This window comes from Odocoileus virginianus, chromosome 20, assembly GCF_023699985.2.
Source record: "Odocoileus virginianus isolate 20LAN1187 ecotype Illinois chromosome 20, Ovbor_1.2, whole genome shotgun sequence".
In the NCBI taxonomy this organism is placed as follows: domain Eukaryota; kingdom Metazoa; phylum Chordata; class Mammalia; order Artiodactyla; family Cervidae; genus Odocoileus; species Odocoileus virginianus.
In genome coordinates, this window is record NC_069693.1 from 10,214,530 (window position 1) to 10,342,047 (window position 127,518).

Genomic DNA, 127,518 nt, shown 5'->3' on the forward strand with positions numbered 1-127,518 from the left:
TCATGCATCGAACCTGAACTGGCAATTCATTTCACATATGATAATTTACATGTTTCAATGCCATTCTCCCATATCATCCTGCCCTCGCCTTCTCCCACAGAGTCCAAAAGACTGTTCTATACATCTGTGTCTCTTTTGCTGTCTCTCATACAGGGTTATTGTTACCATCTTTCTAAATTCCATGTGAAGTCGCTCAGTCGTGTCCGACTCTTTGCAACCCCATGGACTGTAGCCTACCAGCCTCCTCCATCCATGGGATTCTCCAAGCAAGAGTACTGGAGTGGGTTGCCATTTCCTTCTCCAGGGGATCTTCCCAACTCAGGGATCGAGCCGGGGTCTCCCGCATTCCAGGCAGACACTTTAACCTCTGAGCCACCTGGGAAGCCCATATATATGTGTTAATATACTGTATTAGTGTTTTTCTTTCTGGCTTACTTCACTCTGTATAATAGGCTCCAGTTTCATCCACCTCATTAGAACTAATTCAAATGTATTCTTTTTAATGGCTGAGTAATATCCCATTGTGTATATGTACCACAGGTTTCTTATCCATTCATCTGCTGATGGACATCTAGGTTGCTTCTATGTCCTGGCTGCAATGAACATTGGGGTGCATGTGTCTCTTTCAATTCTGGTTTCCTCTATGTGTACGCCCAACAGTGGGACTGCTGGGTCATATGGCAGTTCTATTTCCAGTTTTTTAAGGAATCTCCACACTGTTTTCCATAGTGGCTGTACTAGTTTGCATTCCCACCAACAGTGTAAGAGGGTTCCCTTTTCTCCACACCCTCTCCAGCATTTATTGCTTGTAGACTTTTGGATAGCAGCCATCCTGACTGGCATGTAATGGTACCTCGTTGTGCTTTTGATTTGCATTTCTCTGATAATGAGTGATGTTGAGCATCTTTTCATGTGTTTGTTAGCCATCTGTATGTCTTCTTTGAGGAAATGTCTGTTTAGTTCTTTGGCCCACTTTTTGATTGAGTCATTTATTTTTCTGGAATTGAGCTGCAGCAGTTGCTTGCATATTTTTGAGATTAATTATTTCTCCGTTGCTTCTTTTGCTAGTATTTTCTGCTATTCTGAAGGCTGTCTTTTCACCTTGCTTATAGTTTCCTATTCTTGTTTTTAAAAAGAGCTTTACTGACGTATAGGCTTCCTGGTGGCTCAGATGGTAAAAAATCTGCCTGCAATGTGGGAGACCTGGGTTAGATCCCTGGGTTGGGAAGATCCCCTGGAGAAGGAAATGGCTACCCACTCTAGTGTTCTGGCCTGGAGAATTCCATGGACAGAGGAGTCTGGAAGGCCATGGGGTTGCAAAGAGTCAGACACAACTGAGCAACTTTCAAAAAAATTACTGAAGTATGATTTGCCTGCTGATCAAAAATCCACCTGTTTGATGTGTACAGAATATTGCAGGAAGAAATTAAGAAGATCTAAATCGATAGAAAGACACTCCATGTTCATGGATAAGGAGACTTAACATTGATAAGATGAAAATACTCACCAAGTTGATCTTACTGTTTTTATTTTTGTTGCTTTCCCTCTTCTCCTGCAGGTATTCCCATGTCTGTATTTTGCTAAACCCGATAGTATCCCATGAATTGCCAAGGATCCCCTGAATTTTCTTCATTCTTTTTCTTTTCTTCAGGTTGGATAATCTCTATTGATCGATCATCAAGTTCTCTGATTTTTTTTATTTTGCTAGCTCAAATCTGCTGTTGGGGCCCTCAAGTGAGTTTTTTTAAAATTTTGTTATTATACTTTCCAACTTAAGAATTTCCATTTGGTCCTTTTGAAAACAATTTCTAACTCACTATTAGTTTTCTCTGTTTGATGTATCAATATCATTAAACTTGCTTTTAAATCTATGTCATGGATTTTTTTTTTTAGCCCTCAAATTTTTCTTTTCTTTTTTTTATTGAGGGTATAGTTAAAAGAGAACTTCCCTGGTGGCTCAGTGCTGAAGAATCTGCCTGCCATGAAAGTGAAAGAAAGTGAAGTCACTCAGTCATGTCAGACTCTTTGGAGAAAGAATCCGACTCTTTGCGACCCCATGGACTGTAGCCCACCAGGCTCCTCCATCCATGGGATTCTCCAGGCAAGAACACTGGAGTGGGTTGCCATTTCCTTCTCCAGGGGATCTTCCCGACCCAGGGATTGAACCTGGGTCTCCTGCGTGTAGGCAGACGCTTTACAGTCTGGGCCACCAAGGAGCCTGCCGTAGCAGGAGACACAGATTCGGTCCCTGGGTCTGAAAGCTCCCCTGGAGAAGGAAGTGGCAACCCACTCCAGAATTCTTGCCTGGGAAATCCCATGAACAGAGGAGCTCGTGGGCTACAGTCCAGGGGGTCGAAAAGAGTTGGACACAACTCAGCAACAACAACAATAACATAGTTGACAGACTTTTAAAAAGAACAAAATAATGCCACTTGCAACAACATGGATGGGCCTAGAGATTGTAGTCATGCTGAGCAAAGCAAGTTATTTGAACATACTCATAGTATAAACTTTGGAATCTTTGTCTGATAAAAGTCTATCATCTGAATCTCTGAAAGACAGTAACTACTGATTGTTTTTGTGTGTGTAAAGTACCCTTTTCTGTATCTTTGCATAGCTCATAATTTTTGTTGAAATCGAACATTTTATTAAATTTTTGTTTAATATTGGCTAGAGCTGTTTGACAATGCTATGTTAGTTTCAGTGGTTCCATTATGCATGTATCTATTCTTTTTCAATTTCTTTTCCCACTTAGGTTATTACAGAAAATTGAGCAGAGTTCCCTGTGCTATAGAGTAGGTCTTTGTTGGTTATCTATTTTAAATATAGCAACGTGTATGTGGACATTTTAATTTTATTTTGCCTTTTAAAAATTGAGATAAGTTGACACACAGCATTGTATGTCTCTGGTATACAAAACAGTGAGTCACCTTTCAAAGTTTTATTTCATTCATAGTTATTATCAATTATTGGCTATATTCCCTGATGTTGTACAATATGTCCTTGTAGCTTATTTATTTTATCATAGTGGTTTTAACTTCTTAATCCCCTACTTTGCTCTTCGGCCTTCTCATTGCTGTGGCTTCTCTTGTTGCAGAACATGGACTCTAGGGTGCATGGGCTTCCAAAGTTTGGCCCGTGGGCTCAGCATTTGCTGCTCCCAGGTTCTACAGCGCAGGCCCAATAGTTGTGGCCCGTGGGCTTAGTTGCTCTGTGGCACGTGGGAACTTCCCTTGGCCCGGTGTCCTCTGCGTTGGCAGGCAGATTCTTACCACTGAACCACCAGGGAAGACCCTGGTTTCCTTTTATTTATTTTGATTGAAGTGTTTTTAATTAAAACACTTTTTTCTGTTTTAAGTTTAAATTTATTTATTTTATGTCCTGGTTTCAAGTGAGGCTCTGAGTTTCTGGCCTTAAATCACAGAGGACAAATGTTCTATCAACACAACCTTCCTGTACAGTGATTAAAAGTCTGTGTACCTCTTCCCTGGATGGTGACCGAAAGTCCATCACTAGGTCTCCTGGATTCCTTAGATAGGCACTGGGTGCTTTTGATTAAGATGAAATTATGTGACTAGGCTCTTTCAGACCCTTCATTGTTTCAGATACTTGTGAATTTAACCTTCTTTCAATCAGACCCAGTTAGTGATGGAAATAATATTTGTTTAAAATTTCTGTTTGTTTTAAAAAGGAGAGTGGCCCTTTTGATCAATACCAAGGGTATGTCAGGTTCTGCGCTTAGGAGTGAGGCCACCCACGGTGAACACAGTCCATCCTGACCCTCCTCCAAATTCCAGTCCCCCGTGGAAGATGGGCAGTTTAATTGTGAGGAGAGAAAAGACGAACTGGGAAGACATGACAGGGACTCTTTATTACAGGGGCATCAAAGAATAGCTCCAGGAAGGAATAACATTTCAGCTAAGTCTGGACAATCTTTACGACAAGGACCAGCCCTCCATACCCTCTGGGACGCTCTTCCCACCCCACCTCAGATCTTACCACTGGGTCTTCACCTGTCAATCAAGCCCCGAGGAGGGACAATTGTGATGTACACTGATGTTCCACTGGGACCCCGAAGAAGGGAAAGGAAGACAAGAAGATCCTGCCTGGTTAACCTGAGCACATTGAGACTCTCCCATTTGATACACAGGTTTCGTTGTGGGACCAGGACCACACCTGCAGAGAAAGTGTTTATTGATTGGAACCACGCACAGGGGAACATGGAGATTCAGGAAAGTATTTCACCTCTGTCATCGAGCATCACCTTCATGCTTGACAGTTTTTAATTTTCTTCACCGATGTTTCAAAGTCTGAACTGCACCCTGGCCATGGGTGGATGCACTGGACCGTCACAGCGTGAGCCTGGAGTCAGTGTGAACGAGTCTACTTTTGTTTCTGTCAGTCCCACAGAGGGCAAAGGTCCGTTTCTCCTTGCTCTCTGCTCATCCCACCTCAGCTCCTACTGTCTCATGCCTGCTCCAAAGACTCTGTTGTCCTCTCTCTGCCCCTCTCTCACCTTCTCTTCCACCTTGTCTTGGCACCGATCCTCTCCAGATCCTCCTCCTTCCATTTGTCATCCTGCAAACTCTCTTTCTCCCTCCCTCTGGGACTCTCCTCTCTCCACTGTTTGCATTTTGCCTTTGTCTCTCCCTCTGTTTCCATCTTTTGTCCCCTTTCTCCTCTTCATCCTCTCTGCATGTTTCTCTGTGTGAACCTCTGATCCTCACTCTTCCTTCTGCATTTTTCTCTCTCATCCCCTCCCTCCACCTGCCTCCTCTCTCCTCACTGGGCATCTGACTCCACCTCTTTATCCAGCTCTGCCTCTTCCCTGCTCACCCCTGTCTCTTCCCACCTTCCGTGGGCATTCTTACCTTTTTTTTTTTTTTTAATTGCTAGCAATACTTCCAAGCTCTATCATCATTGAAGTTTGGAGAGAGTGAGCATCAATACCTTTTAGTAACACTCCCAGTTTTTGTGCAAGTCTGATAAGACTTGTTTCCGTGGATAAAGGGGAAGACACATTTAGCATAGTCTGAAAAACAGAAGGAATGGGTGAAAGCATTAATTGTGGGAGGGTCATTTTTAGTCTCATCAAGAGAAAGGGAGGCTTCCCTGGTGGTCAGTGGTTAAGGATGCCCTGCAATGCAATGGACATCAGCTCGATCCTTGGTCTGAAAGATCCCATAGGCGGAGGAGCAATTAAGCCTGGGCATCTCAAGTACTGAGCCAACCCGAGGTACCTAATGGAGCCAGCGCCCCTTTAGCTTGTGCTCCTCAACCAGAGAAACCATTGCACCGAAGCCCACACACAACAGAGAGTAGACCCCACTCGCTGCAACTCGAGAAGGTTCTTGCACTACAGTGAAGACCCAGAGCAGCCAAAGAGAGAAAGAGAGAAAGGGATGTGAATAGAACACACGGGCTGGGTCAGAAGATGTCTGAACCTTCCGTCTAGGAGGCAGTTTTGACCTTCCCCCTTCATCTGGGAAGCCATGGGCTCCTCCTATGAGAACAGTCTGCACACTCACCTGTCTTACTACAGTATTTCCATCTCCCTGTATAGTTTGCATTGAGAGGACACCAAAGGAATATGGAATCATGGAATGTGCAGTCAAAAAACTTTATGGGATTACATAAAGATGCCCCTATAGATGAACGGAAAATCACATCTCATATCTGAAAGAAGAAAGACATTGTTCGGCTTCTTTGTCTCTTAGGGTTTCATGATCTCCGTGATAATTCTGGTAAATTCTCTGTTTCAGCCTCCCGGTACAGAGCTCCCTGCTAAGCATCGGGGATGTCAAGGTCAGTATGGTGTGGTCCTTCCCTCAGGGATTAGGAAGGGTTCTCTAACTTTGGGCAGTGTTTGCTTTATTAATTTTTTTTTGACAGTGAAAAAATTTTACTTAAAAATATATGCCTGTTTACAGATACAAAGAGCTAGATATAAAGAGTGACTAACTGACATGTGAAAAATACATAAATTGTGAGGTCTAGTGTATAGATGTAAGATCAGGCAGTTTCTGCTTTAGCTCTTTAGTGACACCAGCTCTGAAGCCCTGACCCTGGGTTCAGATTCCCACCACACCACCTACAGATGCCTCCACCCTGATGCTGTCTGGGGATGCCCCCTTGTGGGACAAGCACACCTGCCTCCTCCCGTGACTGAGAGGGTACTATTAGCTCCTGCCTGCAAAGTATCTCGGGAGAATCCCCATCACAGCTACCCTGCCCACATGTTAACTTGTTGCCCTGGATTGTCGTTTTGTTGTCATTCTCTCCCATTGTTGATTACCTTTGGTTTCTGCACCAGAAGCAGTGTCTTCCATCTCTTCAGGAAGAATGAAGTAGTCCTCAGACAGCTGCTGATCTGGAAGAAAAGCGGGAGCAGAGGAGATGGACGGAGGAGGAGCAGGAACAAAGCAGAGTTAGGGTTAGGTGGGACAGATCGAGAGGATAACTTCGATACGTACACACCACCCTGTGTAAAATAGACAGCTAGTGGGAAGCCGCTGTTATAACACAGGGAGCCCAATGGCCCACTCTGTGTTGTCTAAATAGAGGGGTAGGATGAGGGGTGGGGTGGGAAGGAGATTCAAACAGGAGGAGATATATATATCCCATATGTATATATAATATATACATATTTATGTATACATATATGTGTATATATACATATTTATGTATACATATATGTATATATATACATATTTATGGGTGATTCATGGTGTGCTATGGCAGAAACCAACACAACATAGGAAAGCGATTATCCTCTGATTAAAAATAAAAAACAAAACAAGATAACAGAGAAAGAGCAACAACCAAAATAGAGCAAAGCAGGCCACAGCCAGAATACCTTCTGTGGTGGGACCTGCCCTGCGTCTCGAACTTTGATTTTGTTTTATATTTTGAAGTCCTTGTTTACCCTGAACAGATAGACTCAAGGACTAGAGGGCTAACAGAACACGGGAGGGAGACCCTGACCTGCTCTTACTGCTTAGCTACGGACAGACATGAAATCAACCACAAGGTCAGACTCCACTGTGTCTCGCTGTTCATAGAGTATGCCCTGAGTCCACACTGTCCCTCTTATTTCATACGATGTTAAGGGAAAACACAGACTGAACCCAATATTTCAAAAGTGAACTCTTCAAACATCAAAAACTCTTCACTTGAACAATATAACCAACCCTGGTGTGGGTTGCCCACGTCTGGGACAGTGCCATGGAGATTCAAGGGTGAGACAGCCCTCTGAAAGGCTTTTGTCTCTGCTGCCAAACCCACCTGGATTTCAATTTCATAGAGTTGCTGGAAATTCAAATAAAATGTGAAGCCCTTCATAGCATCTAGCCCTTCCAGCATACTTAAGAAACAGTGGACGTATTTGCCATCACCATGGCCACCTGATGTGAACAGCCGACTCTTTGGAAAAGGCCCTGTTGCTGACAAAGACTGAAGGCAAAAGGAGAGGAGGATGGCAGAGGATAAGATGATTGGATAGCATCACTGATTCAACAGACATCAACTTGGGCAAACTCCAGGAGACACTTAGGGACATGGAGGCCTGGCAGGCTACAGTCCATGGGGTTGCAAAGAGTGAGAAACCATTTAGCAACTGAACAACAACAAGATTATTATTATTATTATTATGACTTTTGCACATCAATCCACATCTGGGGCAGGGTCTTTCCACCAATTCTAGCCTGTCTCCCCTCTCTCACCTCCAATGACAGATCCAGTTGTAGAAACATAGACGCACCAACCCAAACCACAAAGATTCCCAAACACAGTGCCATGATAACTTGCTCTCCTGTGGCTGACCAACGTCGATCTGCTTCTTATATAACCAGTGACCCCAACATCCCTTCAACCTGATAAGAATCAACTTCACCTGGACGGGGCTTGATCATTTCTCAGCATGAGAGCATGCTGTTCAAGTTTATTTCTCAGATGGAAAGTATAGGACATTGGCTGGCAGTTTAATGTCTCCAAGCCTCAGTGGTTTGAAATACATTTAAAAGGAGACTAAGGTCCAGTCCTTTTGATCTCAAGGAGGCAGCAGAGAGTGCCAGCAGGAAGTGAGATCTTAATTCCCCGCCCAGGAATAGAAGTAGCCTGGATAAGAACCTGGAATCCTAGCCATCAGACAGCAAAGGCTAGACTCTAGCAGCAAATTTTCCCTGGATTTTTGCCCCCAGTGAAAAATCCATTTAACAGAGGCAAAAACTATAAATGTGGGTGCAAAGTTTGTTGTTAGAGACATAGCACAAGTGGGAAAGCATGCAGTGAGAAGCACTTTGTTTAATTAAGACAGAAGCAAGGCAGAGATGCACACCCAGAGAGAAAGGGTGTGGGTGTCCCCCTTAATGAGGAGGACTGCAGTAAAGAGGCGGTTAAGTCATGTATACAACTCAGTTCTTCAGGGTCTTTGTCTTTTGCCAGTTATCCGGTTTCTTTTCCTACACATGACCTACCGTGGGATCCTCCTCTGGCGGCGCGTGCACCCCTGAACCAAGATGAATCTTAAGTGAAGGCTTCCGGGAGGAGCAAGACTCATTATGGCCTGCTGTTATCCCCTGACTTTTGACCCAGAAGGAGCCCTTTTGCACACCTGGAGTATCTCCCTTGTCCCAAAAATCGAGGGGGGAGAAATCCCTTAATTCTGTACTCAAACAGAGTTTTTCCCCTCTTTGTCCTTGCCTTGATTATTACCTTGATGATCGCCATGACTATTTTCTCAAGGTGTTTACAAGAGACAAAGACTTTCTATTAACCCTGTGTCTGTTACTTCCATTCTAGAGAGCAAACTGGAGGCTGATGGTAAATACTTAGGAGTCCACCTATCTCTTGTCTCAGAAAACCTAACAGTTCTAAATATCCAGCCTGAAGCCTACTTCTTCATATCCTATGAAATCCAAACGGGAAGCCAGTTATAAATGTCTAACCTGGAGCCTATCTCCTGCCTGAGTTAGGGCTCCATGCTTCCACTGCAGGAGGCATGGGTTCAACCCCTGGTCAGGGAAATAAGATCCCATGAGCAGCACGGTGTGGCCCCAAAAAGACTCTACTGACTTCCCAGTCATAAACAGACCACTGATAGTCCATGGTGTGAACTGTTTTCGGACCAGGCAAAATATCTGTTAGATATGTCTAATCAATCACTTATAAAAAAACAGGGTGTTATGTGGCTCTGTAGATGATAATTTTGAATGTTTTGGGGGAAACTAAGGAATATGATGACCTTGGTTTGTTGCTCCTGATATCAGCACACAAAATGGTGAAATAAAAAGATGAGCTCAAGAATTCAAACTTTCAGCCCAAGTGCTGCCTAAATGACTTGGGAGTTTCTTGACTCCTTTTTCCTAGAGCTGCAGGGCTGAAATTGCTGGAAATCAAACACAGAACCTCATTTGGCCATTGGCTGATTTGGAAGCTTGATTACAATGCAAGTCGAACCCTCGACCTCTCAGGGTGCCTACTCTCTTTTGTTGGTTGTTGTTGGTTGGTCTTTTCTGGTCCCCCTTTGTGGCATGGGGGTTCACTAGTTCCATGACCAGTGATGGGACCCAGGCCTGCAGTGGAATCCTGGAGTCTTAACCACTGGACCACCAGGGAAATCCCTCTATACTGTTTTTATTGTTAGTGTATAGGATTTATGATATAAATCTTATTTTTTTATTAAATAATTTTTATTGCACTACAGTTACTTTGGTCTTCCCTGGTGGTTGCTCAGTGGTAAAGAATTTTCCTGCCAACGCAGAGGACACAAGTCTGGTCCCTGGGTTGGGAAGTTCTCCTGGAGAAGGAAACAGAACTCAGACCAGCATTCTTGCCTTGGAGATCCCAAGGTCCGAAGAGCCTGGCAAGCTACAGTCTATGGGGGTCACAAAAGAGTTGGGCATGACATAGTGACTAAATAGTAGCAACATAGTTGGTTTGCCATGGTTGTGTTAGCTTCTACTGCATAGCAAGATGAATCAGCCATACATATATACATCCCCTCCTTTTTGAATTTCCCTTCCATTAGTCCCTGTCTCCTGTTTTCCTCTTTTTTTTTAATTTATAATTTTTCCTTATTTATTTTTTTTTGTCTGTGATGGATCTTCATTGCTCCAGCAATGAAGAACAAAAACAACAAAAGGCTTTTTGCTAGTCGTGACAAGCAGGGTCTACTGTCTAGTTCCAGTGCTCAGGCTGGAACTGTGCCTCTCATTGTGGAGACTTCTCTTGTTGCCACGCACAGACTCTAGAGAACAGATTCGACAGTGGTGGCACACAAGCTTAGTTGCTCTGAGGCAGGTGGGATCGTCCCAGATCAGGGATCAATCTCGTGTCTCCTGCATTGGCTGGCAGGTTCTTTACCACTGAGCCACTTGGCAAACCTTTCCTAGCATCTTTGACTGTTAAAAAAAAAAGACAAACTTGTGAAATTCCCTCTCGATGGAATGGTTAAGACTCTGCACTTTCACTGCCCTGGGCCGAGGTTCAATCCTAGGTCTGGGAACTATGATCCCACAAGCACCGAGGCAGAAAACAAAGCAACCAGACCAAAAACCATCCCAAACAAAAACAGCAACAAAAACACTCTTGTTTTTTGTGAAAACCTGGACTCATCAAGAAATTTATACCAGATCTGAGCAATAGAAACAGATGTAGAGAGAAATAGAAACAATGGGAGTAAGGGAGAAATAAAAAGGAAAAATAAGGCAGGTTTGTTTTTTTTTTTTTTTTTAGTGTGGAATGTGGGAATAGAGACAGTGAGAGTCATAGCAGATTCCCAGTATTAGGAGGAGGATGGAGGTATGCAGGCTGCCAGAGAAATAGACCTTCTTGCCCCTTGCAGTTCAGTAGTACCGGTAGCATCATGAGGGAAACAGCCTTGCTGTTCTGATCAGCTTCTATTCAGTCCACCTTAAACATTAGGAATGAACCACACATACAACACCCAACACTGCATGGATGAGGTTGACAGCAGTGTGTGAGCCACAAAGATCCACAGTCTGGGAGAGGAGAACATTCCACATCATGTGGGGCCACCCAGGGTTTGCACTTAGGTGCAGAGTGAATAAGCAGGAGCTGCAGGAGGCAGGCTTTGTGGCAATAAGAGGAGGAGGTGTCCCCTGGTTCTCTTAGTTTGAAGGAAAAATCCAGTCATGAAAATTCATGAGGTTGATGCGGGGGTGGGGGTAGGGTGGGTAATATGCATATAGATGAATCCCTGGGAGATGTCTAGGACTTTCTGATTAGTATCAAGAACATTCAATCTGTAAAAGAGAAGAACTCATTGTCCAACTCTCCTGCTGACTGGATAATGGTCCAGGCCATGGGACCCAGTGTAAACACCCTCGGAACTTCCTTTTATTCTTTCTTTTTTTTTTAAGTCTATATTTTTTCTTTCTTTCTTTTTACTTATTTATTTGGCTGTTTTGGGTCTTTAGTTGTGGCATTCAAGTTTAGTTGCCCATCGATATCTGGGATCTTAGTTCCCTGACTAGGGATTGAACCAGTACACCCTGTGTTGCAAAGCAGATTCTTAGCCACTGGACCATCAGGGAATTCCCTATTCTAGTTTTTAAAAAGAGCTTTGCTGAGTATAGTTTGCATGCCTATCAAAAACCCACCTGTTTGATGTGTGCAGAGCAGAAAGAAATTAAGAAGATGTAAATCCATAGAAAGACATTCCATTTTCATGGATGAGGGGACTTAACATTGTTATAATGGCAATACTCGACAAATTGATCTTACTGTCATTTCGGCCCCTTTCTTCTCCTGCTGATATACCTATGTGTGCATGTTGCTAAATGGGATAGTGGCCCATGGATTGCCAAGGCCTCATTGAATTTTCTTCATTCTTTTATTTTTTAAAAATTGTGCTTAGTCGCTCAGTCCTGTCTGACTCTTTGTGACCCCATGGACTGTAGCCCACCAGGATCCTCTTTCCATGGGGACTCTCCAGGCAAGAACACTGGAGTGAGTTGCCATTTCCTCCTCCAGTTTTTCAGATTAGATTATCTTTATTGATCTATCACCAAGCTCACTGATTCTATTGTTAGCTCAAGTCTGCTGTTGGGGCCTTCTAGTGAGGTTTTTTGTTTTTGTTATTGTGCTTTCCAACTAAGGAAATTACATTTGGTCCTTTTGAAAAAAATTTCTAATTATTGGTATTCTCTATTTGATGTATCAATATCATTAAATTTTCCTTTAAATCTATTTGCTGTTTTGTTCAGTTGCTCAGTCATATACAACTCTTTGTGACCCCATGGATTGCAGCATGTCAGGCTTCCCTGTCTTTCACTATCTCCTGGAGTTTTCTCAAACTAATGTCCATTGAATCGGTGATGCCATCCAACTCATCTCATCCTCTGTTGCCCCCTTCTCCTCCTACCCTCAATCTTTCCCAGCACCAGGGTATTTTTCAGTGAGTTAGCTCTTCACATCAGGTGGCCAAAGTGTTGGAGCTTCAACTTCAGCATCAGTCCTTCAGATGAATATTCAGGGTTGATTTCCTTTAGGATTGACTGGTTTGATCGCCTTACTATCCGAGAGACTCTCAGGAGTCTTTTCCAGCACCGCAGTTCGAAAGCATCAATTTTTCAGCACTCAGCCTTCTTTATGATCCAACTCTCACATCTGTATATGACTACTGGAAAAACCATAGTTTTGACTATATGGACTTTTATTGGCAAAGTAATGCCTCTGCTGTTCAATACACTTTTATAGATTTGTCATAGCTTTTCTTCCAAGGAGCAAGGATCTTTTAATTTCATGGTTCAGTCATCACCCACAGTGATTTTGGAGCCCAAGAAAATAAAGTCTGTCACTGTTTCCAGTTTTTGCCCCATCTATTTGCCATGAAGTGATGAGACCTAATGCCATGATCTTCGTTTTTTGAATGTTAAGTTTAAGCTAGCTTTTTCACTCTCCTCTTTTCACCTTCATCAAGAGGCTGTTTAGTTCCTCTTCATGTTCTGCCATTAGGGTAGTGTCATCTGCATATCTGAGGTTATTGATACTTTTCCTGGCAATCTTGATTCCAGCTTAAGCTTCATCCAGCCTGGTATTTTGCATGATGTACTCTACCCTCAGATATGCAGAAGACACCACCCTTATGACACCAAGATGCTTGTTCCTTGAAAGAAAAGCTATGACAAAGCTAGAAAGTGTATTAAAAAGCAGAGATATTACTTTGCCCACAAACGTCTGTATAGCCAAATCTATGGTTTTTCCAGTAGTGATGTATAGGTGTGAGAATTGGACCAAAAAGAAGACTGAGTCGCAAGGAACTGATGCTTTAGAAATGTGGTGTTGGAGAAGACTCTTGAGAGTCCCTTGGACTGCAAGGAGATCAAACCAGTCAACCCTAAAGGAAATCAACCCTGAATATTCATTGGAAGGACTGATGGTGAAGCTGAAACTTCAATACTTGGGCCACCTGATGATGAAAGGACTGATTCATTGGAAAAGACCCTGATGTTGGGAAAGATTGAAGGCAGGAGGAGAGTGCAATATGGTTGGATGGCATCACTGACTCAATGAACGTGAGTTTGAACAAGCTCTAGGAGATAGTGAAGAACAGGGAAGCCCGGTGCACTGCAGTCCATGGGTTCACAAAGAGTTGGACATGACTGAGTGACTGAACAACAAAAACTCTGCATAGAAGTTATAAAAGTAGGGTGACAAAATACAGCCTTGACATACTCCTTTCCCAGTTTTGAACTTGTCCACTGTTACATGTCCAGTTCTAACTGTTGCTTCTAGACCTGCATACAGATTTCTCAGGAGACAGGTCAGGCGGTCTGGTATTTCCATCTCTTTAAGAATTTCCCACAGTTTCTTGTGACCCACACAGTTAAAGGCTTTAGGGTAGTCAATGAAGCAGAAGTAGATGATTTTTGGAATTCTCTTTCTGTTTCTCTGATACAACAGATGTCGGCAATTTGATCTCTGGTTCCTCTGCCTTTTCTAAATCTAGCTTGTACCTCTGAAAGTGCTCAATTCAGGTACTATTAAAGCCTAGCTGGAAGAATTTTGAGCATTACCTTGCTACATGTGAAATGAGTGCAATTGTGTGGTAGTTTGAACATTCTTTGGCATTGCCTTTCTTTGGGATTGGAATGAAAACTGACCTTTTCCAGTCCTGTGGCTACTGCTGAGCTTCCCAAATTTCCTGGCATATTGAATGCAGCACTTTCAAAGCATCATCTTTTAGGATTTGAAACAGTTCAACTGGAATGCCGTCACCTCCACTAGCTTTGTTCGTAGTGATGCTTCCTAAGGCCCACTTGACTTCACATTCCAGGATGTCTGGCTCTAGGTCAGTGACCACACAGTCGTGGTTATGCGGGTCATTAAGACCTTTTTTGTATAGTTCTGTGTTTTCCTGCCACCTCTTCTTAATCTTCTGCTTCTAGTTTGTATGTCATTGGTATTTTCTTTATGTCTAATGATGTTGAACACTTTTTCATGGGTCTATTAGCCATTTGTACATATTCTTTGGGGAAGTATCCATTCAATCACTTTAGCTCATGTTTAAATTGCGTTGTCACTTTATTATTGAGGTGTCAGTATTCTCCACAATTTCTAGATTCAAGTTCTTTGTCTGATACCTGACCTGCAAATACTTTTCTCCCATTCTGTCAGTTTTCATTTCTCTGAAAACTGAAGCATAAATTTAATTCTGATAAAGTCCAATTTGTAAACATTTTCTTTTGTCATTTGTCATTTGTCTTATATGTCCTTACATGTAAGAACTCATTTCTTAACCCAAGTTCTTAAAGATTTACTTGTATATTTTTTCCAAGAATTATATAGATTCAACTTTTAAAATTAAGCATATGACTCATTTTAACTTTACTTTTGCATATGGTATGAAGTAGGTATCCAGTTTATTTAGTTTGCATACAGATATATTTGCCTTGTGGAGAAGGGATTGGCAACTCACTCCAGTGTTCATGCCTGGAGAATTCCATGGACAGAAGAGCCTGGCGGGCGGTCTATGGGATCGCAAAGAGCGAGTGATGTGACTGAGCAACTATCACACACACACACATGCTTGTCTCAGAACCACTTGTTGCAAAGAGTATAATATTATTCTTGCCATGTTGAACTATCTTTTTTTTCTTGACCACACCTCGTGGCATATGGGATCTTAGTTCCCTGTTCAGGGTTAGAACTCGTACCCTCTGCATTGGAACTGCAGAGTCTTAACCACTGGACCTCTAGGGAAGTCCCCATATTAAACTATCTTGATGTGTTGTTGAAGATCAATTGCAAATGTGAAGGATTATTTCTGGACTTTCAATTAGAGTTCATTGATGTAAAAAATAAAGAATGAAAATAAGGTTCATTTTTTTATATAACATTTTCTATTTTTTTCTTTGTCATGGCCAGTGATATCTAACATACCAATTATTTAGCATGTATTGTCTGAGATGTGCTAGTTTTTTGGTTTGTTTTTGGTAGAAGCATCAAGATTGGTTTTATTTGTGTTTATTTATTTATGTTTTGGCTGCACCAAGCAGCATTTGAGATGTTAGTTTCCCACCAGGGATCGAAGCTGACCCTGACAGTGAAAATGCTGACTCTTAACCACCAACTAACTGCCAGGGAATTCCCTTAGAGATTTGTTCTAAATCTTTTTTTTCTGCCAATGCTGTAGACTTTTCATTACTCTTCAACTGGGAATGCATGTGTCTGTGTATGTGTGTGTGTGATCTTTCCATTTTTCAGTTGTGTGATTTCAGTGCCATAAACCACTGTGTGAAGGGTTTGGGAAAAGACTTCACCCAAAGGGCAATATTTCTATATAATCTGTTCAGAGAGTCAAAAATGGAAGCTTTTTTGCTCTTTCTCTAGGACCAGGAGAGATTTTCTGATCCCTATTAACTGCATAGTGCTTACATTATCTGGCTTTCTTTCTTTAAAAAATTATTTTAAAATCATTTCTTTTATTTTTGGTGAGCTGGTTCACCCTTGCTTCGCAGGCTTTTCGCTAGTTGTGGCGAATTGGGACTGCTCTCCAGTTTCGGGGGGCAGGCTTCTCAGCGCAGTGGCTTCTCCCGTTGTGGGGCACAGGCTCTTCTGCGGTTGTGGGGCTCAGTAACTCTGCTTCCTGGGCTCTAGAGCACAGACTCAATAGTTGTGGTTAGGCTTAGTTGCTCCGAGGTTTCTGGGAGCTTCCAAAACCATGGATCAAACTACGTCTCTTGTATTGCCAGGCAGATTCTTTACAACTGATCCTCCAGGGGAAGCACTGTTTTTTTTTCTTATTTGTATATTTTTATTAAGCATTTTTTTAAACATCTTAATTTATTGATTTTTAATTGAAGTATAATTGCTTTATAATATTGTGTTGGTTTCTGCCACACATCATCATGATTGTTTCCTTTTAATTATTTTTATTAAAACATTTATAATGAAAACTTTTTATTTATTACCTTAAAAATTATTCATTTATTTTTAGGTCCTGGTTTTAAGTGAGGCTCCAAGTTTCTGGCCTTAAATCACAGAGGACAAATATTGTATCTATACCTCCTTCCTGCACAGTGATTAAAAGTCTGTGCATCTCTTCCCCAGATAGTGACTGAACATCCATCACCAGATCCCGAGGATCCTTAGATAGACTCTAGGTGTTTTTGAAGAGGATAAAATTTAGTGTTTAGGCCCTTTCAGGCCCTTCATTATTTCTGACACCTACGAATTTGACCTTCATTCAGTCAGGCCCTGTTAGTGATAGAAAAAATATTTGTCTAAAATTCCTATTTTTTTTTTTACAAAATTCATATCAAATTTAATTCTACCACCCAGATGACTCACTTATTTTGCAGTATTTCCTTTTAATTTTTTAAAATTAATTAATCAATTAATTTTAATTGGAGGCTAATTACTTTCCAATATTGTAATGGTTTTTGCCATACAGTGACATGAATCAGCCACAGGTGTACATGTGTCCCCATCCTGAAACGTTCTCCCATCTCCCTCCCCATCCCATCCCTCAGGGGTGTCCCAGTGCACCGGCTTTGACTGCCCTGTTTCATGCATCGAACTTGGACTGGTGATCTATTTCACATATGGTGATATACATGTTTCAGTGCTATTCTCTAAAATTCTTATTTGTTTTTAAAAGGAGAGTAGTCCTTTTGATAAATGCAAAGGATGTTAGGACTGAGGCCAGGGCAAGCACAGTTCTCCTTGTTCCCTTCCTGTCAATTATTGTCCACCTGGAAAGATGGGCAGTTTAACTCTAAGCAGAGAAAGGATAAACTGGGAAGACTCCATTGGGCCTCCTTACACTGGGGAGTCAGAGAAGAACTCCAGGAAGAAATAACATTTCAGCTAAGTTGGGAAAAGGCAGATCATTTACGACAAGGACCAGCCCTCCATACCTTCTGGGACTCTCTCCCCACCCCACCTCAGGTCTCACCACTGGGTCTCCATCTGTCAATCAAACCCCCAGGAGAGACAACTGTGATGTGTATTGATGTTCCATTGGGGCTCCAAGGAAGGGAAAGGAACACTAGAAGATCCTGCCTGGTTAACCTGAGCATGTTGAGACGCTCCTATCTGATACACAGGTTTCTTTGTGGGACAAAGAAAGACCACAACTGCCGAGAAAGTGTTTATTGATTGGACCCACGCACAGGGGGAGCATGGTGGAGAAGTTGGGAAAGGATTTCACCTCTGTCATTCAGATCATCACCTTCATGCTTGAGAGTTCTTGATTTTCTTCACTGAGGTTTCAAAGGCTGGATTGCATCCATGGCCACGGGTGGGTGCACTGGAGGGTAACAGAACATAGTTTTGGGGTCAATGTTAATGAGTCAGTTTTGTTTCTCCATCAGTCCCACAGAGGACAAACATCTAGTTCTCCTTTGCTCTCTGCTCTTTCTATCTCGATTCCTGCTGTCTCATGCCTGCTTCAAGATTATGTTGTCCTGTCTCTGCCCCTCTTTCACCTTCTCTTCCACCTTGCCTTGGCACTGATCCTCTCCAGATCCTCCTCCTTCCATTGGTCATCCTGCAAACTCTCTTTCTTCTTCCCTCTGGGACTCACCTCTCTCCACTGTTTGCATTTTGCCTTTGTCTCTTCCTCTGTTTGCATCTTTTGTCCCCTTTCTTCTCTTCATCCTCTCTGTGTTTCTCCTCATGAAACTCTGCTCCTCACTGTCCCTCCTGCATCTTTCTTCATCATCCCGTCCGTCCACCTGCTTCCTCCCTCTTCACTGGGCATCTGACTCCACCTCTTCATCCAGCTCTGCCTCTTCCCTGCTCACCCCTGTCTCTTCCCATCCTCCCCAGAACACTCTCACCTTTTTTTTTTTATCGGTCGCAATACTGCCAAATGTAATCTTGCTCAAAGTTTGCAGTGAGTGAACACCAAGCGTAACCATACGCACTCCCTTCTGTTGTGCAACGGAAATATCGTTTCTTGCGATATGTAAAGGGGAAGTGGCATTTGGGACGGTCTGAAAAAAGAATGGGTGAAAACATTAATGGTGGGAGGGTTATTTTTAGGCTTATCAAAAGAAAAGGGGGCTTGCCTGGTGGTCCAGTGGTTAAGAATGCCTTGCAATGCAAGAGACATTGGCTCAATCCCTGGTCCAGGAAGAAACCAATGCTGAGGAACAATTAAGCCCGGGTGCCTCAACCACTGAGTCCACACATGGCAATTACAGAAGCTGGTGCACCCAGAGCCTGACCTCCACAAGAGAAGTCACTGCAATGAGAAACCCACACACCGAGGAAGAGCAGCCCCCACTTTTTGCAACTAGAGAAAGCCCACAGGCAGCAACAAGACTAAGCACAGCCAAGAAAATAAGACCCAGAAACAGGCATGAATGGAATTCATGGGGTTGGGTCAGAAGCTGTCTGAGGCTTCCATCTAGGAGACAATTAGGAACCAACCCTCTTCATCTGGGAAGACATGTGCTCCTCATATGAAGACAAGCTGCCCGCTTACCTTCATGACTACATGTTTTCCGTCTTCCTACATAATGTTCATCGAGAGAGCACCATTCAGTTGTGAAATCTACGGACGTGCACTTATAATACTTTACGCCTCTATAGGTGAATGGGAAAGCACATGAAGGACCTGGAAGAAGAAAGTCCTTGTTCCCTTCTTTGACTCGTAGGCTTTCATGATCTCTGGTAACTCTGGCAAAGTCTCCATTCGAGACTGTCATGAACAGAGTCCCCCGCTAAGCGCTGGGGATGTCAAGGTCCATCTATTGTGGTCCCTCCCTCAGGGACCAGGAGATTTCTTTAACTTTGGACAGCCTCTACTTTAGCATGTGGCACCAGATCTGAAGTCCGGACCCTGGGTTCAGGTTCCGGCCCCACCGTCTACACATCCGTCACCCCTGATGCTCTCTGGGGTCACCCCCTTGGGGAATATGTACACCTGCCTCCTCTTGTGACAGAGGATAAAATTCGCTCTTGCCTGTAAAGTATCTTTGGGGGATCCCCATCACAGTTACCAGGGCACATGCGTTAGTTTATTGCATTTGATTGTTGTTTTCCTGTCATTCTATTCCTTGTTGATTACCTCAAGGAAGTGAACAAGGAAAGTAGACTTTGGGATACGTACTTTCTTCCTTATGTGGTTCCTCCACTAGAAGAAAAGCAGGCATTGAGGAGGTTGACGGAGGAAGAGCAAAAACAAAATAGGGTTAGGATTAGGAGGGAGGAATTGCGAGAGTAGCATTGACATATATGCACCATCTTGAGTAAAATAGCTAGCTAGTGGGAAGCTGCTATTTAACACAGGGATCCCAGCCTGGCGCTCTGTACTGTCAACGTAAAGGAGTAGGATAGGGGCTGAGGTGAGAGGGAGGCTCAAGAGAAGGGCAAATGTATATACTATGGCTGATTTGTGTTGTTGTGTGGCAGAAATCAACACAAGATTATAAAGCAATTATCCTCCAATTAAAAATAAACACAAAACCAAAATAAGAAAAAAATAACAAAAGAACACAGCAGAGCCACAACCAGAACATCATCTGTAGTGGGACCTGCCCTGCATCTCTAACTTTTATGTTCTCATTGCTCCCGGAGGACACACAGGGATTCAAGCAGAAAACCGGGACACACTGTCTCCCCTATGCGCTTGCTCTTCCCACGTCGACTCCTGCTCTGTCATGCCTACACCAAAGATTGTGCTGTCTTCTCTGTGCCTCCCTCTTACTTTCTCTTGCCACTAATCCTTCCCAGAGTCTCTTCCTTCCATTTATCTTCCTTAGCATCCAGCTATACATTTGAGATGTCAAGGTCAATATGATATAGTCCCTCCCTCAGGGACTGGGAAGGGTTCTCTGACTGTAGGCAGTTTTTACTTTGACAGTGAAAAGAAATTTTATTTAGAGATATACATGTGTCTGTAGATACAAAGAAATAAATGTGAAGAGTGGCTAGTTGACATGTTAAAAGTACTTAAGTTGTGAGGATTGGTGTACTGATGTGAATCTGGGGAGTTGCTACTTTATCATGTGACACCAGCTCTGAATCCCGGACCCTGGGTTCAGATTCCAGCCCCACCATCTACAGAGGCATATCCCTGATGCTCTCGGGATAAGCCCTCTTGGGGAATGTGCCCACCTGCCTCCTCCTGTGACTGAGAGGTTAAAATTAGTTCCTGCCCTTACGTATCATTGGAGGATCCCCATCACAGTGACCAGGACGCGCATGTTAGTTTGTTGCATTTGATTGTTGTTTTGTTGTCTTTCTCTTCAGTGATTGATTACCTTTACTATCAGCAAAGGTGCCAGGAACTTCTGTAGTGTAAATTTGAGGAAGAAGGTAGTACTCATCCATCAGCGGCTTATCTAGAAGAAAGGCAGGAGCAGAGGAGATGGATGGAAGAGGAGTAAGAACAAAGCAGGTTTAGGGTTAGTTGGGATGAATTGAGAGAGGAGCATTGTCATATATACACCACCATGTGTAAAACAGATAGTGGGAAGGTGCGGTATAACACAGGGAGCCCAGCCTGGCACTCTCTGCATCAACCTAGAGGATGGGGGGTGGGAGGGAGGCTTGAGAGGGAGGCGATGGATATATATATATTATATATATATATATATATATATATATGCTACACCATAGACTGCATAAATACACACACACACACATATATATATATATATGTGTGGCTGATTTGCATTGTCTTACAGCAGAAATCAACACAACATTGTAAAGCAGTTATCCTCCAATTAAAAATAAAAAACAAAATAAGAACAACAAAAAAATAGCAACAGCAACCAAAAAAGCCCAAAGCAGAGCCACAACCAGACTATTGTCAGTAGTAGGACATGCCCTGCATCTGTTTTATTTTCTTTAATATTCTGAAGTCCTTATTTACCCTGAACAGGTATACTGGATGACTAGAGGGTAAACAGAACAGGTGAGGGAGACCCTGACACATTTGCATTGCTCCCCTACTGAGACACATGGATTCAACCGCAAAGTCAGACACTCACTGTTCTTTGGACCTGCCCTGAGACCACATGGTCCCTGTTCCTGGGTTGGCCCAAAAGTTGGTCCTGGTTTTTCAATACAATGATACAGCAAAACAGGAAGGATCTTTTTATGGCCAACCCAATATTTCAAACAGTCAACTCTACAAACATTAAAAACTCTTTCATTTGAACAACATAACCAACCCTGACATAGGTTGCCCATGTCTGGGACAGTGCAATGGAGATTTAGGAATGAGACAGCTCCCAGAAAGGCCTTTGGCTCTGTTGCCAAACTCACCTGGGTTTCAAGTTCATAGAGTTGCTGGAAAATTAAATAAAATGTAAGTGTCATAGCGGCTGGCCCTTCTGACACATTCAAGAGATGGCAGTGGTATTGATCACAGTACTATTATTGTCATGACTTTTACTCATTAGTCCACGTCTGGGGTGGGTGTCCCTGGTGGTTCAGCATTAAAGAACCCACCTGCCAATGCAGGAGGTGTGGGTTTGCTCCCTGGGTCGGGAAGACCCCCTGGGGAAGAAATGGCAACCCACTGCAGTATTCCATGGAAAAGAACCTGGGAAATTCCATGGATAGAGAACCTGACGGGCTACAGTCAAGTGGGCTGCAAAGGGGTCAGACACGACTGAGCTGCTGAGCACGGCACAATCGCCGTGTCTGGTGCAGGGTCTCTCTCACCAATTCTAGCCCGTCTCCCCTCCCTCACCTGCATTCACAGGGTGCAGTTGTAGAAACACAGACGCACCAGCCCAAATCAGAAAGAGCCCCAAACGCAGTGCCATGGTAGCTTGCTCTCCTGTGGCTGACCAATGTCAATCTGCTTCTTATTTAACCAGTGACCCCAACATCCCTTCAACCTGATAAGAAGCAGCCTCACCTTGTCAATGCTTGATTATTCCCCAGCCTGAGAGTATGCAGGGCAAGTTTATCTCTCAGATGCAAAGTACAGGACATTGGCTGGCAGTCTAATGTCTCCAAGCCTCAGGGGTTTGAAATGCATTTAAAACACAAGGCCTAGGACTCCGTCTTCCACTGCTGAGGCATAGATTTGATCCCTGGTTGGGAAGTAAGATCCTGCAAGTCTCACTGTGTGACCAATAAATAGGAAAAGACACTAATGAACTCCCAGGCTTAAAGCAACAGATCTCGGAGGGAGAGCAGTGAGGAGTCCTCTGGAGAGACCCTAGTTCCCTGCCCTGGAATTAAATCTGGTCACCTGGATGAAAACTAGGAGTCCTAGCCACTAAACCAGCTTAGGCTAGGGTCTAGAAGCTAAGGAGCCCTGGCTCTTGCCCCTGTTTGAAAGCAAGAAAGTTTCAAGGAATCAAAAACTGTAAAAACAAGTACCAAGGTTATTATTAGAGATGCTGCACAACAGATGCGAGACCACACAGAAAAAGTGTGTTTATCCAACTCAGAAGTTAGGCAGAGATGCGCAGCCAGGGAGAGAAAGGGTGTGACCATCCTCTCTAATGAGAAGAATCTAGTAGGTCAGAAGTCAGGCAGAGACACACACCCTGAGAGTGTTGGTCCTTTAATGGACCAGAACCTGGTGGTCCAGAGTCGACGATAAGAAAGTAAGAGAGAGAAAGAGGCTGATAGCGCTTGTTGGTCCTTTAATGGACCGGAACCTGGTGGTCCGGAGAGTAAGAGAGAGAGAGAGGCTGATATCCCCTGGTTTACACAGAAAGCCGATAGAGTCCTATTCTTAGGGCTCGCGTTGCCTCTCGTAGGCACCAGGCGCCCTCTCGAGTGGGTGAAGGCGCAGTGGCCCTTCTCAAGAGGGTCTTAGAAGCTGGGCAAGAAAGTGAGCTCAACGAGCCCCCGCGTTCCAAGGAATTAGCCAGAAAGAGAGAGAGAAAGACAGAAAGAATAGAAAGAAAGAAAGAAAGACCCGGAATCAAAGCTCTGATGGAGCAAAGGTGTTTTAATCAACATGGTGTGGGCATATATACTGTCTTACAAGGTGGTTATTCTCAGCAAAGACAAAGATTAAAATTCCAGGCTTACAAAACATAAGATGATCCCTATCAAAGAGAGAGTTGCAAACAATCACCCCTTACCATTTGGCTCATAAAAAGGAAGCGGGTACTTATCACTGTAATGAGAAATGCCTGGATTCCTCAGCCCCGGAAAGGCGTGCCTCTCCTCTTAATTCCTGAATATTCAGGAATTAATAAGGGCCAGGGGGTTCCTGACAGATCCAAAACAGCACACAGGAAGCCTCTTGTTAAATGCTTCCTGACAGGAGAGGAGTGCAGGCAACCTGAAGGAGGAGGTGTGAGGTGAAGAGGTGATCTACACCACTTTTATAGGACAGTCCTTCCAGGCCTCTTTTCACGTTTGGTCAATTATCTTGTTTCTTTCTTCACAGCTGTCTGGTCCTTGGACCCTCTGCAAGACGTGTGCTTAACATTTTGCTAAGATGGATCCCAACACAGAGGTCTATGGCTGCTTGTCTGCACTTATTCTGGAGTGGGGCCGCTTCCTTCTTTGACTCCAAGAAGCCTTTCTGGACAAGTGCGGATGGGCAGTCAGCCAAGACCTCTTGACCCTCAGGAGTGGGCATCTTATCTGTTTGTTTTAGCAGAGCTCAGCTCCTGCCACTAGCTTTGTCCTTGGAGTGTCTGAATTCTACTTGAATTTTGCTCCACTTCACGAACACCAGGTGTCCAGCCCAGAGACCTACTATCTCCTAGCTTGAGATGACTTATAGTCCATGATGTGAACTGTTTTAGAATCAGGCAAAATATCTGTTAGATAGGCCTAATCAACCACTTACAACAGTCAAGTTGCTCTGCGACTCTGTAGGTGGTACTTTTGAACATTTGAGGGGAACCTAGGGAATATAATGGTCTTGGGGGCTTGCTCCTAATGTCACTGGTGAAAGAAAGAGGGGAGCTCAGGAATTCCAACTTTCAGTCCAACTGCTGCCTAAATGACTTAAGAGGTTCTTGATCCCTTTCTGCTAGAGCTGCTGGGCTGAAACTGCTAGAAATCAAACATAGAACCTCATCCTGCCATTGGCTGATTAGCCAACTTGATTCTAAGGCAAGTTGATCTGTCAGCTTCTCAGGGAATCTACTGTTTTTTTTGTTTGTTGGTTGTCGCTGGGCCTCACTGCCTGGTGGCTCACTAGTAAGGAATCTGTCTGCCAGGCTGGAGACATTGGTTCCATCCCTGGTCTGGAAAGATTCCACTTTTCCCAGAACAACTAAGCAACTAAGAGTGGGATTTCTTAGTACAACGACCGGTGGAAGCTCAGAGTGTTCACCACTGGACCACCAGGGAAATTCCTGTCTACTTCTTTTGTTGTTGTTAGCATACAGTATTTATGATATAGAGCTTATTTATTTTTATAAAAATAACTTCTATTGCATTATAGTTGCTTTAGGTTTCCCTGGTGGTTCAGGGGTAAAGAATACCCCTGCCCACGCAGGGGACGCAAGTTCAATTCATGGGTTGAGAAGATCCCCTGGAGAAGGAAATGGCAGCCCAGTCCAGTGTTATTCCCTAGGAAATCCCGTGGACAGAGGATTTTTGAGAGCTACAGTCCACGGAGGTTACAAAAGAGCTGGACATGAGCTGGTGACTAAACAACAGCAGCAACAACATACTTGCTTTACAACCTTATGTTAGCTTCTATTGCAGAGCAAAATAAATCAGCCATGTATATCTCCACTCCTTTTTGGATTTCTCTCCCATTAGTTTTTTTTATACTTTTTATTTATTCATTTAATTTTTTTCTCTGTTGGGTCTTCATTGTGGTTCAGGCTTTTCTCTAGTTGTGGCAACTAGGGGCTAGTCTCTAGTTGTGGTCCGGGAGCGTCTCATTGTGGTAGCCTCTCTTGTCGCAAGTCACAGGCTCTAGGGCACTTCAGGTTTCAGTAGGTGCAGTTCCTGGGCTCTAGAGCAGGCTCAGTAGTTGGGATACGTGAGCTTAGTTGCTCTGGGAAAAGTGGAATCTTCCCAGACCAGGGATGGAACCAATGTTTCCAACATGGCAGACAGATTCCTTACTACTGAGCCACCAGGGAAGCCCCTGGTTTCTTTTTATTTATTTTTATTAAAACATTTTCGGTTAAAACGTTTTATTATTTAACTTAAAAATTATGTTTTATTTTTACCTCCTGGTTGCAAGTGAAGCCCTGAGTTACTGGCCTTAAGTCACAGAGGACAAACATTCTATCCATACCTCCTTGCTGCACAGTGATTAAAAGTCTGTGTATCTCTTCCCTGGATGGTGACTGAAAGTCTATCACCAGGTCCCAAGGATTCCGCTGAGTGGAATAGGTACTGAGTGTTTTTTTTTTAATTTAAATTTATTTCTTTTTGATTGAAGGACAATTGCTCTATAATATTGTGTTGATTTCTGTCATACCTCAGTGTGAATTAGCGTAAGTATACATATGTCCCCTCCCTCTTAAACCTCCCCCCCACCTCCCACCCCATCCCACCCCTATAGTTTGTCACAGAGCCCTGATTTGAGCAATTCCCACTGGCTATCTATTCTACATACAGGAATGTATTTGTTTCCATGCTACTTTCTTTTTCTCCACCCTCTCTTCCCAGACTGTGTCCACAAGTCTGTTCTCTAAGTCTCCATTGCTGCCCTGCAAATAGGGTTCACCAGTACCATCTTCTAGATTCTATATATATGCATTAGCATATGATATTTGTTTTCCTTTTTCTGACTTATTTCACTCTGGCTACCTACTCCAGTATTCTGGCCTGGAGAATTCCATGGACTGTATAGTCCTCGGGGTCACAAAGAGTCGGACGCAACTGAGCGACTGAACCACCTTATTAGAACCGACTCAAATGGGTTCCTTTTTATGGCTGAGTAATATTCCGTTGTATGTATGTACCACAACTTCTTTATCCATTTGTCTGTCAGTGGACATTAAGGTTGCTTCCATGCCCTAGCTCTTGTAAACAGTGCTGCAATGAATATTGAGCTATACGTTTTTTTTTTTTTTCAATTACGATTTTCTTTGGGTATGTGCCCAGTACTGAGATTGAAACGGAGCAGGACTCTATGATCTTTGTGCCCACCCCCACCCCCACCCCCCACACCTTCTGCCTGCCTTTTGCCTGTGGAAAACTTTAGTCAAAGAACAAGTTTAATCAGAGAAATAAATGCGGAAACAAAAACAATCTAAGGAGACTAAATAATAGTAACGTAGTCTTTAAGCATAGTCAAGGACCTTTAGTTCTTTCTCAGGGGCTCTAGATAATGTTCTGAGCCATATCCTGTGGGCTGTCTTATAGATACGAAAACACCAGGTGGAGAGGTTCACTGCATGATGACCAGACTGTACCCAGGACTTGAGTTGGCACAATTTCAAGGACTGATCACAAAGAAATGGGAACAAACAGACCCTGGAACTGAAGATTAACTGCACCTAAAACATTCAAAATGATGCTGGTCAGACCACTGATGAGCAATTTGAAGATGACTCTTAGAGATGACGGTACTGTTTCTGCATGTAACCCACACACACACACTTTGTCTATAAAACTCTCACCCTCTGCTTGTCAGGCAGGGAGTCGGCCTTTCGACAGATGTCCGCCACGCTACCACCCCCAGTTGCCAGCATCTGAAATAAAGCAAACTTGCCTTTCCACCAACCTGGCCTGTTTACTGGCTTTTGAGCGGCAAGCAGCCAGACTCCCCATGCGTACCTTTTGGTAACAAGATATGGAAAGGTCATGTGATAGGTTTATTCCCACTTTTTCAAGGAATCACCATACGGTCTTCGATCGTGGCTGCATCAATCTACATTCCCACCAACAGTGTAAGCGGGTTCCCTTTTCCCCACACCCTCTCTAGCATTTATTGTGTGTAGAGATTTTGATGATGGCCTTTCTGACCAGTGTGAGGTGATACCTCATTGTAGTTTTTATTGGCATGTCTCTAATAATGAAAGAAGTTGAACATCTTTTCATGTGTTTGTTAGCCATCTATATGTCTTCTCTGGAGAAATATCTGTTTAAGTCATCTGCTCACTTTTTGATTGGATTGTTTGTTTTTCTGGTATTGAGTTGCAAGAGCTGCTTGTATATTTTGGAAATTAATCCTTTGTCAATTTTTCATTTGCTGTTATTTCCTCCCCAAGCTGAAGGTTGTCTTTTCACCTTCTTTACAGTTTTCTTTGCTGTGCAAAAGCTTTTACGTTTAATTAGGCCCTACCCTACTTGTTTATTTTTGTTTTTATTTCCATGACTCTAAGAGGCAGATCATAGAGGATCTTGCTGTGATTTATGTCAGAGAGTGTTCTGCCTGTGTTTTCCTCTAAGAGTTTTCAAGTTTCCAGTCTTACATTTAGGTCTTTAGTCCATTTTGAGTTTCTCTTTGTGTATGGTGCTAGGAAGTGTTCTAATTTCATTCTTTTACATGTAGCTGTAAATGTTTCCCAGTTCCACTCGTTGTCTATTCTTGCCTCCTTTGTCAAATATAAAGTACCCATGGGTGCATGGGTTAATGTCTGGGCTTTCTATCGTATTCTGTTGGTCTATATTTCTGTTTTTGTGATAGGCACTGCGTGATTTTTCAGGGCAAAATTTAGTGATCAGGTCTTTTCAGGCCCTTCATTATTTCTGACGCCTGTGAATTTAACCTTCTCTCAATCAGGCCCTGTTAGTGATGGAAAAAATATTTGTCTAAAATTCCTATGGATATGTTAGATTCTGCATTTAGGACTGAGACCAGGGTAAACACAATCCATCTTGTCTTCCCCCACCCCAATTACAGGCCCCCTGGAGAGATGGGCAGTTTAATTGTAAGGAGAGAAAGGATGAACTGAAAAGACATGATGGGACTCCTTATACTAAGAAATCAGAGAACAACTCCAGGAAGAAATAACACTTCAGCTAAGCTGGGAAAAGAAAAATCTCTTACGACAAGCATGGGCCCTTGGTGCCCTCTGGGATTCTCCTCCCACCCCACTTCTGGTCTTACCACCCGGTCTTCACCTGTCAATCAGACCCCCAGGAAGGACAATTGTGATGTGCTTTGATGTTCCATCGGGACCCCAAGGAAGGGAAAGGAAAACAAGAAAATCCTGCCTGGTTAACCGGAGCACACTGAGACCATCCCATTTGATACACAGGTTTCTTTGTGGAGGAAAAAAAAATAAGACCACACCTTCAGAGAAAGTGTTTATTGATTGGACCCATGCACAGGGGGAACATGGTGGAGAGGTAGGGAAAGTACTTCACTTCTGTCACTCAGAGAATCACCTTCTCTTGAGAGTTCTTGATTTCCTCCACAGAAGTTTCAAAGGCTTGATTGCATCCATGGCCATGGGTGGATGCACTGGACCATAAATGAACATAATTTTGAGAGCAGTGTTAATGAAGTCTGTTTTGTTTTCCAGTCAGCCCCACAGAGGGCAAAGATCTGTTTCTCCTTTGCTTTCTGTTCATCCCATCTTGACTCCTACTGTCTCACACCTGCTCCTAAGACTGTGTTGGCCTCTCTACCCCTTTCTCACCTTCCCTCCATCATCTCTTGCTACTGACCCTCCCCAGATACTCCTCCTTCCATTTGTCATCCTTCAACCTCTCTTTCTTCTGGACTCGCCTCTCCGCTTCTCTGGCATTTTGCCTTTGTCTCTTCCTCTGTTTCCATCTTTCCTTCCCCTTTTCCTCATCCTCATATCTGTATCGTTCTTCTCGTGAACCTCTGCTCCTCACTCTTTGCCCTGCATCTTTCTCCCTCATCCCCTCTCTCCCCCTGCCTCCTCCCTCCTTCTCACTCTGGCATCTGACTCCACCTCTTTACCTAGCCCTTTCTCTTCCCTGCTTACCCCTGTTTCTACCCATCCTCCCTGGACACTCTTACCTCTTTGTACTGCTAGCAACGCTTCCAAACTCCATCCTGGTCATAGTTTCGAGAGAGTGAGCACCAAAGGGTCGAAGTAGAACTCCCAGCTGCTGTGCAAGTGTCCTATGACTTGCCTTGATAGATAAAGGGAAAGACACATTTGGCATAGTCTGAAAAAATAGAAGGGGTAGGTGAAAACATTAATTGCAGGAGGATTATTTTTAGTGTTATCAGGAGAAAGTGGGGCTTCCCTGGTGCTGCAGTGGTTAAGAATGCCTTGCAATGCAAGAGACACTGGTTCCATCATGGTCCAGGAAGATTCCACACACCAAGGAGAAAATAAGCATGGATACCTCAACTACAGAACCCACAGGCTGCAAGGACTAAAGCCCCTGTGCCTAGAGCCTATGCTCCCCAACAATAGAAGCCACCACAACGAGAGACCCACACACCAGCAAAGAGTAGAACCCACTTGCTACAACTGGAGAAAACCTGAGCCCAGCAACAAAGACTGAGCATAGCCCCCCACCCCCCCACCCCCCCAAAAAAAAAGAGAGAAAGGGACAGGAATGGAACACAAAGGGTTGGATCAGGAGATGCCTGAGGCTTCCCTCTAGGAGACAATTATGGACTTTTCCCCTTCATCCGGGAAGCCAGGTGCTTCTCGCAGGAGGACAGGCTGCATGCTTACCTTTACTAGTGCAGTATTTCCATCTTCCTATGTAGTCTGCATCGAGGGAACACCACGGGTATATGGCACCCTGGTATATGCAGTCAAAATGCTTTTTGTTTCCATAGATGAATGCGAAAACACAATTATTATCTAAAAGAAGAAAGACATTGTTTGCTTCTTTGGCACTTAGGATTTCATGATGTCTGTGGTAACTCTGGCAAAATCTCCCTTCACGCCTGCCCATCACCTCCAAGCCTGCTGTGTACAGAGCCCCCTGCTAAGCATCGGGGGTGTCAAGGTCAATGTGGTGTGGTCCCTCCCTCGGGGACGAGGAAGGCTTCTCTAACTTTGCATAGTTCCTGCTTTACTGTTTTTTTTTTGATAGTGAAAAAAAAAAATTCATTTGGAAATATACACCTGCCTGTAAATACAAAGAAATACAAATTAAAAGTGACTAGTTGACATGTTAAAAATTTATAAATTGTAAGGATTGGTGTACAAATGTGACTTTGGACAGTTTCTACTTCAGCATGTAGCACCAGCTCTGAAGCCTGGATTCTGGGTTCAGATTCCAGCCCTGCCATCTTTCATGTTTGATGCTCTCCGGGGCCGCCCTCTTGGGGAATGCGCATCCCTGCCTCCTCCCATGACTGAGAGGGTACTATCAGCTCCTGCCTGTAAAGTATCTCTGGAGAATCCCCATCACAGTTACCTTGCCACACTTGTTGCACTAGATTGTCGTTTGTTGTCATTCTCTTCCGTTGTTGATTACCTTTGGTTTCTGCACCAGAAGCAGTGCCTTCCTTTACTTTAGGAAGGATGAAGTAGCCGTCAGACAGCCACCAATTTGGAAGAAAAGTGGGAGCCGGGGGATGGACGGAGGAGGAGCAGGAACAAAGCAGAGTTAGGGTTAGGTGGGATGAATCGAGAGAGTACCACTGACATATCTACACCACCATGTGTTAAACAGATAGCTAGTGGGAAGCTGTTATATAACGCAGGGAGCCTAGCCCAGCCCTCTGTGATTTCAACCTAGAAGAATAGGATGGTGGGTGGGGTTGGAAGGAGTCTCAAGAGTGAGGGGATACATACACACACACACACACACACACACACACACATATATAAACACTGTAAAGCACTTATTCTCCAATTAAAAATTTTTTAAAAACAAAAAAAATAACATCAACAACAACAACAACAAACAAACAAAGCAGGGCCATGACTAGAATATTATCTATAGTAGGACCTGCCTTGCATCTCTAACTTTTATTTTCTTTTATATTTTGAAGTCCTTGTTTACCTGAACAATATACTCGAAGACGAGGGAGCTACGCAGAATAGGTGAGGGAGACCCTGACACGTTCTCACTGCTCCCCTATGAACATACATGAATTCAACCACAAAGTCAGGGTCTGCTGTAGTGCACTGTTCATTGGACCTGCCCTGAGACCACACTGTCCCTGTCACTGGCTTGGCCCAAGAGTTGGTTCTGGTTTTTCCATATGATGTTATGGCGAAAACGAGTGAACTTTTTTCTTGGCCTACTCAATATTTCAAACAGTCAACTCTACAAACATCAAAAGCTCTTCATTCGAACAACATAACCAACCCTGGGAGTAGATTGCCTGTGTCTGGGATGGTGCAATGGAGATGCAGGAATTAGGCAGCTCTCAAAAAGGCCTTTAGCTTTGCTGCCAAACTCATCTGTGTTTCAATTTCATAGAGTTTCTTGAATCTTAAATAAAATGTGAAGCCCTTCATAACATCTGTCCCTTGGGACGTACTCAAGAAATGGGAGATGATTTGTCACTGCTATTATTAGTATCATGACCTTAATTATCAGTCCATGTCTAGGGCAGGGTCTTCCTCACCAATTCTAGCCCATCTCTCCTCTCTCACCTCCATTCACAGGGTCCAGTTGTAGAAACATAGACACGCCAGCCCAAATCAGAAAGAGCTCCAAACGCAGTGCCATGGTAGCTTGCTCTCCTGTGGCTGACCAAGTCATTTTGCTTCTTAAATAACTGGTGACCCCAACATCCCTTCAACCTGATAGGAATCAACCTCACCTGGTCAATGCTTGATCATTCCTCAACCTGAGAGCATGCTGTTCAAGTTTATCTCTCAGATGAAAAGTACAGGACATTGACTGGCAGTTTTATGTTTCCAAGCCTCTGGTTTGAAATGCATTTAAAAGGAGACCTAGGGCTTTGAATTCTGCTTCAGGGGAACGGGTTTGATCCCTGGTTGGGGAACTAAGATCCTGCAAGCTGTGTGGTGTGGCCGAAATAAAAGACACTAGTGACCTCCCAGTTGTAAAGAGACCACTGATAGTCCATGGTTTAGGGTTAGGCAAAATATCTGTAAGATATGCCTAATCAACCACTTAAAATAACAAGCAGGGTTCTATGTGACTCTGTTGATAATACGTTTGAACATCTGGGGAGAAACTAAGGAATATAATGACCTTGGTTGGTTGCTCCTAATGTCATCAGACAAAGTGGTGAAAGAAAAAGGTGAGTTCAGGCACTCAAACTTTTAGCCCAAGTGCTGCCTTAATGACTTAAGAGTTTCTTGACCCCTTTCTCCTAGAGCTGCTGGGCTGAAATTGCTGGAAATCAAATATAGAACTTCATCCTGCCATTGGCCAATTTGCCAACTTGATTGCAAGGCATGTTGAACCTGTAGTCACTCAAGTTGTCTTCTGGTTTTCTTTTTGTTTGCCTATTTTGGCTGCATCTTGTGATACAGGGGTTTTTAGTTCTACCACCAGGGATGGAACCCAAGCCCCTTGTAGTGGAAGCTCAGAGTCTTAACCATTGGCCCACTAGGGAAGTCCCTGTCTACTGTTTTTGTTAGCATATAGTATTTATGATATAAGCTTATTTTTTAATAAATAATTTTTATTTCAGTATAGTTACTTTGGGCTTCCCTGGTGGCTCAGTGGTAAAGAATCTGCCTGCCAGCGCAGGAGACTCAAACAGATCCCAGGGTCGGGAAGATCCCCCGGAGAAGGAAATGGCAACCCACTCCAATATTCTCTCCTGGGAAATCCCAGGTGTAAAGGAGACTGGTGGGCTACAGTCCATGGGGTCGCAAAAGCGTCGGTTACGATTTACTGACTAAGCAACAGCATCATAGCTGCTTTACAATGTTGTATTAGCGTCTACTACATAGCAAAATGAGTCAGTCATACATATACACATATCCCCTTCTTTTTTGATTTCCCTCCCATTAGTTCCTGTGTACTGTCAGGATTTCCAAGTGTCTCATTGGTAAAGGATCCTCTTGCCAATACAGGAGACCCACAAGAGGCAGGAGATAAGGGTTCAGTCCCTGGGTCAGGAAGATCCCCTGGAGAAAGGAATGGCAACTTCCTCTAGTATTCTTGCCTGGAGAATTCCATGGACAGAGGAGCCTGGCAGGCTCCATGGGGTCGCAAAGAGTTAGACACAACTGAGTGACTGACTTTCACTCATTCACTCAGACAAATATCATATGATATCACTTACATTTGGAATCTATTTTTTTTAAAGATATAAATGAACTTATTTACCAAACAGAAGCAGACTGTATAGAGTTTGAAAACAAATCATTACCAAAGGGGAAACATGGTGGCTGGGAGGGATAAATCAGGAGCTTGGGATGAGCACGTGCATCCTACTCTATATAAGATAGACAACCCATGAGGACCTACTGTATAGCACAGGGAACTCTACCTAATACTCTGTGATAACCTATATGAGAAAAGAATCTAAAAGAGAGTTAGCACATGTATATGCATAACTAAATGGCTTTGCTATACACCTGAAACCAACACAACAGGGTGTGTGCTCACTCAGTTGTGTCCAACTCTTTGCCACCCTATGGATTTTAGCCCACCCAGCTCCTCTGTCCATGGGGATGCTCCAGGCAAGGATACTGGAGTGGGGTACCATGCCCTCCTCCAGCGGATCTTCCAGACCTGGGGATCGAAATCACGTCTGCCTGCATCTCCTGCATTGCATGTGGATTCTTTACCCACTGAGCCGCCTGGGAAGCCCATACAACATGGTAAAACAACAATGCTCCATAAAATATTAAATATTAAAATATTAAATAAATAAAGGATTTGTTCTTTCCTGACCTATCTGAAATGTTATTTCTTTCTGGAAATATATTGGGACTCCTCAGTATGAGGATCACTGGTCAGGTCCTACCAGTTTTCTCACTTCCTTCTTGCAGTTAAATTGTCCCCTTCCCCAGCGGACTGTAATCTTTGGAAGAACATCAGATGGATTGGGCTCTCTGTCCCGGCATCATTCCTAAATGTAGAACCTGGCACAAATTTGGTCCCCTGGTGTTTTTCAAAGGGCATGTTGCCCTTTAGAAAAATCAGATATTCTGGAAAGCAATATATGAGTTAGTAGCTGAACTTGACTGAGACAAAGTTAAACTCACAAGTGTCAGAAATAATGAAGGGCCTGGAAGCCAGAGCCTAATCTTTGGGTGTAATAGAGGCTATGGGAGCTGGTGATGACCTTTAAGTCACCATTCAGGTGAGGTTGCCATTCTTGGCTTCTGTGATGTGGAGATTGATAACTGAGGCTAAAACTAAAAACCTGGAGAAGAGCACGGCAACCCACTCCAGTATTCTAGTCTGGAAAATCCCGTGGACAGAGGAGCCTGGTGGACTATAGTTCATAGGGTTGCAGAGTCAGACACAACTGAAGCAACTTAGCGCACACAAAACTAAAAACTGGGTGATATTAAGGGCTATCCAGTTAAGGAAACTAGAAAACCTTCCCCTGTGGTTCCAGAAAAGCAGGAAAGAAATTTTCATTTCTGTCACTCTAAATGGCTTACAAAGAAACATTTATTTAGGGACCTGCCTGGCAGTCCAGTTGTTAAGACTCTGAAGTTCCATCCCTGGTTGGGGGAACTAAGATCCCGAATGCTAGCCACTGTGTGGCCAAAAAAAAAAAAGAAGAAATATTTCTTTAAGGAAATACACTGAATATCAGTAGAACAGCAAAAGTCTGTGAGATTTGGAATGATGCTCCGTATGTACCTCCAGCTCTGGGTGATGAAAGGAACATTAACTCGGTGTAGCAAAAAGACAGGTTCCTGGGCTTCCCCACTGGTCCCGTGGTTAAGAATCCACCTTGCAATGCAAGGGACACCAGTTCGATCCTTGGTTCAGGAAGATCCCACACACCTCAGGGCAGTTGAACCCACACACTGCGAGTACCGAGCCCATGGGCCACAGTTACTGAAGCCGTCGCACCACAGAGCCCGTCTCTGTGACAAGAGCAGCTACAACAATGAGAAGACTTCAAGCAGCCCTGGAGAGTAGTCCCTGCTTGCCACAACTAGAGAAAGCCCTCGCTCAACAAAGAAGACCCTTAAAAACTAAAAATAAATAAAAATAAAAAATAAAAGCCGGATTCCCTCATCCCCCTTCTCCAGCCAACGACTATATAGCATCATTGTCAGCGGGGCAGGCTTCCAGTTTTACTCACCCTGCTCCATTCCCTGTCGCAGATGGATAGAGGAAAGGCAAGCGCGATCGAGAGGCTAGGGACTGTCTCCTCCAGCCCAGCTTCAGTCGTGGGGCCGAGGCTCCATTCAGCAGCAGCAAGCTGAGAATACGGGGGTCTCCATCAGCCTCACTCCAGCCTGCTTGTAGTGAAGATTTTCCATGCCAGAAGAAGCATGCCAAGAAGACCAGAGGCTACCATCCCTGCCAAGTGTCCTGTTAATAATAATAATAATAAAGCAGGAGTGGCATTCTGAGAAAGTCTCTCCACTGTCCTTGCCTCCAGCTCCCAAACTGTGGCTCAGAGATACAGATGAGAACAGAGAGCTTAAAGGTTTTTCCCGCAGAAAGTGACTTTATTTGGAACAGAAAGGGAGGTGGGGGTGGGGGGGTAGTTCATGACGAAGGACACTCTGCAAGCAATGGAGATCAAAAATAATTTTTTGATGAGGGCCATTTTTAAAGTCTATTGAACTTGTTACAATATTGCTTCTATTTTATGTTTTGGAATATTGCTTCTGTTTTATGTTTTAGTAGGGTTTTGTTTGTTTGTTTTTTGGCTGTGAGGTATGTGGGATCTTAGTTCCCTGACCAGGGATCAAATCTGCATACCATGCAGTGGAAGGTAAAGTCTTAACTGGATTGCCAGGGATATCCCCAACAATGGGGATTTTGGTGGTAAGCAATGAAAAGGAGACTAGTAGCCCCACCATGTCAACAAATTAAACCCTAGGTTCACTGTCTAACAAAAGAGAACTAGGGAAAGAGGTAACTAACAGGAGTCCTCAGGGGGTCAGGACAAATTCAAAGCTTGGCCTCAGAAATGACCCTTGACTGAATTTAATAGAATCTGAATGTAAAGCGATTTATATCCCAGGCACTGTCAAAAACAATAGGATAGGTGCTTTCCTGGTGGTTCAATGGTTAAGAATCCACCCACCAATGCAGGGGACGTGGGTTCCATCCCTGGTCCGGGAAGATTTCACATGCTGTGGGGCAACTAAGCTCATGGGCCACAACTACGGAGCCCTGGGGCCTGTACCCTGCAGCAGGGGAGGCCACAACAATGAGAAGCCTGTGCACGGCAACAAGGGAGCAGCCTCTGCTCACCGCAACTAGGCAGGAGCCTGTGCACAGCCACAAAGGCCCATTGCAGCCAAAAATAAATTTAAATTAAAAAAAAAACCAGTAGAATAATCAGCCAGCAACTAGTGGAACCTAACAGCTGGGTGTGATAACCAGAGAGATCGGGGGAAAGACAGACAGACAGCTTTGCTAGAACCACTGTCTTTCCAGGGAGACTGTGTGTATGCCCAAAGGAGGTGCCCTGGGAGGAATAACATCAGAGGCTCTCTGCAGAGAAAATATACATCACCGAAATAGTCTAGCCAAGTCACTGAACAAACAAAAAAACAAGCAAAGAACAACAAAAGGAAGCCTTGTTGTTTATTATTATTGCTGGTTATAATCAGTATCCAGAGTAGGGAACAATATATTATATAAAATGTTCAGGTTTCAATAAAAATATTGGACACTTACAATGATACAAGAAAGTATGACTCTTGTACAAAGTTACAGGTTACAAAATAAATTTTAAAATCAATTGTATTTCAATACACTGGCAATGAATACTCTAAAAACAAACCTAATAAAAACATAAAAAATAATAAAACACTTGTTCAGCTGCCAAAGAAGCACAAGAGTTATTTTTTAAAAATCAGAAAATATTGTTGAAAGAAATTAAGAAAGGCCTAAATAAATGGAAAGATTCCACGTTCATGGATTGGAAGACCTGAAATATTGTTAAAATGGCTCTTGCCCTTGTGCTTAGTCGCTCAGTTGTGTCCGACTCTTTGTGACCTCAAGGAGGGACTGCAGCCCGCCAGGCTCCTCTGTCCCATGGGATTTCCCAAGCAAGAATGCTGGATTGGGTTGCCATCTTCTTCTCCAGGGGATCTTCCTGATCCAGTGATTGAACCTGCATCTGCTGCATTGCAGGCGGATTCTTTACTGTCTGAGCCACCGGAGAAGGCCGTTAAGACGGCAAAACCCCCAGACCGATCCAGAGATTCAACTCAGTCCTTATCAAAACTCCAGCTTTCTTCTTATTCTAAAATTTGTACAGAAACTCAAGGGACTCAATAATCTAAACAGTCTTTTTTTTTTTTTTTTTTTTAAGATTTGCGGTTTAAAATCATTAAAATTTTTTTTTTTTTTTTTAACTTTGGCCATACCATACAGCTGTTGGAGCCTCTGTTCTCTGACCAAGGATTGAATCTGGGCCATGGCAGTGAAAGCCCAGAATCCTAACCACTGGTCACCAGAGAACTGCCCGAACTAGTTAGTTTATACAAGTGATATTTTGCTACAAAATAATTTTCTTACTTTAAAAAATATATATAGTGCAAATTTAATGTGTTGCACACCTAAAGATTATGCCTGCCACATTTTGTTTATCTGTTCCCCTAGTCATGGATATTTGAGTTGCCTCCGACTCCCTACAAAAATGCACAGAGGGATTATACAAATTGTAGTTCTAAAGTTTTTCGCGTAGAGCAAGAAACAGACAAATTGCCCAGTAAATGATTTTTGTCTTCATTAACATTAAACAATAATAAAAGAATCTGAACAACTAATTTTGCAACCCCTGATCAGAACTCACCTCCCACTCTGACATCACTGCCCTAAACGAGGATGTGTCCACCTGGCTACTAAAACATCATCACAGAATAGAGGAATTTTCAAATTCTTACCTTTCTGCAGTGCTCATCCTTCTCAGACTTCTGCCTCTCTTCTTGTCTACTCTCTAGAACTTACTGTCTTTTTTTTCCCCCTCATTCCCTCATTGCCTTCTGGAGAAGGCAATGGCACCCCCCTCCAGTACTCTTGCCTGGAAAATCCCATGGACGGAGAAGCCTGGTAGGCTGCAGTCTATGAGGTCGCCAAGAGTCGGACATGACTGAGCGACTTTACTTTCACTTTTCACTTTCATGCATTGGAGAAGGAAATGGCAACCCACTCCAGTATTCTTGCCTGGAGAATTCCAGGGACAGGGGAGCCTGGTGGCTGCCGTCTATGGGGTCACACAGAGTCGGACACTACTGAAGTGACTTAGCAGCAGCATCAAGTTTCAGGTAATTAGTGGCAGTTGGTGGTGATTAGTTTTGTTTTTTCTTTCATTTTTTAAAAGATTTCTTTGGAGAGGGTTATTGGAGGAATATGGAGTTTAGGGCTTTATTATTTAGCCTTTGCATTTTATTTATTTATGGCTGCACTGTGTCTTCACTGCTTTGAGTGGGCTTTCTCTACTTGTAAGGAGCTGGGGCTATTCTTCATTGTGGTGTGTGGGCTCTATATGCCAGCTCAGTACTTGTATCTTACAGGTTTAGCTGCCCCAGAGCATGTGGGATCTTTGTAGACCAGGAATTGAACCCATGTCCCCTGCATTGGCAGACAGATTCTTAACCACTGGACCACCAGCGAAATCCCTAGTTTTGTTGTTCGAGAGGAATGTGTGTGCATGTATAGCAGAAGTTTGAAAGTGAAAAGTGAAAGTGTTAGTCAGTCATGTCTAACTCTTTGCGACTCCATGGACTGTAGTCCGCCAGGCTCCTCTGTCTGTGGAATTCTCCAAGCAAGAATACTGGAGTGGGAAGCCATTCCCTTCTCCAGGGGAATCTTCCTGACCCAGGAATTAAATCCACATCTCCTGTATTGCAGGCAGATTCTTTACCATCTGAGTCACCAAGCCCCAAGAGTGGAAGTTTGGTTCACTTCAATAAGCAGTTCTGAAAGACCCATAACATCAAGTTGCCAGTCACATTTTATGGATGCTATTAAGTCGTAAAGCTGTCGGAAACAATACCTGTCCCTGAAGTGTTGTTACCTTGTCTGGGGAGGTTATAAACAGTATGATATTGAAGGGAAGCCAGCAGGTACGCTAGGGCCCTGCGGAGGGAGATCAGTGCCTGTGAAGTCAAGAAAGATCTGCTGGAGTTGCAGTGAGGCATCTAGTGGGACCCTCCAGGGTGGGTAAGTGGGAACAGGAGATAGAATTTCAGAGAGGAAAGGACATGAACATAGCCCTGGAGGGAGATATGAGTATCGTGGGTGATGATGGAGGCTGAATTTGGGTAGGTGAAGTACCCATATGGCAGGGTTATATTTTGCTATCACTTTTATCTGCCCACATTCCATTCTTTTGTGTTTTTTTCTTCATATTTTTGGCTGTACTAGGTCTTCATTGTTGCACACAGGCTTTCTCTAGTTGCGGTGCCCAAGCTTCTCATTGTGGTAGCTCTCTTGTTACAGAGTACAGGCTCTAGGGCATGTGGGGTCAGTAGTTTCCGCCCGCCCGGGCTTAGTTGCCCCGCAGCATGTGGGATCTTCCAAGAACAAGGATGGAACCAGTGTCCCCTGCACTGCGAGATGAACTCATAACCACCGGACCAAGGGGAAGCCCCCATTCTTTATACTGCTTCTCTTGCCCTTTCTCCTCCAGTCAGTCAGTAGGCTATTACCCTAGAAATGCAAAGAACCAAAAATACCTTTATGTTGAGCCTTTAAGTTTCAAAATAGATCATGTAAATTGAAATGGAAGTCGATGTAATTCCAAAGGCCTAACTTTTGCTTATTAGACATGGAATTTTTAAGTTGCAGTGTAAGAATGAAGGCTTTATGGCATGATTGGTTTTCATTTGTTTGTTTGCTTGTTTGTTTGTTTTTAAGCTATCCATCTTATGGAATTTCAGTTTCTTGGTCAGGGATTGAACCTGGGCCCTAGTGTTTGTTGGCAGTCAAAATCTTGGCTTTCTCTGCCCACCAAAGAGAAATAAAAATACAGAGATAGAGTTGAAAAAAATAGGTGGCTTTAATTCTCAGCTGGCGGAGGGGGAACACTAGGCTCATGCCTCAAGAACTGTGCCCACCCCACCATGAGGAGTCTAGGGGCTTATACAAGATGAGGGCTCGGAATCAGGGGTCAGTGATGAGGATCAAAGGTGTTAGGATCTTGTCTTCTTCCTCTTGTGTTGTTTCAAAATAGTCATAGACTGGCGTCAGGTAGCCTCTGGCAGTCTGGTGAACCAGTAGTTAGGTCCATTGTCTTCTCTGTATTGTTACAGAGGCCTTCTTTCTGATATGTAAGAAGAGAAAAACTACAAGGGTTGGTTTGCAGAGAGTGGTAAGCACCAGATACAGGATGTAATTAGCATAGAATCAAAGGATAGTAGGTGTGAAATGTAGCTCATGCAGAATTAGGGGTCAGAAAAGAAAATTTAGTTGCAGACTACAAATAAGAAAGTGAAAGTGAAGTCGCTCAGTCCAGTCCACTCTTTGTGACCCCATGGACTGTAGCCCACCAGGCTCCTCCGTCCATGGGATTCTCCAGGCAAGAATACTGGAGTGGGTTGCCATTTCCTTCTCCAGGAGATCTTCCTGACCCAGGGATTGAACCCAGGTCTCCCACATTGTAGGCAAACACTTTACCATCTGAGCCACCAGGGAAATCATACAAATAAGAAACAAAGTAAAAACGTCCCTGGTGGCTCAGATAGTAAAAAATTTGCCTGCAGTGTAGGAGATCCAGGTTCAATCCCTGGGCCAGGAGGATCCCCTGGAGAAGGGAACGGCTACCCACTCCAGCATTCTTGCTTGGAGAATTCTATGGACAGAAAAGCCTGGCAGGCTATAATCCATGCGGATTCCAAAGAGTCAGACACGACTGAACTACTAACGTTTTCACTTTCAAAGTAAGAACTAAGAATGTTCAGGCCTGTTCACTGTTCTGTTTATCTTCTTTGTTCTCAGCAAAGGGAAAGAAAAACTCATTCCTCTTTTTTCCTTTGCACTGAAAACTAGGCCCTCAGCAGTGAGAGGGCCAAGTCCCCAACCACTTGACTGGCAGGGAATGCTTATGGCATGATTGCTGAAAAACAAAAAATAGATATGAGAAGAATGTATGCTAGTGGCCTGTATGTGGTGGGTAATAAATTCCAGGGTCTAGGTCCCATCTCTTTCCCAAAGACCTTAGGAAAAAGCAAGTCTCTATGAAATTATCTTTTCTCCAGAACTTGGAGGAATTTCATTAATTATATGGGATTCCTAGGCTGCTTCAGATTCCTGGAGGAACTCAGTGGGATTTGAGAGCAGTTGGAAGAGGCTCCAAAGTGGTTAAGAGGGATGGCAGAGCTCACAGGGCCGGCATGGAGCCCATGAACACCAGACCGGATCGAAGGCTTCCCAGTGGAAGCCAGCAGGAATGGAAGCTGAGAACCAGACATCAGTAAGAACTTGAACTTCAGCAGCGTGAGGGGTGAAAACTAGGCAGTTACCTCCTTCCCACCAGCACTACTGCAAAGCTGTGGGTAAAGAGAGTGGAAAGGGAAAGAAGCCCTGAATTGATTTATTAGATCTGAAATGACGCTTCCCCAATGACCCAGGCAGTAAAGAATCTGCCTGCAATGCAAGAGACCTAGGTTCAATCCCTGGTTCGGGAAGATGCCCTGGAGAAGGGAATGGCAACCCCCTGCAGTATTCCTGCCTGGGAGATCACATGGACAGAGGCGCCTGGCAGACTGCAGCCCATGAGGCTGCATGACTAAGCGCGAGCAGGGGATCCGAAGTGACTGAGGAAACTCTGGCTGCATTTACAACACTTTATTCAGACAGGCTAAGTTTCTCCTTCTTTTTTAATAATTACTTGGCCCTGCTGGGTCTTAGTTGCAGCATAAGAACTCTTGATTGTGGCATGTGAGATCTAGTTCCCTGACCAGAGATTAAACAGGGCTCCCTGCACTGGAAGCACAGTCTTAGCCACTGGGTCACCAGGGAAGTCTCAAACCGATTAGGTTTTACCTACTACTAGGTAGAATGGGGAACTGTTATAAACAAAAGTATCATAAAAATAAATCATATGTTTGAATAGCTTATATATTTACATTCAAAAATTAGAAAGTTTGCACGCTTGAGTTTTTGGCTGGAGAAATTTGTTCATGCCAAGTCAAGCTTATTAGCATATGGTGATTTTTTTTAAATACCGAGACAATTCACAGGCCAAATTTTTTTAAATGGCGGCTCTCCTTCATTCACTCAGGAATGTCTTCTGCAACTGTATTCAGTGCCATTAAGAAACCAGTGTCAGATTTCAATCATGGCGGCTTCCACTTCTGGCTACCCCTTCAGGGCTGTGTGTTTCCACAGCGCCAGCAGCTACGCTGACCACCTGCAACTCTCTTCTTCCATTGCTCTCAGGAAGGATTTTTGCTGGGAGAGGTAAGGCAAGAGGAAACCTTCAGCATCAGTGACTCCCAAATCAGCAACATGGAGTTTCTGCAAGTAATTGAAATCCATAACCATCAGCCTTGTTCAAGACTTTTTAGTTTTTATGACTATGCAAGCAAAGTTAATGAAGAGAGCTTGGACAGGATTCTTAAAGATCGGAGAAAGAAAGTTATTAGGTGGTACCGATTCTAGTGAAACATGCAGCCGCAGATGTCATACAGACAGCAAGTGACCCATAAGCAGCTCACCCGCATCCTCGGGGCAGCCGACCTCGTCTTCCTCCCCTTCAGCTTCATCTCCACACCAACAATTCCACTCATGCTTTAGAATATGTTCTCTTTATATAGAAGGTATAAAGGCTATCCCTCACTATCCCCAATCTAGGCAATACTAGCCAACAAGAGTATAAGGTGTCTTCAGTGGCAAATATGTCTCAGAATTATGCCAAAGTTATTAAAGAACATGGTACTGACTTTTTGACAAGGATGGACTAATGAAAGACATCAGGACGATTTATCAGGTTTATAATGTGCTTCAGGAGAAAGTGCAGGCAGTGTGTGCAGCCGTACAAAAGAGAGAGCAAGGTGTTGAATCTTGTCAGGCAGAAGTGAACCAATTAAGAAGACAGACCACTCAGAAGAAAAATGAAAAGGAACAAGAAAGATGATTGCAGCAGGCAACGGTAAGCAGATAGATGCCATCTGAAAGTGTGGACCCCACCTTCAACCCTCAGAAACACTATCCAGGGTTCACAGCAGAAGGTCAAAGTACACCTGGAAATGCAGAGGCCTCAGACTCGCCTCCACCTAATTCTGATCTTCACCCAAATAACCAAGAAAGTACTCTGAGTCATTCTCACATGGAAACTAGCATCTTTATGCCTCGACCTCAAGCCATGGACTCCTCCAGTTATGCCTCCAGCAGTGCTGGACTGAAATATCCTGAAAGTGGAGCAGACCCCCTCCTTCCCACAGAGCAGATGCAGACAGGGCTGAGTAATCAGACGACAGTGATTGTGAAAATTCGATTGACCCTACAGAGTCCTCTAATAGCGAATACTCACATTCAAGTGATTCTTGACCCATGACACATCCTCACGAGGGCTCCAGGAATGCTCAGACCTCCCAGATTTAACTGAACGCAAGAAACTCTCCAGTTAGCCCTGTTTTTCTTAATTGCTAATTGAGAGAGTTTTTGAGGACTTCCTCTGGGGGAAGAACTGCTTACTCAGATCCCTGGACTCCCCAAGACAAGAGTTTTTGGGCACAGACCTTGGAGGAGCCTCCAAGGGGTCCATGTGGGGTCCTCACCTGCAGATGCAGTGTGCAAGGCTCACAACAGTCATTAAGATAATCAAATTGTCCAAATTCTGGTGCAATTCATGATGTACTGGTAAATTTAGGCAAAGACAAATTTATCAATGCAGTTTCTGTTCTTTGAAATAATTTGGAAATTAGAGACTAAGCACAATTAGTCTATAAATGTTCTATAAACCAAAACCTTACCTCTTGCACTATCATGTCTTGGAATTTACTTTTTCAAAGGAAAACTAGTTTAGCAGCAACGTTCAAAGATTGGAACAAATCAGATGTACCTTCTTTTGTCCTCATGACTTTATGAGATCAAAAGAGGGGATTTTGTTTCCACTTATTTCTACTAGCCTGATATGTATTGTCACTTAAAATGGTTGCCTTAAAAAAAATGTATGAATACTAATTACCAGTAAGTAATCATCCAAATAAGTATGTCATAAAATAAATTACTTATTTTTCTTTCGGGGAATTCCAGTGACTGCTATGTTGCACTAGCCATGTTTACGGTCTCTGTTTTGGAGTCTTAAATGAAGGACACACAACAGTATAACAGGAGTTATGTTCTAGACCTGCCTGAGTTTTGCGAGGAATAGACTCCAGACACTGTGGATTTAGCCAAGTTCATACATAAAGGAGATAACTTGTGTAGATCTTCTGACAAATCCTAGTGTTAGTCTTATTTGTGGAAGAAAGACATTTAACAAACTGTTTGGGAAGCTTGGTTATTGAATAGAGATTCATTTTCAATCGGAATAACCATACTTTATTAAGTTACCATTTGGCATATAGCTGTGGAATGTGTAGAGACTTTCCTTGGGGATGCACTTAACATTTTTATTTACTGCTTCTTTTCTAGTTTTGCCCAGAATGTGTGACGTTCTCATGAACAGACATTCATGAGTATGACATGCTCCTGGTTTGGAAAAGACAAGACCCCCTCCCCTGTTTGTGGCAGGGTCAGCCCACAAAGCTAATGCCATGGATTATAACTGCCTTTTCTTTGGACTAAGTACAACCTGTAAGAATAAGGAAGTTGTTAAAAAGGCTTAAAATCCAGGTTCTGAAAAAGTAGTTTTATTTTGTAAGAAAGAAGTTTTAGTCTGACTGGAAATTAAATGCTCAAACTGCCATTTTTCAGGTAGCTACTCAATAGGTTCTGTATCTTCCTACTCTCCAGTTTTATTGGCCTTATACCACTGCCATTTGATTTGAAATGTTGCAGGTCTTCCTTTGTGGCTCAGCTGGTAAAGAATCTGTCTGCAATGTGGGAGACCTGGGTTTGACCCCTAGGTTGGGAAGATCCCCTGGAGAAAGGAAAAGCTACCCACCAGTATTCTGGCCTGGAGAATTCCATGGACTGTATAGTCCATGGGGTCACAAACAGTCAGATATGACTGAGCGACTTTCACATCACTTCACTTCAGACCACTTTGTCTGCGAATGTGTTCCAGTGTTTACCAGCTACCTTCTAGTGGCTTCAGCGCCAGTGTGAATTTTTGTTTTTTTAAGTGCCATCGCCATCTCCTCTGTTCAGATTTTGACATTCAGGAAAATATTTTTATTTTTATACCATACTGAAATCTACAATGTATATCTGACAAAGCAGTTAAATGTGACAATAAAAACATTTAATCATGAAAAAAAAAAAAAGAAACAAGTGTCCTATGGGAAACATCTACTTGGCTTTTTTGATTTACTTGGTTTGTTTCTGATTTTGTGTTTTACCCTGAATAGTATTTACCAGTCATGGCTCTGAATGCTTGTAATTTCCCACATTTCTATGTCCCCTCATTAAGTTAAAATTTTGTTGGTGTTTCTTCTCACTCTTTAGATTTACCAAACTGACACAATAGAGAGCTTCATGCCTAAGAACAAAGATAAAATATTAACTTATGTGGGGAGGCTTTAACTCCAAAAGTTAGTTAGAACTAGAGAACTTTCTAGAAAGAACTTGGCTGGACTATGCTGTGATCAGGCTCTCTGTCCTTTGTGGGAGGGGTCAACAGTTCGCAATAAAAGTCTCTCTTCCCAACCTCCAGTGCAGTTTATTGTATGTCAGTTAAACCTCAATAAAGCTGCTTTAAAAAAATTTTTTAAAGTCTGTTTCTCTTTACTCTACCTTTTACTTTGCTCTATACAGCTCCTGTATCACTGGAGTCTTTTACAATAACATAGACTTTATGTATTCTTGAGTAATAAATAAAAGAGCATAAGAATTTGAAAAACAACATCTCCTCATCCAAATTATTGTTTGACTCACACTGACCAGAACCTACAGAGCCCTAGCTCCGTCCAAAGTTCTCTCTGTCCACTGAGGAGGCATTAAGTAGGCAGCAGAGTTGAAAAGGAATGATGCAAAGTGGACAAGGAACAAACAGGATAGGGGAGACAAGGCCCACTGTAACTGAAGAATTGGAGTCTGCTTTTTCTGACACACCTCCCTGGGAATTATTAGAACCCCAAAGCACATGATTTTGGCCTTACAACTGGGTTGGGAGTGTTCTAGAGGAGGATAATGTTAGTCTCCTGTCTAGCCAGCAAGAGAAGGAAGCCTACTACAGTGAAAGGAATACCAGACTTTACGGCTTTGTCCATAGCTATGTAAGTGTAAGAAATTTACTCAAGTTTTTGAGATCTTTGATTCCCTTTCTGCAAATGTGTAGGTTGGACAGCACGAATTTTAAGGACCCTCTTAGCATAATAACACCACTTCTAGTCTTGAGGCATATACAAATTACAGCAGAAACTTTATTAGAAATGTCAAATACATTCACAGGAACTGCTCTTCAAATCTCCACCTGCTCAAGCTGCTGATGACCAGTCTGAAGAGGTGATTAGGGACCAGAAGCACTCCCTCCAAGGACAAGCAGTAACAGCATCAGCAGTAGCTTTAACTTCCAAACTGAAGTGTGAAACCACGTGGCCCCACTGTCAACCTTTCGGGCCGAGATGGACCTGAAGGGGCAAGTTTCCTTCACCCACAGGGGTCCCACTTTAAAGACCCCAGCCATCAGCCTGCAACCAATGATGGATGTACAGCCTTTGATCTCCAAAACTGAGTTGATGTTTCCTATGGAACAAGGATGGGGAGACACATAGATGTTTGAGGAAATCAGAGAGGAATCCAGTCCTCACCTCATTCCTGGAACTCAGTGTCAGAACCTCTTAGGCTACACTCAGATGCCTGAGGTTTTCTGGCCTCTAAAACTATCAGATGTTCAGCTTACCTTCAGAGACCTCAAGTTTCCCTTGATAGCATCGATCTGTATTGTTGGGGCAGGCAAGAGAAGGAGCACTCAAACAGGATCCCAGAGCCAGACAGGTGGGGCAGCGGAGGCCTGTTGTCCCTTGGGTTTCTGAAGAGGGAGGAGACAGAAAGTTAAGGATGTGTCCTGCCTCTGGAATTATCTCTCTTTGCTGCCTTCTCTTCCTCGAGTCTTTCCTGCTGATGCCTCTCTACTCAAGGCCTGTTACTACCATCTCCCCATCCCTCTCCAACTGATATCTGTGCTGTCAGAACACAATCCAACATGACTTCCAAACTGTGTATAGGTGTGGAGGTACAAATACGCAAAGGACACAGTTCCTGCCATCTAGGATCATTGTCCTGAAAGAGACAGACATGTAAGTAATTAACCACCATACAACTCTGTGGGCACTCTGGCCAAGGTACGGTAGTGAAGAAATGGAAGAATGCTTAATTACCTAAAATAATTTGATATTTTTCCCCCAGAACAGATACCTCAGTTGAGATGGAGGAAAAACAGAGATTAGCTGTGTGAAATGGGGGTTGAGTGAGGGTAAAAAAGGCAACAGCAAGGACAGAGGCCTGAAGTGTGAGCTGGCTTGGTGGATTTGGGAATTGTGAGAAATCACCAGATGTTGATATTCAGCTGGTAGGCACAGACAGGCAGGGCTGGACTGTTTTTTATAGCCAGCATCCCTTCTGATTGGCCAGTACCATCTCCATTGTTAAATATTTTGAATCCTTCCCTATCTAAAACACAATAAATGAGAGAGGGAAGAGAAGAAAATGACCTGAAAAGGTAGGTGTGGCCAGGTTACTGTAGACTTGAGGACAAATGCAGGAACTGGGCTGTGGCCATGTGGCAATGGGGAAGCCAGAGCAGTTAGACCAATGCCACCAGACTGCTCAGAAACCTCCACTGACATCTTATTGCTTAATAAACCCCAAATCCACTTTACACTGCAGCCTTCACTGATGTCCCTCTGCTTGGAGTACTGTTTACACATCTTGAGGTGACAATTTAGAAAAAGAGAGACAAGCAAAAGGTCTGAGGTCCTTTGGTGTATGGCCCACTTGAACCTAAATCAAGTAAGAACACAAAGAAGGAAGCCTCCCATTTTCTTTTCAGGAGTTTATAGAGTTTTCCTTATAGCGCCCATCTCTTCCCTCACAGGGTACCTTCTTCAGTCTCTTGTGTCCTCCATATATCATATAATCCCTCTCTGTTATTGCAAAAGGGATCCTCGCAGTAGTTACTGTAAGAGATTGCAACTAGGCCCGGGGCTGCAGCATGCTGGATAAATGTTATTGCCGGTGTCCCATCCAAGCTGCAGCTCTTAGTGGCCAAAATAGCTGCCTTGGTCCCTGCTGTGAGACAGAAAGGAAAGAAAGTGGGTGGGGACGCTACTGTTTGGCCTAGGGAAGGTGGAACAGTCTTAACATGAACATAATCATCGCCCCACTCACCCGCCCCCACCAGCCCTATCGCCCCTTTTTCATTTTACCAGCTCTGATCAGCAGGATGCTTTCCTGGCACAATGCCCCATTGTCACAAGTCTCAACTTTCTCTGAGGTCCAGTTGAACGTGTTTGCTCGATCCTCTTGGATACCCACAAAAGTACCCTTTTGACAAAACAATTTCTGTGCCACTGGGGAGAAAAGGAGATAAAGATGAGCACTTGTCCTCCTCTGCCGGGGGCACAAATCACTCTTTTTTCACCAGAAATCCATCCCCCTTGACCCAACCACTCCCCTCGCCCTCCCCCACCCCCACAGCTCCAATACATACTGATCAAGGTCGGAGCTCCTACAAGAAAGAGGAGCAGCAGACCCTGAAAGTGACAGGCTCCCATGGCTTCTTTTAGAGACGTTTGTAAGAATTGGCAGGATCTGTGATTTGATGGACATCGACAGGAAGCTTTTCAGTCACATGGAATAAGATAAAATCTAGGCAAGCACCGACTAAAAGGCAGAGTTTACGGGTATATATAAAACGATGCCTTCTTAAGTCGGTCTGTCCCGATCTAGCTTGTGAGTTTGGGCAACTTAACTAGTTAACAAGTTTCTGTTTCCATAGCTATACTTCTCAGACTCGGCCACCCAGACCAACGAGCTCAACAACCCGTACCCTCCAACCTCTGGAGCCATAATCCGGCCTACAGGCCCCTTGTCCCTCAGACCCCGGAGTCCAGAATCAAACCTACGCCCTGGAGGCTCAGGTTTCCTTGCCCCGTCTTCATCTGAACCCGGGATTCTGAGATCTCAGCCTGGTCCTAACTAAGAATCCAGGAGTTTGGGTTCAGCCACCTTTTCTGGCAGGACGCGTGATTCTGGGTACCCAGCCTCTCCCCCTCTCAGATCAACGAGCGCAAGGCTCCAGCCTTCGCCCCGCTAGCTCCAGGAGTCCCGCCTTATCTTTATCCCACCCCAGCCTTATCTTTACCCAGGAACCTGGAAACTGGGTCTCCAGCCCCTCTTTTTCCCTTTAAGGGACCAAAATTCCTCCTGACTTCCAAATAATCTCACAAGAATATACCGGTGCTGAAGAAACGCCCTGAGACGCCACACTCTCCAAACCCGGCTTTCTCCTTCAAGCTCGCTGAGGCACAGAAGGTGGGACCTGTTTCACCCGACAGCTCACTCGAAGCCCCATTGGTTGACACGGAAGCGTATGATAGCTTATTGGATGAGCCTGGAGGAACGCCACACCCCATTGGCCTATCCCTGACCGGCTTAGAAGGTGCACATGCGCAGAATGGCGAGTGGCGGGTAAGCTGGAGGACCGAGAACTCGCTGGTCTCGGCTGTGCTAGGCCCGCTCAGTGCTGGGGCGGTGCATCCTGAGTGACCTTGCTTAAACTTTTCAGTTTGTTCTGTAGAGTTCATACTTCCCCATCCGCATTAGGAAGGCAAACCTTTGGCTTTCATCCCCCGAACTCTTCTCCTAGCCCAAATTCCTCTTATGGTACCAGCTTGGCCCCTTCCCAGCATCAATCCAGTGGCCATATCTATCAGGAGTCAACTTGGTCCCCTTACTCTTCACTTGCAGTGGTTCCTGCTGGGCCCAGGCCTCATCCTCTGTACACACCAGGGCACCAGCCTCCTCCGTGGTCTTCTGGAAGACTGAACAGAGGGATGCTGGCTTCACCTTTATTTCTGGCACCCTGAACGGCAGAATGCCATTGGAGCTAACCCGCATATTGGTGTCAGTATCATGAACATCATGAATCATTCAGATTTCTTGTTCATGGCTGGAAATCATTACATATATATATATATATTTTTTTTACATATATGTATACTTACATATAAGTTTTCTGGATGTAACGAAGATGCCATGTGTTCTTTCAGACTTGATATTGTTTCTGTGAGTTTTGTGGTATAACTGAATATTTATTTTTCATAGAGAAAATGCCACAGTAAGAATGGCGTTGGTGAAACTCTTAACTTTATGTGAAAATGTATGAAAAGCTTCCAGTTGGGGACTGTTAACATTAAGAATATAATTATTAATATTGTTATCTATGTAACTATTAGAAAAAGTTAATATACATAGTAAGAGAGCATTCTGGCCCAAAGACCCAGTCCCTCAGGACCCAGGAATCTGAGCCACACTCCCTTTTTTTGGACTCAGGCCTCCAGAACTCACCTCTTTTGATCTGTAGCAATATGTGGTTTTCCTGGGTTATTGTGTAACTATAGGTCTGGAGCAAGGTCTCAGATCTTGGCCACCATTGCCAGTACGGGACCAATGAGTTAGGGGGAACTGGAGGGCAGAGAGGGTGGCTGGAAGCTGCATAGACACCTGCTTGGAGCTCCAGAATCTTAAGACCCTCATCCCTTCCCATGCCTCTGAGTAGCACTCACCCTGCCTCTTCAGTCCTACCTCCATACTTGACATCTAGCAACTGTAGTGAAGGTCATCTTAAATAACACATTGGCCTGTTAATTAGTTTGCTGAGGCTGCCATAGCTAAGTACCATGGAATTGAGAGGCTGGAAGACTTATTTTCTGTGTGAGCTTTGAACATTGTTCCATGTATTTCTCCCTGGAAGGTTGTTTGCACCCAAACGCACAAGCTTAAATAAAGGGCTTCCCCCCAACCCCTACTCTATTCTAAAGTAAATTGCCTGTGTCTGCTCACTTAGCCCCGGTAGGGAGACATGGTATTTTACTTGTGTGTTTTAAATTAACTTTTGGCATGGTTAAGATGGCCCCAAACCACCTCTGAATAAAGTAACTAAAAGCAGACATTTTAACAAGAGCTAGTGCTGCTTTAAAATGTTAATCATTTATATAAATATAGTACATCTTTCTTTAGGTTCAGTTTTTTTTTTTTTCCGAGTTTTCATTCTCTGTTTTTTTTTTTTTTTTTCGAGTTTTCATTCTCTGTTTTTTTTTTTTTTTTTTTCCCGAGTTTTCATTCTCTGTTTTTTTTTTTTTTTTTTTCCCGAGTTTTCATTCTCTGTTTTTTTTTTTTTTTTCCCGAGTTTTCATTCTCTGTTTTTTTTTTTTTTTTTTTTTCCGAGTTAGGTTCAGTTTTTAAAGCCATCAGTAACTCAGTAGAAATTCTTTTTTTTTTTTTTTTTTTTTAATTTCTTTATATTTGTCTGTGCCAGGTCTTAGTTAGCACACATGGGATCTGTTAGTTTCAGCATGTGGAATCTAATTACCTGACCAGGGATTGAACCCAGGTTCCCTGCACCAGGAGGTGGAGACTTAGGCACTGGACCACCAGGGAAGTCCCCATCCTTCTCACATCTTGGGAATTGTAGGTGTTGGTCATCTTGGGTAACTGCTCAAGACATAATAGGGAGACCCACAGTGTTGATGGCTTCAATGCTCACGTACCACAAATCTTGGATATTGAGGTGCCCATGCTTCCGGCAGTGAGCCAATTTGGTCCCCTACCCACCCACCCTGGGTGAGGTTACCCTGACAGGTTTAGAGATGGAAGGAAGAATAAGGATCTATTCTTAAAGAATTGAGAGCTCAGGGGATCCCTGAGGGCTCTCAGGGTAGGGTGTGCAAGAGCATTTGTGCATACTCATTGGCTCTCTCTGGGGTGTGGGCCATGCTGTGCTGGGACTGACTCCACCTGGTTCATGAGAGTCAATTTTCAGGAGTTTTTCAAGCCAGTTGCTAAATACAGCCACTATTAAAAATGAAATTTTGTCAACTTAAAACTAAATTATATTGAAGCAAAGGTAGGACTTCCTTAGTAGTCCAGTGGTTAAGAATCTTCCTGCCAATGCAGGGGACCCAGGTTTGATCCCTGGTCTGGGAAGATTCCACATGCTTCAGGGCACCTAAGCCCATGTGCCACAGCTTTTGAGCCTGTGCACTGCAGCTACTGAAGTTCGCACACCCTAGAGCCTGTGCTCCACAACAAGAGAAGCCAGCACAATGAGAAGCACATACATACACTGCAACTAGAGAAAGCCTGCCTGCAGCAATGAAGACCCAGCATGGCCATAAATAACAAAAAATTTTAAAACAAAGGTAATAAATACTCAAAAATCATCACTTCCTAAATTCTCTCTCTGCTATTTTACTATTACCTATGCTCTCGAGGCTGGTTATAACTATTGTATTTGTACGGTGTGTGTGTGTACACAGTCTGTCAATCATGTCTGACTCTTTTGTGACCCCGTGGACTGTAGCCTGCCAGGCTCCTCTGTCCATGGGATTCTCTAGGCAAGAATACTAGAGTGGGTTTCCATTTCCTCTTCCAGGGGATCTTCCCAACCCAGCGATCAAACCTGTGTCTCCTGCATGGTCATTTCTTCCCAACTCCATAGGCAGGGACATCATGATATCTTGAAATCAGCCACAGTGGGAGCATTTACACCAAGGACATTGGCAAATGCTACAGATCAGAGCTTTTATTTCTCCCTTCAGGGAGGCAGTTGTTTATTTACCAGCACACCATGAGTGTACGTGGCTTTGTGTTCAAGTATGGATTTATATAGAAAGGAGCTCTCTCCCCCATTTCAGTACTGGGCCTTTTCATGCCAGTTATAAATCTATGAAGTGCATGGCACCTCCCAGATGTAGAGCATCTGTGGTCAGAGCAATCTTCTTTGTTATATATTGTTGCAATCATATGTTTAAAATACATGAAGGAGTTCCCTGGTGGCTTAGTGGTTAGGATTCTGGGCTTTCACTGCCATGGCCTGGGTTCAATCCCTGGATGGGGAACTGAGATCCTGCAAGCTGTGCAGCATGGCCAAAAATAAATAAAATTAAATAAAATATATGATTACTCCCAACTCCTGCACCATCCTTTGTGGTTTTCCTGGATCCAGTATTAACAGTTGTAATCAGCGCTCCCCTTAATAAATTCTGTTCAAGTTACCCAACTTGGGTGAACAATTTATTTCCTGCTACCAGGTGGTTCAGTGGTAAAGAATCTGTTGCAAAAAAAAAAAAAAAAAGAATCTGTTGCCAATGCAGGAGATGCAGGAGATGAGTGTTCAATTCCTAGGTCAGGAAGATCCCTGGAATAGGAAATGACAACCCATTCCAGTATTCTTCCTTGGAAAATCCCATGGACAGAGGAGCCTGGAGGACTTGGCAGGCTATAGTTCATAGGGTCACAAATAGCTGGACACGACTGAGCGACTAAACCTGAAGCCGGGACCCTGACCAATTCAGTAATTAGAATCAGCAGTGGCATCCAGCAACAGACAAACAAAATTGTATTCTGGGATTAGATTTCCACTACATGGGAGAGGCACAGGGATGACCACCTTGATGGAAAAAGATAGGGCATAGGTGAGAGAAGTCCTGTGGCAATTTCATAGTTGGTCCAGTTATCACTGGGGTAGCAGTGAAAGAAGTGCAGATGGAAAGCAAGGTATTGGGGCCTGAAGTGGGTGTGGCACTTTGTTACTATGGCAACGGTGATGCACAGGTTGACTGGGGAGTCAGCTGGTTTCTTCGAATGACCCTAATGAGGAAACAAGGGGGAAAGAGGAGCAATGGAAAGATTAGACTGTCCAAATGGAAATGTGATGGACAATCAGAAAACTCCCTTGGCAGAGCATCTCTTGTTTCCAGTAGTCACAGGGCAGATACAGCTGAGAACCAAGCCTAAGACTTGAGTGAACGGGTTGCAGAGATGTACTGCCAGGTAAATGTTCTATGTTGCCAGTCTGTGTTAAGGGAGTGTGACTCTCAGATGTGGGATAGACACCACTCATAGTAAACTGCTTCTCCTCCAGACCCACAAGAATGAATTTCTAATGCAGTCCAAAGAAGCACAGGACTTGGTCTGGCATGAACATGCCACACATTGAGAGTGTTAGAGAACCTCACCAGTTTGCACAGGCAGGAATCCCAGAGCATGTGTATGAGGAGATTCTGTGTCAGTTATGGCCTCTCAGCTCCAGATCCACTCTTCATTGCCCTGCTGGATCCTGCAAGCAATTTTCATCATCTCCTGGCACAATGTTAGGCTTTGCCGGTAGAGGGTGGTAGAGGGACACTGCAGGCTGAAGAGCTTGTTTTCTGGCCCCAAGTATGGAAGTTGCTCCCTAGATCCACTATTATCTTTTATATCTTATCTTTGTCATGTGCTAAGTAGCTTCAGTCGGGTCTGACTCTGTGCGACCCTATGGACTATAGCCTCCCAGGCTCCTCCATCCATGGGATCCTCCAGGCGTTCTTTACCACTAGCGCCACCTGGAAAGCCCTGTGTTCTTTAGGCTTAGTAACTAATTCCCTCTTAATCCTCATCCCGTGTTGCTAGATAATGATTCTTTGTTTTTGGCTTTGTGGATTTTAGTTCCTGACTAGAGATGGAACCATGTCCCCTGCAGTGGAAGCTCAGAGCCCTAGCCATTGGACCACCAGGGAATTCCCTCATGATTCTTTTATTTCTAAATATTTCATGCTTTTTTATATTTATTTTTATTTATATTGTTGTGCTAGGTCTTAGTTGCGGCATTTAGGGTCTTCAATCTTTGTTGTGGTATGTGGGATCTCACTCCCCAACCAGGGATTGGAACCCAGGCCCCTGCATTGGAAGGGCAGAGTCTTAGCCACTGGACTCTCAGGGAAGTCCGATAATGATTCTTTATACTAACTGGGGTTCGACCCCTGGTCAGGGAACTAAGATCCTGCGTGCTGCGTGGCCAAAACAAAAACAAAACAAAAAACTTCACCTGTGAAAATTAGCATGTGATTCCTGACACATACTTGGACCCTGACTGATACAGATTCTAAGGGTGTGAGACTAGACAGGACCAAGGGAAAGGCTTCATGGGGCCAATATTCTTCTCAGGGAATATAGGATTGGAGGTATTAGTTCAATCATCTGGGGATATAATTACTACTCTGTTGGGTTAGTGAGTTAACTAATGTCTCCATGAAGTGACAACAAATGAGCTCACTCTCTCCAGGTGACCTGGCTGTGGACTCCACTCAGTACCCAAACCCAACAAAGGCAGAGGCCAATCTCAGCCTGTTACGATGTCTTTCTCCAGCAGGACTCTTCAGGACGCACACCCGGCTCTCGAGACTGACCTTTCTCCCCACAGGGTAACACGTGCTGTGGATGCTGACCCACCTTCCTTGCACTCAGTGTTTCTGTCAACACTGCCATCTGGGGACTTAGGAAACGTCTGCTCTATTGCTACAGGATCCCATGAAGGTTTTTAAAATTAATTAATTAGTTAATTAAATTTCTCTTTTTGCTGCCCCTAGGTCTTCCTTGCTACATGGGCTTTCTCTGGTTGTGGTGCACAGGCTTCTCACTGCTGTGGCTTCTCTTGTTGCGGAGCACGGGCTCTAGGGCATGGGGCTCAGTAGTTGTGGCATACAAGCTTATTTGCCATGTGGCCTGTGGGATCTTCCTGGACCAGGGATTGAACCCCTGTCCCCTGCACGGGTAAGTGGATTCTTAATCACGGGCCATCAGGGAAGTCCTCCCATGAAGTATTGCTCCCAACTAGAGGATGTATTTTAAGGCAAAGGAACTGAGGCAATTAACTCCCACCCATGGAGCTCACTGACCTTCCAGATGCCCCACTACACAGACACAGCTGGCTTATCAGAAGGGTCAAAGGGCCATGATGGCTTATGAAGGCACCAGCTGGAGAAGGTACCTTGCCACCCAACAGGAGATGCTCTAGGTCTCAAACTGGCCAGTCTATCGTGCCACCTCCCCTAGAGCCAGAATGCAGGGCTCCATGACACAGGGGAGGATAAGGGAGTGTGCCCCCCATCAGCACACATGACAACCCACTTAAAGGATTCTTGCTCCTGGTCTCTGTGACCTTGGGCTTGGTGTGGGTGAGAAACCCAATCAGAGCTCTAATGACCCAGAAGCCAGGACTGCCACCATGCTATCTTGTGTTCCTCATGCTGCTGAAACAAGAGGCGGAGGAGACCACCAGAGGGAACGTGACCACCAGAGGGAGGCTGGTTTGCTGGGTCAAGGGGGACTACGTTTGGGAGCCAGGGGGCACGTTGGGGGTAATATTTACTTGTCGGTGGCCCTGTTCAGAAGAAAGTATCCCAAAGCCAATAAAGACAAGACTATTGAACACTTACTTCCCTTAAGAATGAAGACTTGTGTCCCAGCGATGTCCAGAGGTGTTGGCAGGTGGTAAGAGAACGTAGAAGGGGTGGTAGAAGAAGGTGGTTCTCATCACCACCAGCTACACAGTCAGGGCCTTTGTAGCCCTGTTATAGGTTTTCCCCCATCTTCTCACTGTGGTTCATGAAGAACTGATCATCTAAAGCTGTGGGTGTGTGACCCCTTGTCATTAGCACAAGATGATTCTATGATTAAGTAACAGATGGGAATTGTGTGTCTTCTGTATTGCAGACTCAAGGGGTGGATTGTGCTGTTTCCTTCTTCACATTCATTCTCTCCCCTTCTCCCCCTGCCCTGTGCTGTAGGGACTGTTAGTGGGATCTCCCACCTTCCAGCTGGGTTCAGTCAATGTGGAGCCCCAGCAGGAGACCAGAGGGAGGACACTGAGTGAAGTTGGGGTATTAATTCCCCAGCTCCCTCCCTGTAGCGTCGTTGTGGGTTGGGTGGATTTTTCAGCCTGAGATCATGGCTCCTGTCAGGCAGCCCTCTCTAAACACCACCCCCTTCCAGATTCTAACAACAGTAATGACTTCTTGGTCTTTCAAGCCTAGGATGATAACAGACCCAATGATATCAGCCTCAAGAAATGGTGCCAATCCTCTCATCTCTCTGCTTCACACAAACCACTATGTCAATTTATTCAAGTGGGGTGAGCCCCCTGTTGGTGCTGGCTACTAAAATAGAAGCTTCATTGGTCTGGCACACCTTCACTTCCCAAGTCATTATATGTGTGTGGTCAGTGGCTCAGTCATGTCTGACTCTTTGCAACGCCATGGACTGTAGCCCACCGGGTTCCTCTGTCCATGGAGTTTTCCAGGCAAGAGCATTGGAGTGGGTTGCCTTGCCCTCCTCTGGGGGATCTTCCCCACCCAGGGATCAAACCCAGGTCTCCTGCATTGCAGGCAGATTCTTTACTGCTGAGTTGCCTGGAAAGCCCTCCCAGGAGGCCCTAATACTTCTGCCTGCAAGACCTAGAAGACTCTGCTACCACCCAAACTGGTCCAGGGGGGCTGTGGACCAGACCAGTGAAAGATGACCTGAGATGGTGACTCTCTCACCAGCTTCCTCTCCTCCCTCGTGCCAGATCTCTGGGTGTCTACCCTCCCCTCACATAGAGAAACCCCTGCATGTGGGGAAAGGACAGTGTCTTTATTATCACACTCAGCTGGCCACTGGTTGAATGTCCACCCTCTCAGAGGATCAGTTCAGCTGTTCCCAGGCCCTTCCATATGCTGTCACCAGGTCAGATAGTGTGTGTGTGTGTGTGTGTGTGTGTGTGTGGTGGGGGGGGGGGTTGTGATGAGGACTGGGACATGATTCAGTGTCCAAGGCTGTTGAATTATGAGGTCAGAGGGAGAGGTGGGGTGTAGGGGTCAGCAGGAGCTAAGGATTATGGGGGAACAGGGTCAGCAAGGAGGGTGCCCCACACCAAAGGGCTAGGGACAGCCCCAGCCCCACCACCCAAGCCAGGGAAGGGCCAGGGGTGGCTCCACTTAAAATGGGAGGCGGATCCACCTTATCGTCACCCTCACGCTCCTCAAGCACGTTGAAGACCCCGATAGTCCGCCTACGGCTCAACAAGGTGCTGGATGGGTGGGCCACGCAGCCCTGGATGCCCACTGGGGTGGTCACCCCACCTAGAGAATGAAGATAGAGAGTGAAGACAGAGCGTTCAGCGCTCCTCATGCTTAAGTTCCTAGACCCTATTAATCCTGGACCTTCCCCTACTCCACCTCAGACCAAGAGACCAGGCTCTTAGTCACCTCCTCCCTCAGACCTAGAAAACCTGGGTCCCCAAGCCCCTCCACCCCCAAACTCGTGAGCCAGGTGTGGAGCCCTGTACCAAGGTCACAGGATAAAAATCTCTGGAACTAACCAAGCCCCATAGCAACTGTTGCCCTGAGCCTCTGGATCTAAACCGACCAGTTCCCTGACCCGGTATTAGGTAAAATACCCACCCTATTACCCACCCTATAGCATCCTAACCAATCACCTAATGCCACCATTCCAATAGGAATTTTCTGTCTTGAGGCTGTAAAAATTGGTTGCTAGCCTGAGAAGGGGTTTGGCACTCCCCCAGCCCACTGTTTGGTTTTCCCACTCTATTAAACTTTATTTTCCTCTCGTTCTGCCTCATATCTGGAAATCCTTTTCCAACCCGCGCACGGACCACAACACCAAGGTCTCAAGCACTCTCCCACCTCGGGACCCCATGAATCCAGGCCCCCAGCCCCTTCCTCCTCAGGACCTGACCTTCGGCACTCACCTCCCGAGAGAAAAATCTGACCCTTGTAACAGTGACTGGTGCCCTGAGGACACGTCACAACGTTAGAGCTTTCTGAGCAGGATCCAAGGACCAGACAGCTGGGACATTGCAGGTGTCCTGGGGCCGGGGCGGCTGGGGAGCAGAGAGAAGGTTGGGAACACACAGCCCTGCACTTAGCCGCGGCACCCCCTTGAACCCAGAGATGTGTCTCTGGGGCCCCGTCTTTCCCTACCCTGGTCCCCACCCAGCCCGCTGGCATCACACACCTGGACGAGGCAGGGCGTTGACCAGGACGCTGCTGTTGGCGGCCGAGTTGCAGTAGTCGGAGGAGCAGACCCGAGCATAGGAGGCGACCAGCACTCCGGGGGTCTTCGAGTGGATGGTGGTAGCCGGGGTCCAGATCTGGCTGCAGCCTTTGCTCCCCAGCAGGATCGACCTGCGTCCTGAGGGGTGAGAGAGAGAAAGCTGGGCGGTGAGAGGGGAGGCTCCAAGGGCAGCAGAGTCACGGGCTCGTCAGTCTGGGGACAGGTACGTGACGACGACAGGGGAATGGGGAAGCCTGGGGCCAGAGTCGGGGTCCTCCCCCAGCTCTGTCGCCCCTCATTTCTGGCTCAAAGGTCACCTTCGGAGTAGAACGTCCTCTGAATTTCCCGTCGGAAATGAAATGTTTTCTGCTCTACGCCCTACCAGTCAACACGCCTTTTTCAAATGCAAATTTCTGAGCCCAGATGAAACAAAGCCAGGTTTTGGGAAGCCAGGAGCTGTGTGTGTGTGTGCGCGTGTGTGTAAAAACAAAGCCATGTATTTGGAAGCCAGCAGCTACTTCCTCCCCCCTGAAAGCACTGAGGAGCTGGGTGTGTGTGTGTGTGTGTGTGTGTGTGTGTGTGTGTGTGTGTGTGTGTGTGTGTGCGTGCGTGTGTGCGCGCGCATGTATGTGTGTGTGTGTGTGTGTGTGTGTGAGAGAGAGAGAGAGAGAGAGAGAGAGAGAGAGAGAGGCAGCTATCCACCACATTTGCCATCTCTTATGATAAACAAGAAATTAGTTTGTGAACAATAAAGAAAGCAGGACTGGCCCCAGATAGCTAGATGCATATGAAGCTCCAATACTCTTGGGGACCTGATACAAAGAGCCGACTCGCTAGAAAAGACTCTGATGCTGGGAAAGATTGAGGGCAGGAGGAGAAGGAGGTGACAGAGCATGAGATGGTTTGATGGCATCACCGACTCAATGGACATGTTTGAGCAAACTCTGGGAGATAATGAAGGACAGGGAAGCCTGGTGTGCTGCTGCAGTTCATGGGGTTGCAAAGAGTCGGACACAACTGAGCGACTGAACGACAACCACAAATATGAAGGAAATGATTTCAGCAAGTCTGGACACTTGCATCTTCCCAAAGAAGATAGAAGATTGTTAAATCTCTTCATGTGAGAGATTGAGTTTTCTCTTAATTAACAGTAATCTTTTCATATTCAGATTACCTGCCACTTGCTGCAAATGTGTATAACATTCCCACCGAATAAACAACTAAAATTTTAGGTTCGGGGGTTTTTTAGTTGACAGGGAGCCTTCAGAGCACAAATTGCAACCTTCACATCATTCTCCTGTTCTCCCATCCCCACTGGACTTCTGTCCACAGCTCTTATCTTCATACATGATATCTCACTCTTTTGTTTTGCCTGCAGCTTCCCACTGGCCTGTAAAGCTACAAGAAGGCAAATGTAACGGGATCTACTGCACCTAAAACACTGCCTGACACATAACAGCAGTTCCTTAGACTTTGAATGAAATGAGTTAAGAGTCGGACAGGACTGAAGTGACAGCAAAGCTTTCTCTGTGCCGGCTCTGTTCTCAGCCCTTTGCCTGGACTGCCGGCTATATCCTAGTGACCACACTGTGAGGTAGATTACTATTACTGCCATCGTCTTTTCCCGGTTTTCAGAAGGGGAAACCAAGGCACAGATAGAGGAAGAATTGGGTTTAGAATTGCAAGCCTGAAGGGACTGTGGCAGGAAATTTAGTGCACAGAATCCAGGGCAGGGGGCTTCCCTGGTGCTCCAGTGGTTAAAATTCCTTAACCACTTAAGGAGGATTCCTTGCAATGCAGGGGACACAGGTTTGATCCCTGGTCCAGGAAGATCCCACAAGCCGCGGGGCAACTAAGCCTGTGAGCCTCAACTACTGAAGCCCGCACGCCCTAGAGCCTGTTCTCCCCAACAAGAGAGCAATGAGAAGCCGCAGCTCGGCAACTAGAGAGTAACCCTTGCTAGAGAAAAGCCCATGCAGCAACGAAGATCCAGAACAGCCAAAAATAAACAGATAAGTATTTTTTAAAAATCCAAGGCAGCATTATACAGAGCGAAGTAAGCCAGAAAGATAAAGACCATTACAGTATACTAACACATATATATGGACTTTAGAAAGATGGTAACGATGACCCTATGTGCAAAACAGAAAAAGAGACTCAGATGTATAGAACAGACTTGTGGACTCTGGGAGAAGGCGAGGGTGGGATGTTTCAAGAGAACAGCATTGAAACATGTATATTATCTAGGGTGGAACAGATAACCAGCCCGGGTTGGGTACATGAGACAGGTGCTCCAGCCTGGTGCACTGGGAAGACCCGGAGGGATCGGGTGGAGAGGGAGGTGGGAGGGGGGACTGGGATGGGGAATGCATGTAAATCCATGGCTGATTCATTTCAATGTATGACAAAAACTACTGTAATGATGTAAAGTAATTAGCCTCCAACTAATAAAAATAAATGGAAAAAAAAAAAAAGTCCAAGGCAGGATAGGACCCAGCAATCCCATTGCTGGGCATACACACCAAGGAAACCAGAATTGAAAGAGACACGTGTACCCCAATGTTCATCGCAGCACTATTTACAATAGCCAGGACATGGAAGCAACCTAGATGCCCATCAGCAATGAGTGGATAAGAAAGCTGTGGTACATATACACAATGGAATATTACTCAGCTATTGAATCAGTTCTAATGAGGTGGATAAAACTGGAGCCTATTATACAGAGTGAAGTAAGTCAGAAAGAAAAACAACAATATAGTATATTAATGCATATATATGGTATTTAGAAAGATGGTAATGATGACCCTATATGTGAGATAGCAAAAGAGACACAGATGTAAAGAACAGACTTGAACTCTGTGAGAGAAGGTGAGGGTGGGAAGATCTGAGAGAATAGCATTGAAACATGTATATTATCATATGTGAAACAGATCGCCAGTCCCAGTTCAATGCATGAGACAGGGTGCTCAGGGCTGGTGCACTGGGATGACCTGGAGGGATGGGATGGGGAGGGAGGTGGGAGGGAGGTTCAGGATGGGGAACACAGGTACACCCATGGCTGATTCATGTCAATGTATGGCAAAAACCACTACAATATTGTAAAGTAATTAGCCTCCAATTAAAATAAATTAATCAATTTTTTAAAAATCCAAGGCAGGGAGACACAGGACCCCAGGCAGGGGTCTTGCCCTCTTGCACAGCCCACGCACCTACATCTATGAGCAGAAGGGTCTCCTGACACACCTCCCCAGGGTTACACTGCTGCTCCCCAGTTGTGGACCACTTGACAGGGTCCTGGCTCAGGCTTGCAGACATCCGCAGCATGATCCCCCGATGACAGGTCAGACTGGCTGCGGAGAAAGAATCACCAAGGTCTGTGGGAGCCAGGGACCTGCCGTGTGCCTTCCTTCCTGGTCCTCTGCTTGGGAAGATGCTCACATTCTTGAGCCACCCTGCAAGCCCGTTGGGCCACTGGGTCCCTCAACCTCATATTTACAAGGGACCTTCAGGGCTTCCCTGGTGGCTCAGACGATAAACAATCTACCTGCAATGTGGGACATCCAGATTCAATCCCTGGGTCAGGAGGATCCCCTAGAGAAGAGAATGGCCACCCGCTCCAGTATTCTTGCCTGGAGAATCCCATGGACAGAGGAGCCTGGCTACAGTCCATGGGATTGCAAAAGAATCAGACACGACTGAGTAACTAACACCTTCACTTCTTTCATTTTGGAAGTCTGAGCTGCATCCTCATTCTTTACTCTGTTTCTGCTCAAGCACACTACAGGGGTCTTTCTCAATGCCCTCTTGAGGACAGCTGCTCTCTCCTTCAGCTGTGATGGAGACAGATGGCTCTTCCTTAGCCTGAGTCAATCTCTACATCCCTCCCTGGGCCTCGGGGTCCTTATCTACATAAACAGGAAAGTAGCCTGACACCATCTATGTCTTCACTGAGCAGCTCTATGTTCTAAAGAAATACTCAAACGCCTTGTATGCACTGAACACTTAAAAGGTGCCCAGCCACTGTGATCTGTTTCCAAGGATGAACCCTCCCCAGAAGCTCACCTCACCTGGATTGCTTCATTTCCTCCTGGCACCCCCCTACCCAAAGCAGGTTGTCATCATCATCACCCCCATTTTCAAGGGGCGAAAGATTTATTCAATCTGAAAAGAAACCGGAGTATCACCCCCATTTTCAAAGTGAAAAACAGGGGAGTTTTGAAAGCAGCTTGCCCAATGTCCCACTACGAATGAGTTAGGAGCTAGGTTGGGAACTCAGGCATTATTCTGGCTCCCTGCAGGGAGTGATGGGGAAGAGAAGGACTGATGACCATCCTGGGTCACCTCAGGCCCTGTAGCCCTCAGCAGTCTAGTTTGAAAACCATTAGACCGTCTCTTGAGACCATCATACGATCAGCTGGGATGTGTCTCCTGATGCAGAAACCCCCAGGGCTGACTGTGCAAGTAACCCACAAATGTGTTAACTTTAACAACAGCCCCCATGAAGGAGGATGACTTATTCCCCCGCTCCTGCAGCCTCCCTCCCAGCCTGGTTCCCGCTCTGCCTACCTCCATCTTTCCTGTCTTGGCCAATGGCACCTTCTTTCTTGCAGTTGCTTAAGTTGAAGACATTGCTGTTATTCTCGACAATCCCTCCTCTCTTACACCCCATGTTGCGCCCATCAGGAAATCCTGTCCACTGAAGCTGCAAAATCCCTCCCCAGCCTGACCACTTCTCACCTCCTTCATGGCTGCCACCAGGGTCTAAGACCCCTTGGTTCTCACCTGCTTCTTCCTGAGTCTCCCTGGAGGGTCCCCTCCCCCATAGCCCCTTCCCCTTTACTCTATTCTCCACCAGGCATTCAGAATGATGCCCATAAAAGAAAGGTTGATTCACATCAATCCTTTGCTCAGAAAACTCCAGTAGATCCTCAGCCCATTCAGAATAAAATTCTAAGTCCTTAAAATGGCCCCAAAGGCTCTACCTGAGTTGCCCTCCCTCCCCTGCACTGTCCTCCCATCCTGCTCTGCTCCCGGTTGATCGCTCTGCTGGAGTCCCACTGACTTCTGGTCTTCTCTGAACCACACGTGGAGGCACACGCCTGCCCCAGGGCCTTTGCATATGCTCTGCCACCTTCAGAGGTGGCATCAGTGAGCGTCTCCTCCTCCCTGGACTTAGTGAGAGAGGCTCTGAGCAGTGGTAATCCTCAAAAGCTGGTTCAGTGGCAAAGCCCAGAATGAAACCCATGTCTTTCCATTCAGATGCTAAGCTCTTAACGGCTGCGCTCTCCCGGGCTGGGCCGACCCACTGCTCTAGCTGGAACCACGATCCAGTCCTTAGGGGGACAGTCAAGGCTGTTGAAATCCTGGACCTTTGGTCCTTCTTCAGTCTGGGCTCCTGAGGCGGCCATTTTGCACCCAGTCCTCTGCCCATGCCTTCCAGGAGCTGTTCTCTGTCCCTGGGATGTCTTTCTGTTCTGCACTTCCTCCCTGACATCTTGCTCCACCCTAGCCCCCTTTTGGTCCAGTGGCTAAGATGCCACACTCCCATTGCAGGGGGCCTGGGTTCAATCCCTGGGCAGGGACTAGACCTCACATGCCACAAATAAGAGTTCACATGTCTCAACTAAGACCCAGTGCAGCCACATATATCAATAAATAAAAAAACAACTTTCAAAAAAGATCTGGCTCTGATGTGGAAAGCCAACAAAATAGGGACATATATGAGGAATATCCATTTGTGGCATAATGGCTGTGTTTTATGTAACACGTGTGTGGTTTGGGCAGCACACATATGTGGGATATGCATGGGGTGTGTGAATATGTAGCGGGCCTGTGGAGGGTATGGGGTAGCATGGGAATGTGTGGAATGTGTGTGGTGCGTGTCTGGTATGTGATGTGTGGTGTGTGTGTATAGTGGTAGAGTGTGGTGATGTGTGTGGTGTGTGTCGTATGAGTGTGTGCGTGTCCTGCGTGTCGGTGCTGTGTGTGTGTGTTGGGTGTTGGGCGTGTGCTGGGTGTGGTGTGTGGTGCTGTGCGGTGTGTGACGTCTGTGGTGTGGGGGGGATGTGTGAGGGGTGAGGAAACAGGTGTGTAGTGTGTACATGGAATATGTAGTGCGTGGTTGTGTCTCTCGTGTGTATCGTGTGTTGTGTGGTGCGTGTGGCATGTGTCTGATTTGTTTCTGAATGTCTGCTGGATTTTGTTACCTAATATTCCTGCTAGTCCCAGAGATGAGGGCCGAATAAGTAAACTAGCATTAATTTTAAAAAAAGATTCCGACTCTGTCCCTCCCTGATCATGGCTCCCCTGCCTTTAGCAGAAAGGCTAGCCACATCAGTCTGGCTAGGGAGATATCTGACCCACCAGGACTCCCACCTACCCCTCAGCTCCCCCACCAACATCCATTCCCAAGACACAGCAGGACGTTCCTTCTGCTTGGAAGGGCTCTGCCTTCACCACCCACACTCACCCTGTCCACCTGGAAAACTCGTCTTTGCTCACCGCTCCCAGCTGTACCTCATCCTCGCCATGAGCCCTACTCAGGCAGAGCCCAGGGAGTCTTCTTGAAAACAGCGGGCTGCCCCCACCTCCAAGCCTTTGCCCACACTGTCTCTCTGCCTGTTTGTGCCCTTTTCCTCTTCTGTGCGTGAACTGCAGCTCATCATTAAGACATGGGTCATATGTCACCTCCTCTGCGAAGTCCTCCCTGAATTCCCCCTCCCAGAACATCAGTATCTTCTTCCTCTGAGCTCCCCCAGGCCCCCTTCATGACAGCCTCATGGCTACCTGTGTCTGTGATATCTCTGTTCCCAGTCCCAGAGACCCTTTAGGGCAGGGCCAGGGTCTGAGTCCTCTGACCTGAGTCCTCTCCCTGAGTCAGGGAGACCTTGGAATGCTGTATGAACTCCGGTCAGCAAACACATCCTGGGGAACCCATCCTTACCCAGCCCTTGTGCTGCCCGAGGCTGAAAACCCTGGTGTCAGGGACATCTGGGTTCTGTCCTCAAAGCTCCCAGTCCAGCCAGAGAGATCCAAACAGGAACGTTTGCTGAACTCACTCAATTCTCTGCCCGAAGCTTGGTCAGGGAGGACCCTCCTCCCACTTTCTCCAGACCCCACTTCCCTCCGTGCCCCACCCCTCTCCTCATCCTGCTCCCCAACATCAGGACACTCCAGGCCACTCTCATCCACCGGTGTTCCACCTGGACTGGGTTTCCATGGGCAAGTGGGAACCCTCCCCGTGTCCTCGTTTGGCTCTTACTTTCCCGGTCACACCCGAAGCACCCCTGACATTCTTCTGATCACTTTTTCTCTGCAGCAGGGCTGCTGGGCCCTCCGGTACCAGGAGTGGGGGTTGGGTGAGGGTGGGATGCCAGAGTGGGGGTGGGGGTCAAGGGGAAGCCAGAGACCGCAAAGTCAGGGAGGTGGAGAAATGGAATCAGAAGCAGCTAGTCACTGCCAGCAGGGAAACCAGCAGGCACTCCTGCAGCCAATGGATAGAGTGGCATTCGATGTGGCTCATGCTCTTTGCTTCTCTGACCTTCCTCCTAGCTCCCTTGCTCCTCTCCCACCCGGACAGGCTGTCCTAACTGAGCCAGGCTCAGCATCATTAAAAACACCTGTCCTATAGATTTCCTGTCCTATAGATCTGTTCCCTGGACCACGTACCTTCTCTGTTTCCTGGCATCCTCGCCCGAAGTGCCTACTGGGAGAATCCCTCCCATCACACCTGCCTGAGTGAGTAGTAACATTTGAACGACCTGTGATGCTGGTTTTGGTGGGATATGTTTGGATGCCTGCCTTTCGCAGGGTTATTATACCCCAGAACTTCCGCCCCTGGCACTTGGTCTTGTTGCTGTGACATTCACCTTGAGGAAAGCAAGTCTCCTGCAGGCTGATGGGCCCAACTTCCTGGGTTCCATTCAGCAGGTTGCAGCCTGGTTGAGAAACGCATCCTTGGACTTGGAGTCTGGTGGTGCCCTCTGGAAAGTGGGAGAAGGTGGAGACACTGGGACCAGCCAACACTCAGGGGGAAGCCAGGCCCGCCCTCCTCAGGGTTCCCATCCTCACCTCCCTTTCCTCCCCAAGAGACTCAGATTTTGAGCCTCAGCCCCCACCCCCCGCCACCCCCCCGCCTCTCCCAACCCTGGCCCCGACCCCACCTCCCGGTGGCTCACCAGCGGTGAGGTGGAGGACCCCACTGTAGCAGTGTGAGCTCTCAGCCGGGCAGGTCAGCTCTGGGGCCGACAGACAGCTTTCTGTAGACAAGCAGACTGGACACCGCACAGAACCCGGGACTGGAGAGGTGAGAGACAAAGGGAGGGGGGAATAAGGGGCTCTGAATTCGGGCCAGGCGCCTTCCTTCCACCCTCCTCGGCATCAGCTCCCTTAGTCTCCCTGGGCTCCTCTCCGGAAGGTCCGGGGAGCAGGGCATTAGGACCCGTGACCAGAGAGAGGCCAAGGTGGGGAGGGAGCATGAGATCTGCGGAGGGCTGCTTGGTAAGGGGAGCGGAGGGGTGCTTGGGGTCCTTGTAGGACCCAGCGGCTCCACTGAACCGTGGAAGAAGAGGAGATGCCCACGTCCACCGGCGATGCCCAAGAGTAGAGAAATGCAAAGGGCAGAGGGAAATCTGATTTATGACCTCAGACAGAAGCGGACAATGGGAAACCACAGGTCAATTTCAGTTCCGAAGAGGAGATGCCAAAACCCCGACGCGCAAGTTCCCAAACCCCAGGGGAAAAAGAAAGAGTGGGCAGCAGGTTAGGGCCAGAGCCGCAGTCGGAGGTGGGTGGCCGAACATGAGGGAACATCAGTCCAGTGTACTGCTAAGGGGCTGTTAGAAGAGGCTGTGCTGGGGAGGGCCTGCTGGGGAGGCTGGGCGGGGTTGAGGGGAGGCAGGGAGGGATTCTAAAAGAACATTGCCTGTGTGCTCACCCCAACCTCCTCAACCCCATTGCCCCCCTCCTCCGGGCAGTCCCTTTCTCCCCCCACCTCCGGCACCTTTGGGTGGGCGCGGGGTCCAGAGAGGGAGGCTGCTGGCGAGATTGTTGCACAGATTCTCCCGGCACACCCGCGTGTAGGAGATGATGGACAGGCTGGGGCCTGTAGTGTGTTCGGTGACGCGGGCCTCCTGATTGGCGGCCTGGGTGCAGCCCTTGAGAAGCACCAGATACAGGAAGAGTTCTGCGCGGAGACAGAAGCAGGCCAGGGTGGGCTCAGGGCTCCAGGGTCACAGAGGGAGGGTGTGCATCCCGAAGGTGCAGAGGAGGCCCCTGGGCGGCTAAGGTGGGCGCCGCTCCTGGTATTTCGGGGAGTGGTCTTCTGAGTTTGTACACAGAACGCAGGTAGGACTGGAGGGTGGGGTGATAGGGGCGTCTCTCCAAGAGAGAGGCTGCAAGTCAGGAGCGGGCCCGTCTCACCATTCTGGACGATCATCACCATTTCCTGGCAGCCCAAACCTTCGCCACAGTTCTTCTGGGAAGTCGTCCACTGCAAGGGCTGTTCCGATACATTCCGCACGGTCTCCGCTCCCCCAAAGTAGCAGTCCAGGGCTCTCGCTCCTGAAATGGGAGGAGCAAATCCATCTGAGCTCAGCTTCCAGGTGGATCCCCTCCCTGGCCGGGAATCTCACTTACGAGGCAGGGCGAGGGTGATGCCCAGCAGGGCCAGCATCAGGGCAGGGCTCATGGTCTGGGTGGCAGGAATGCTTGTTCCCGCTCTTTCTCCTAGGAAACAGCACTTTTATATCTTGTCACACCCAAGGTAGTCCAGGAAAGGGTGGGGAGGACAGGGTCTTGCTAAACGAGGCCTGGGCCTCCCGTTGAGTCTCCATAGCTTTAAGGTGTTGGGGTGAGGTGAGGTGAGTAGGGTGACGATCGGGGGGAGGACAAGGGTGGGGGGACCGGCAGGGGGAAGAACCTGTGTCCTCCTTCCTTCCCTAGACCCAGGAGTCCGGGCCCCCAGCCCCTCCTCCCTCAGACCCAGGATTCAGGCCTCCGCTTCCTCTCTGACCCAAGAGTCTGGGCCCACAGCCCCTCTTAACGGTTAGAGACTGAGGCATCCTAGCCCCCAGACCTGCACTGGTCCAGGCCCCCAGCCCTCTTTCCTGCAGAGCCCAGCTCTGTTGGTCCCCACCCCCACCCTGTTTCAGGGTAGTTTGAGAAGGCGGTTTCCTCATCTCCTAGCACCTTGGCCACCTTCTGCCCCGAGATGGGGAAATGACCCAACTGCCTGTGAAGACACTGCGCGGTGAGTCTTGCCTGGTCCTTATGCTGCCCCTACCTGAACCCTTGCCCGCCATGGATTCCTGCTTCTCTTTCCTTCCTGTGTGCGTGTGAGTCGCTCAGTCATGTCTGACCCTTTGTGACCCCATGGGCTGTACCCTGCCAGGCTCCTCTGTCCATGGGATTCTCCAGGCAAGAATAATGAAGTGGGTTGCCATGCCCTCCTCTGGGGGAATCTTCCCAACCCAGGGATCAAACCCGTGTCTCTTATGTCTCCCGCACTGGCAGACGGGTTCTTTACCACTAGCACCACCTTCCTACACCGCTGTCCTTTTCATTCTCTTTTTCACGAACTTCCTTCATGCTTTCTCTTCTTCTCTTCTTTCCACTCTCAGCACAACACAGGTTCTAGAACCTCCGCATTCCCACCACCCAGGAGGGAGGTGAGGAAAGGCGGGGGTGGGAGGGGACAGGCGGTGGTGGAGACTGAATATCTATCAAAGAATTAGGATATTCCTTGGCAAAGCAAAGTGTCTTTGCCAGAAATAGATGGAAGAGTGGTGTGCTAGAAGATCAGCTTTTCAGAAAAACAGCATCATAACATCAGCCTATTTCTGTGGTGTAAATTCTCTTATCCTGTCTGGTTTTAAGCTACCAATCACTTTAACAACCAGCTCGAAAAATTCCTAAATTTTTAACAATTGGCTTTTGCAAACCTGCACAAACCAGCTCTAGCATGCTGGGTAGGAAGAGACAGGGAAGAATAGGAGGTGTCTATCCGTAACTGCAGAGGCCAGATGTGAGTGTGTGAGAAAGAGAGGGGAAATGGAGAAAAGAGTGAGAACAACAGTAGAGGAGAAAGAAATGAATGTGAAAGTTGCAATTACACGTTTATTTCAACATCCTTATATGTTCTATTTTTCTCTGCGTGTGCAAGTGATGGACAGGAGGCCTGGCGAGCTGTGGTTCATGGGGTCACAGAGAGAGCGACTGAACTGACTAACTGAAAAATAATTTTGTTTATTTATATTTTTGGCTACCCTGGGTCCTTGTAGCTGTGCAGGCTTTTTTCTAGTTGCAGAAAGCAGGGGCTACTCTCTAGTTGCAGTGTGTGGGCTGCTCATTGCGGGGGCTTCTCTTGTTGCAGAGCATGGGTGCTAGGGTGCACAGGTTCAGCAGTTGGGGCCCGTGGGCTCAATAATTGCAGTTCCCAGTATCTAGAGCATAGACTGAATAGTTGCGGCACACAGCCTTAGTTGCTTCGAGGCATGTGTAATCTTCCCGGATCAGGGATCGAACCCACATCTCCTGATTGACAGAGCAGATTTACCACTGAGCCACTAGGGAAGCCTCTGTTTTGCAGGTTTCAACTCTGCTCCATGGACAGAGGCAGGTTCCGGTCGTCTGCCACTGTGTCTCCACCATTAACATGGCAGAGCCTAGATGCGCAATAAATACTTATTGAAGGATGGGAGAGAGGGAGGAAGGAAGGAAAGGTACAAGGGAGCCATCACTACACATGTGTGGGTTGCGTTGCTGTGTGAATGGCGCCCTCTGGAGTTGTGTGCATACTGAATCAATGTCCCTGGAGGAAGAAGGAAGGGGGGCAAAGAGGCCCGTAAGGTTGTTGCTGTTGTTGTTAGTCGCTCAGTTGTGTTGGACTCTTTTGCAGCCCCATAGACGGAAGCCCATGAGGCTCTTCTGTCCATGGAATTCTCCAGGCAAGAATACTGGAGTAGGTAGCCATTTCTGGAAGAAGCCAGACACAAAAAGTCACATATTGTATGATTCGTTGATATGAAATAGTTAGAATAAGTAACTCCACTGAGACATAACTGGTGGTTTCCAGGGCTTAGGGGATGGGGGAATTGGGAGCAACCTCTTAATAAGTAGAGTTTTATTTGGAAGCGATGAAAACGTTTTAGGACTATCTAGGTGGTGGTCATACAACTTTGTGACTGAACTAAATGCCACGGAATTGTTCACTTGAAAATGGTTTCCAGTGCTCGCTTTGGCAGCACATATACTAATATTGGAACGATACAGAGAAGATTAGCATGGCCCCTGCGCAAGGATGACATGCAAATTAGTGAAGCGTTCCATATTTTTCTTTCTAACACCATACACAAAAATAAACTCAAAATGGATTAAAGATCTAAACGTAAGACCATAAACTATAAAACTCCTAGAGGAGAACATAGGCAAAACACTCTCCGACATAAATCACAGCAGGATCCTCTATGACCCACATCCCAGAATATTAGAAACAAAAGCAAAAATAAACAAATGGGACCTAATGAAACTTAAAAGCTTTTGCACAACAAAGGAAACTATAAGCAAGGTGAAAAGACAGCCCTCAGATTGGGAGAAAATAATAGCAAACGAAGCAACAAAGGATTAATCTCAAAAATATACAAGCAACTCCTCCAGCTCAACTCCAGAAAGATAAATGAACCAATCAAAAAATGGGCCAAAGAACTAAACAGACATTTCTCCAAGGAAGACATACAGATGGCTAACAAACACATGAAAAGATGCTCAACATCACTCATTATCAGAGAAATGCAAATCAGAACCACAATGAGGTACCATTATATGCCAGTCAGGATGGCTGCTATCCAAAAGTCTACAAGCAATAAATGCTGGAGAAGGTGTGGAGAAAAGGGAACCCCCTTACACGGTTGGTGGGAATGCAAACTAGTACAGCCGCTATGGAAAACAGTGTGGAGATTTCTTAAAAAACTGGAAATAGAACTGCCATATGACCCAGCAATCCCACTTCTGGGCATACACACCAAGGAAACCAGATCTGAAAGAGACACATGCACCCCAATGTTCATTGCATCACTGTTTATAATAGCCAGGACATGGAAGCAACCTAGATGCCCATCAGCAGACGAGTGGATAAGGAAGCTGTGGTACATATACACCATGGAATATTACTCAGCCATTAAAAAGAATTCATTTGAATCAGTTCTAATGAGATGGATGAAACTGGAGCCCATTATACAGAGTGAAGTAAGCCAGAAAGATAAAGACCATTACAGTATACTAACACATATATATGGAATTTAGAAAGATGGTAACGACAACCCTATATGCAAAACAGAAAAAGAGACTCAGATGTATAGAACAGACTTGTGGACTCTGGGAGAAGGCGAGGGTGGGATGTTTCAAAAGAACAGCATCAAAACATGTATATTATCTAGGGTGAAACAGATCACCAGCCCAGGTTGGATGCATGAGACAGGTGCTCAGGGCCTGGTGCACTGGGAAGACCCAGAGGGATCGGGGGGAGAGGGAGGTGGGGGGGGGGGGGATCGGGATGGGGAATACATGTAAATCCATGGCTAATTCATTTCAATGTATGACAAAAACCACTGTAATATTGTAAAGTAATTAGCCTCCAACTAATAAAAATAAATGAAAAAAAAAAAGAAAATGGTTTCTATTTGGTGAATTTCATTTCAATAAAAAATTATTACACTGAATGAAGAAACCAGATGAAAAAAAAGAGAACATACTCTAAGATTTCATTTATATACAACTCTGGAAAGTATCAACTAATTTATAGTAACCAAGAGAAGGTGAGTGAGTGCCTGGGTACTGTCGGAGTGGGGCTGAGTACAGAGGTAGGGATTACAAAGGCTCATGTGGAAAAATTTTAGGTAAACGTGTAAAATTGTTCAAAATTTCAGATTCCCCATCTTTTTTTCTTTAGTTGACTTAGTTGCCCTGAGAGATGTGAGATCTTCCCAGACCAGGGATCAAATCCCGAGTTCCCTGTATTTCGAGGCAGATTCTTCACCATGGCACCACCCAGGACATCCCCATGTGGAAGTCCCCATGTGGAAACTTGGGTGGAATGGATACATTCACTATCTGAACTGTGTTGATGACCTTACAGAGTGTGTGTGCACATGAAAACTCATCGAACTGTATACTTCAAATGCGTGTGGTTTCTTGCCTGTCCATTACAGCTCACTAGAGCTGTAAGCAAGGCTTGAGGTTATGGACTGCCTGTGTTGTCAGGAGGAGAGAATATTACTCTACCACTGATACAGCCAGGTTGGTAGACCCTGGATGTGTGCACACTGGTGTGCAATAAGTATAACTGCTGGCCTTTATGTAGCACTCACTGTGTACAGGGCACTTCAGGTGGCTTAGCTCATTTAATCACCCAAGTGAGTCCGTTGAACTTTATTTGACTCAACTTTCCTACCCCCTGGCCTTTGCACGTTCTAAGTCCTCTGCCTGGAACTCATTTCTGCCCTTTTGTGAAAAGTGAAAGTGAAAATCTGAAAGTGTTAGTCGCTCAGTTGTGTCCGATTCTATGTGACCCCATAGACTGTAGCCCATCAGACTCTTCCGTCCATCGGATTCTCCAGGCAAGAATACTGGAGTGGGTTGCCATGCCCTTCTCCAGGAGATCGTCCCAACCCAGGGATCCAACTCGCATTTCTTAGTCTCCTGCATCTGCAGGTGGGTTTTTTTGTTTTTGTTTTTGTTTTAACCACTAGGACCACCTGCAGCCAAAAGTATATTCCCATGACCATGACCTGGGAGGTGAAGGTATACTTATAGATTCTCCCTAGCAGTCAGGGCCCCCGCTCAAATGGGGACCCATTCCACCTGCATAACTTGAAAAGAGATTTTAAATGAGACAACTGGCAAGAGCATGAGACTGTTGTGGAGACTCGAGGGTTAGAGCAGTTTCCTGGTTCTGATACCACTGTTTTTGTTGCTGTTTTACTGCAACACGGAGGGGTTGTAAGGCAGAGACTCAGAGAGAACCCTCTCTGGAGATGGCTATTTGACAGGAGCTCCAACTTCAGGCTGAAAAATTCACGCAGCCAACAGCGACAGTACAGGGAAGGAGCTGGGGAATTAATACCCCAACTTCACTCAGTGTCCTCCCTCTGGTCTCCTGCTGGGGCTCCACATTGACTGAACCCAGCTGGAAGGTGGGAGATCCCACTAACAGTCCCTACAGCACAGGGCAGGGGGAGAAGGGGAGAGAATGAATGTGAAGAAGGAAACAGCACAATTTTTTTTTTTTTACCATGCAACAAAACTTTCATTAACATTTTGAACAGGTTTAGCTACTATCAAAACTGGTAATTTCTAAATTTAAATTGGGTTAAATGGCTAGAGTGCCTTGCCTTTGTCCAGATGAAAATCAGAGTCCTCAATACAGAAGACACACAATTCCCATCTGTTACTTAATCATAGAATCATCTTGTGCTAATGACAAGGGGTCACACACCCACAGCTTTAGATGATCAGTTCTTCATGAACCACAGTGAGAGGAAGATGGGGGAAAACCTATAACTGGGCTACAAAGGCCCTGACTGTGTAGCTGGTGGTGATGAGAGCCTCCTTCTTCTACCACCCCTTCTACGTTCTCTTACCACCTGCCAACACCTCCTCTCCACATTGTTGAGACACAAGGTTTCATTCTTAAGGGAAGTAAGTGTTCAATAGTCTTGTCTTTATTGGCTTTGGGATACTTTCTGCTGAACAGGGCCACTGACAAGTAAATATTACCCCCAACGCGCCCCCTGGCTCCCAAACGTAGTCCCCCTTGACCCAGCAAACCAGCCTCCCTCTGGTGGTCACGTTCCCTCTGGTGGTCTCCTCCGCCTCTTGTTTCAGCAGCATGAGGAACACAAGATAGCATGGCGGCAGTCCTGGCTTCTGGGTCATTAGAGCTCTGATTGGGTTTCTCACCCACACCAAGCCCAAGGTCACAGAGACCAGGAGCAAGAATCCTTTAAGTGGGTTGTCATGTGTGCTGATGGGGGGCACACTCCCTTATCCTCCCCTGTGTCATGGAGCCCTGCATTCTGGCTCTAGGGGAGGTGGCACGATAGACTGGCCAGTTTGAGACCTAGAGCATCTCCTGTTGGGTGGCAAGGTACCTTCTCCAGCTGGTGCCTTCATAAGCCATCATGGCCCTTCGACCCTTCTGATAAGCCAGCTGTGTCTGTGTATTGGGGCATCTGGAAGGTCAGTGAGCTCCATGGGTGGGAGTTAATTGCCTCAGTTCCTTTGCCTTAAAATACATCCTCTAGTTGGAAGCAATACTTCATGGGAGGACTTCCCTGGTGGTCCTGTGATTCAGAATCCACCTGCCTGTGCAGGGGACAGGGGTTCGATCCCTGGTCCAGGAAGATCCCACATGCTGAGAGGCAGCTAAGCCCATGTGCCACAACTACTGAAGCTTGTGCTCCACAGGAGAAGTCACTTCGGTGAGAAGCCTGCCCACTGTAACAGTGAGTAGCCCTGGCTCGCAGCAACTAGAAAAAGCCCATCTGCAGCAATGAAGACCCAGCGAAGTGAAAATTAAATAAATCAAGTTTTTTAAAAAAAGAATAGAACTATTTCTCACAGTTTGGGGGGCCGGAAGTGCTCAGGGTACTCACGTGATCGGGTTCTGGTGAGGGCCCTTTTCCGGACTACAGATGGTAGATTTCTCATTGCATCCTCACATAGCTGTAGGAGAGCCAACTAGCTCTGCCTCCCTCATAAAAAGGCACTGTGGTAATTAATGTTCAACTTGCCACATCTAAGGGGTGCCCGGATAGGTGGTAAAACATGATTTTTGGGTGTTTCTGTAAGGGTGTTTCCAGGAGACAATAGCATTTGAATTGGTGTACTGAATAAAGATTTTTGTTGTTGTTCAGTCACTAAGTCATGTCCAACTTTTTGTGACCCCATGGACTGCAGCACACTAGGCTTCCCTGTCCTTCACCATCTCCTGGAGCTTGCTCAAACTCATGTCCATTGAGTCAGTGATTCCATCCAAACATTTCGTCCTCCACCGTCCCCTTCCCCTCCTGCCTTCAATCTTTCCCAGTACCAGGGTTTTTTCTGATTAGTCAGCTCTTCTCATCAGGTGGCCAAAGTATTGGATTTCCAGCTTCAGCATCAGTCCTTCCAATGAATATTCAGGATTGATTTTCCTTAGGATTGACTGGTTGGATCTCCTTGCTGTCCAAGGGACTCTCAAGAGTCTTCTCCAACACCACATTTCAAAAGCATCAGTTCTTCAGCGCTCAATCTTCTTTATGGTCCAACTCTCACATTCTTATGTAACTGCTGGGAAAAACCATAGTTTTGACTATACAGACGTTTGTTGGTAAAGTGATGTCTCTGCTTTTTAATTTTGCTGTCTAGGTTTGTCATAGCTTTTCTTCCCAGGAGCAAGTGTCTTTAAATATGAATAAAGATGGCCCTTGTAGAAGCAACTGGGTTTCTTCTAGTTCATTGAGGGCCTGAGTAGAACAAATATATAGCAGAAGGAAGAATTCATTCTCTGCTTGCTTGAGCTGAGACATCACTGCATCCTGCCCTGGGACACCAGATCAGTTCAGTTCAGTCGCTCAGTTGTGTCCGATTCTTTGTGACCCCATGGTCTGCAGCACACCAGGCCTCCCTGTCCATCACCAACTCCCGAAGTTTACTCAAATTCATGTCCATCATGTCAGTGATGCCATCCAACGATCTCATCCTCGGTCATCCCCTTCTCCTCCCACCTTCAACCTTATTGGGCCTTCTTGTTTCAGGGCTTCTACCTTAGACTGGGACTTAGACCACTTGCTCCCCTAGTTATCAGGCTTGAAGTTTCAACTGTTACTGTTAAATTTTCTGGGCCTCCAGCTTACAGACAGTAGATCCTGGGACTTCCTAGCTTCCATAATTGCATGAACCAACTCTTCATGATCAATCTACATATGTTTCTATTTATCTGTTTGGGCTTCCCTGGTGGCTCAGATGGTAAAGAACCCACCTGCAATGCAGGAGACCCAGGTTTGATCCCTGGGTCTGGAAGATCCCCTGGAAAAGGGAGTTGCCAGCCAATTCCAGTATTCTTGCCTGGGAAATTCCATGGACAGAGGAGCCAGGTGGGCTACAGTCCATGGAGTCACAAAGAGTTGACATGACTGAGTGACTAATACACACACACACACATATCTGTTTATATCTTATTGATTCTATTTCTCTGGAGAATTTTGATGAATATGGGCACTAATCCCATCATTAGAAGTCCACCCTCATGACCGAATGACCTCCCAAGGACCCCAACTCCTAATACTTTCATACTGGGATTCACATTTCCAGTGCACCAGGCATTCAGCCTCCACTGGGGTCCAGTAATAAGCCTAGATGGCTCACTGGTAAAGAATCTGCCTGCCAATGTAGGAGACATGGGTTTAATCCCTGGGTCAAGAAGATCCCCTGGAAAAGGAAATGGCAACCAGCTCTAGTATTCTTGCCTGGGAAATCCCATGGATAGAGGAGCCTGGCAGGCTACAGTCATGGGGTCTTAAAAGAATCAGATATGACTTAGTGACTAAACAACAATAACAACAAGCCTAGAGTCCCTTTCCAAATGTCTGATTGCAATCTTCAGAAGGCGGCATGAATTTTCTCCAAAACAAGGAGTTCTGCACTGTGATTCTCCTATTAGACTTTGTAAGATGTTCCATGTTGTAATATACTGGGTTTGAAACTTAAACATTCTTACGGTCTGTATTTTCTGAATACAATCACCCAGGAGTTACTTAGAAGAATGTTTTAATATTTCCAAAGGGGCGATTTCTAGTATAACTCTTTTGCGGTTTAAATGGCTTGTCCTTTTTTCTAATTTTTTTTCCTTTTTTCTAATTTATAGTTACTTCCTATATGACTGACAACTTACTATCCCTACTGTTTGATATTAAAATGTATCTGCATTTATCAACTTGCAATTTTACTTTTTCAGAACCTGTTGAGGATTAGCTAAGTCTGATTTCCTCTTACAGAAAGTTAAGGCTTTTGCCCAAGGATATTTGTGAAATAAGGTTACAAGATTTTAAAAATCAATTTCAGAGAAGTTAATTTGTGAACCAGTTCCAGCTTCTCCATTCTTTGGAGTTGAATAAAGCTTGTTTTGTTCTAGTCTTAAAAAAAAAAAATCAATCAGAAGTTCCTGATTCATTACAAAATATCAACAGTGGGTTAAAAAACAAGTATTAGAATTTAGATTTTACTTATTTATTAATAGAGCCTTGAACCAGCTAATGCTCCTTTAGTTTCTAAATTATTCCTGTTGGGATAAAGTCAATTTCAGTTAGCAAAGAATCAACTTTTCAAGCTGTTTAAATTCTTCTAGTCTGAGTTGCAAAGATGGAGGAGAAAGAAGAGGGATTAAGAAAAAAAGAGAAAGAAGGGGAGGGAGAGAAATGAAAAATAAAACCAAAAGAAAACTTGCTACAGAATGGAGAAGGAGGGAAAATACTAGAGACAGAATGAGGTTCAGGTTTGTGATATCTAAAGATCAGCATCTCTCTTTTAGACATCTACCTCTGTGATCCCAGAACCAGGCTGATTCTTAACTCTGATCCCAGGTCAAGCTCACATTCTATCAACATCTTTTCAATCAGTTCCTGATCCGGACCAGGCTAAGCCCTAACCCTGACCCTAAACTCCAGTTCTCTCTACACTGCGAACTTGAACTTTAACGAATCTAAAACAGTCATTCGCCAAGTGGACATTCACATCCAGAGACATGGTTTCGTGGTTTCATGGGATTGCTGTCTGTGCCCTGCCAGCCTTCAACTTCCCCCTCTGCATCTGCTTTGTCCCCCACCCCCCACATCCTCTAAAGCAATCTGCTGAAAAAACTCACTTCCTTGATCTTCCATCCCGTTCACTGCTTCTTCCCTACTGGGTCAAGCATCTTCAACTCTCTGGACACTTTTTTTTTTTTAATTTACTTATTTGTTTATCGGTTTTATTTGGCTGTGTCAGGTCTTAGCTATGGCGTGAGGGCTTCATTGTTGCACCACATGTGGGATCTTAGTTCCCTGACCAGGGATCAAACCTGCGTCTCCTGCATTTGAAGGTGGATTCTTAACCACTGGACCACCAGGGAAGTCACTGGACACTTTTTTTTTTACTGCCCTGGGTCTTCATTGCTTGTGGCTTTCTCTTGTTGCAGAGAGCAGGGGGGCTACTCTTCACTGCAGTGCACAGGCTTATCGCAGTGGCTTGTCTGGTTACAGAGCATGGGCTCTAGAGTGCTGGCTCAGTAGTTGTGGCCCATGGACTTAGTTGCCTAGAGGCATGTGGGATCTTCCCAAACCAGGGATCGAATTCCTGTTCCCTGCATTGGCAAGCATATTGTTAAACACTGGACCACCAGGGAAGCCCACATTTTTTTTCTTTGCTTCTATTTTTTCACTTTTCACTCACTCCTCCATGCTTTCTTTCCTCCTCTTCTTCCTCTAAAATTGCTTTTACCAAGGTTGATGTAGGTGATGGATGGGCCCCTGATCTGAACTGCTGGTGTCTGTCCGGTGGAGTAAAATCGAAGCTTTGTTCTCACCCAGACACTCTGAGGATAGAGCTAGTGGCAGGAGATGAGCTCTGGTGAAGTAAAGAGATAAGACGTCCACTCCTGAGGTCAAGGAAAACTTCCCTGTATGCACATGTGCAGGAAGGCTCCTTGGGGGTCAAAAAGGGGGGGGGGAGCGTCACCCCATAATACGTGTGGACATGCCTCTGCGGTGGGATCCATCTCAGCAAAAAGTTACCCATGTGACTTGGGGACGATCCTAGGACAGGTCTGATGTGGAAAAAGAAGTTATATAACTGGCCAAAGGTAAATAAAGACCCAGAAGGATCATCCTGTATAACTGATTTAAGCCATGTCTTAACTGTGCTTCTCATTCAGGACACCCGCCTTCCTCTCTGGGAGTGTATTTCTGCCTTGCTTCTATCTTAAATAAACAAACTGTTTCTCTGTACGCTCTGCCACATATTATGCTGTGTCTCTAATAAAGTTTGTTATTGTTTTTAGTTTTTGCCTCCTTGACACATTCTTGCTTTCAGTGGGGGTAAAGCCAGGGGAACTTTGCCTCTAGCCCCTGGTGGTCTCGCTACTAGGATTCCTGGTTTTCATTCAGGCTAATCAGGTTCAGTTCCTGGGCAGGGAATCATTACCCATATACATCCACTACATTTTCATTAGTATTGTCATCTAGAAATATCAAGTCTCCTAGTACATGAGCACAGAATATCTTTCCACTTATTTATGTCTTCTTTAATTTCTTTTACTGTGTGTTCCCCTTTTTAAAAATTGTCTTTTAGTTTTTCTGTGTACAAGTCTGTCACTTACCTGGTTAATTCCTAAGTATTTTATTCTTATTGACGCTGTTGTACATGGAATTTTGAAATTTTCCTTTTCATACTGTTTACTGTTTATGTATAGAAATATGGTGAGTGTCTCTCCCAGGGCCGTGTCTCCAGGGAATCTTACATGGCTAGGCAGGATGTGAGGACTTATCCCAAACTGAGGCTGTGACACTGGAAATTCTAGAGGTAGAGATTCATTTGGAAACCCAGGATTCCCTGGTAGGGCAGGGAAGATCCATGCCCTACCATGGAGAAAGATCATTTCTCAGAATTGGGATTGAATTCACATCCCTAACTGGGAGCCAGTGTGAAGTGTGTTCTCTGTGCAAAGGGGCAGTGAATTCAGAGGGCCTTCCATCAGTAAATCCCCACCCCAAGACACCTGAGAGGCACATATTCATACCTGCCACACTTGGTACCCAGAGAAAGCTGCAGCCATGAAGAGGTGGGAAGTTATAACACACAACAATAACCATCAGTCCTTCTTGCATTTCCAAAGCCTTCAAAAATACCTGAGCGCCGAAGGGCCAGATTGGAACTGAGTGAGAACTGGTTTGTTCCACCACGTGCCCTGACTGACCAGGGAACCCCTACCTTCTGAAATATGAGAGGTGATCTCAGTCCCCACCCTCAGTTAGGTCCTCACACCCTTTCTAGTCATGGAAGAGTCCCCAGAGACATGGCCCCTCCGAGGCCACACAAGCCAGGCAGCCGTGAGATGGCCGAGCCTCCAGGAGCCCTTTCCTCATCCTACCTCCTTCCCCCTCCTGCCTCTGTTATGGATGTGGGCATCTCCTATGGTGAGACTTTCCCTGCCTCTGGTGCTCTTGGTGCTGTGGGCCTCAGCCCGTCCTGCCTCTGGAGCCTGCTGCCTAGACACACACCTGTGAGACACACGTGGGCAAAACTCAGGCCTTGTGAACTCGCAGAAATCTTCAGAAGTGCACTGAGGCCTCCCCTCAACACCCCCACCCTGCCCCACCACCACCTAGGTCTAATGCACTGGGGTCTGGACCACAGACTGAGGGAAGAGAAATCCTTAAGTCTTAATCATGGGCCCCCACCCTCCCACCACCTGCCACCTCCTTCAGCTAGAAGTCACATCAGCTTTAGGAACAGTCCTTTCTGAGGCCATAAGGCAACTCTGCACTTTCTTGGTACAAACACTCTCAGCTCCTAGAAGACCTTCTCAGGTCCTAGGCATGAGGCTCCCTCTATCTCAGTGACTCAGAGAAATAACTCAGAGAGCATCCCTTAAATCCAATCCCTCTTATACTGCTAATCTCACTGACTTCTTTTCTGAGGCCAGCTTAAAAAAAAACCGTCTGCTTTTAAAATGCTCCTGTGATTACATTAAGCCCACTTAGATCACATCTCTTTTTGTTAAACTCAAAGTCAACTGATGACTGACCCTACTTACAGTATACCTGCAAAATCGCTTTTGCCACGTAACATAACACAATCACCCACACGATTACTCATCACATATTCTCAGTCCAGGGATTGGGAGTAAGTCCTAGAATGCTGCCTACAACAGCACCATACGGAAGCCGTTCTTGTTCTCAGGGAGCTCCTTCAGGGTTTCTGTTCTACAGAAGCAAAAAAGCCAAACCTGGTCGGTCCAAACTCAAGTTATTACAAGACTCCGAAGACAAACAATAAAGATGAGAAAGCAAGGGCCCCTTCCCTGCTCACCTGTAAGTCTGAGTCACAAGTGCATACATTGCCCTCAGACCTTTAGTAACGTTCACAGGCACTGATAGTAGCTAGCACCAAAGTTAACTCCTAGCTAAAGTCATCAGAAACCAAAAGCCATCCCGACAAACCAACCAAAAGCGAAGGTAAGATCGCACTAATTTAACCATGAGATGTCATAGTCTTCTGATGACTCATTCATTCAGTATCATTTACTGAGAATTTACTATATGACAAGCACTAAGTCACTTGCTGAGAACAATGTGATGATTACAAAATAAAGCCCTTATTTGCATCTTTATTTTAAAAATTCGACTGTAAAAAAAGGGAGGGGAGATATAGAGGAAATGAAAGAATAAAGAATGAGACGGGAAGGGAAAAATGGTGAGAAAATTGCTAAAATTCAAACACTGAACACTTTATGATACTTAATGAAGTATAACTTTTTAGTGGGACAGTGATCCTGGGATTATGTTTTTTAAAGACCCCTTCTATTTTAGTAATACAAATGAAATATTTACAGAGGCAGTTACGTGATATCTGGGACTTTTTCTAAACAATCCAGGTTGGGACTTCCCTGGTGGTTTGGTGGTTAAGAATCTGTCTGCCAAGGCAGGGGTCATGGGGACCCCCGGTCCAGGAAGATCCCCCATGCCGAGGGGCAACTAAGCCCATGCCCCACAACTACTGAGCCTGTGCTCTAGTGCCTGCGAGCCTCAACTACTGAGCCCGGGTGCTGCTACTACTGAAGGCTGTGTGCCTACAGCCTTTGCTCTGTGACAAGAGAAGCCACTGCAATGAGAAGCCCACGCACCCCAATGGAGAGTAGCCCCTGCCCGCCACAACTAGAGGAAATGTGCGTGCAGCAAGAAAGACCCAGCACAGCCAAAAATAAAACAATCAATCAATCAATAAATAAAATAAGACAAAAAAACAATCTAGGTTGGAGAGGAAGTATAGATGCTGCAACACTGGCCACAGAACGATCACTGCTGTAGTTACATGATAAGTACAGGTAGATTCATTATATTATTGCTTTCAGCTTTGCAACTATTTTTGAAATTTTCCAAAATAAAAAGGAACTTCCTCTCCAGAAGCTTATAACACAAAGAGTCAGAGATCCCAACAAACAGACCATGAAGTAGTTTAACGAAACATATGCAAAGTGCTAGTCAAGCTCTGAGGACACTGACCGTCCCAGGATACACAGGAGTCAGACAAGATGTCAAAGGAGTCTGCCTTGACCAGAGTCTATAAGAAAGAGTCTTCCAGGCAAAGGGGTGGGCAAGTGGACCCAAAGGCATGTGAATGCGAAGTCACAGAGCTCTGTGGTCTTCAGATGACTCACTAGAAGCTGTATTACTTCCGAGCACCTGTCCTAGAGCCAGACCAGCCGTGCTGGAGTCCCTACTGTGAGACCTCAGGCAAGCTGTATGTATTCTCTGTGCCTCTGATTCCTCACCATGAAAGGGGACTTGTAACAATACCTACCTACCAGGTCTGTTGTTGGCAATCAGGGAGTTAATCCATGTACAGGGCACATGGAAGAAAATGGGGGAAGAATAAATGTTAGCTGTTAGTGATGGAAGAAGCAATCTCAGCCCACGATACCACACATCTTGAAAACCGCATCTGATTTCTATTCGTTACTATCTTCTTTTTGTTAGTTAGAGTGTACACGTGTAAAGTAGGGGCCATGCCTATTGATCTCTGCAGCCCAGAACCTAGCCTAAGCCCAGAATGTGCCCATAATAGGCAGGGATCAGGCAACTCTTCTTGCAGGCAGCAGGGCTGGGACCACCCAAAGGCTCTGTCTAGCCCCCTCTCTGTTCCCCTAGGGATAGACTCTCACTGCCTACAACTCTTCGGCTTCCTGTGGCTCCCTTCCTTGTTTGCAGCTCACCCTTCACTCTGCGGCAGAGCCGTCCATCCACTCAAGTGCTCTCTGCTCCCCTCCCGGGCACGTGAGCCACTGCTTCCCTGCTCTCCCCACCGCAGGGGAGAGCAAACAGACATGGCAACACTTATTCTGCAACTAATAAAGGGTGAAAGGAGGATGAATCTGTAGACCATCGGCCTCATACTTACTAGTAAGAAGTAGACTCCTCTGGAAAAGAGAAACACAAGTAAGATAGTAGCCAGGACATAAAGCCTCCAAACATAACCCCACTGCCGAGGAGACCTGGGAGACAGATTTGTACAATCAGCTCACATCTCACAGGGGTTTGGGATGCTCAGAAACTTCTGGGTCACAATGGGCAGGAAGCCCAGCTTTAGGTTGTTATTTGCTGTGCAAACTAGTTTCTTTTTCCACCATTAGCAGACATCCTCATTTTCAGCCCCCAAGAACAGTGAGGAACAGAAGAAGAGAATGTGAAGAGCCAGAGCCTGAGACCCGAGAAGATACAAGACCACAGAGGACACAGACTCGAAGGTGAAGTGTGAAGCTCAGATGCAGGTCTCTCTGGAATCAAAGCTGTCTGGACAAAGTGCCCTCTGCCCTGAGCAGTGATGTGGGACTGGAGCATAGTCCTGGCCCCCGACAAGTGGGAAGTGCTGGCAGAACATTAACTAAACACCCAGGGGCAGAAGGAAAGGAAGCCTCAGAAGGGCCTCTCTCTGTGGTTCTCCCCGTTACCCCTGAGAGTTAGGCAATTCAAGGTTATGACCCAGCCTGAGGATTTGATGGCTCTTTTCTGTTATAAAGGTGGGTGAGGAATCACAGAGCAGAAATGGGACACAGGAAAGGACAGACTAAAAAGAGCTGTTTAAGCATGCTTTGTTTAAAGGTCAAGGTCTTGTGAACCAGGCCAACTTCCTTTCCCTACTGGGCTCTCCATGACCATTAGCCTTGCCCTGTACTTTGAGCCCCCCTGAACCCAGAACTCTTCTTGCTTGGGGACTAGAGCAATACATTAAAAAGGGAACTGGAAACAGGAAGACAAATACAAGCAGAGTGGCAAGACTCCTGATATATTCAGTGTGGTTACAAGGAAGAGGAACTAGTTTTCTCATAGGGCTCAGACAGGTTTTGAGAGTAACTTTTACATGGGCTACCAAGGTGGCACTAGTGGTAAAGAACCCATCTGCCAATGCAGGAGATTTAATAAGATACATGAGTTCAGTCCCTGGGTCGGGAAATTCCCCCGGAAGAGGGCATGGCAACCCACTCCAGTACTCTTGCCTGGAGAACCCCATGGACAGAGCAGCCTAGTGGGCTACAGTCCATGGGGTCACAAAGAGTAGGACACAACTGAGGTGACTTAGCACAGCATGCACTGCATGATAAGTGGCCAAAATATTTTTAGTAATCACAGAACTTTTAGAATAAATGCACAGCAGTGGTGCCCATATTTATCTGGATATGACATACTTGTAAAGGAAACTGATAACTCATTTGAGTCTCATAATTTTATTGTCTTAACTGACATAAGACTGAGGAACATTTTGATACAACCAGGAGTTTGAAGAAGAAGAGAAAAGCAGGAACAAAATTGGAGTATATGAGGTTATATATGCATATATATATATATATATATATATGCGGAGTATATGCCTATATGGCTTACATGTGTGAAGAAGAAAAAAGAAGAGCCCAAAAAAAGAGTAATACAAAAGGAACAATAAATTCCCATCATAATGCAAAGAAGGAAGCAGAGAGTTAATTATGGCTAAAATCAGCTAGCAGGCCCTCTCCCCCAGTTGAAACTTTCTCACTTCCATATAAACCCAACAAGGGCTTTATCACCCTACAGTGGAGTGCTAAACTTTGTTGGATAGTTTACATTAGACGGGGACTTCCCTGGTAGCTCAGATAGTAAAGAATCTGCCTGCAATGCAGGAGACCCAGGTTCAATCCCTGGGTAAGGACGATCCCTTAGAGAAGACAATGGATACCTACTCCAGGATTCTTTCCTGGAAAATTCAATGGACAGATGAGCCTGGCAGTCTGCAGTCTAGGGGATCACAAAGAGTCAGACACAACTGACTAACACTCACCCACTTATATTCGACAGAGAAATTTGATTAACATCAATTCTTCAAAGAACCAACTAAAAATGTGACTCTCACTAAATTAACAAGTTAAACAGCAAGAGTCATTCAAAGTGCTTCAAGTGTTTGTGAGCTTATTCTCTAAGGCAAGGTCTCTTCTTTTTTTATAAAAAAAATTATTTAATTATTCTTGGCTATGCTGGGTTTTCACTGCTGCGTGGACTTTGCTCTAGTTGCGGCAAGCAAGCTGGGGCTACTCTTTAATTGCAGTTCACATGCTTTTCATTACGGTGGCTTCTCTTGTTGTGGAGCATGGGCTCTAGGGTGCAAGGGCTTCAGTAGTTGCAACACATGGGCTCAGTAGTTGAGGCTCTCAGTTGCAGAGCACAGGCTCAGCAGTTGTGGAGTATAGGCTTAGTTATTCTGACGCATCAGGGATCAAACCCATGCCTCGTGCATTGTAAGGCGGATTCTTTACCACTGAGCCGCTAGGGAAGCCCCCATGTCTCTCCTTACGAATCCTAAGGGCTCCATAAGAGCCAGCACTTTTACCCCCACATTTATATGCAAGAGAAATGAGAACCTTTGTCCATATAAGAACTTGTACACAAGCTTGGAGGGAGATTAAGATGGCAGAGTAGAAGGACAAGGAGGTCATCTCTCCATACATCTCCATCAAAACATACATCTACAAGTGATACCAACAAACTTACAAAACAGAAAAGAGACTCACAGACCTAGAAAATGAACTTATGGTTGCCTTGTGGGAGTAAGAGATAGGAAGTTTGGGAAGGTCATGTACACATTGCTGTATTCAAAATGGATAAGCAACCAGGACCTGTCGTAGAGCACACGGCACTCTGCTCAGGGTTATGCGCCAGCCTGGGTGGAAGGTGGGGGTTTTGGGGGAGAATGGATATATGTATATGTATGGCTGAGTCCCTTCGCTGTCCACCTGAAACTACTGCGGTATTGTTAATCAGCTATACCCCGGTATAAAATAAAAAATGTAAAGTTTGAAAAAAATACATCTACATAGTGGAGCTGGCAGAAAGATGCACACAGACTCTGGTAGGCAGAGAAGAGAAGCAATCAGGCCAGGACCTGCACCCCTGGGAAGGGACACAGAGAAGAATCGGGGTTACAGGGGCTACATGGCCTGAGAGATCGTCCCTGGGGAGCAAACTGTTCGAATCACATTCTGGGTGCTGCTGACGTGGGGCTCAAAACTAGGAAGACAAGATTCAAAATCAGTGGGACTAACAGTGGGGCTCTTTGAGACCGATAATGCCACTGAAGAACGTGCACATGCTTGCTGACTCCCAAAACAGGAAGGAGGCGGCAGATTGAAACTGCCAAGGACTCCGGCTGGTTTCCTAGGAGTTCCTGGGCACGTGACCCTGCCCCATCCAGCGCCCAGCCCAGCTCCTCCTGCTCCAGCCCTGCACCCTCCTGGGGCGAGGGTGTCAGGGCTGGGAAGGGCAGGGACACACACACTTGAGGGAACGGAGCTGCTTACAAACTGGCCCTCGGGGTTTCTGCTCCAACAACTTGAGACTCACCCCCGGCCCGAATGCAGTGATGCTGGCCACTGTGCAGAGAAGCCCCAGCTCAGGCCTGGCTCTGGTTTTAGCCCCTCCGCCTCCTACCAAGCTGATAGCTGTCAGCACAGCCAGGGAAAAGACGGGACTTATGCTCACATCAGACTCAGCTCTCCCACTGGGCACACATGTAAAACAAATAGTGACGGTCCTGCACGAGGTCTAAACAGGTAACTGTTTCACTTAATTTCAGACAGACAGAGACAGTTAAGCAAAATGAGAAGATAGAAGAATTTATATCTCATTTGAAAGAACAAGAGAAGATCCCTGGATATACAACTCATGAAACAGAATAAATAATTGACCAAATACAGAGTTCAAGGGACTTCCTGGTGGTCCAGGGGTTAAGACATCACCTTCCAAAGCAGGGAGTGATGTTTCCACCCCTGGTTGGGGACCTAAGATCTCACATGCCTCAGGGCCAAAAAAAAACCAAAGCATAAAACAGTAGCAATAAGTCACCTCAGTGTGTCTGACTCTTTGCGACCCCATGGACTGTCGCCCACCAGGCTCCTCTGTCCATGGGATAGTCCAGACAAGAATACTAGGGTGGGTAGCCATGACCTCCTCCAGGGGATCTTCCCCACCCAGGGATCCAACCCAAGGCCCTTATGTCTCCTGCATTGGCAGGTGGGTTCTTTACCACAAGTGCCACGTGGGAAAATAAAGACTTTTTAAAAAAAGAGTTCAAAGCATTGGTAATAGGCATGATAACAATTACAGAGAAGGATAGATGGCTATTTGGGATCTTTTGTGTTTCCACACAAATTGTAAAATTTTTTGTTCTAGTTCTATGAAAGTGCTCTGTGACTTCCTAGAGGAGCAAGATGGAGGGGGGAGGTAATGAGATGGAGGCTCAAGAGGGAAGAGATATGTGTATACTTAGAGCTGATTCACGTTGTATGGCAGAAACCAGCTTGACACTGTAAAGCAATTCTCCTCCAGTTAAAAACAAAAATCAAAAAAAAGCAAAGACTAGATGGACACAGTGAGAATTGTAACAATGAATTAGAAAGTATGTTTAAAAAAAACAAAACTGAAGTATACAATACCTGAAATGAAAAAATACCCTCTATGGAATTACCAGGGGACCAGGTGATACAGAAGAATGCATAAGTGATACAAAAGATAGAATAATGGAAATTTCCCAGTCAGAATAGCAAAAAGAAAAAAAATTTAATGAGAGCAGTTTAAAGTATTTCTAGGATAACATCAAGAAGACGGACATTAGCATTATAGATGTCCCAGGTGGCAAAAAGAGAGAAAGCTATCCAAAAGCCACTTGGTGAAATTACGGTTGCCAACTTCCCAAGCCTGAAAGAGGAAACAGCTATCCAGACACAAAAAGCACAGAGGGTCCCAAACAAAATGAACCCAAACAGACCCACACTAAGATATACCATCATGAAAATGGCAAGAGTTGAATAGACAAAGAGAAAAACCAAGAGTTGCATACAAGAAAACCATCATAAAACTGTCAGCTGATTATTCTGCAGAAATTGTACAGACCAGAAAGGAGTGGCAAGATACATTTAGACTGCTGAAACAGGAAAACCTACCAGTTAGGATACTCTGCTCAGCAAGATTATCATTTTGAATTGAAGGAGAGATATTTTTTTTAAAAGCTTCTCAGAGAAGCAAAAACTAAGAGTTCATTAATATTGAACTTTATTGTTGTTGCTTAGTTGCTAAGTCATGTCTGACTCTTTATGACCCCATGGACTGTAGCCCACCAGGCTCCTCTGTCTGTGGGATTATCCCAGGCACAAATACTGGAGTGGGTTGCCATTTCCTTCTACAGGGGATCTTCCCGACCCAGGGATGGAACCCATGTCTCCTGCATCTCCTACAATGTCAGGTGGATTCTTTACCACTGAGCCACCTGGGAAGCTCCAGGCAAAGGTAAAGCCTAGAAAAGTTGATCTATTAATTCAAGGTCAGGGTTTAGTCACCAGCCCCAGGGCCCAGGTTCCTTGGCCCACAATTCTGCTTCTTCTGCCAAAAGACCTAGAAAATTCTCCCAAACACAACTGTCTGGGATTTCCATAACCTTTCCCTGGACGCAACACAGGACCCCCCTACCCCACAAGCTTGCAGATTCTAAGATGATCTGGAAGAAAGAACAGGGAACCTCAAACCATGGCACCAGTTGAGGGTGGAAACTCCTGAGGACAAACACAAGGGCTTTTGACTGTAGGGTATAGTTCAGGCGAGGCAGAAAAGGAAAGACGACCTCAACAGAAGCAGGTTACCTTTATTCAGGCAAGGAGGGGCGACAGTCGGCCTAACAACCAGGCTGAGCGCCGAGAGGGATCAGGGAGGCTTCACACTTTTAGGGAGGTTTGTGGAAGCGATAAGGGACACGTTAATCAGGTGGGATATTTTGGGTATTCTTTTGTTGAGATGACACTTGTAGTTGGGCAGGGGGTGATAAGTCTTCTGGGCAGGTGTAGGGGGTGGAAGGTTTCTGGACAGGGCTTGATAAGTCCCATATAGATGCAACCTGCCTGGAGCATCAGGGTGGAACTAAAGTTCTGTTTTGTTTTCTCCGAAGTTAGATGATTCAGCAAGGGGCCTTTGAGACTGTTGTTCTCTTTTCTAGGCCCAAAAGACTCCTTCATTCCAGACCCTGAAATCATAAAAAAATGGGAAAAAGGGCACCGTATCTCTCTGGCTACTTCCTGCTGGATAGGGGCGATGGTTTTGGGTCTGGAATGGAGGATCATCCTAGGGCCCAGGGTCTCTTTTTTCTGAGCTTGGGGTGAGACTCTCGAGAAGAAGAATGGTCTTGACCTGATCTCAAGAGATGGCCCGAATCCGTTCTTGGAGAAACCTTTGAAAGAGATTAAAGAGACAGGGTCCAAATAAGAGGAATAGAACGATAAGTACCAATGGTCTCAGGAAAGGGAGCAACCAAGGGAGTATCTGTTGGAACAGGTTTTGGGGAGTGTAAAGGTTTTGTAACTCTTTTCTGCGTTGTTCAATTCTGTCTCTAAGTTTTTTGACTGCCCTGGACTATGCCCATTTCATTAACAAAATAGCAGCAGTCCTCTCCTAGGAAAAGGCAGGTCCTTCCCTTTTCTGCGGTGAGAAGGTCCAGGGCTCACCTATTTTGTAGGGCCACAGAAGCTAATGAGTTAATTTGTCTTTGGATTGAAACGAAGGACTCCACTACCTGTTCCATGTCATCATTAAGTTCCTGGGACAGCTTGTAGTAGAAATGGGCAGAGGTCGAGATGCCTCCAATCCCGGTGCCTAGGGCTGCTGCTATGCCAGTCCCAATCAGGAGGGGGGCTATGACAGCTCGTCTTTTCCTGTGGGAAATTTCCCCTTGGGGGTAGACTATTTGTTCTACCTCTTCTTCTTTGAGGAATGTTAGGCCCGGGGTCAGGAAGACCAAGATGCAGGGCCCAGGGGGGTCTAAGGGGAGGCATGAATATGCATAGGTCCCACAGAGAATGAAGATTCCTGGATTGGTGCAATTATTTGTGCTGTTCCAGAGAACCCAAGTGGAACAGAAGGAGGGAGCAGAGTTTGTAAGACCAGTGTAGTTGGGACTAGAGTAGTTAATACAGGTTAGGTTTGAAGAGGCTGAGAGTAGGACATTGTCAGAGACTGGCCCAATGAGTTTTGTAGTTTTCTGTTGGGAAGGGGAAGTATAGTTGCCCTGTGACAGCCAGATTGAGGGTAAGGGAATGGCTCTGTGTGGTGAGGGAGACAGTGACATGCATATCCAACACTGGCATGTGTTGTGTGTACTGGAAGAACTGGAAGGAAGAGTTGAGAAGGCGGGTCAGGTGTTGGTTGCCAGAGGGAGGTTTTAGGAGAGGCCGTAATTGGGAAAGGAGGTCTAGGCGTTTATAAGGCTCAGGGGTCGCCTGTAACCAGGAAATTATGTTCTTTATGACTTGTTCTTGTTTCTTTTCCCGATTTTGATCTAGTACCCCGCCCCCGTCTGAGTACCCCCAGTGGGTAATGGGATAGAAACATATGTTTCTTCCATTGGGCTTATGGCAGGTACTCATGAAACTCCCTCTCTTTTGTACTTTGACAGTGAGTAGGGATTTGGACTTCCCGCCCCCGAGGTTCATGGTGCTTGGTTTTGGAGCTGTATTATAACATGAGGAATGTACGTAGGAATAAATGTCTGAGCAGGGGCAGGGAGTGGCCAGAAGGCTGGGGAGTGCAGCAAGGATAAGGAGCAGAGGACTCATGGGGCTGTTAGGCAGTGCAGAGGAAATAGCATCCTAGGAGTAGAACCCAGCTAGCAACGTAGGCGATACCCCCGGAAAGACAAAGGATAGGTGGCCAGTCCTGAGGGGAGACAGTTACTAGGCCTATAGCAATGATTAAGACTAGGAGTGCAGTTATAGTTAGAGAGACAGGGAGAGGCCAGTCAGGGCGAGGGGCAGAAGGCCCCAAGGTTGTTTGAATCTGAGGAGGAACAGTGCTCATTAGGATGTAGAATGATGTAGAGAATGAGAGTAAAGAAATCAATTTCGTCTGGAGTCAGGTTGTAGAAGGTTCCCTGGAGCCACAGTTGAGACACCAGTGTAGTCAGGTCTTTGAAGGAGGTTCCTGTCGGGGCTCTGGTCCAGAGGTCTTGCAGTAGCTGGGTCAGGAACAGTTGTAGGTTGAAGAGAGTCCAGGTCATTTAGTGTCCTCTCGGATGGTTGACAGGGGTTGTCGCCGGGTGAGTTTTAAGGAGGTGGGTCCTGTGAGGGAGACCTGATAGGTGTCATTTAAGGAGGGCAGCGCAGGATTGGAGGTGACCCGTTTTAGATGAGAGGTGTACCCAGGAGGTGACCTTTTCGAGTTTAGCCGCAGTTGGGGTAAGGAGGATGACTTTGAATGGTCCCTGCCACTTTGGGGTTAGGTCACCCTGGGGATTATCAGACAGATAGACCATGTCCCCAGTTTGTAAAGGGGGCAGGGAGGCTTGGGGGTCGGGGGCAGGCAAGTTGTGGTTAACGTATTTCCAGAGGGTGTTGCGGAGTTCCGCCAGCAGACAGGAGTGTAGGAAGCTTGGTGTGGGAGGAGGTTCAGGGGGGAGTCCAGGACGGAGCTTGGACCTTCCATACATCACCTCAAGGGGCTCAGCCCCAGGGGCTTTCTGGGCAAAGCCCGCATTCTGAGAACAATTGGCAAAAGTTTAGTCCAGCCCAGATGTACCTCGAGGGTTAGTTTGGTAAGGGTTTCTTTGATTATTCTATTCACCCTTTCTACCTTTCCTGAGGACGGGGGAGGGTACGGAATGTGAAATTTCCAGGGTATCTGTAAGAACTGGACAAGTTGTTGGGTGCCCTTGGATGTAAATTCTGGGCCATTATCAGACTGTAGGGATGAAGGCAGGCCAAACCTGGGGATAATTTCTGTGAGGAGGATTTGGGCCATGGTGTGGGTTCTTGTGTTTGTAGTGGGAAATGCTTCTACCCATCCCGAAAAGGTGTCCACAAGGACTAGTAGGTATCTGACTCTCCAGACCAGGGGCATATGAGTAAAGTCTATCTGCCAATCCTGTGCTGGGAGGCTGCCTCGCATTTGATGGGTTGGAAAGGATGTCGGTTTAAGGTTGGAATTGGGGTTAGTACGTTGACATGTTTGACAGGAGCGGGTAAGGTTATCTAAATATTGTTGGTCAGCATTGGATATGGGAAGTGGTTATGGAGGAACTGCTGGAGTGTCTTGGAGGAGGGATGAAAAAGTGAGTGTAGATAAGAGAGGATTTCTCTGGTGGTGGGAGGGTCGGGTGGAGTCAGGGCTAAGATGACAGGAGACTGGAGGGAAGGATGGGACAGGGCTATCTCCTTTGCCTTCTGGTCTGTGGCATTGTTGTAGGCTGATATGAGACTTCCCTTTCGATGTCCCCTACAGTGGAGGACGATGTCCCCTGCAGTGGAGGATGGCGGCTTTGTTTGGTAAGAGTGCTGCCTCTAGACGTTTGTGGATCAGGTCTGAATTAATAATGGGGAATCCCTTCTGGGTTAGGAAACCTCTTTCTCTCCATATTAGGATGTTTGAGTGAAGTATGTTACAGGTATATTTGGAGTCTGTGTGGATGCTAACCCTTAAATTTTTAGCCAGAGTTAAAGCTCTGGTGAGAGCTATCAGTTCTGCCTGTTGGGAGGTGGTGTGAGGTGGCAGCGGTGAAGCTTCAATTGTCTGGGTTCTATGATTGTGACGAAGGTCCCTCTGGATGATAGCATATCCTGCTGCAAAGGGTGGGGGTTTTTGAGAGCTGCCATCAACGAACAAGTGTGGGGTGTCTGGGTCTAGGATGGGCTGATCTGTTACGTGTTGGAAGGGGTTTTGTGTAAGATCTACTGTTAGGCTGCAGCTATGTAGGAGAGGGTCTGTTGTAGAGGACATGGGTAATAAGCTGGCGGGGTTAAGGGGAGAGCAGGGGGAGAATGAGAGCTGAGGGTCGAGGAGAAAGGCATGTAGGACCTGTACCCTGGAAGGGGGAAGGGAGAGGAAAGCCCGATGTGATAGCAAGTCTCGGAAGGTGTGCGGAGAACAGACTGTTAAAGGGGCATGTCTAGAGAGTTTATTTGCTTCGGGTATGAGGGCTGCGATAGCAGCCATGGCCTGTATGCAGGGAGGCCACCCTTTGGTCACCATGTCAAGCTGTTTTGATAGATGGGCTATGGGAGCCCAGGTGTCTCCAGCCCGCTGACATAGAAGCCCCAGGGCCTGTCCTTGGTTGGAATGTGCAAAGAGAAAGAATGGTCTGGTGTGATCTGGCAGGTGCAGAGTTGGCACTCGGAGGAGGCTCTGGGTGAGCTGGCGAAGAGGATTGGCCAGCAAGGAGGGATTAAAGAGGGGCCGTCCAGACATCCTTTAGTTGCCTCATAGAGCGGCTTTGCAATGAGGGAGAAGTTGGGGATCCAGATACGGAAAAAATTTAGGAGGCCGAGGATAGACAGGAGTTCCCTTTTTGTTTTTGGAAGTGGACAGTTAGTTAAGGCCTGGATTCTATCTGGGGGAATAGTTCTTTATTGATGGGATATGGAAAGCCCCAGGTAGGTGACTTTTGTCTGGACTATTTGGGCCTTAGATTGGGATACCCGATAACCCCAGGATCCCAGGTCCCCAAGGAGTTTGGCAGTATGTTGGAGGCAGAGTTTTCAGGTTGAGCTACAAAGGAGGAGGTCATCTACATATTGGAGGAGATGACTAGGGGCTAGGTCGAGTGTCTGTAGGTCCTTTTGTAAAGCCTGTCCAAAAAAGTGGGGACTGTCTCTGAACCCCTGGGGGAGAACTGTCCATGTTAGCTGTTGGGAAACTTGAGTCTTGGGGTCTTGCCAGGTGAAGGCAAAAAGGGGTTGGGAGAGGCGGTGGAAGAGGATGGTGAAAAAAAGCATCTTTGAGATCTAATACTGTAAAGTGGGTTGCAGTCGGGGTATGGTAGACAGAAGGGTGTAAGGGAATGTCGGCATAATAGCCTCATTGATTTTCTCAGGTCCTGGACCAGTCTCCAAGAGTTTGGTCCCTTCCTTACTGCCAGAATAGGGGTGTTGTGTGGTGAATGGTAGGAATTAGGATAGAGGCTTGAAGAAGACGTCCTATGATGGGCTTAAGTCCCTTGTGGGCCTCCGGGGTGAGGGAGTACTGTTGTTGGGTGATTATAGTCGAGGGGTCTTTTAGGATAATGTGGACTGGGGGATGATGTTTGGCTATGGATGGGTGATCAGTGTCCCAGACTTGGGTGTCTAAGGCAGGTGGATCCAAGGGAAGGTCAGGGGTGAGGAATAGGGACTGTCCAGGTGCCATCTGCATGCAGAATATAGAGACTGTATCGAGGGGGTATGGTAACAAAGACCCCCAATTTGGATAACAGATCTCTCCCTAGGAGTGCCATCGGGCACTGAGGCATTATGAGGAATGAGTGTATAAGGGTTGATTTTCCAAATTGACAGAGTAATGGAGGGCTGATTTTTGGCCTTAGGGGACTCCAGAGACCCCCTTGACTGTGATTTCTGAGTCTTGAATTGGGCCAGAGTAGGAAGTTAAGAGAGAGAAAGTGGCTCCAGTGTCTACTATAAAAGAGGTCTTTTTTCCGGCCACTATCCGTCTACCCTAAGTTCCGAGTTCGTGTTAGGACACTGGCTGGGGGGCTGGAACCCGGGCCCCGTCATTGGAACAACTCTCATAGAGTTAGGCTGGGGTTCTGGGGAGAAGTGGGGATCTCCTCACATGCGCCAGGGCGTCCCTCTGGACATTCCACTCTCCAGGTCTGGGAGATCCGGGGGTGTGGAAGGTCGCGATCTGCGGTTAGTTGAGGAAGAAGAGCCCTTTTGCTTGGGAGGCAAGATGCATAGAAGGACCTCGTGGGTGGAGCAGGCCTGGCATAGGGAGGGCCTGCTCCGAAGGGCCCAAAAGGCTTGGGCATAGGGGATCTCTGAACACTTGCCATTCCATTTAAGGAAGTCAGTGAGATTTTGGAGAATGTTAAAGTCAAATGTGCCGACTTCAGGCCAGCCGTCTTGATTGTCTAATTGGTATTGAGGCCAAATCTGTGTACAGAGTTGCTTTAAGCGGTTAGCTTTAAGTTCAGTGAGTGAGAGTGGTTTGAGATTTTTGAGAACACAGGTCAGAGGGGAATCTTTTGGGACAGATTGGCCAGACCCCATAATTGAAAGGCAAGCAGAGGCTCCTATTGGGAACTCGAGTCGTCACCCATAGTCGCAATAGGAGTTATGAGAAGAGAGCTCTGTGTCAAGGTGGAGCGTCCCCCACTGTCGCCTACAGAGTGGCCCTGGGCCAGGGGTCCCTGGGGCCCGGAGAGGACTGAGCTCTAGGGCGCCTCTAGAACTCCATCTGGATCGGATCTTACCTTAATCTAGGGGCCGACTTGAGTGGAGTGTTGCATGTAGCGTGGTCGAATGGCAAGAGGTCCCTATTCTGGAGGTCGTCAGAGAGAGAAAAGGGGGTAAAGCTGAGGCCTGGGGGTACGCAAAGCATCAGTAAAGCCTTAGCACAAGGCTTGCACCGCTCACGAAGGCACTAGGCGTCCCAAGGGGAAGTTATGAGCCCTGGCAGAGAAGTGAGCTTGGAGGATGTCTGCGCTCCCTGACTCCGGGGAAAAGCCCCCTCCTGGGCTTTGGCACCAAGAATGTAGGGTATAGTTCAGGCGAGGCAGAAAAGGAAAGACGACCTCAACAGAAGCAGGTTACCTTTATTCAGGCAAGGAGGGGCGACAGTCAGCCTAACGACCAGGCTGAGCGCTGAGAGGGATCAGCGAGGCTTCATACTTATAGGGAGGTTTGTGGAAGCAATAAGGGACACATTAATCAGGGGGGATATTTAGGGTATTCTTTTGTTGAGATGACATTTGTAGTTGGGCAGAGGGTGATAAGTCTTCTGGGTGGGTGTAGGGGGGTGGTAGGTTTCCGGATAGGGGGTGATAAGTCTTCTGGGCAGGTGTAGGGGGTGGAAGGTTTCTGGACAGGGGTTGATAAGTCCCAGATAGATGCAACCTGCCTGGAGCATCAGGGTGGAACTAAAGTTCTGTTTTGTTTTCTCCGAAGTTAGATGATTCAGCAAGGGGCCTTTGAGACTGTTGTTCTCTTTTCTAGGCCCAAAAGACTCCTTCATTGACTATAGAGGAAAAAATAAACCCCTTGTCTTAATGGATGGAATCAAACTATAGCAGGATCAAGGAAACCAGTTTTATAGCCAGAGATTGAGACTTAGCAGTACAATATCGGGGTGGAGAGGAAGCAAGAGAGACCCACATGCTTTAAGAAAATAAAGGTGATTGCCATAGTTCTTATTCACCCCTGGTTTCTGTTTTTTGTTGGGTTTTTGTTTTGTTTTTCATTTCTCACACAGGCCTCTGAGCTCCCCAGGATCTAGGAAGACCAGGAAAAGAAGTGGCTCCCTGGAGGGTGGAGGACACAGGATGAGATTCAATGGCTCTGTTTTAGAAATGTTTTGTTAGTAGAAAAAGAAGTCATTCTCAGTTCCCTAACTGCTGGTGAGAGAAAAAAACAAAAAACACTCCACCCCTAAAAATACTCCCCCTGCAAAATACAAGGGCCCTATTTGGGGACACGACTAAGTGACTTCACTTTCACTTTTCACTTTCCTGCACTGGAGAAGGAAATGGCAACCCACTCCAGTGTTCTTGCCTGGAGAATCTCAGGGACGGCGGAGCCTGGTGGGCTGCCGTCTATGGGGTCACACAGAGTCGGACACGACTGAAGCGACTTAGCAGCAGCAGGAACAGCATTTGGGGACCAGGGCCCTGCCCCTCTCAGTACTGCAAGAAACAGGAGGGAAAAGCAGAAAGGCCTGAGCCCTAAACAAACATTTCATGAGCACCTCCCAGCCACCAAGACCACTTGCTTTGATTTCAAGTTGCCGGAATGCCTTGTCTCACTCCGTAAAACGTCTCTGACCATCTTCCTTGATGCCTAGAGACCCATTCGTTTGGGTTTGATCTTTCAAGTGACTAAACTTTTTTTTTTCTGCACTGCATGTCATGCAGGATCTTAGTTCCTGGACCAGGGTTTGAACCTGTACCCCCTGAAGTGGAAGTGCAGAGTCTGAACCACTGGACCACCAGGGAAGTCCCTGCTTGAACATTTAGACTGAAGAACAGAGTCTCATGCTCAGCCCCAGACAAAGGCTCCCATCCCCACTTCCTGCCCTGGCACAAGCCGCTCCTCCACCATAAAGTCCTTCCTTCTCCGGGCCTGGCCCTCAGCACACTCGAGTGGCGAGCTCTCTCAGGGGCCCACACGCAGACAAGTAGTGCCGGGTGCCCACAGTTCGTTGAACATACCTCTGTTTGTAACTACACACCATAATGATATTTCATTTTTTGTTTTAGAAAATTAAGATGAAGTATGAAACAGAAAACTGTCACCAAGAATTCCATTTTCTACCCATAGAAAGTGAAAGTGTTAGCCACTCAGCCATGTCTAACTCTTTGCGACCCCTTGGACTGTAGCCCCCCCAGGCTCCTCTGTCCATGAGATTTCCCAGGCAGGAACACTGGAGTGGGATGCCATTTCCTCCTCCAGGGGATCTTCCCCCACATCTCTTGCATTGCAGGCAGATTCTTTACCCACAGTCTAGACTTAATCATTATTTAGCAACTTGGCATGTTTCTTACAATTTCCTTTCCTGGGGTGGCAAACTGTATCCTCCCGGAATGCAAAGATGATATACTTTTTTTTGTCCATGTGACATGCAATATCTTAATTCCCAAACCAGGGATTGAACCCGTGCCCCCTGCAGTGGGAGCACAGAGCCCTAACCACTGGACTACCAGGGAATTCCTAATGATGATATACTTTCCCCCTGTTCGTACAGTTCTGGAAGTTATAAGTCCAACATGGTGTCACTGGGCTCACATCAAGGTGTTTGGCAGACGGTGTTCTCTCTGGAGATCCAAGGAGTGAATCCACTCCCTCTCCTGATCCAGGCTCCAGAGACATCCACACTCCTTGGTGCCCCGCCCCCTGCATCCGCCAACCCATCTGGGATTCTGCTTCCATCTTTCTTCAGATGGAGTAGGATATCACTCAGGATAGCTCACTGCATTTACATGGAGAGATCCGCTTTTTATAAGGGGCTTCCCAGGTGGCACTAGTGGTCAAGAACCCGCCTGCCATAGCAGGAGAAATAAGAGGTGCCGGTTCAATCTCTGGATGAGGAAAATCCCCTGGAGAAGAGGATGGCAGCCCAATCATTTTTTTTTTTAATAAAGTCCTTTTATGTTCACATGAAGCTTATATAGACGTCTTCATAGCTTATACCTGCCAGTCTTAATTCTGCCCTGATATTTTCTACATGCCTTTTCTTATTTCCTCTTTTTTCAGTCTTTCTCTTTCATATTATAATTAAGGATAGTACACAGACAAAAGTAATGCCTGGGCCACAACAATGAGTGTCAGACATCCCCTCTGAAGCCTGTTTCTAGGCTTGGCATTCAGCAAAACCATTTAACTCTAGGACATATTCCCAGAGCCCCAGAGACAATAACTGTGACACAAGCCCCATGCCTTCTGAATATCCCTGCCTTCAGGTTAAGACGTTTTCCAGAATGTCACTCTTGAGTTACTGCTACCTAGTCTTTCTGGTCCTGCAAGGTAAGACTTTCCCATCATGTTCGTCTCCAGCTGTTCTGCCCAGACCCTCGGCTCCAAGATCCCTTCCCTCAGATGACTAGGGTGACACTTTCGCCTGTTACCATAATTATAAGAGCTCACACTCACACTCACCAAGTGCCAGGCAAATACCATGAGTGTTATCACCCATGTTTTGCCAGATTAAAAAAAAAAAACTAAAACAGGACTTACCTGGTGGTCCAGTGGTAAAGAATCTGCAGGGGTCACAGGTTTGATCTCTGGTCTGGGAAGATTCCACATGCCCGGAGCAATGAAGCCCATTTGCCACAATTACTGAGACTGTGCTCTAGAGGCCATGCTCAGCAACAAGAGAAGTCACCGCAATGAGAAGCGCCTGTGCTGAAATGAAGAGCAGAGAAAGTCTGTGCTCAGCAACAAAGACCCAGCACAGCCAAAATTTAATTATAAAAATTTAATTTAAAATAAACAACAAAAATGAGACAAAGAAGTTAAGCATCAGAAGAAGACAGCATCGTACAACATAATTTAATCTCCTCTCCCACCCAAATAAATGTTAATGATTCCATCTTTGCAGAGGACACTAAGATTTCTGAGGTCTCCTTAGTGAAATCCACCTTCTAGAGGGATTTTTGCCCCTTCTATTTCCAGGATTCCACACTCAGCCTTTTGTTTCCTGTCTTGCCCTTCACTTAGACACCTGTTCCCTAACAGCACACTCACAATTACACCTCACTCTACATGAGAGCTTGCTTTTATAAACTGCAGCCTCTGTCAGGGAAGAAACAGGGGCGGGATCCCCGTCCCCATAAAATGTCATTTTTATTGAACTGTCAACTGTTTGCACAGCCATTCTCTGGCCATGGGAAGGGTGCACTGGGAAAGGAGTGTGTAACGAGGAAGAAGCAGGGGTGGGGAGAGTCCAGGAAGGGTCACAGAGAGCAGGAGATTGCAAATGCAGAAACCATCAGAAAACACACCCAGAGATTGGAGCCTTTCAACAATAGCAGCCCCATCTGCCTCTTTCCATAGCTGTTAAGCTCTGACTTCCTCCTCAGCCCGCCCCTCCCGGCCTCGTTAGACCAGCACTAGAGGCCTGCTGCTGTGTTGAAGGCATGCTCTCCCTCAGCTGTATCCAACTCATTGCAATCCTATGGACTGAGCCCAGCAGGGTCCTCTGTCCAAAGGATTCTCCAGGCAAGAATACTGGGGTGGGTTGCCCTGGCCTCCTCCAGGGGATCTTCCTGACCCAGGGATTAAACCTTCGTCTCCTGTGAATCCTGCACTGCAGGCAGATTCTTTACCACTGAGCCACCAAGGAAGCCCGACATGACGGGTAAGGGAGTAATATCCAACATATATAAATAGCTCAGAGGACTCAGTATAAAAAAAAACCCAACTGAAAAATGGACATTTTTTCCAAAGAAGACACACAGATGGCCAAAGGGGCTTATGAAAAAATGCTCAACATCTTATCTTTAATCAGAAATATGGAAATCAAAATCAAAGTGAGATATCACCTCATACTGGTCAGAATGGCCACCATCAAAAATACTATAAATAGTACATGTAAATACATGTAAATCCATGGCTAATTCATTTCAATGTATGACAAAAACCACTGCAATGATGTAAAGTAATTAGCCTCCAACTAATAAAAATAAATGGAAAAAAAATACTATAAATAACAAATGCTGGCAAGGAGGTGGAGAAAATGGAATCCTTGTACATGGTTGCATGCAAACTCAGTCACTAAGCTGTGTCCAACTCTTTGTGACCTCATGGACTGTAGCCCAGTAGGTTGCCATTTCCTCCTCCAGGGTATCTTCCTGACCCAGGGATAGAATCCACATCTCCTGCATTGGCAGGTGGATTCTTTACCACCAAGCCACCTAGTAAGCTCCTTATAATAAGTAGAGTATAATCTATAAATATATCGAATCACTAAGTTGTATACTTGAGTCTAATTTAACATTACAAATGGACTATACCTCAATAAAAAAGAAAGAAAGAAAGGAGAAGAAAGGAAGGAAGGAAACAGGATACTTTTTTTTTTCATTTATTTTTATTAGTTGGAGGCTAATTACTTTACAATATTGTAGTGGTTTTCGTCATGCATTGACATGAATTAGCCATGGATTTACATGTATTCCCCATCCCGATCCCCACTCCCACCTCCCTCTCCATCTGATCCCTCTGGGTCTTCCCAGTGCACCAGGCCCGAGCACTTGTCTCATGCATCCAACCTGGGCTGGTGATCTGAGGAAACAGGATACTTAAAAACAAACAACAACAACAACAAAAGCAATTAAACGCCTGCCTTCCTGGAAGTTGTGTGTGTTCAATTGCTCAGTCATGTCTGACTCTGTGCGACCCCATGGACTATAGCTAGTCTCCTAGGCTGCAATCCTCACTTTGGCTCAAACAAACAAACAAACAAACAAACAAAAAAACACCTCTTTTCTACTCTTATTATAGATAGGCTATTGATTATTCCCATAGACACGGGATAACCAAAGTGATGCCCTGAGCAAAGACCAAAGGGGATGGTGGTGAAAATGGGAGTTTTAGGCTACAGAGATGCCATCACAACAGTAAAGAGGGCCACAACATACAGCGGAGTAAAAAGTGGACTAAGAGAGTGAGAAGCTTGGGTTAAGATGTACAAAGCCAAGTGCCGAAGTCATGGCTATGCCAGGCAAGAAACCTTCTCTCGCTCTGGATGTCAGTCTTTCTTCATCCATAAATCGGGGGAAGGGAGAATTAATCTAAATGACTTTTTGGGCGGGGGAAGGGGGGAGTAATTTTAAGTTTTAATTACTTAGACTAAATGCTTTATAAGCCATCTATAGATAATACAGATAATTTAAACAAGGTGAATACATTATACAATTGATTGCAATATATTGCTTTTTATTTTATTTATTTATTTTTGGCGGCAGTGAGTCTTCGTTGCTTTGCGGAGGCTTTTCCTGGTTATGGTGAGCCGGGGCTACTCTTTGTTGTGATGTGTGGGATTCTCACTGTGGTGACTTGACCCAAAGCATGTGGAATCTTCCCAGACCAGGGATTGAACCGATATCTTTTGGATTGGCAGGTGGATTCCTATCCACGGTGCCACCAGCAAAGTCCAATTACAATATTGATTGATATTATAATATTACAATATTATTGATACTTTGGCTTCTGTCTCAACATCTCCTTCAATATATGGCAAATTACACTGATGGCTCAGCAGGTAAAGAATCTGCCTAGGAGACACAGGAGACTCGGATTCAATCCCTGGGTCAGGAAGATCCCCTGGAGGAGGACATGGCAAGCCACTTTAGCATTCTTGCCTGGGAAATCCCATGGCAGAGGAGCCTGGGGGGCTACAGTCCATGGGGTCACCAAGTGTTGGACACGACTGAAGCAGCTGAACACAGCACACAGCAAGGCCAGCACAGAGTCCTCATTATAGTAAATATCTTTAAACACCATTAATCTCTAAATTTTAAGGGAAATAAACTGTAGCTTGTTTTTCAGATAGAGTGGCTAAGAGGCAATTAAGTCATTCTTCCAGTTGATAATCTTTCATGTAGTTCTTCCACTGTTCTTTTTTCACATTCTCTGTTCTTTCACAATTTACAAGTGGTCCTTTTAAAAATTTATTTAAAAAATTTATTGAAATATCGTTGATTTACAATGTTGTGTTAGTTTCAGGGATACAGCAAAGTGATTCAAATATATATTTGAATCTGCTCTTTTTTAGATTTTTTTTCAATCATAAGTTATTACAAGATAATGAGTATAATTTCCTGTGCTATACAGTAGGTCTTTGCTGCTTATCTATTACAAGTATACTTTAATCCTAAACTCCTAATTTATCCCTTCCCCATTTCCCTTTGGTAACATAAGTTTGTTTTGTCTGAGTCTATTTCTGTTTTGTAAATAAGTGCATCTGCATCATTCTTTTAGATTTACATGTAAGTGATATCATAGGCTATTTGTCTTTGTCTGACTTACTTCACTTAGTATGGTTATTTCTAGGCCCATCCATGATGTTGCAAATGGCATTATTTCATTCTTTTTGTGGCTGAATAATATTCCATTGTGTATATATACCACATCTTCTTAGGTTGCCTCCATGTCTTGGCTATTGTAAACAGTGCTGCTATGAACAGTGGGATGCAAGTATCCTTTTGAATTATACTTTCTTCTTGATAAAGGTCCAGGTAAATGACTTCTAAGCTTTATGATTCAGAGCGTGGTCCAATAACCAGTAGGAACGGCATCACGCAAAATCTTAATAAAAATGCAGAATCTTGGGCTTCCCTGGTGGCTCAGTGGTAAAGAATCTGCCTGCCAATGCAGGAGACACAGGTTTGATTCCTGGTCTGGGAAGATTCCACATGCTGCAGAGCAACTAAGTCCATGAACCATAACTATTGAGCCTGTGCTCTAGAACCCGGGAGCCGTAACTAGTGAAGCCTGCGTGCCCAGAGCCCATGCTGTATCACGAGAGACGCCACCACAGTGAGAAGCCCCTGCATTGCAACTTGAGAGTAGTCCCTGCTTGCAGCAACTAGAGAAAAGCTCGTGCAGTAACGAAGACCCAGCACAGCCAAAAATGGATAAACAAATAATTTTTTTAAATGCAGACTCTCAGGCCCCACTAGAAGAATCAGATCTGTATTTGATCAAGATAATCAGGAGATCAATTAGCACCTTAAAACTTGAGTCACTTCCCTAAAGTGCCTGCCACTTTTACAAAGCAATTTCTTGAGACTCATCTCAACTCTGTCACTTAGCAGGGAAAAAAAAAAAAAAAAGGTTCACCTAGTCACTTCACTTGTGCCCTTTTTCTAATCCTAATCAGAGCTCTCAGATTTACCCACATCCCAGAATAGAGTGGAGCCTTTGTAATGGCTCAGACAGTAAGAATCTGCCTGCAATGCAGGAGACGCGGCTTCGATCCCTGGGTCTGGAATATCCCCTGGAGGAGGGCAGGACAACCCACTGCAGTATTCTTGCCTGGAGAATCCCCATGGACAGAGGAGCCTGGCAGGCTACAGTCCAGGGGATTGCAGAGTCACACGACCGAGTGTCTAACAGAATAGAGTGGTTGGAAACACGAGTGGGCAGTGCTGCCACCTTGTGGGCATGAACATGCAGTAAATACACTTGATGGTGACCATTCTCAGCTATAAAGGCGGCGGGAGGGTTGGCAGAGCAGGTGACGTCCAAGTCTCAGCGTAGGTAAGAGAATCACAACCACCCACACTGACTGGGAGCCAGAATCACAGAGACCTGGGCTGACATCATAGAGAAGTGTCACTTTTCAAAGGGCAGATTTTATAATACCTAATAAAATGTAGTATTAGTGGAATCCTGGGTTCCAAGCCAAGCTCTACCCTTGGAATCTTCAAGAAACAACAAATCACTGTGACAGCTATTTTCAGACACCCAGCTCCTGCCTGAACTCTGCCAGTAAACCTATAGTTGTCCAAGGATATTTACTTTCCTCTGATAGTTCTTTCTCATCCTGAGCCAAAATGTGTCTGGTGCAGACTCGCCAAGCCTCCTGTTACTCTCTGTAGGCATGGAAACAAGTCTCAAACCTTTTCACACAACAGAACTTCAAGTACTTGTGAATAACCACCATGCACCCCCTATGTCTTCCCTGAGCCATTTCCAAAATGACGTATTCTGAAGCTCCCCAACACTTTCTGGTCACTTTCTGATGGGCAAGTGAAGTATGTCAACCAGAGCAGAAACTCATATCCTGGGAGGATTCCAAGCACAGCTGCAGAGCCATAGGATGAATCACGTCCTCATACTGAACACTTCTCCTGTATTTAGAAGCGAAATTCCACCTTAGTTCACCCGAGGAGATTGGAGTCTTGACTTACGCTGCTGCCCCAGTCATTCCGTATCTGTGGACGTGTATACTTTTTGTTGTTTTACTTACTGTCTGTGCTGGCTCTTCACTGTTGCACGGGCTTTTCTCTAGTTGCGGGGCGCAGGCTTCTCATTGCCGTGGCTTCTCTTGTTGCAGAGCACGGGCCCATGGGCGCTCCGGCTTCAGTAGTTGCAGCGCAAGGGCTCAGTAGTTGTCGATCCTGGGTTGCAGAGCGCAGGTTCAGGAGTTGTGATTGCACGGGCTTAGTTGTTTCACAGCATGTGGCATCTTCACGGGCCAGGGATAGAACCCATGTCTCCAGCATTGGCAGGCAGATTCTTTTTTTTTTTTTTTTTAACTTTTATTTTTCACCGGAAGATAATTACTTTACAATATTGTGATAGTTTCTGCCAAACATCACCATGAATCAGCCACAGGCAAACACATGTCCCCCTCCCTCTGAAACCTCCCTCCCAACTCCACACCCCTAGGTTATCATTCCCACTGAGCCTCCAGGGAAACTCTGCTGTTTTATTTTTAAGAAGTATTTAGTGAAATAAGTCAGAAAGAGGAAGACAAATATCGTGTATTAACACATATACATGGAATCTAGAAAGTACCAACAATCCTTGTGCAGGGCAGCAAAGGAGACACAGACTTTTGGACTCAGCGGGAGAAGGAGAGGGTGGGATGATTTGCGAGAACAGCTTTGAAACATACACATTACCATATGTAAAATAGATAACCAGCCCGAGTTTGATGTATGGAGCAGGGCACCCAAAGCTCATGCTCTGTGACAACCTGGAGGGATGGGGAGGGAGGTGGGAGGAGGGTTCAGAATGGGGGGGAACATATGTGTACCTATGGCTGAGTCACACTGATGTATGGCAAAAATTGTCACAATATTGTTAAGCAATTATCCTCCAATTAAAATAAGTAAATTTTTTTTTAAAAAAGAAATATCTATTAGAGCCTGCGATGCGCTAGAGACACAAGGATGAATCAGACCTGGTCCCTGATCTTACTGAGGGAGAGAATCCAACCCAGCATCAGAGCACTGCAGTCACGTGAGAAACATGTTGATAAGAGGTAACACCGGTGTTACCTGCGCCTCATCGGCGCATCTTGTCAGCCCCCTGTGAAAATCATCCACTATGGGTTTTCTAGGCTCTCATTTTCCTCATTTCAAGTTCAAAGTGAAAAAGAGAGAATGCAAGCGTCCCAGATTTTTGCAGTCATGGTTCAACCAGACATTTACCTCTGGATAATCCAGGGTATTGGTGCCCCGCCCCCCACTGGCGCACATAGCAGCCAGGCAGCTGCCCATTAAGGCATTCCAGCAGGTCAGGAAACTGGAATTCTTCTCTGGCTTGGAGGCAAACTAACCGTGACCTTGAACAAATCACGGAGCAGTTGGACTAACCCTCCACAGGTCTACGTGTTGGGTGAGAGCCCTTCAGAGAAACGCCACACCTTCTTCTTCTCGGAAGCCACCACCCAAATACATTAGGGACTCCGATGCTCTCTGAGTCGCTTCAGTCCTGTCCAACTCTTTGCAACCCTATGGACCATAGCCCACCAGGCTCCTCTGTGCATAGGATTCTCCAGGCAAGAATACTGGAGAGGGTTGCCTCCTCCTATGTCTCTTGTGTCACTTGACTGTGTGTATGAATAAATGACTCTTAGAGCAACAGGAAGCATGGATATGATATGATTAACAAGCATTTTTAAATGTCTAAGTACACTGTACATGGACAGAGGAGCCTGGCGGGCTACAGTCTATGGGGTTGCAAAGAGTCGGACACGGCTAAGCACACACACACACATATTCACATTAAGTATACTGAAGAGGGGAAACCAAGTAACAGTAGAAAACGGTTATTTCTCCCACTTTCCCCTCACCTCCTTCCTGGAAGGAGACCTTTGTAAGACACAAAGACTGTACTTGACATAATTGAAGTTCTCAGGGTGAGCTCTCAGCGTGTGTGCTCAGTCGTGTCTGACTCTTTATGACCCGATGGACTGTAGCCCACCAGGCTCCTCTGACTGTAGGATTTTTCAGGCAAGAATACTGGAGCGGGTTGGCATTGCCTACTCCAGGGGATCTTCCTGACCCAAAGAGCGAACCTGTCTCTTGTGTTTCCTGCATTGGCAGGTGGATTCTTTACTACTAGCGCCACCTGGGAAGCCCTAAGTGATTGTCTATATTAACAAGAGAAAAGTCTGTCTTGGGAGTGAGTGTCTTACATCAATGCAGCTGAGAGACCCAAAGTCCTCTACCACAGGAAATAGGACCCGACACCCCTTTGCAAGTCCATAGAGGGGAAAATCAGATGGAGTGAACCGCTAGGGAGTCAGGACTTGGGGAGACGATGGGGGTGAACAGATTGAGGGAACCTGGAGGAAGCTGCGGGAGGAGCCCCCTGATTAGCAGCCTTGAGGCAGACTGGAGGAGGACTCGATGAGGAAGTAAAACACCACCTCAGGCTCCATGTGTGTGCGTGAGCTTCTATCAGAAAAATGTTTTCCCGATAATGGACTGCGCTTTCACATGCTTTCTAACATAGCAGGTCTAGATAAAGGCTTACAAAAATATCAGTCAGTTCAACAAATATTTGCAGAGCACCCACAAAGTGCCAGGCCCTACGTAAGTTTAGGAACTTACAAGTGAACAATTAACAGCCCTGCCTCAAAAATCCCCACCAGTCAGCTCTGTGCTCCTTCTCAGCCCTGCCCTCCTCCCTGCCTTCTATCAACAGAAACCCTACCCCACCCTCCAGACCCAGCCCAAGTTCCACTGAACCCCAAGGTTTTAGAGCCACTCACCGTCCACTGTGAACTGCTGCCACTTCTGAAATTTGATTGCACAATATCCCCAGGTTTTATGAAGTGTGTGTCATCTCCCTGGTTAGACTTGAGGGTCCTGAGGACAGAGACCATGGTTAGAAATTTCCAGGGAGTAGTGGCTCAGTGGATAAGAATCCACCTGCCAAAACAAGGGACATGGGATCGATCCCCAGTCCAGGAAGATCCCACATGCCACAGAGCAATTAAGCCAGGGTGCCACAGCTAATGAGCCGGTGTGCCTTGAGCCCATGATCCACAACAAGAGAAGCCACCACAGTGAGAAGCACCACAATGAAGAGTAGCCCCCTCTCACTGCAACTAGAGAAAGCCTGTGCAAAGCAACAACTCAGGGCAACCATAAGTAAATGAATAAAAAAAAATTTTTTTTAATAATAATTTTCCAGGAAGGAGCCACATTAGTGCTTTACACATTAGACCAAGCTCAGACGGCGCCTTCGACTCAAGGAGAGTCTCCACTGTCCAGGGAAGTGCCAGGCACCTGCTGATGCTTATAAACTTTGTAGTAAAGTCTACAATCAAGTCTCCAACAGGTCCACAGGTGAAAATCATCTGAAAATGACAGGGTAGGGATGAGCAGACAAAAGCCATGCCTGGCCTCTTCCCTCCTCTGGACTAGAACAAAGTCACACCACCTTTTCTCAGTCCTGCCTGGAGGAACAGGGAGGACTTCCTTGTTAACCTTCCCCTCAGCCCCACAAGGGCTTCCGCAACGGCTCAGCAGGTAAAGAATCTGCCTGCAATGCAGGAGACACAGGAGACTCGGGTTCAGTCCCTGGGTCAGGAAGATCCCCTGGAGGAGGAAATGGCAATCTGCTCCGGTACTCTTGCCTGGAAAACCCCGTCGACAGAGGAGCCTGGTGGGCTATAGTCCAAAGTGTCGCAAAGAGTCGGACATAACTAAGCACTTATTTTCTTTCTTTTAGCCCCACAAACAGCTCTCAGCCCTTAAGACCAGCTTCTCTTCTATTTTTGAGCCCAGTTCCTGAAGTCTTTGGAATGAGTCACGTCAGTAAGCGCTGCCCTTCTGGACCGTTAATGTTTGCTCCAAGAAGTATCACTTCTCTCTTTCATCTTGGACTGATTTCAAACAAGATCTCGCACCAGGAGTCCCAGCAACCTGGGCAGACACTGTCCCTACTGTGGCTTTTGCTTCTCAAATCCTCTTGGACCTGAAGCCTTGAGGGTCTTCCGCCAACCCACGTCCCTCTCCTCTAGGCAGGAGCCATGAGGCCATATACCACAAAGTTCCAATACTTTGGCCACCTGATGCAAAGAGCCGACTCATTGGAAAAGACCCTGTGTTGGGAAAGATTGAAGGCAGGAGGAGAAGGGCACGATAGAGGATGAGAGGCATCATCGACTCAATGGACATGAGTGTGAGCAAGCTCCAGGAGTTAGTGATGGACACGGAAGCCTGGCGTGCTGCAGTCCATGGGATTGCAGAGAGTCGGACACGACTTAGCAACTGAACAACAACAACAAGGCCACAGCCACCTGCCTGACCGACAACAAGGAGGCCTGCTTTGACCCAGTGCCCCAGGGCGGTGTTTGGGCAAGGGAGAAGAGCCTCTCCTCCATCCGCTCTGCTTCCCTCCTTATGTGGCCACAGACTTGGAGGACACTGTCCACAGTGGGGACACCACGACGTCTGATACTGTGCCGAGGCTGGGAGTGGGGAAGGCAGAGGGGAGACAGGCTGTGCCATCCTCTTTGCCAACCCTTAGCCCTCACTTTTCCTGCCAGACACTAAGCTAGAAAACGTCACTCAAACGTATAAGGAAATTCACAAAAGCCACAAGAAGAAATCATAACACATTGTGGGGTGGGGAGGCGGGAGGAAGAAGGGAGGGGATGAGCATGACTGCCAGGTTACCGGTCACCCTCTCGTGTTCCTACAAAGGCTTCATTTGTTTGGCCAGTTTTGCCTCCCAGATTCCCATAAAACACATGGTCCGACCTGTTACCTAACAAGGCCAGCGCCACTCAGCCCTTCCCGCCCTCTAATGAGAACGCTGGCCGGGGAGTAAAGTGCAGACCCCGCCCCCCATCCCAGCCACGTTCCACGCACGGCCTGAGCCGCCGGGAGAAGTGGGGACCCTCTCACTGGGAGCTGCTGAAGAGTCGCCCCGCAGCAGCATCGACAGGTGAAATGAAGGTTCTCATCTCCTCCCTCCTCCTGTTGCTGCCACTAATGCTGATGTCCGCAGTCTCCAGCAGCTCACACACAGGTAAAAAAAAAAGCCCACTTTCTACGAAAGATAAAAAGGGGGCAGAAACATGGCGACACAGGAAAGAGCATGACCACACATGCGGTAAAATGTAGCCCCTGCAAGCTACGGGGATTAGTGGTGAGTTAGCCTGTCTGGGTGCCTGTTTCTTCATTTACAAAAAGGAATGAACTGAACGTAAATCCTGAGTGTCGTGAAGTTGAAGGAGCCTGTGTGTATGGAGTGTCTGCAAGGGTAGCTGGCAGGAGAGGACCTTACCTCTCCCCCAGCCCCTCTCCGGGGGTATTGAGTGTCCTGGGGACTGAGCCTGGAGGCCGTGCAAGGAGGGTGTTGAAAGCAAGTGTGCACCCAGTCAGTCAGTCATCCTCGATTATATTCTTCCTAGTACACCAGACATGCCCCAATAATTCTTAATGCTTTTTCATGGTAAGGTGATAAACCAGAAAAATCACACCACCAGGTAAATACCTGTGTTTGAAGCTGTGACCACACTGAGCTATTGAGACAATCCGAGCGCTGGTTGGAAAAGAATTTCCAGACACAGAGCATTACAGAAGGGAGTGAGTTTATTAAGAACAAAGAGCAGAGATAACGTGGGCCCTGCAAGCACAGCGGGCCGACAACTCCTGACAGGCCAGGGAGAGTCGACGGTGTTAGTGGGTTAATAGCCAATTTTTATAGCCTCAAGACAAAGACAGTTCCTGCTGGAAGGCTGGCGTTAGGGGACTGATTGGGGCTTTATAGGGTGTTTACTGGAGTGGGCATCTTTGACTAATTTGGAGTCAGGAAGCCTGTTAGTGATGATCGTGGGCTTTTGGCAGCGGTTACATGTGTGTGTCACGTCACTTCGGCCACGTCCGACTCTTTGTGACCTATGGACTGTAGCCCACCAGGTTCCTCTGTCCATGGGGTTCTCCAGGCAACAGTTACAAAGAGGCTCAGTCAGCTTTGGGGGTGACCTTGGTTCTCGGCTCTGCTTCTGTGTTCTGGGTACAAGGCCTCGCGCCTGTGGCCTGGTGGGGGCAAGACTGCACACCGGCCCTGTTTGAACAGCTCACCTTTAGGAAGCAGATCCTGGGTTAGGAGTTCCGAATCTGCTCCACTGTTCCCTAGAGCCGGAGTGGCCCAGCCCTTAGCAGAACAACTGTGCAGAAGGTACCCCCTCCCCACCTATGTTCCCATCCTAAGTGACCATCTCCCCAAGCGCTACTTTCAGGTGAAATAGCTTTGTTACACACTCAGCATCGAGTGGGAGAAGGCAATGGCAACCCACTCCAGTATTCTTGCCTGGAGACTTCCAGGGATGGGAACCTGGTGGGCTGCCGCCTATGGGGTCGTACAGAGTCAGACATGACTGACGTGACTTAGCAGCAGCATCAAGTGGGTCCTAAAATCAGCAGTCTATCCTTCTGCACCCATTTCCAGAATCTTCTCCCTTACAGAGTTCTCTGGAAGCCGCTGGGCCCCATGGCCCGGTGGGGTTGGCCCTAGACCAGCATTCTGGGAGGGAAGTCTTTTCCACTGCTGTGACGGGACCCCAGGCTGGAGACCTCAGCCTGGACTCCAAGCTCCAGTCATGACCGCCTTTCCCGACCATCCCCCCTGCACCCCCGCACTAACACGGGCCCGAGTTCCTCTCAGCTGGGATCTCGGAACCTCGTCTGCTCCCCAACTGCTCTTGCGTCCTCCCACCAGCTCAGTTCTGCTCCCACAGCCGCCCTGATGTGTTCCAGAGGCAGACATGAGTCCTCCTCTCCCTGCACAAACTTGGCCCCAACTGGACTCTCTCTGCACGGTCCACGTTCCACCTTGAGTTGAGTGTCAGTGCGTCTCCTACCCCAACCCCTGCCCTTCTGAGCGGTAACCTCACCCCTGGCACAACCTGGTATCTTGTTTCCATGTCCCTCCCATGACCCGGCAAGGTGCTAGGTAAATACATCTAAGTGGAAGAATAAATCCTCAGGTTTCTAAGTTCAAAATGTTCCCCTTAAGAGACTGGACACCTGGGTTTCATAGCAGCTCTGTTGACATTAGAGATTAAGTCCTCTTGTAAGGGGGGCAGGGTGCACTGTTCTGTTCTTTCTAACCTGTTTATCAACATCTGAGTGGCCTCTACCCTCTAGAAGCCAACAGCAGACTTTCCCTACCCCCACCGTGTTAATACAGCCAAAAATATCTCCAGACATGGCCAAACATCCCCTGGAGGGTAACCCACTCCCCAGGGGAGCCGCTGCTTTACCAATAATTCTCAAATATGGTGACACATTTAGACTCACCCGGACCTTTAGACTCAGACTTGAATTCATACCATTTAGCATCTACAACTGTTGTAAAGAGTAAATGATGGATAATGTGAACCTAGTAAGTATTCAATAAATCGAGTGAGTAAAATTTCATTCTCAAGTAGCTTCAAAGGCATAAGGGCAATAAGACGGGGAAAGCTCACTGAGGCCCCCAGGGAATGCAATTACAGGCTCAATTCCCGTTTCCCAGGCAAGGGTAGTTGCAATGTTGGACCAAGTCTGGTGAGCAGAAATAACACTACACAATCCTCCTGCCCAGAAATCGCCAAATAAAATCTGATCTTGCTTTATCTCTTAAAACAACAGCATACCTGCTTAATATGCTTTTCATGGGGAAATGGGGAAAAAATATGAAACTGAGAAGCAATGACAATGTTAAGAAATAAATTACTTACAATAACAAATTCCTTATAAGATTACCTATTAATTAGAAAATTACTTATGATAAATAGCTCTCATGACATTAGGTCATGTAGGTTCGAAGAGAGACTAAAAGGCTAAGAGCCTTGGACCTAGGTTTTAGCCCCAGATGAGTCACCATTAACTCTATGAACTTGAGCATTGCATTGACTCTCTCTGGGCCTCGGTTTTCTCACCTCAAAATAAAAGAGATGGTGATGCACTTAATTAGTGCAATGCTATAACAACAGCTTGGTAATGATATCAAGAAACACAAAACGGGCATAAGAGAGCATCAGGTGATAAGACAGACTTGAATAGAGACAAAAGGAGAAATGGATTTGTTCCAGAGGGACAAAGGTAAATACCATCCTCTTATATTAACAGTTGAATGGGGACTATGGATTCAAATACAACCAAACACAGAGGTCAGGTGAAGTTCCTAACTGGTTTATGGAATAATCTACTCTTTGCTCTTATTTCTTAAGTCAGGAGAATAACGTGTGTAGGGTAGGGACTTTAATGGGGGAAGTTGTCAGGTCTTGATCAACACCCCTACCTTTTGTCCTCTCTTCTATCCAGAAGCTATTCTTTCTCTGCCTACCTACAGCTAAGCTTTTCTCTAGGCCAGATTTTATGCTTCGATTCCTTATCCATTGACAATACCCCTCTCTTGAAGTACCCTAGCTCCCTCAGTAAATAGGAAGCGCAACGGAGCTGCGCTGACCCAGAGGCACAGGGAAAAGGGCCTTGGGGCCTTCCTTTCCAGTTCCTGGAAGTGACCAGTTTCCTTCCCACAGCGGTCGCCAGAGGCCAGAGGGACCAACGCCAGGCTTCTGGGAGGTGGCTTCGAGAAGGAGGCCAAGAATGTGAGTGCCAAGGTCAGTAACACCATATCGACAACAACAGTGCACCGTCGAGATCCCCATTTGCTCCCCTGAATCCCTCTGAGAGCAGAGCAGATATTACCTGAGCTGCCCTCACCCCCTGCCCTCTCCCGAGCCCACCACCATTTCTTCCTGAGTCTCATGTAAGAGCCAGACTCCTCCAGGGTCCAGGGTCCAGGCTGAAGGTCTGGCTGGCCCCCTCTCCCTTACCCTTTTCCCCAACAACCCAGGGCTGCCTTCCAAGACCTTCCTGGACCCCATTCTCAGCCTTATTTTACTCACGGGCAAGACTGAAATCAGAGGGGCAAAATGGCTTAGTCGAAGTAAAGCAGCCACTGAAAGGCAGACACCTCTTATTCCTCATTTTTTAAATTTATGTTTAATTAGAGGACCATAAATTTACAATATTGTGTTGGCTTCTGCCATACAACAATGTGCATCAGTCATATGCATACTTATGTCCCCTCCCTCTCGGACCTCCCTCCCACTCATTGCTCATTTTTTTGGTCTTCCTAATGACACTCTGATGCTTCCTCCAAACCTGCCACCAAATTCTTGCCCATGAAAGTGAAACACGCTCAGTCGTGTCTGGCTCTTTGCGACTCCATGGACTGTACAGTCCAGAGAATTCCCCAGGCCAGAATACTGGAATGGGTAGCCTTTCCCTTCTCCAGGGGATCTCCCCAGCTCAGGGATCAAACCCAGGTCTCCTGCTTTGCAGGCAGATTCTTTACCAGCTGAACCACAAGGGAAGCCCCCAAATACTTGAGTGGGTAGCCTATCCCTTCTCCAGCGGATCTTCCTGACCCAGGAATTGAACTAGGGTCTCCTGCATTGCAGGTGGATTCTCTACCAACTGAGCTATCGGGAAAGCCCATTCTTGTCCATACAGGTCAGCAAAACAATTTAGAGACCCTGGTGCTCATATAACTGTTCTGTGTTGACCCTTTCCCACTGAAATATGGAAAACAACTGAGAGGTAAGGAGATGGCAAGTCAAGTCCTGGCCCTCAAACATATGAACCTTCCTAAGCAGCAACCCCCTTATTTCAGATTGGTTCCTGAGAGCCCCTAGAAGAACACTCATGACAGCGCCCAGGCTGACAAAGAAGCCATGTCCCTGTGATCATTTCAAGGGCAGGATGAAGAAAACCAGTAAGTTGTCAAAGAATGACCCTCCTTAAAACAGAGTCGCTCTGTGGAATCGACTAGGGATGAGAGTGCAAGTGTCAGTGATTCAGTCGTGTCTGACTCTTTGCAGCCCCACGGACTATAGCCCCCCAGGCTCCTCTGTCCTTGGGGTTTTCCAGGCAAGAATCCTGGAGTGGGTTGTCATTTCCTTCTCCAGGGGATCTTCCTGACCCAGGGATCGAGCCTGGGTCTCCTGCATTGCAGGTGGATTCTTTACCATCTGAGCCACCAGGGAAGCCCCAGCTAGGGTTGAAGCAGGGGTTAAGAGACAAGAGAGATGAAATGAAGATCAGGATTAGCTCATCCTACTCAAGCTCATCCTACTCAAGGTCATCCTATTCAAGGTCAACGAGTGGGGAAACAGGAAGAGCAGGAAAAGTAAAACACAATTCCCCTAATACTAGAGGATGGCTCACCAAAACCTCTGACGATTGAATGCCAGTGTTTATCAGAATGGAGGGAGAGGGGCTGTTGGCAACCTGGTCACTGATCTCTGACTATGACACCAGTGTCGGGGTGAAACGATGAGATTCCTCCCTGGTCTAGGTATAATGAAATGTCATATAAAAAGTATACTGTTAAGTGTTAAACTGATGGATATTGTGGCATTATTATGATATTACATGATCAACAATGGGATGATCCCTAGAGAAAGAAGTGGCAACTCACTCCAGCATTCTTGCCTGGGAAATCCCACAGAGGATCCTGGCAGGCTACAGTCCATGGGTTGGCAAAGAGATGCCACTGAGCGACTAAGCAACAACAATTACGTTTATATACAAAAGGTTTGGAAAACCATACAGCAAACTAGTAACAATAGTACTCACAAGAATCAGGAGTGGAAGCAGGGTTGGGGCATCTTTTATCTCCTTACTGTAGATATTTTTTCATTTAAATTTTTCCCCCATGGGATGAGTCTCACTTGTAACATTTTAAAAGCTCTCATTAAAAAAAAAATAAATTCTAAAAATGTTTTTAACTGCAGTGTCTCCCTTTTCTCTTCACCCTAGGACACCGAAGACACCACAGGAAGTCAAACACGCTCTCCAAAGCCTGCCAGCAATTTCTCACACGATGTGTGCTAGAAACCATTGCTCTGCCCTTATAGGTGCTCTGAGACCCCACCCTCCCGATGAAACATTCTCAGTCAACAAAGCCGTGAGTGCACCTAGGAGACACACTTCTCCCACCTCACGTCTCCCCCCCCCTCCTGTCCCCACTCCCTAAATCATCCCAAAAGCATTTTCCCTGAGATTGTTGCCCCCTCTAGTGCCTTCTTCACTTTCACTCTTTTCCTGGGACTGCCCCTGACACAGTGTTAAGCTTACTTACCTGAAAGAAACCAAGAACCTCTGAGTACCTAGAGCTGGTCCTCCCCGACTATAAACACAAGCAGGAAAATAGCAAACAAAATCAATAAATATACTTAAATGTAATAGATCAAAATCATTTTCAAATGGGGTCTCGAAACGCACGTTCAATCCAGACGATCCACTTAACCCTGTTCATTCCAAACCATTTCCAGATTATATACACACCTCTATCCAACACCACCTTCAGTCTCTCTCTGCTGCCTAAATTTTTACTCTTTTACTCATCCAACAAACCTTCCTGAGGTAAGAGCTAGGTAGGGCAAAGAAAGCAGTGAAAGCAATGAATCAGACATTGTCTTACTAAAGATAATATAAGTTTAAAAAGAACCTGGCTCCATTCCCTAGCACATAAAATGCTTACTCAGCATTTATGATTATCACCACCATCTTCATCATCAGTGGTCACCGGACTCTCTAAGTTTCCAGGCAACTACAGAAGACATATGTGCGAGGGCAGAGCTCAAGGCTAGAGTGTTCAGTCACCAGTCATGACGGATTCTTTGCGGCCTTACGGACTATAACCTGCTGGGCTCTGCTGTCCATGGGATTCTCCAGGCAAGAATACAGGAGTGGATTGCCATGCCCCCCTCCAGGGGATCTTCCCGACTCAGGGAATCGAACGAGCATCTCCTGTGTCTCCTGCATTGCAGGCGAATTCTTTACCACTGAGCCACCTAGACAGTGTGGAAGATCTCAAATGCCACTGAAAAGGGCTTTCCAGCTGTAGAAATGGGACGATGTCTTTTTTTTCTTTTTTAACATGGGAATAAAATGATCAAAACAATAATATAAGGAAATAAAAGTGGGAACCATTAGAATAAATAAAGAGCGGAAAGTTACAGTGGGGTAGATCCCGCTTCCCTCTCTGACCCTTTCATCAAACATCAGAAGGAGAAGTAAGAAAAGGAACACTCGAGACTTCCCTAGAGGTCCAGTGGTCAAGACGCCGCATTCCTGATGCAGGGGGCCCCGAGTTCGGTACCTGGTCAGGGAACTAGATCCCACATGCTGCAACTGAGAGTATGCATGCCAAAACTAGAGATCCTGCCGACGGGAAGATGTCAACAGGAAGATCCCATGTGCTACAACTAAGGCCCAATGCAGCCAAGTAAATTTTTTTTTAAATCGAGAAAGAAAAGGAACATTCCTCCAGAGTCTAGCTTCTGTCATCCGGATGAAACAGAGGACTCAGCTGGGATGCTGCCCTCATGAGAAGAAATGTTTTATCTGAGTGGGGAGTGGGATGGGGCCCCTTTAAGACATAACCCTCTGGGGGGAGGGTGATGGACACCCAGCTTCCTTCTGTCCCCACCCCTCCTCCTACAGTAAGAGTCACAAGTGCTTCGCTTGGCACAGGAGTGGGGAGCCAGCGGTGCTCAGCCCACTTGCCGACTGCCTCCAAAAGGAAGACCAAGGATGCCAGGTTGAAGGAGTGGAACCCAAGATGGTGGGGGAGCCATCATGAGTAACCCACGAGGGATCTGTGACAAAGGAGGTCTGTGGGGACCCAGGGGGATGAAGCCAGGGAGATCAATATCTCCCACGAGGGCTTCCCTGGTGGCTCAGGGATCAAGAATCCGCTTGCCAATGCAGGAGACACAGGTTCAATCCCTGGTCCAGGAAGATCCCACATGGCGTGAAGCAGCTAAACCCGTGCACCTTCACTACCAAGCCTGTGCTCCACAAGAGAAGCCACCACAACTAGAGAGTGGCCCCTGCTCACCACAACTAGAGAAAAGCCCGTGCAGCAAGCAGCAAAGACTCAGCCAAAAATAAATGCACAGCCAAAAATAAATAAAATTATTAAAAATATATATATCTCCCTTGACAAAAAAAAAAAAGCACAGCAGAGCCAAGTTCTAAGTTGGTATTTAAGCCTGTTAGAGAATCAAAGCCACACCAGGCAACTATAACCCAGTTGGAGCCTGCACCAGAAAAAACCTCCAGACCAGCCAGTATCCAAGGATCAGCAGGGACCCAATAGACAAGGATCCAATAGCCCACTGCACAGCAAAGACCCTCACTCAGCAGGAGCCCCTTGCCCATCACCAAGCTGAAGCCCAGCAGGAACCTCGAGCATAACAAAAGTCTGCTCTGCACCAAGAATTTCATGCCCCACCGGCCTCTGCCCTGCAGATGTCACCTCCCATCCAAAGGGTGCCCTTCAGTAAACAGGAAGTTGCCTCGCAGCACAGACCTGGGCCAGGCAAAGAATCTAGAACTCAACAGGACCCAGAACTGAGACAGGGATCTGGAGCCCAGTCAGAACCTGGTCCTATAGAGCCTCTTGTAGCCCCACAAGAAGCCAGATCAACCACCTCTGGCCCAGCCTAGATCCCCACCCAAAACTGAACCACCAGCCCAGACTAAACCTATGACCTGAGAAAGATGGTGAGAGTCAGACCCTGCGGGCTCAGCACACAGCTCCAGTCCAGGGAGCCAAAGGCCAGCCGGGGTTTTTACCATGAAGATTTCTAGCAAAACCAAACCAGGGCTTCTCTGCTGGTCCAGTGGTTAAGAATCCACCTGCCAATGCAGGAGACACGGGTTTGATCCCTGGTCTGGGAAGATCCCATCTGTTGAGGAGCAACTGAGCCTGTGCTCTAGAGCCCGGGAACCACAACTACTGAAGTCCATGCGCCCTAGGGCCCGTGCTCTGCAATGAGAAGCTGCTATGATGAGAAATCTCACACTACAACTTGAGAGTAACCACAGCTCGCTGCAACTAGGGTATAGCCCATATAGCAAAGAAGACCCAGCATAATAATAAATAAATTAATTAAATTATACACACACACACACACACCCCAAACCTACCACCATGCAGAAACCCACTTCAGAACGAAGACATTTCTTGAATGGGTAATAGAGTTTGGTGCAGATTCGGATGTGGGGTTTACTTTAGAGACTGATTTGCCAGCCAGGAGGGGTGAACAGTAGCCCCCAGAATGAAGCTGGCCTTCAAGGGGCAACCTGGTTATGAAGTGATGCCAGGATTCAGTGGGCCAGCAACAGTTCAGTTCAGTCACTCAATCGTGTCTGACTCTTTGCGACCCCATGGATTGCATCACGCCAGGCTTCCCTGTCCATCACCAACTCCCGAAGCTTGCTCAAACTCATGTCCATCAAGTCAGTGATGCCATCCAACCATCTCATCCTCTGTCATCCCCTTCTCCTCCTGCCTTCAATCTTTCCCGGGGTCTTTTCCAATGAGTCAGTTCTTCACATCAGGTGGCCAAAGTATTGGAGTTTCAGCTTCAGCATCCATCCTTCCAACGAATATTCAGGACTGATCTCCTTTAGGATGGACTGGTTGGATCTCCTTGCAGTCCAAGGGACTCTCAAGAGTCTTTTCCATCACCACAGTTCCAAAGCATCAATTCTTCAGCACTCGGCTTTCTTTATAGCCCAACTCTCACATCCATACATGACTACTGGAAAAACCATAGCTCTGATTAGATTGACCCTTATTGGCATAGTAATGTCTCTGTTTTTTAATATGCTATCCCTTGGACTGCAAAGAGATCCAACCAGTCCATCCTAAAGGAAATCAGTCCTGAATATTCATTGGAAGGACTGATGCTGAAGCTGAAACTCCAATACTTTGGCCACCTGATGCGAAGAACTGACTCATTGGAAAAGACCCTGATGCTGGGAAAGACTGAAGGCAGGAGGAGAAGGGGACGACAGAGGATGAGATGGTTGGATGGCATCACCAACTCAAAGGACATGAGTTTGAGTAAACCTGGGAATTGGCGATGGACAGGGAGGCCTGGCGTGCTGTAGTCCATGGAGTCGCAAAGAATCAGACACGACTAACCAACTGAACTGAACTGAACTGAGGTTGGTCATAGCTTTTCTTCCAAGGAGCAAGCGTCTTTTAATTTCATGGCTGCAGTCACCATCTGCAGTGATTTTGAAGCCCCCCAAAATAAAGTCTGTCACTGTTTCCCTTGTTTCCACATCTATTTGCCATGAAGTGATAGGACAGGATGCCATGATCTTAGTTTTCTGAATGTTGAGTTTTAAGCCAACTTTTTTACTCTCTTTTTTCACTTTCATCAAGAGGCTCTTCAGTACTTCTTCCCTTTCTGCCATATGGGTGGTGTCACACCAACACCCAGGAAGAAAACCAGCAGACAGAATCCCAGACAATACCGGTACACAGGTGAGTTCAGCTTGGAGGAAGGGAGAGGGGGAGGGGCTCCCAGGGATGGTCTTTCATTCAGTCAAGAAGAACTAAGACCTGCCAGAACGTCAGGTGAGCTCAGGTGACCCCCCAGCAGTCCAGACACAGAGCCAGAGCCCCCTTTGATGGAGGAGGAAGCTGAGGCCTGGAGAAGAGAGGGAGCCTGTAGGGGGCTGGGCAGTAGGGGTGGCTGGCGGCACCAGGATCCCCAGCCAGCCTCGGATTCCTTGCTCGGCTCCAGGCCACCTCCCCGCAGGGACACGGGGGAATCAAACAGAAACTAAGAAAGGCTGTGGGCGAGGGCGAGTGCTCATCCCCCGGGCCCAGAACTCTGAGCACCACTGGGGCAGGCGCCTCGCCAACCGGGCGGGTTTCCACGCAGGCCAGGCCAGACACCGGGCAGAGGCAGCCTTTCAGTTCTCTGGAGTGCCCAGTGGGCAGGGCATGCGTCCTGGGGAGTCCCAGCCCTTCCAGGCCCATGGCCACATGGGGTATGATCTCAGGAAGTAAGTCAGGGGAACGGAGCTGCCTTGGTCACTGGGGACCCAGCCTGGAAAAGGGCCCAAGGGGGGTCCAAGAGCCATAGCCACCACCACGTGATGGCTAAAAGGCAAAGCAAGGGTGAGCGGGTGGGGCTGGGGAGTGGCCCTGATGGTACCTTAGACTTCCTACGAGAAGCAGGACAGAGGGCCCTGGCCCACCGCCACGAGGAGTGGGGAGTCCATGGACTGGCTCACTGAGTGGGTGCAGGGATAATCCATTGAGAGAAGGGGGTGATGTGTGAACAAAATATCACACCCAGTATAGAGACTATTGGATCTTGGGAGGAGAGTCCAGAATGTGAGTGTCCTGAACCGGGGTTCCCAGGCCCCAGACTCACTGCATGACCATGGGCGACTCCTGTCCTCGGCGTTTCCAACGTGGGAAATGGTTCAAGCGCGATTTTCCTGTGTCTGACACTCTTGAGACAGTAATGGGGGAGAGGTTTAGAAGCTCTGGCCCAAAGAGGAAGTTAAGCAGTGAGTCAGGGAAAGGTAGGAGGAAGGGGCATGCCTGGAGGAGGGGTGAAGTACAGCTTCAAGCAGCCCTGTTCCAGCGTTCTTCACTCACTCTGCTCATCTATGGTCAGTCCACCCTCAGTTTCCTGACTCCTACTCTTAGGACAGGGGGTTGTGGGTCGACTTGGGACAGCCTGACCTTCACTTGGGCTTCCCTGGTTACTCAGGCCGTAAAGAATCTGCCTGCAGTGTAGAAGACCCAAGTTCAATCCCTGGGTCGGGAAGATCCCCTGGAGAAGGGAATGGCAACCCACTCCAGTATTCTTGCCTGGAGAATCCCATGGACAGAGGAGCCTGATGGGCGATAGTCCATGAGGTCAAAAAGAGTTGGATGTGACTGAGAGATTAACACTTTCACTTTTAACCTTCACTTGGGAGAAAGAAGAGCTGGCTCCAGGGTTCCCTAGGGTGTCACATTATTTACAAGTCTCAGCAGGCTGGAGAGACCCACAGACAAGACATGCTGCCAGCCTCAGGCCCACACGAAGTCCTTGCTGGATTAGGAGTGTCGGCCCACGTGAAGACCTATGGGAATCTCCTCTGTAGGAAAGAAGCTGACTTAGCCCTCGGGCCCAGAGACCCCAGACTCATCGCCCTCCCTGCCATAGACATCATTAGTAGCCAAGGGTAGAAGTGGAGCTGGCTCCAGACGCACACAGGAAGGCTCAGAGCTCACACTGGGGCCCGAGGGCATTCCTTGTCACTGCAGGGCACAGCTTCACAGACAGGACAGAGTGCCCAGAGGCAAGACAGTGATCAGGAAATGGGCCTTGGAGACCTGGTGCCTCAGCTGTGAGGGGGTGGTACACTGGACAGAGGCTCCCTCCCTCCCTGCCTCAACTTTCTGAGCTATAAAATGGGCATAATGACAGGAGTGCCTATCACTGGGCAGTTATGAGGTCGAGAGAGTGTAGGAGGGTGTTTGGGGCTACAAGCCCTCAGGAGGGTAGAAGTGATCCTTACTGTCACCCCGGCTAGACTGTGAGTTCCCTGAGAGCTGGCTGTGTCCACTTTGTCTACCCCAAAATTGCAGAGTCTGGTATGCCAGGCACATAGGCATTTAAATGTTCAATTGATTAATAAGGGAAGGCATGCATGAACTGTAACTGTGTCCACTATATCCAGGGAACTGGAAACTCCAGGACCCTGCACAGCCCCAGACAGGCATCAGGATCAAAGCAAAGGGATGGTGTGACCCACGTGATGTCTCGGGGACAGTCTGAGTGACAGACTCACTCAGAGTATGCTGTGAGGGCTGAGATGGAACAGTGGTGGACAGATGGTCTCAGAGGGGTGGGCACTGTGGGGAGGGGTGTCAAGCGTAGGAATGGTGTCCTGAGAGGCGGGGTGGCAGGACCTCACCGTCCCAGCACCCCGGGTGCTGATCTGCAGTTGACGGTGAACCTGGGACCCCACCTGCTCCCTCAGGCCCAGGGAGAACCTGTACCGCAGTGATGGATGCATCTCCCCTGACTCTTCCTGGCACGGGGCTCCTGAAGTGCCCGGGAGGACTCGTCTCCTGCTGTGGAGGGTCCATTCTGGAAGGTTCCTCAGCAGCCCAGCCAAGGCCACGTGCACAGATCCTCAGTGATGGGGCCGCAGGCTCACAGCTGTTTCCCCCAGTGCCCGCGCCGGTGGCCTAGGTGTCTGGGCACCCGTGTCCAGCCCACACTGCCCACTGTGCCTGGAGCCGTCCCCCGCGCAGTGACTTGGGTCCTGCAGTGGGTTCCAGGTCAGCCGTCCATCCTGCCACCTCCTCCACGTGAGATTCTTCCTGGAGGACCCTGACGTCTGTCCCAGGAGCTTCGCCCCGAGCAAACCTAGAGAGGGATTGAGGGCTGATGGGTGTGGCAGTGAACACACGGGGTTTGGGCTCAGGTGATGGCAAAGAGGAGCGTGAGTGCCCTCTAGTGGACGGATCGTGCTAGAAGCGGCGCAAAGAGGACCCTGGGAAGTTGAGATGGGCTGACCTTGGGCAAAGGGCACATTCGGGTTCAGGAGGCATATTTGGGGGGGGGTTAATTTATGGCTGCCTGTTGCACTAGTGGTAAAGAACCTGCTTGTGAATGCAAGAGATGTAAGCGATGTGGGTTTGATTCCTGGGTCAGGGAAATCCCCTGGAGAAGGGAATGGCAACCCACTCCAGTATTCTTGCCTGGAGAAACGCATGGACAGAGGAGCCTGGTGGGCTACAGACCATAGCGTGGCAAAGAGTTGGACACGACTGACTGACTAACATTTTCACTTTTCACTTTCATTTCCATTTAAAGTCAAATAAAAAATTGGAGGTTGCTCCTGGGCCGTCTCCCAGAGCCAACTGCCTGTGACCAGCGGCAGGATAAGCTGAGGCTCGGGTTGACCTGAGGTCCTCAGGACAACAGAGAAGCCACCCCCACCTGTCCCCCTGAGTTGGCTTTCAGCCACGAAGCCCCTGAATTCACTGGGAGGCTAATTACTGGATGCAGGGCCCTGCGGTTGCCCAGGGCGGTCTCTGGCTCTTTTAGTCGCTCAGTCTAAAACATCACCAGAACCACAGGCTTCACCTCCAGCCTTGTCCAGGGACATCGGAAACTCCTGAAGCTTAATCCTACTGGAAGGCAGTGATTCTACCCTCAGGTCTCATGGGCACCCGAACACCCCAAGCACCTGATCTGCACCCCCTGCCAAGATTCCACTGGGAGGAACCCACCAGTTCCCTCAAGTGGTGGTCGTCAAGCCTTGGAGGCAAGTTCCTACAAACTGCCTGATGCCGTCATCTGGACCTTCTCCCCAGTACTAGAAGAATCAGCTGAAGCTCTGGGTTGTGGTCGACTCGGCTTCAAGAGCACCCAGCACCCAGACTGTTGTGCCAGGGAGGCTGTGTGAGACCTCGGGCAACTCAGGGATGGGAGGCAGAGTGATAATGAGGACTCACTCTTCTTTGAGAGCCAACTGGGAGACCTGGGGGCGGAGCCAGGGCTAGGGACTTCCACATTAAGACCCTGGTGGCTCAGATGGTAAAGAATCTGCCTGCAATGCAGGAAACTTGGTTTCAATCCCCGAATTGGGAAGATCCTCTGGAGAAGGAAATGACAACCCACTCTAGTATTCTTGGCTGGAGAATCCCATGGACAGAGGAGCCTGGTGGGCTGTAGTCAATGGGGTTGCCAAGAGTCAGGCACAACTGAGCAACTAACAGTTACTTACTTGAGACCACGGGGAGCTCTGAACAGAAGGTTCTGCTCTGGAATAATGAAATGGAAGCCAGACAAGATATTCAAAAGCATGTGTGCACTCAGTAATAGATGATCAATAAAAACTCATAAAATGGATGAGGGATACCACACAATGGTCCGCCCCTAGTGTGACACCTAAAGGTCAGAGAATATTTCCTGGGGACACAGGGGCACTGGCATCAGCCTGGGAGGAGATCTGCAAGTGTCTACGGCTGCTGCTCCATGACAGGACTTGATTCCTCCAGGAATCAGGAGAGAGGACATGCTAAGTGCTAAGTCGCTTCAGTCATGTCCAACTCTCTGTGACCCTATGGACTGGAGCCTGCCAGGCTCCTCTGTCCATGGGATTCTCCAGGTAAGAATATTGGTGTGGGTTGCCATTTCCTTCTCCAGGAAATCTTCCTGACCCAGGGAGGACAGGGTCCTCTTAACTGTGAGGAGTCAGACTCTTGCTCATTCTGAGATAATCATACCCCCTCCCATCTCTACTGGGGAAGAATCTTGTAGTCCCCCTGGAAGGCCTGGGCCAGCAGCTTGAGACCTTCCCCTTCTCATGGAGACCTGACCTGGCTCAGACTCCCAATCTTCCATCCCATCAGGAGTCACCCTGGGGAGGGGGGAGCCTCCAGTGAGCGTGAACTCATAGGAAAAAGAGAGCAGCTCCTCATCACAAGGCCCCTGATCTGTGGGGACACCTGGGTCTGGACCCTGAAGACATCTCAGCCTCCCCAGGCATCTGGGGAAAGTTGGGGAACTTCTGGAGCAGCAATGAAGAGGGGAGCCCAGCTTCTGCAGTTGCTCCATCTCAGAGGGGCTGGGGTCCCAGGGGGGTCTCCCATCCCCTGACAGGGAAGCCTGTGTGACGGAGTCTCCAGGTGGAGCTGCCCCAGGTCCTGGCACCGTGGGGAGGCCAAGAACAGACCACTGATGGGGACACAGACGACTTGAGGGCAGCCGCAGTGCTGTGAGAGGGGCAAGAACAGGGCCTTCTGGGGTCCAGCCCACAGGCCGCCACCCTCTCCCCATAGCCCCAGAGACTCCCCCACCAGCCCTTCCTTTGAAGTCTCAGGGACTGAGAGCTCCTCCTGAGCACGTCCACCTGGTGGACGGTTCTCCTCACACTGGATAATGCCCATCATCTCCCTGAGCTCAGCCTGCGCTGGGATGGAGTCAGGAAGCCTGGGGACCCACAGTGACCAGGACCCCGGCTGACCAGCCCCAGGCTGGGGGTCAGAGCCCACCTCTGCCCGGGGCTCAGGGCTGGCTCACACCCTTTGGAGCCTGGTCTGCACACCTGGTACATCTGGACACTGGCCCCAGGTCTGCTCATGACCTCCAGGGGGTGACATCGGGTCAGACAGAGAACATACAAGAAATTAACAGGTGAACTTCACGTTGGCTAAGGAGGCAGAGACACTACTTTGCCAACAAAGGTCCATCAAAGTTATGGTGTTTCCAGTAGTCATGTATGGATGTGAGAGCTGGACTATAAAGAAAGCTGAGCACTGAAGAATTGATATTTTCAAACTGTGGTGTTGGAGAAGACTCTTGAGTCCCTTGGATCGCAAGGAGATTCAACCAGTCCATCCTAAAGGAAATCAGTCCTGAATATTCATTGGAAGGACTG

The 127,518-nt window shown here is 46.6% G+C and overlaps 4 protein-coding genes, 1 non-coding gene and 1 pseudogene across 10 annotated transcripts; 3 read left to right on the forward strand and 3 right to left on the reverse strand.

Moving 5' to 3' along the window:
- Positions 1-18,318: 18,318 nt before the first annotated feature.
- On the reverse strand, positions 18,319-22,253 carry LOC110123339 (seminal plasma protein A3-like). The gene is made up of 5 exons (XM_020871199.2): positions 22,178-22,253; positions 20,739-20,819; positions 19,586-19,609; positions 18,959-19,090; positions 18,319-18,464 (listed from the first exon to the last, which is right to left on the reverse strand). Exons 1-5 carry the CDS (start codon positions 22,251-22,253, stop codon positions 18,319-18,321), a joined length of 459 nt encoding a protein of 152 aa, XP_020726858.2.
- A 16,250-nt stretch (positions 22,254-38,503) lies between these two features.
- Positions 38,504-46,179, forward strand: LOC139029854 (BRISC complex subunit Abraxas 2-like; annotated as a pseudogene).
- Positions 46,180-46,817: 638 nt separating this feature from the next.
- On the reverse strand, positions 46,818-50,063 carry TEX101 (testis expressed 101). 2 transcript variants are annotated; one of them, XM_020871196.2, is made up of 6 exons: positions 49,861-50,063; positions 49,124-49,224; positions 48,840-48,983; positions 48,514-48,702; positions 47,315-47,443; positions 46,818-47,157 (listed from the first exon to the last, which is right to left on the reverse strand). In XM_020871196.2, exons 1-6 carry the CDS (start codon positions 50,046-50,048, stop codon positions 46,922-46,924), a joined length of 987 nt encoding a protein of 328 aa, XP_020726855.2. In that variant the 5' UTR covers positions 50,049-50,063; the 3' UTR covers positions 46,818-46,921. The 2 variants fall into 2 exon arrangements, with proteins under 2 accessions (XP_020726855.2, XP_020726857.2); XM_020871198.2 differs by having other exon boundaries at positions 49,778-49,942.
- Positions 50,064-58,067: 8,004 nt separating this feature from the next.
- On the reverse strand, positions 58,068-100,673 carry CD177 (CD177 molecule). Of its 5 annotated transcripts, none has more exons than XM_070450762.1 (10): positions 100,514-100,673; positions 69,145-69,234; positions 68,929-69,069; positions 68,501-68,692; positions 67,686-67,805; positions 67,377-67,490; positions 62,718-62,858; positions 59,470-59,646; positions 59,204-59,335; positions 58,068-58,574 (listed from the first exon to the last, which is right to left on the reverse strand). In XM_070450762.1, exons 2-10 carry the CDS (start codon positions 69,194-69,196, stop codon positions 58,321-58,323), a joined length of 1,323 nt encoding a protein of 440 aa, XP_070306863.1. In that variant the 5' UTR covers positions 69,197-69,234; positions 100,514-100,673; the 3' UTR covers positions 58,068-58,320. The 5 variants fall into 5 exon arrangements, with proteins under 5 accessions (XP_070306863.1, XP_070306864.1, XP_020726853.2 ...); XM_070450763.1 differs by lacking the exon at positions 100,514-100,673 and adding an exon at positions 84,697-84,846 and having other exon boundaries at positions 68,968-69,069; XM_020871194.2 differs by lacking the exon at positions 100,514-100,673 and adding an exon at positions 84,697-84,846 and having other exon boundaries at positions 68,510-68,692.
- On the forward strand, positions 71,735-71,841 carry LOC139030127 (U6 spliceosomal RNA). Its single transcript, XR_011482434.1, has one exon. It is a non-coding gene; the product is annotated as a U6 spliceosomal RNA (small nuclear RNA).
- A 10,307-nt stretch (positions 100,674-110,980) lies between the features above and the next one.
- LOC110123304 (C-X-C motif chemokine 17) lies at positions 110,981-117,492 on the forward strand. The gene is made up of 4 exons (XM_020871105.2): positions 110,981-111,277; positions 114,780-114,860; positions 115,919-116,020; positions 117,067-117,492. Exons 1-4 carry the CDS (start codon positions 111,199-111,201, stop codon positions 117,162-117,164), a joined length of 360 nt encoding a protein of 119 aa, XP_020726764.1. The 5' UTR covers positions 110,981-111,198; the 3' UTR covers positions 117,165-117,492.
- The last annotated feature ends 10,026 nt before the right edge of the window (positions 117,493-127,518 follow it).

What these genes read in the sequence shown, in the direction of transcription:
- LOC110123339 (XM_020871199.2), bottom strand. Translation starts at nt 22,253, where the DNA reads ATGGCACTGCGTTTGGGGCTCTTTCTGATTTGGGCTGGTGCGTCTGTG. An exon ending in ACTGCACCCTGTGAATGCAG is followed by an intron (nt 20,820 to 22,177) that starts GTGAGGGAGGGG and finishes CCTTTCTTCTAG; the next exon opens with ATAAGCCGCTGATGGATGAG. An exon ending in GAAAACATGTAGTCATGAAG is followed by an intron (nt 18,465 to 18,958) that starts GTAAGCGGGCAG and finishes TTCTTTTTTCAG; the next exon opens with ACCGTCCCAAATGCCACTTC.
- TEX101 (XM_020871196.2), bottom strand. Translation starts at nt 50,048, where the DNA reads ATGGGGTGTGGCGTTCCTCCAGGCTCATCCAATAAGCTATCATACGCT. An exon ending in CATCCTGCTGATCAGAGCTG is followed by an intron (nt 48,703 to 48,839) that starts GTAAAATGAAAA and finishes TCTGTCTCACAG; the next exon opens with CAGGGACCAAGGCAGCTATT. An exon ending in GAAACTTGAGGTCTCTGAAG is followed by an intron (nt 47,158 to 47,314) that starts GTAAGCTGAACA and finishes CTTGTTCCATAG; the next exon opens with GAAACATCAACTCAGTTTTG.
- CD177 (XM_070450762.1), bottom strand. Translation starts at nt 69,196, where the DNA reads ATGAGCCCTGCCCTGATGCTGGCCCTGCTGGGCATCACCCTCGCCCTG. An exon ending in GGTGATGATCGTCCAGAATG is followed by an intron (nt 68,693 to 68,928) that starts GTGAGACGGGCC and finishes GTCTCCGCGCAG; the next exon opens with AACTCTTCCTGTATCTGGTG. An exon ending in CAACGCCCTGCCTCGTCCAG is followed by an intron (nt 59,336 to 59,469) that starts GTGTGTGATGCC and finishes TCTGCTCCCCAG; the next exon opens with CCGCCCCGGCCCCAGGACAC.
- LOC110123304 (XM_020871105.2), top strand. Translation starts at nt 111,199, where the DNA reads ATGAAGGTTCTCATCTCCTCCCTCCTCCTGTTGCTGCCACTAATGCTG. An exon ending in CCAAGAATGTGAGTGCCAAG is followed by an intron (nt 114,861 to 115,918) that starts GTCAGTAACACC and finishes CCCTTATTTCAG; the next exon opens with ATTGGTTCCTGAGAGCCCCT. An exon ending in GGGCAGGATGAAGAAAACCA is followed by an intron (nt 116,021 to 117,066) that starts GTAAGTTGTCAA and finishes TCTTCACCCTAG; the next exon opens with GACACCGAAGACACCACAGG.